The sequence below is a fragment of the Rhineura floridana genome, chromosome 4, assembly GCF_030035675.1.
Source record: "Rhineura floridana isolate rRhiFlo1 chromosome 4, rRhiFlo1.hap2, whole genome shotgun sequence".
Classification (NCBI taxonomy): domain Eukaryota; kingdom Metazoa; phylum Chordata; class Lepidosauria; order Squamata; family Rhineuridae; genus Rhineura; species Rhineura floridana.
The window spans coordinates 10735196-10879374 of record NC_084483.1 but is presented as its reverse complement, the minus strand read 5'-3'; the positions used below and the strand labels follow the sequence as shown (position 1 = coordinate 10879374).

General features: G+C 41.7%; 1 protein-coding gene across 7 annotated transcripts; it reads right to left on the bottom strand.

Moving 5' to 3' along the window:
- Positions 1–34146: 34146 nt before the first annotated feature.
- On the bottom strand, positions 34147–135973 carry FBXW11 (F-box and WD repeat domain containing 11). Of its 7 annotated transcripts, XM_061622468.1 has the most exons (15): positions 135582–135973; positions 122715–122794; positions 103627–103728; positions 73638–73700; positions 71661–71886; positions 61949–62135; positions 60814–60904; positions 47821–47958; positions 45706–45824; positions 44591–44840; positions 43067–43185; positions 42137–42247; positions 41946–42024; positions 39927–40114; positions 34147–36528 (listed from the first exon to the last, which is right to left on the bottom strand). In XM_061622468.1, the coding sequence occupies exons 3-14, from the start codon at positions 103675–103677 to the stop codon at positions 39953–39955; spliced, it is 1596 nt and encodes a 531-aa protein (XP_061478452.1). In that variant the 5' UTR covers positions 103678–103728; positions 122715–122794; positions 135582–135973; the 3' UTR covers positions 34147–36528; positions 39927–39952. The 7 variants fall into 7 exon arrangements, with proteins under 7 accessions (XP_061478452.1, XP_061478454.1, XP_061478450.1 ...); XM_061622470.1 differs by lacking the exon at positions 103627–103728; XM_061622466.1 differs by lacking the exon at positions 122715–122794.
- Positions 135974–144179: the final 8206 nt, after the last annotated feature.

Here is a 144179-nt window from a genome sequence, read left to right as displayed (position 1 = left end):
CTCCAACATCCTGTTTCTGACAGTGGTCAGCCAGGTGCTTCCATGAAGCCCACAAGCCAGACATGAAAGCAACAATCCTCCTCTAGCAGCTGATATTGAGCAGTTAGTATCTGAACCCCTGAACACAAGGGTTCTGTTCAGCTATCATCGCTTCCTCTATTTCCAATGTTTGGAGGTGGGTCCCATTGTTTACATAGCCAAAAGAGTACCACCCATGCAGAAGATGGAAATATCAGCAGGCTCGGGGAAGCAAAAGCACACACACACACAAACCAATGGTGGTGGGAGATTGTGAGAACCTAAGAAGAGACCTGCTGGATCAGGCCAATGGCCCATTCTAGTCCAGCATCCTGTTCTCCCAGTGGCCAAGTAGTTGCCTATGGGAAGCCCGCAAGCAGAATGTGAGCGCAACATCACACTCCCCACTTGTGATTCCCGGCAACTGGTATTCAGAGGCAGACTGCCTTCTACAGTGGAGGCAGAGCATAGCCATCATGGCTGATAGCCCAGGTTCACCTGATCCTCCGTAAACTTGTCTAATCCTCTTCTAAAGCCATCCAAGTTGGCATTCAGCTTCACTGGACGTTCACAATTTCTAGTGTTAAGAGAGGAGAAAACCTTTTCTCTCTCCACTTTCTCCATGCCAGGCATAATTTTATATACTTCTATCATGTTGCCTCTTACTCACCTTTTCTCTGAACTGAAAAACTCCAACTGTTGTCATCTTTCCTCATAGGAGAGTCGTCCCATTCCCTTGATCACCCTGCTTGCCCTTTTTCTGAACCTTTCCCAACTCTACGATAGCCTTTTTGAGGTGAGGCAACCAGAACTGTACACAGTATTCCAAATGTGGTTGCACCATAGATTTTTATAATGGCATTATGATATTGGCAAGTTTTATGTTCAGTCCTGTTTCTAATGATCCCTAGCATGGTATTCGCCTTTTTCACAGTCCAAGGGGAATTGTTGCGCTCAGTGACCACAAAGTGCTGACTGATTAAATGTTGGAAAATGGGGGGGGGTGAAAAGAGAGAGAGAGAGTGTGTGTCAGTCAAGGGCCTTGCAAGGTGACTGACTGGAACAGTGAACAATTAACAGTGGGTTAATTTTTTTAATATGGTAATATTAATTATTGTTGCGGTCCTCATTGGCTTTTATTGTATTTTATTGTATTTTACTGTGAAGTTGTACGTCGCCTAGAGTGGCCGTTAATTCGGCCAGATAGGCGACTCACAAATAAAATTTTATTATTATTATTATTATTATTATTATTATTAAGAGTACTGTCAAAGGTTGCACTTCTCATGCCATTACATGGAGCTCTCTCCCTAGCGCTGCACATCAGGCCCATTTTGCATCTGCTTGTAGACGTCTGGAAGAGAGATTTAAAACATTGGTTAATTCAACCGCGTTGCTGCTGGGCTTCGTTTTTATTTCCAGCTTTTAAAAATTTTATTGTTGCTTTACAAGGATGTTTTTATTGTTTTTGTTGTATGTGCTCTTTTACTTTATGGTATTTATGGCTGTTTTTATGGTGCCAGCAGCCTTGAGGGGGTGGGTACGAGCCAAAAGGGAGAGTTTACATTAATAAAGTAATTGGCTTCGATTTGGGATACAGTTGAGAGGAAGTCAACCTGGCTTCTCCCTCCAGACAGTGGTAGTGGAGGCTGGCCCATCAGGGCTAGAAGGGCACTGCCCCGCCAACCTCAGTCTCCCTCAGCCAGCCCTCACCTGCTTGCCTTCTTACTTACAACCAGTCATGGGCAGAGCTTGGAAAAGTTACTTTTTTGAACTACAACTCCCATCAGCCCCAGCCAGCATGGCCACTGGATTGGGCTGATGGGAGTTGTAGTTCAAAAAAAGTAACTTTTCCAAGCTCTGGTCATGGCGGTGGCACTGCCTGTCAGCTCAGCTTCCTCAGCCTCAGTGTCACCCTTATAGAATTCAGCAGGGAGAAGGATGGGGACAAACCTATAATTGGTTGGTTCTGCCCCAACTACCATTGGCGCCTCGGCTGTCCACCCAATGGGTACCAGTGGGATCATCAGAGTTGGGTGGCAAGTCTATTTATTTTCCCATATAAGTGACTAGATGTCATTCATTCCTATATAAACGTCTGCACTTAGGGACAATGCTCGGGTGTGTAGGCAAAACACACTCAATACACCTCTGACACTAGATGGTCCAGCCACCACCGACAAAAATTATAATGCAGGAGGAAGTAATGTTCTCCCTCACCCTCACAAAGGCAGCTCCAGAGTTTGGGGGAAGGGCTATAGGAAATATCCAACACTGTTCATACTCAGAGTAGACCCACTGAAATCAATGGCCTTCAATAACGTAAATCCTTGTATTTCAATGAGTCTGCTCTAGGGATAGCCAATCTAGTGCCATCCAGATGTTGTGGACTACAATGACTGGGCATGCTGGCTAGGGCTGATTGGAGTTGGAGTCCAAAATATTTCAAAGGGCACCATGTTCTCTGCCCCTGGCCTAAGCATGTGTGATATGCCCCCATCCTTAAAGCCAAATGTTGGGTTGGGAGAGGCAGGAGGGAATGGGGAGAAGGTGCCTCTTTCCCCAAGCTCACACCAAAGACTTCTGAATTGGGAAGGCCATACATTTCTTCGCCGCACCTGAGGGCCTAGAAAAGCCATAATTGGAATACGGCAGAGGTGAGAAGCTTGTGGCCCTCCAGATATTGCTGGATTGCAGCTCTCATCATGCCTGATCATTGTCCGTGAAGTCTGGGGCTTTGGGGATGAGTCCAACAACACTGAAGACCACAGGCTTCCCTGTCCATGGTTTAGTAGAGATGGATGACTCTGTCAGTTTTGTTTCTCTAAGTTTCTCATATCTCCAGTTGTCTTTTTCTATATGATTCTGCAGCAATTAGCAATTTTGCAGGGGACATTCTCATGAAAATTCATCACCACTTTACTACATAGTTCTCTTACTAAACACATTTTTTCTATGCAGTTTTGACTAACATACACATTTTTGCAAACAGTTTCCCCTAATATAATGCATTTTTATTTTCACTAATATATGCATTTTTATGCACTCTGTTCCCTAATATACATATTTTTGTATGTAATATTCGGTTGGAGAGTTCCATTGCAAAATTCAGAGAAGTGCAAATCTCAAAGGATAGGTGTGTCTCAGTTTGTATATTGGTTCAAGAAGTGCAAATTAGGTGGTTTCTAATAAAAATGCAAACGTTGAATTCATCCTTCATCCCTAATGGGCAGCCCCATATTTGGGAAAGTAAGCTTGGCCCCATCCTTTTGCTCTGTCTGAGGTAATGGCCTCAATGGTGACCAGCAAGGTTGTGAGTCGAGGAGGAGGAGAAAAGCTGGGACTTTTATTTATTTAATAAAGGATTCTAAAGCTGCCTTTCAGGGCACATGGCCCTCAGAAGGCAGCGTACAAATAAATAAATAACAAAATGCAAGGCTACATAAAATCACAGTTTTAAAAAGCAGTAACAATTAAACAAAACACAGCAGCTTAGTAAAAATAGATTGAAACCAAACAATGAGCTCTCTTAAAAGTCAACAGTGATGGGGCCTCAGGAAAGGAATTCCATCAATGTAGAGCCACCACCAGAAAGGCACTGACCGTGGTACCTGTCTCCTAGCCAGTGTAGTGGTTAAGGTACTGGACTACAACCTGGGAGGCCAGGGTTCGAATCCCTACACAGCCATGAAGCTCACTGGGTGACCTTGGGCCAGTCAGTGCCTCTCAGCCTCAGAGGAAGGCAACGGTAAACCACCTCTGAATACCGCTTACCATAGGGTTGCTATAAGTCGGAATCAACTTGAAGGCAGTCCATTTCCATTTTCACCAAGAGGACAGAGAGCAGAGCTCCAGAAGCTGGTCTCAAAGGTTTCCAGGCAAGCACGCAGAAATGCAGGCAGTCCTTCAGATAACCTGGTCCTAAACTATCTAGGGCTTTGAATGCCAAGACCAGGACTTCCCCTCCTCTTCTCTATTATCTAATTTGATGGACCTTAAGCTAATAACATATAAAGACCTGCCTCTTAAAGATAGTTGATTCCATAAAGACAAAACTTTGCCCCCTTATGGTATATCTGCTAACAACAAGGAATATTTGAAAACTGTATGTTTGTTTTTGAGCAGGATTGCTAACTTTTTATTTATTTATTTTATTTTAAAATATTTCTGTCCTGCTCTTCTACCCTATAATAAGGCACTCAGGGCAGCTTACAAAAATAAAATCAAACATGTGCATAATAAAATTGTAAACAGAAAAATCACAAAAACATTAAAATAAATTAAAACACATAAAATACAATTAAAATACATAAAATACAATACACACACACACACACACATACATATATCTAGGGAGTGGTACTAAAGGGACTACAAAGGTAAAATTTAACGAAGAAGGCATAAAATCAGTGTCAGGCTCTACCTTCAGTCTCTCCCAAAGACTCTCCAGAACAAGATCATTTTCAGAAGTCTCCGGAAAACCAACAGGGAGGGAGCAGAGCGGACTTCTTGGAGTAGGGTATTCCAAAGCTTGGGGGCCACAGCTGAAAAAGCTCTCTCCTGCGTGCCTGTCAGTCTAACATCTTTCATTCCAGGCATGCAGAGGAGACCAGAGGCAGATGATCTTTTTCTTTAACAGGAGCCAGATGTTGGTGGCGTGGGGAGAGATTCAACAACTTTTCCTGTCATGGAGGAAAAACAGGGGTATAAACCTGAGGCTCAGGGGCCAAATGCAGCCTTTCTGGGCTCTTCTGTGATAACGCCTCTTGCTTGCTTGGAAGAGTGATGGGGGGGTGATTCACATTTATTGCTCTGCCCAGTTTTGCATCTGGCCCAACCTACCACTGGCATGTGGCCCCCAGACTTTTGCCCACAAAGGAATGTGGCCCTCAGCTATGGGGAACCCTTTTCAGCCTAAGCTAAAGTGACAAGAAAGGCATCACCTGCTTAACTCTATGCTGAGCTCCTATTAAAGGGGAGGGAGGTGACAAAATAAGAATCAGCACCTTGAATTGATCCTGGAAATAAACTGGGAGCTAAATGAGCTGTTGTATTGGTGTAATGTGATCAATTAGAAGAGCTATTATCTGCATCCTAGCCACTGCATTTTATATCAGTTCAAGTTTCCAGAAGCTTTGCAAGGGCAGCCCATTCAGGGTGCATTGCAGTAGTCTAAGCTGGATATAACCAGAGCATGTGAACTGTGGCAGGACCAGCTTTCTGCATAAAAAACAAAGTTGTGCAAAAGTGTTGGTCAAGTGGCTCATGTCATCTTAGAACAACACAGATTTAAAGACCCCTCCCAAAGTCCGTGTCTGCTCCTTTAGAGAAAGGGCAACCACATCCAGTACCGGCTAAATACCAATTCCTGGACTCGCCATCCCTTCCACCAACAACTTCTGACTTGTTTGGATTAAAATTTCAGTTTGGTAGCTGACATCCTCAGACAAAGATTCAGCACCTCCACAGCTTCCTTAGAATCAAAAAGAGAAGGAGGGCTAAGTGTAACCACACTCCAAATCTCTCCCAGCGGGTTCATGTAAATGTTAAGCAGCATAGGAGACAAGGTGGAATCTTGCAGGACCCCATAATCCAGAGGCCCTGGGGAAGAGCAATATTATCCCAGAAACCTCTTCTGGGAACTGCTTTATTTTCCAAGGATGACAGAAGCCACCATAATGCCCCTGATACCTTTCCCCTCCAGGTGTCCCAGAAGAGGTCATCAGGATCAAGAGTTGCTGAGAAGTTCAGCAAAACCAACAAGGGCATGCTCTGCTGTGTAGCTTCCAGCATAGACCATCTACCAAGGTAGCCAAAAGGCTTACCAAAGTAATTTCTGTTTTGAATTAAGAACAAAAGCCAAATTGAAAAGGAGCCCAGTTAATTAGCCATCCAATGTCATAACACTGTGGGTGGACTACACTCAAAATGTAATATATTTCCAGTTCTAGCAGGCAGCAGAGGGAGGGAGGGAGGGGAGGAGAAGTCTAAATCTAGTACAGTAATTTGATGGTGTTATGGCTGCTACAGACCACCCTTTATAAAGCTGGATTGCATGCTAAAAATAATCCAGGATGAAAAACTGATGTTTCCTCAATGGGAACAAATGACAGGAGATGGTCTCCAGGTAGATGGGAATCTCTCTCCAATTTTTAAAATGGGATTCCCATCAGAGCTTGGAAAAAATAACAGCCCTTCATCTGAGAGGAGGGGGCAATGAAACATCTAATAGCAGCTCACAGTGGGAACTGGGAGGATATGGGGAGTGGGTGGGAACAGAGAGCTCAAGAACTTTTGGAACTGTGAGTTGGCTGGTGGTGATGCCCCTTAGGATGCAGTGGCACCGTCTATGGAGATTTGCTGCCTGCCAAAGAAGTATCTGCTTGTATTTGTATATATAAAATAAACAAAGAAGCCATACGTCTCCACTGCTCTGCCCCTCAAAGGAAAGAAAACACAGTAGCACTGCTCTGGAACATCTCACTGCTCAGAAGTAAAGGGCACATGACAACAGAGTAACATAATGTACACGTAATCACAGGGAACACTTAATTCAAATCTTCTCGTTGCATGAGACTTATTTTAGAGCAGACAGGAAACATAAGAACCACCCTGCCAGGTCAAGCCAAATGCATATCTAGTGCTGCATTCTATTCTCACAGTGGCTAACCAGAGGCCTATTGGAAACCCAAAAGCAGGACACAAATACAACAGCACTATCCTTCCCATGATTCCCACAGGGAAACCTGTGGACTTCCAGATGATGTTGGAATTCCAGATCCCAGCCAGCATGGTCAGTGGCCGGGGATGATGGGCCTCATACTCTAGCAACATCTGTAGGTTCACCATTCCTGGTTTGGAGCTGCCTGTTGCGTTGAGCTTCCCATTTGAGCAAGCAATCAGAAGTCACATATGTGTGTGCATGTACTCACACAGAGAGAAGTCTTCTCCATAGGGGCAGGCAACAGAGAGGGAACTGTTGTTCCTCCAAACTCCTTGGATGCATACCTCTTCATACAGTGCACCTATGGAATTAGCTCCCACAAGATTTGATTATGACCAACAACTTGCTTGGCTTTAAAAGCGGATTAGATAGATTCATTGAGGATACGGGTATCAAATGCTGCTAGCCATGCTGGCTATGTTCTTCCTCCAGTTTTGTAACAGCATGCTTCTGAATATCAGTTGCTGGGAATCACAAATGGGAAGAGCGCTCTTGAGCTCAGGTCCTACTTGCAGGCTTCCCATGGGCATCTGATTGGCTACTGTGAAAAGCGAGTGCTGGTCTAGATGGGTCTTTGGGCTCTTCTTATTTGCAGCTGCCTGACTCCTCAGACAATTTGAGCAGAAGATGGAGTCTCTAACTTAACCATCTCACAGAACAACTATTTTCCCCTCCCCATCCCCACTTCATTACTGACTTGAGGGAGATCCCAGGAAGAAGTGATTGTGTTGGGGCAGCTTTGAAATAAGGGGACTCAATGGTTTATGTATTGTCTCTGCTAGCTTGAAACAATCCATAACTTCCCATCTAAGTCTTTTTCTTCCCAAGCAAAACAATCCAACACGTTTGCAATTTATCCCCATACATCAACCCCGCCCAGACCTCTAACCATCCTGTGGCAAACTCTTGTCCAATTTCCAAGCCAAGAAAGGTTTCCAGAACAAACCTCCAAAATGTCTGAGGTTTCCCCATCTATGCAAAAGCCACTTTCCAAGAGCACACTCCCAGCAATTTTGGATCCATCCTTATAAACTAACCATCGTGTAGTCAGGAACATGTCTGGTTGTATTTTATAATGAACATCTATGTTCTTGGGAAGTATTAAGCTGTGATGGGCAAACCTCAAACATATTAGACATTCTCTGTTTTGATCCGAAAGGCTCATAAAATGGCAGTCGTGTGATTATTGCTTGCATGCAGCAAGATTTTTTTTCAGTTGATAGTGTTGGAAGCCTATTCGCAGTTAAGGCTGAGGGCAAATCTTGTCCTTGGTTGGCTAATACCATAGCTCCAAAAGGTACCATAGATCAGGTATGGGGAACTTTGGCCCTCTAGATGCTGCTGAACTACAATTCCCATTATCCTTGACCATTAGCCATGCTCTCTAGGCCTGATGGGAGTCGTAGCTCAGCAACATCTGAAGGGCCAAAGGTTCTCCTCTCCTGCTGCAGATACTGAAAAAGAAATACCCCTTGTTATATTTTCTTATTCTCCTTTCTCAGTCAAGGGCCTCCTTGTAACTTAAAACTATCCCAGCATATCTCATTGAGGCTTTGATTTTCACACCAAAAAAATCCAGATATTTTTGTTTGAACTTTGACCTTGCAGAGCAACATCACATTTGTTCCTGAAATTGTGGCCTGCCAAGGCCTCATTTTAAGTTTCAGTAGTTATGGTGGGAGCAAAGCTATTTCAAATGGGAGGGAGTCACTGTATGATTCAAAGGCCTTCTAGATGTGTCCAAGTGACCCATCTGAAACCCATGAACAAAAGAGCAAAAGGTGGGAGGAGCTGCAATGGGCAGGAGGCAAGTTAATCCCACCCCTTTCCCACATCCTCCCTGCTCCAAATCACACAAACATAATTGAACTGTCTCACCCTAATTGAAGTGCTTGTTGGGTGTGGGTGGGTGCAAATATTGCATGTAGATTGTAATTACAGTGTGCTCTAATAAAGGGTCTCAATTTCCTCCATTTCAGCAATTTTCTGGACTTTTTAAAATGTTTCTTTCTTTCATCCAATCTGTTCCTTTAACTTGTCGTACTCTTGATAGGAATATCTAAAGCTGCTTCATATTGAGTCAGAGTGTTGGTCCTTCTGTCCCAGGGATGGGGAACTTCACGCCCTCTAGATAATGCTGGACTCCAACTCCCATGATTCCTGACTGGCTCATGCTTGCTGGGGCTGATGGGAGTCCAACAACATATGCAGGGCCACAGGATAGCTATCCTGATCTGACTGGCTGTGGCTCTTCCAGATCTCAAGCAGATATCTTAGCATTTCTACCTGAGTTCCTTTTAACTTGGGATCTTCTGCATGCTCAAAGCATTCTTTGTACCATATATATTTTATATATGCCATCACCTGCCAACCATGCCTTTCCTCTTTCTCCGTATAGGAAAAACAGGCCAATTGCTATGGAGAAAAATAAATTGACACAGACTGAAGAAATGGCAATATTCCAAAGCCAGTGGGGGGACACTTCAACCTCTCAGAATACTCTATGACTGACCTTGAAGTTGCCATACTTGAACAAAAAAACTTTAAAGGGAGACTGCAATGTGAAACAGTGGAATTACAATTCATCCAGAGGTTCAGTTCTCTCACTTGTAGATTGAATCAGAATGACTTCACTGTTTGCAATCCCTCCTCCCTCCACAGTTGGGATGGAAGAAGTTACCATTGCCTATTCCATCCTGTATTTGTCACATGCAACGCTGTTTCCATTCTGCTGCAGTTCATTTTCCACCAAAAACTACTGTCTGCTGTGGCAAAATTAGGTAACTTACATCGTTTACTTTGTTAAGTATACAAATTACACAGATTATACTGTCATTATATTATTTCACCCTGTTCATTTCGGTGCAAATGAAACACAATGCAAAGGGGGGAGGACATAATCAGGTCCATATTATTTGCAGATTGAAAGCAACAATGATTCAAAATAGCATTGCCATTATAACTAAACAGATCCAGCAGCAATTTTAACTTGCATGTTCCATTAGTTGCCATGGACCAAGTTTGTACTTTGTGCTGAAGTCCACCATCCATCAGTCTTTAATTGATGAAAATGAATGAATATTGAAAAGAAAGTAGAAAGAACATCAGTTTCCTCGCAACGAGAGAAGATCGAACAACTCCACTTGGCTGGTTCTGAATTATGGGATTCTGAAAACTATTGTATTTGCAAAGCATACTGATTTAACAGGATGCAGTAATTCTTATTTTAAAATATGTTTTATGCATAATGAACATGTACTCTTTGTCTTTGTTTTATAAGCCATCCATGTTTATACCAAGTGCTGTTTGTACCAGTTAGCTGGTTCAATCATTCTTAGCAGTTATATAGCAGTTCTGAATATTCAAAACATTTCACATACGTTCTCTTGCAAGAGCCCTTACAACAACCCTATACGGCAGGTAAATATTTTTTATCAGAATTGGAGGCTGAGAGAGGATGCCTTGCCTAAGTTCACCTAATGAGTTCAATGTTGAGATGCTGTTTGAATCAGGGCTGGCCCTACCATTAGGCAGAGTGAGACACCTCCTGCATGAAACATCTGATTTGGAGTGTCCTGAAAGGGCAGCAAATCTGAGATTACTCCCAGGGAGTATGGAGTGGTACCTGTATGATTTTTCTGCCTCAGGTGCCAAAATAACATGGACACATTTGTGTGCTAGGCACCTTGACTTGGGGAGAGCAAGGAGAGTGATATTTACAGGTCTGCTTCAGGCAACAAAATGTCTTGGGGTGGCCATGCACTTTCCCTTTTTCCAGGATCACAGCAATGCTGTCTAACAAGTATCCCTATTCCCACATGTCAAATCTTGGCACACATACCATATGTCGCAGCTATGCCATTCACGGGGAATATCCTGACTTTCTTTCTTTATTATAGATCTTCTGTTATTTATTGAGAGATGTCTGTATCACCCTTCACCAAAGATGGTCATGAGGCAGTTTACAACAATCAGCATAATACGTGATGTAATCATAAATGACATAAAAGCATAACTTGGCGCTTCCTGAAAAATGACTTAACCGAGGGATTCCCAAACTGTGATCTGTGGACCACCAGCGGTCCGTGAGCTTCGTTCAGGTGGTCTGCAGCATGTCTGTGAATTTGTGGTTGAAGACAGGGGAAGGCACATCCATCGCATTAAATATCCATATGGACTAATTGTATTTTCATTGCTTGTTTTATTTCATATGCATGTTTTATTTTATCATTGTTGGCATTCTATGGAATTCAAACTGTAATGCAATAAACTGCAATATATAAGAAATAAAACAAGCAACAAAAATACAATTAAAATCATACAGCATCTAGCACAGCACTTTACAATTGCTACAACAGGCAGAAAAATCATTTCGCGGCCCACCAAGACTCTCGGCAATTTTCAAGTGATTCGTGGCGGGAAAAGTTTGGGAACCACTTGCTTAACTCATCATCCTAACAACTAAAAGAGTTAGACCTGATGTCTAAAAGAATGTTAAGATGGGGCAAGATGCACCTCGGTGGGAAGGCAATTTCACAGATGCGGAGTCACCATTGGAAAGGCTCTTCCATGGAACTTGATACTACACACTTCATTTCAAGCAGAGACCACCAGGAAAGCCACCTCCCCTTAAAATAATGCATGGGCAGGTTGATATGGGAGAAGGCATCCTCTCAGGCTGTTCAGGGCTTTGATTGCCAACAAACACACTTTGAATTGGGCCTGGAAGATAACTGACAGCCAGTATTGCTGTTTGAGAACAGGAGTTATATGTGACTGGCCCACTATTCCCATCAATACCCTGGCTGCCATGTTCTGCACTAGTTGCAACTTCTGGGTCATCTTCAAGGGCAGCCCCATGTAAAGCACATTGCAATAATCCATCCTTGAGATTACCAGAGCATGTATAACTATCTATCTGTATCTACACATAAGGTGGTTTTTAAATCTGTTAAGCAACATCCAGTCTATGAGCAATTTTTACTATCGTGAAGTCCAGCTGAACAATATCTGGTTTCTAATTTTAACTTCTGAGAGGAACTTTTCTGTTTGGCCTGGCTTGAGCAGACAAGCATTGGCCAATATCTAGTGGTAGTGTTAATATGTCAGGAATTCAAGCTGGCATCCCACATCCTCCTGAAGCTAGTGAGGATTTATTGCTTCTCAGTGAACTCGTGCTTTTCACGCCTGCTTCAGACGATGGCCTGCAAGGACGTCAGTGAACAGGAGACTGCTAGGGTCAAGGCTTGGAACTATTCCTGAACTACAACACAACTTGTGAATGACCTATGTTGCATATGTCTGAGTTACTTTCCAGTCCTCAGGAGAAGCCAGGGTCAAGTTGGAACACAGCTTTCTGGGTTGTTTAATTTTGTCTGAGGCAGGGCCGGTTCTAAAGGGCGGCCAGGTGGGGCACTGGCCTGAGGGGCCCTCCACTCCCCTTCTGCGATCCGCGGCACCATCCGCCTGCCCACCATTCCCTTGCCCCACCTGTCTCCTGCCTTTTAGCATTGCCCTTAATGAAGATGGCCGCCACAGCTTCCCTAAGATACTGAAGCCGCTGCCGCCATCTTAGTTGATGGCAGAGATGCACGCGTGTAGCATGCACGTGTGCCATCAACAAAGATGGCAGCGGAGGCTTCATCCCATTAGGGAAACCACGGCTGCCATCTTCATTAAGGGCAATGGTAAAAGACAGGAAACAGGTAGGTGGGGGGGCTGCGTGCGTGCTGTGCACGTTTGCGCATGTGCACATGCCAGGGGCCAGGGCAAGCTGATGCCCAAGGGCCGCGGCATGTCTGGAGCCGGCCCTGCTCAGAGGTCAAGCAAATGTTTATTTGGAGCTTTACAAAACTCAAATTGAACTTCTCCTTTCATGATATGTTTGTAGACAGTGGGGTATTTTTTGTACAAATGAGGTGCCAGTGCTTATATCTTGAAAAAAATGCACAGGGTGCTGGCAAAAAAAGAGATGATGCTACTCTGTACCAGTGAGTACCATCACAAAAAAGCTGTGTGTGGTGGGAACTTAAGGTTCCTACTTCTGGCTGGGACGTTTTTCAACGACTTCTCCATGGAAAAGTTCAAGCAGAAGTGTATTGAATCCTTTACAAAAATCAGAAAGGATGTGGTTTTCTTGTATGAGTTTAAATATTATGGAGGTGGTGGGCTTTCCAACACTGTAAGCATTCAAGAGGCAGCTGGGCAGCTAACTGTTGGATATGTTTTAAGTTGGATTCCTGTGTTGAGCAGGGGGTTGGACTCGAGGGCCTTATAGGCCCCTTCCAACTCTACTATTCTATGATTCTATGAAAAAAAAACAGAAGGGGGAGGATCAGGTAAACCCTTAACCTGATGAAGGTTGCAGTGTCCTCAGTGCCAAAAGCACTTGTATTTGGTCATACTCAGTCTTCCCTAATAATAACTGTTTCAGCCTATTACTAGTACTTACGCTTGCACAAAAATTTAAAATCTGCTATCAACCAATAGAATTCTTTGTACAAGGTGTACCCAGGAGGGGAAGGAACATGTTCTGGATCCTGCTTTTAAACAGCAAGGCAAGACTAAGCTCCCCACAGCAGGGACCTGCCACACTCTGAATACTATGTACAGTTCTGGTCTCCTCACCTTAAAAAGAATATTGCAGAGCTGGAAAAGGTTCAGAAAAGGGCAACCAAAATTGTCAAGGAATGGAACAACCAATATCTGGTTTTGTGTTTTTTTTAATTTAGAGAAAAGGTGGTGGTGGGGGAAAGGACATGATATAGGTATATAAAATTATGCATGGTGTGGCAGAAGTGGATAAAGAAAAGTTTACTCTCTCATAATACTAGAACTCAGGGCCATCCAATGAAGCTGAATGTTGGCAGATTCAGGACAGAAAAAAGAAAGTACTTCTTTACACAGTGCAAGGTACCTCACCAAAGGCTTCTGAGGAAGCTTAGCAGTCATGGAATAAGAGGAGAGGTCCTCTTGTGGATAAGGAATTGGTTAAGAAGCAGAAAGCAGAGAGTAGGAATCAACGGACAGTTCTCCCAATGGAGGGCTGTAGAAAGTGGAGTCCCTCAAGCATCGGTATTGGGACCTGTACTTTTCAACTTGTTCATTAATGACCTAGAATTAGGAGTGAGCAGTGAAGTGGCCAAGTTTGCTGATGACACTAAATTGTTCAGGGTTGTTAAAACAAAAAGGGATTGCGAAGAGCTCCAAAAAGACCTCTCCAAACTGAGTGAATGGGCAGAAAAATGGCAAATGCAATTCAATATAAACAAGTGTAAAATTATGCATATTGGAGCAAAAAATCTTAATTTCACATATACGCTCATGGGGTCTGAACTGGCGTGACCGACCAGGAGAGAGACCTCGGGGTTGTAGTGGACAGCACGATGAAAATGTCGACCCAGTGTGCGGCAGCTGTGAAAAAGGCAAATTCCATGCTAGCGATAATTAGGAAAGGTATTGAAAATAAAACAGCCGATATCATAATGCCATTGTATAAATCTATGGTGCGGCCGCATTTGGAATACTGTGTACAGTTCTGGTCGCCTCATCTCAAAAAGGATATTATAGAGTTGGAAAAGGTTCAGAGGAGGGCAACCAGAATGATCAAGGGGATGGAGCGACTCCCTTACGAGGAAAGATTGCAGCATTTGGGGCTTTTTAGTTTAGAGAAAAGGCGGGTCAGAGGAGACATGATAGAAGTGTATAAAATTATGCATGGCATTGAGAAAGTGGATAGAGAAAAGTTCTTCTCCCTCTCTCATAATACTAGAACTCGTGGACATTCAAAGAAGCTGAATGTTGGAAGATTCAGGACAGACAAAAGGAAGTACTTCTTTACTCAGCGCATAGTTAAACTATGGAATTTGCTCCCACAAGATGCAGTAATGGCCACCAGCTTGGACGGCTTTAAAAGAAGATTAGACAAATTCATGGAGGACAGGGCTATCAATGGCTACTAGCCATGATGGCTGTGCTCTGCCACCCTAGTCAGAGGCAGCATGCTTCTGAAAACCAGTTGCCGGAAGCCTCAGGAGGGGAGAGTGTTCTTGCACTCGGGTCCTGCTTGCGGGCTTCCCCCAGGCACCTGGTTGGCCACTGTGAGAACAGGATGCTGGACTAGATGGGCCACTGGCCTGATCCAGCAGGCTCTTCTTATGTTCTTATGATGGTAGTGATGGCCATCAACTTTGAAAGAGGACTAGACAAAGTAGATACTGGTCACAATAGCTATGCTCTTCTCCCAGTTTCGGATTAGTATGCCTTTGAAATCTGAATACCAGTTGATGGGAATCATAGGTGGGGAGAGTGCTATTACACTCAGGTCCTGCTTGTGGGCTTCCCATAAGCATCTCGTCGGCCACCATGAGAAGAAGATACTGGACAAGATGGGCCATTGGTCTGATCTAGCAGGGCTCTTCTTAAGTTTTTAAATTTCACAAAGAATTGCTCTTCCCTATTAGCCAGACAACAGAATTCAACAAGATGAGTTCTTATATTTATTTATTTACTTATTTAGTCGTCTCATACCTAGGTAACTTGCAACATATTTTAAAAACATACACTATAAAACTAATGTAAAAACATACAATATACAAAATTTAAAACCCAAACCAAAAGGACTGATACTTAGCTGCAATCCTGATGTGGTTCAGGGAGAGGGCAGGATCTTGCAGTTACTTAAGTACAAGCGTTTTGTAATCGCTATGTTTTGTAATTGGCTCTGATACTTTAGGCTGGCAGCTGTGTGATGGTCCAGCCATGCCCACCTGAGCTAGCAGGGGTAGGGTTGCGTACAAACATCCCAGTGTGGCTATTGTCATCTATAGTTGGAGGAAAACTGCCATTCCGTCACTGAATTGAGTAGTCTGCCAAAAAGGACTAAGGGAATGAAGCATCCAGTTACAAAATGTATGGAAACAAACAGTGGCGTCACTAGCGGGAGTGTGGGGGGTGCGGACCTCTGGTGCGCGCCCTCCCAGAGGCATGGACGAGGTGGCTGAGCTTGTGCGCGCGCACACATGTGCGCTCGAGGCCAGCCACCCCATCCATGCCCCTGGGAGGGCGCGCGCCGGAGGGGCACCCAGCCGGAGAAGGCCTGGGAACGCTGGTGCACCTCCCTCCCCCCGCCGACGCTGCTCCCGGTCTCGCCCACCTGCCTCTGAGGAGTTGGAGCAGCCTTGCCGGGCAACGGCGCGGGGCGGCTCTGGGTGTCAACCCCCTCATGGTGACACCCGGGTGCAGGCCGCACCCTCCGCACCCTGGTAGTGCCGCCCCTGGAAACAAATGGGAGGACCAAGGAGAGCAAGTCGGCAGGAGAAATGGGTTCTAGAGTGAACAGAGGGAGGGGCAATTAGGAAGAATGGGGGGAGGCAGGGCTGTGGAGTCGGTGCGCCAAACCTTCGACTCCGACTCCTCTATTTTTCTACTATCCGACTCTGACTCCGACTCCTCTATTTTTCTACTGTCCAACTCCGACTCCACCCAAAATTGCTTCTTGTCAATCAAAATTTATTTGGAAGTCGGAGTCGGTACATTTCTACCGACTCCGACTCTACCCAAAATTGCTCCTGACTCCGACTCCACGACTCCGACTCCACAGCTCTGGGAGGAGGAACAGGAAGGAAGAAGGGAAACAATGCTCCCACTATGGCTTCTTGCAACAAGCCCCAGAAGAAACTCTTCCCATGTTTATCTTGCAGCGTTGTGGCTGCCATTAACACAGACCTGGAACAGCATCTGCCACTCTAAGCTGAGAGACTGTTATGGATCCAGGAAATGTGAAATCCAACTGCTATGGAGAAAATGTGTTTTATCAACAAAACAAAAAAAAACCCCATTTGATTTATCGTCTAGACTCGCAGCCCAGACGAAGGCACTAAGCCGTGCTATCTAACGTGGTCAGACATGGACTTCTGTCTGGGCATTACTCACTGTGTTTACTTTCCCCCCCTTTGCTGTCTTACTCATGTGACCCCTCCCTCCTCACTGTTGCTTTAGTCTACTTGATAGATCATAATTTATATATTATGGGGTGAGGCTCTCATGCCTTTGTCTGTAACTTGAGCTGAGGAACCGAGTTATGTTTGCCAGCCCCTCCTTGCCCGTCTGGTGCTCCCATCAGCTAGAATCGTAACATATAAGTTTAGAACTAAAACAGGTACAAAGGGGTCATTTAACCATTGGCTTAACTTCCTTCCACTGACAGAGTGTGACTGTGTTGGTATTGGACTCTCATCTCCTCAGCATGACGTAGCAACTCCCTTCCAAAAGTAGGGGGGGTGCACCATCTGTAAAAGACAAACTGCTTAGCACACACCAGCAGTTACCTCGGTAACTTTAGACACAGACTCATAGGAAGCTAGGAACAGGGACATAGGAAACCACCTTATACATGGTCAAACCATTGGTCCATCTAGCTCAGTACCATTTACATTGGCTGACAGCGGCTCACCTGAACATGCTAGAGATTGAAACTGGGACCTTCTGCATGAAAAGCTGATGCTCTACCACTGAGCTACAACCCTTCCCCCAAGCAGGGCATATACTACCTGAAACACAGTGCTGCTACAGAACAGCTCTCAAACGGATGTAATTCTGTCATCCTGACAGAATACATTCTGCCCTAAAGCGCAACTGCTGCTGATCAATGGAGCAAGGCATCACAGCCCCAAGAAAGTGGATGCAGGATTGCGGCCGTAGCTGTCCTCTCTAAAAACCCCACGTTCTCCCAGATGAGCCTGTCTGGTTTTAAAAGTCCTCTGGATAGATCCTTCTGGCTATCCCAACAACATCTGAAACACATTTGGCAGTAACACAAGGAAGGGCCATTTCAGTGGCTGATCCCAGACTCTGGAACTCCCTGCCAAGGTAGACCCTGCTAACCCTCTCTCTGGTGACTTTTCACTGTTAGGCTTGACATTTTTATTTAGTCAAGATGTTGCCCCTTACGCATATGTTGAAATCGGTTTTAATTGGCTGTTTTTATAGAGATGTATTTACCTGCCTTATTTTTATAAAAAAAGGTATTCACTTATATTTTGTTATTGTTTTATTTATCGTATTGTATTTGTATTATTGCTGTTCAATGCCTTGAGCATCTTGCAGTGGAAAGTCAAGATACACATTTAACAACAAATTTATTTTATTTATTATTTATTTATTTGATTTGATTTGTATACCGCCCAAAGCCAGAGGCTCTCTGGGCGGTGCACAGCATAGAGTAAATACAATACAATAAATACAATAAAATAACAATAGGACACTAAAAACATACATTTTAAGCATTTAACAGCCTGGTATATATTAACAGCAATAAAATATATTAAAATGCCTTGGAAAATAAAAAGGTTTTAACCTGGCGCCGAAAGGATAGAAGTGTAGGCGCCAGGCGCACCTCGTCGGGAAGACTATTCCATAGTTCGGGGGCCACCACTGAAAAGGCCCTGCAATTAAACTATGGTTCCCTCCGCAAACTCAACAATACAGTATCCATGCTGAGCTGCAGAAATGCTCATAGTAATACGTCCTCTGCATTTCAATTAACACATTTAAATTTAAACACTGTAGCTGTGTCATTCTTGAGTGTTGGGTTTTTCTTCTGCTGTCATTGTGGTGGACTGGAATATTGTCATGGAAGAAACAAGAAAGACTGGGTTTTGCTTCTTTTTCTTTTAATGGCACTTACATCCCGATCTGATTCTGTTTCCTCAGCTTGCACTCGTAGGAAAACAGGAAGCTGCTTCACACCAGGTCAAATTATTCCCTCCGCCCCCCCAAAAAAATCTGACCCAAGATTGTCTACCCTGGTAGCAGCTCTCTGGGATTTCGAGCAGAGAGATGCCTCTTCCATCACTTGCTGATTAGTTTTTATAATGGCAGGGACTGTATCTGGGACCTCCTTATGCAAACAAGTGCTCAGCCACTAAACTATGGTCCCCTTCCTGTCAAAGGTCACGTCAGACCATTGATCTACCTAGCCCAGGATGATCTATTCTGACAGGGTCTCCTGGAGAATGCTGGACTTTGTTGTTACCTACCTACATCCTGATCTTTCTTTAACTGGGGATTGAACCTAGGATCTTCTGCATGCAGTCTGCTTCTAAACTGTGGTTCCTCCCGAAAGTTGACAATATCTATGCTGAGATGCACACATTGGGAAAATCAGAAATTAGGCCCGAGTTACACCTTAGGCAGTGAGCCAGCCAGCTAACTGTGCGGTGCACACCAGTGTTTCTGTTCCTCTTGGGCTATTTTCATCCTTTGCCATCAAACACTCAAGAAAAAGAAGAAAAAATAGCCGCTATGATTGTGAGTATAGTGAGTGTTTTAAAAGAGTAAAGGATAACTTAGGGTAGCTATTTTTTTAGATCGTGTTATCTCACCCTTTAACAAAAAGCTCCCAATCTAGCTCTGCTCTTCATAACCACAGAATAAACAAACTCTTTACTTCTTACTGCAGGCAAACACACATGCTTCTTTATTGCTGAGTAAAGAACACAACTGAAACTGAAACTGAAAAGCAGAGCAAAGGAAAGTCCAAGGAGTGGTGTCAAACTCTAGCCCATAATACAAAGTTATAATATTTAGTTCAAGAGTCATGTTAACGTACAGGCAGGCCTTTTCATTATCACTTAAGTAATTATAGGGTACTGTGATCATGAAAGATCCACCCGCAGTCAAGGAAAGTCTTGAGCAAGCAGACTTTTGGGGGATTTTCCAGATGAGGCTTTTGTTGTGCAGACTGAAAGTCTTAGATTGCTCCTGTTTTAAAACAAGCTATCATTCAAGTTGTCATGTCACAAATTACAAAAAAAACACCATTTCCCCCCCAAACATAATCCTGAGTGGGAGGTGAAGCACAGCTCAGAGGGTGTCCTTCCCTGTGATAGGGCTGGCTGGAGCCAATCAGAAACAGTGCTAGAACAGAATGTTCTGGACAGCAAGCTGGAGGCCCATACCCTTCTCTAGAATAAACAGTGTGTTTGTTTACACAATTAAACTAGGGCTTGTAGTTTGTGATTCTGAGAGGTTTGTGTTCTTCCCTTTGTGACATACTCTCTCAAAGAAGTACCAGTCCCAGAGTTCTTTGAGCATAGGCAAGAGGGAAGGACAGCTGGTGGGAGGGACTAAGCAACATAATAATCTGGGACATTGATCCCAGGAACAGTTGGAGCAGAGCTGATGGTAGAATTTATGGGCCCAAAATATATGCGAGCAAATGTCAAGTTCACGCACACACAACCCATATTGCCATGTCTAGATATATATGCAAACCAGCCATTCAGAAACGTAAGCAGATTAAAACAAAGGAAACTAAAATAAGCTTGAGGACACCAATAAAGTCTACCGTTTTTCAAAACAGACAAGACCTTTCTACAGACTGGCTCAGGAAATACACTAACTAGGAAAGTTGATGAACGAAGAAGATGATGAAAATGATTTCAATATAGACACTGTGTCTGTGGCAGTTTATGATGAGGAAAAGCTGCCAGATGCATCATGCGACTCCAGTCTAATGCTTTCAGAATATATATGTGGGTTATAATACCATTAGCACCACCAAAGTTGTGGCCTGAGTGCAACCCATGGAGAATTAAACAGACGTTTTTAATGATACCCTGTGGTTGAAAATTGCTTCAGTCGAAAAAGACAGACAGATAATGCTTCCTGTTTATTATTATTATTATTAATAATAATTATTATTATTAATAATAATGCAATTTACACAATGGTATTCCTTTTTAAATTCTCTCTCTTGAGGAAAATGAATATATAATCTCTTTTTTTTTGCTCTGCAGAAAAAAACTATATCCGGATTCCTTACAAAACAGTTCTTCACATTATGAAAATCCCATTCGATCTCTTGATTTTTTGGTGCAATGAATATTTCTTCCCATGGATAAGTAACAAACAAGCAAAACGTAATTTCCAACCAGCCACCCTTTAGGATGACAACAGAATATCTCCTTTGTCTAATGCAATCTTTATATCCTGTGTTTTTTTGTTCCAAGGCATATAGAATAGAGGCATGCAGAATCAAGCTAAATCTAATGACAGACTACATCTAAAACGCAATCTAATCAATCTCAGCGATAGCAACAGAAATTACAGTAAAACACATGCTCAAACAGCAAATAAAAACAACAAATCTAACAACTCTAACTCAGGGAATACCAACTGTAAAAAAACACACACTCTTGTAATACAATCCTATGCATGTTCACATAGTGTGTGGAAGACCACAGTCTTAAGCAAGCAGAAAAAAAGAGGACAGATTAACAAACCTCCCATAGAATGCTATTTCATTGTGTCGCAGCTGAAAATGCCCCTCCGCTAACTCTGCCTCACCAACCACACAGTCCCCACCAACTGTCAAATGAAAATTCATAGGGCCCCAGAAACCGAGTGAATATTTTGCGCTTCTTCATATAGAAGTCAAGAACTCCAGAGATATCCTGGTCCCAGGCTACCTTAAAGCTCTGATGTTTAAACTTCCAGAGGTCTCTCATGCATAGTACTTATCAGGTCCATGGCTGCTAGGGATGGGTGAGGATTTCAATTCAGTTCATATTTCAAGTGAAATCTATCAAATTCACACTTTCTGAAACAATATGAGAACCAAACCATAGCCATCCTTTGAATTTTGGACTTATTCAAATTTTACAATGTAGTTGGCTAACCCTGTTTGCAAAAATGCATGTATTAGGGGAAAGTGTGCACAAAAATGAACATATAAGTGGAAATAACATGCAAACATGCATTATATGATGAGAAATTAAAAATGTAGTCAAAATTGCCTACAAAAGTGTGTTTATTAGGAGAAATTTGCACTACAATAATCTTCATGAAGGTTTGTTTTTTTTAAAAATCACAAATTGCTGCAGAAATGTTTGTTGTTGTTACGTGCCTTCAAGTCGATTATGACTTATGGCGACCCTATGAATCCGTGACCTCCAACAGCATCTGTCGTGAACCATCCTGTTCAGGTCTTGTAAGTTCAGGTCTATGGCTTCCTTTATGGGATCAATCCATCCCTTGTTTGGCCTTCCTCTTTTTCTACTCCCTGCTGTTTTTCCCAGCTTTATTGTCTTTTTTTCTAGTGAATCATGCCTTCTCATGATATGTCCAAAGTATGATAACCCCCGTTTCATCATTTTAGCTTCTAGTGACAGTTCTGGTTTAATTTGTTCTAACGCCCAATTATTTGTCTTTTTCTCAGTCCATGGTGTGCACAAAGCTCTGCTCCAACACCACATTTCAGATGAGTTGATTTTTCTCTTATCCACTTTTTTCACTGTCCAACTTTCACACCCTATACAGCTCGGAAATGCCATGGTCTGAATGATCCTGACTTTAGTGTTCAGTGATACATCTTCGCATATGAGGACCTTTTCTAGTTGTCTCATAGCTGCCCTCCCCAGTCCTAGCCTTCTTCTAATTTCTTGACTATTGTCTCCATTTTGGTTAATGACTGTGCCGAGGTATTGACAAGTTTAATGTCCTCATTGTCAACTTTAAAGTTGCATAACTCTTCTGTTCTCATTACTTTAGTCTTTTTGACGTTCAGCTGTAGTCCTGCTTTTGTGCTTTCCTCTTTCACTTTCATCAGCATTCGTTTCAAACCATTACTGGTTTCTGCTAGTAGTATGGTATTGTCTGCATATCTTAGATTATTGATATTTCTCCCTCCAATTTTCACACCTCCTTCATCTTGGAGAACTGAATTTAAGATTGGAAAAAGATTGGAAAAATGAGAAACTGGGAGAACCAAAACTGACACATCTTTCCATTCCTAACGCCTGTGTAGCTTCAGTAATGCTACAGCATCAGATATTCCTAGGCCAGTCACTCGGCCTGAGCATCAGATACTGGGCAGCATCCAATGAAGCAGTTCTGCTAGCTAGCCTAGCACAAGGAGTTTTAGCTGTACAATGGAACTTCCCTGCCCTCTCCTCTCCCCACACACCCTCCAAATCTGTTCTGGGATTTTCCCCAACACTTAAGAGCAGATATACAGCGGGTGCAGAGGGAGTGAGGGGAGAGGGCGGGGCAGTTCAACTGCACACGTAAAACTCCTTGCACTAGCAGAACTGTTTAGCTGGATAGTACCTGCTAACCACACATTCCTATCCATTGCTTATTCTGTTGGTGGCTTTTAAAAGGGATTTAGACAAATCCATGGAAAAGAAGGCCGTCAATGGCTACTCATTGTGGTCGCTCTATATGTTTCCTCCAGAATCAGAGGCAGTATGCATCTGAATACCTATCACTGAAGCAGAGCTTGGAAAAGTTACTTTTTTGAACTACAACTCCCATCAGCCCCAGCCAGTATGTGCTAGCTGGGGCTGATGGGAGTTGTAGTTCAAAAAAGTAACTTTTCCAAGCTCTGCGACTGAAGATCTTGAGTAGGAAAGGGCCATTGTGCTCATTTTTTTAAAAAATACGTATTTGGGGGCCATAGCTTAGTGGTAGAGCATCTGCCTTTCACGCAAAAGGTCTAGGTTCAATTCCTGCCATCTCCAGGTAGGGGTGGGAGAGAGACCTGCCTGAGAACCCTGGAGAGCCACTGCCAGTCAGTGTAGACAATACTGAGCTAAATGGACCAATGAGCTGATTCAGTATAACGCAGATTCTTACATTTCTGTGCATTTATATGAATATTTGTATTCCACCTTTTTACCTTATGGTGACATGGTGGTGTGCTGAAATAAAGCTAGTACAAGCTTAATAAAAAGTATACAAACTTAAAATTACAGTAACAAAAAAATGCAGTATCATGCAGCAACAGATCAACAGAGGGAAACTCATCAAATTTATCCAAACTGTCATGCCCCCCTCAGAGGGCTCATCTGAGGAGGAAGAGGAATGGGAGGCCGCAGACCCAGGAGAGGGGACAAGGAAGGAGACAGCTCAGGATCCTTCACCAGACCAGGGGCAAGGCCCTGAGGGAGCCAGTCTGTCAGAGTCGGGAAGTGACCAGGAAGCTGCCCCTTCCCCAGCAGAGAGAAGACACCAACAGGTGTTGCAGCAACAAAGGCAATCAGCGCAATTGAGGAGCAGGAGAGCTTGCAAGAACACAGGCTGATTGTAAGCACCTGGCCTCGAACGCCGAGCATAAAAGACTGGAAAGAAAGGGAGACTTCTTGCTAGAGTCGATGTCAAGCCTTGCTGCAGACATTGTTCCGGCTCCCCTGTTGACCCGTGCCTTGGACCCTGCCCTGCCTGATCGGATCTCTTGGTTTCTGGACCTTTGGACTACCATAAGGACTCAATTTCCCTGCATCCTCCTTCAGCGCTTCCCAAATAGTAAACACGCTGGCTGGCCCCTGGTTCCTCCTTCCCAGCAGATTTATGGTCTGGCTGGCGGCTGGTATCTGTTAATTAGTTGCTAGCCGCTGTGAACCCACCGCGTTTGACACAAACCATCCTAACACCCTCCATAAGTTTGGTGGAAGGGGGTGGCTTTACCTGTTGTCTAACTCAAAATCAGCAGCAGCAGCCCATCCTTCACCATGAAGTCCCGGGGCAGGTGGTAACATTTTAAAATTACAGTATCAAAAACATTTAAAACAGATTACAATCAAGAAAATAGGGTGGGTCCTCAAATATACATCTCAGGTGGCAAAGGCCAAGGTAAAGAAGTGCCTCTTCAGAATATGACAAAAACTACATAACAAAGGTACCAGATGCACCTCTGCAGGGAGGGAATTCCACAGCTAAGGGGCTGCCACACATAATACCCTCTCTAGGACTGCCACTTCCTGGATTTCTGAGGGCAGCGGGACTACCAAGAAGGTTAGGGTTGCCAGGTCAGAAGCATCCCAAACCCTGAGATTTCAAGGGTGGGCCCTAGTGATGTCATTCAGCATGATATATTACGCATCAACCACAGTTGCTTGGAGCATACAATTCAAACAAGAACATTTCTCTGGTTGGATATTAAGACATCTAGCTAAAAGATGGCATTCCCAGATCCAGCTGAAGTGACAGGATCATTTCTTCTCATCTGTTTAGGGAGCCTGGGTAGGGAACATTTAATCTAACCTACATGCTTCTGGCAAGAAGGACTGAAGTGGCCTCAGGCCAGGCCACTCACCAGAGGGCCATTGTTGGAAGAAGGGAGCCTAGTGTCGTGAAGTTGTTAGATGGGAGCACTTGGGAGTGAAGATGGTTGCCCCTGAAGGGTGCACTTCTAAACACACTTACTAAGGGACTAAGCCCCAGATAACTCAATAGGACTTACTTCTGAGTAAATATGGTTTGGATTGTGCTGTTGGTAAAGCTTGATTGGGGATCCTCTGCAAAGACATCCATATTGATACAGGGTTGGCAACCCCCTGCCTGGAATGCCCTGCCACTGCCTTTTGACAGACTTCTTTACAGATTTGACCCTTCACTTCAGAAAGAGGTTTGAGAAATGAGTAAGAAGATTCTCTGCTCTTTTCCATCTACCCTGTGAGCTGCTATAAACTCACTTTGACAACCAACCCAATTCCAGTGATATTGATAACTGACAAAGAGAAAACACACATGGTTTGGTCTAGCTTCACAGGCAGCAACTTGGGAACAACAGCAATTGCAGCCACACTTCCTAGCATGTGAATTCTCTTTTACCATTATTGGGCAAGAAACAAACCATCATGCAACCAATAAGGCGCAGTGGTTTAAGGGGGTTGAGCTGAGTGCATGGAACCACTGTTGTTGCTTCTATGGATGTAAGGGAGTGAGGTCAAAGGTAAATGAAATGCAAACAGAAAAAGAAAAGAAAAAGACATCCTATGAGTAATGTGAAAAAACTTAGCATCCCAGTCAGGATTCTTAACCAAAACCCAAAGCTAAAAAAATCCTGGCAGCCAGTCAGCCAAGGTCACAGAAATCTTAATGCAGCACAACCTGACCCGGGGGCTGCACTTAGTGCAGAATGCTGTGGCATGATTGCTGACATGTGTGAGACCTTATCAGCACATAATACCATTGCTCTGAAATCTCACTGGTTGCTGATTTGCTGCCAGGCCAAGTTCAAGGTATGCTTTCCATGTTACAGGTGCCACATAGTACGCGTTCTGCTCTTGTAAGAAATCAGTCCTTTAGTGTGGCAGCACCTACACTTTGGAACTCCCTGCCTATTGACATTAGGCAGACACCTTCATTGTACTCTTTCCAGCAAGTGCTAAAAACATTTTTGTATCGGCAAGCCTACCCAGGCATGTAGAAGCTATTATGTTTTGTATCTGTTTTTAATTCATTGTTGGTTTTATTATTTGGATTTTTTTTAAAAAAACCTGTCTTTAACTGTTGTTGTCAATAATTTTATTGTTTTAATTCCCTCCGTAAACTGCTTTGAGGTTTTGATACCATCTAGCTCAGTACTGATGACATGGACTAGCATTGGCTCTCCAGGATTCCAGGCAATAGTCTTTTCGCCATATGACCTTCGCCATGCCCCCTCCCTGGTAGGTTTTCGCCAAGGATTAAAAACGTGGCTGTTTCAGCGGACATACAGGATTCCTAGGTAATTTTAGTTTTTGACGTACAGAAGTGGGTGGGCTGATTATCTGAAGACTGATGTTATAATTGTATTTATATGTTGTATTTATTTTAATCTATGTACGCTGCCTAGAGTGGCCGTTCATTCGGCCAGATAGGTGGCCTAAAAATAAAATTTTATTTATTTATTTATTTATTTTTCGAGAGATTGAATTTTGGCCCTTTGCATGCAATGCCCTACCACTGAGCTACAGCCCTTCCCCTGTTTAAAAAAAGAATATTTTATTTTTATTTTTTCAATTCACTAATGCACATAATACCTAGGGCAGATCCATACCACTCATTTAAAGCACATTCAATACACATTTGAAGCACATGAACCCCACTACAGAATCATGGGAACTGTAGTTTGTTAATAGTGGTGGGAACTGCACCTATGAGCAGGAAATTATACTTCCCAGGATTCTTTGGGGGAAGTCATGCCCTTTAAATGCGAGTTGGATGTGCTTTACATGTATTGTGTGGCTCTACTTAATAAACTTTGCCTGCATGTAAACCATTTTAATTAACATTTTTAAATGGAAATGAGCGATAACGTTTACTAGGTGACCATGCGCTACTCACTATCTCTCAGCCTAATCTGCCCCTGAGGATGAAAACAACAGAGGGGAACCATGACCACCCCAAGGAAGAAGGGCATACTAGAAACTGGAGGAAATAATAACCATAGTGTAAAATCAGATACTTATTGGGACATAGTATGAAGAAATACTATATAAGCATAACTGTCAAAGATGTTTATTATTTACACAACCTGTAAAGATATTTATAGTGCAATCCTATGTTAGTTTACTCAGAAACAAGTCCCAATGTATTCAATGGGGCTTACTCAAAGAGGGAAGCGTGCACAGATCTGCAACCTCAAGTGCTAAGGAACTTCACTCACCCATCCAACCCAAAATGCAGAATCATGCCACTTTAAGCTGTTTTGCAAGTATTTATACTTGTTTTTATGGTTATTGGATTTTAAATGGATTTATTTCTTGTGAGCTGCCTTGGTTATCAATCTGCAACCCTATCTCACAGGTTTGTTGGAAAGATTCCATATATACACTCACTGGAAATGTAAAACACATACAACCCATATAATAGTTTATTGTCAAAACCAGTTGGTCATTGCTGAACATTTTTTTAAAAATATTAAAAAATAAAATCAGTATTAGTTTCCTACCAAATAAAAGCAGTGACACCTAAGTAAGCCATGCCTAATTGCTTTAAAAGATAGGATTGGTGGAGGAAGGATTTACAACACAAACGCAAGTCTTTGCTATGTTCACTCAAAAGTTCCATTAATTTACAGCACAATCTTAACCATTTCTACTCAAAAGTAAGTCTTGTTGAACTCAATGGGGTTTAGTCCCAGTATGTGGGATTAGCACTGCAGCTTTATTCCCAGAAAAGTGAGTCTAGAATTAAAGCTTCATATTGGGAAGGTTTTCAAAACACTGCGCTCTTCAACAGCCCAGGAAAATTTAAACTTGTTTGACTCCTGCACACAAGAGAGAAAAATACTTTGGCTATCGCTAAAAGCTATAAACTTACTCAGTTTGAGATTTTCAGACAAACAGGAAAAGACATCCATTTTCTGCCCTCGCAATGGGTTCTAGCTATTGACTGGAGGTCAGCAAATCCCTATGTCAATCACAACCCTGATTTTACTTATTAGCTACATACCTGAAAGGGCAGGGTTAGAGCAGCTAGCTATGAACTCAGTTAACAGACGTTTGGGGGAGCAGCGGCTGATGTTTTGGTGCTTATCTTTCGAACCAGACTAGAAACTTAACTTTTTTATAAAAAAATGAAAGCTGAGAGTCAGGGATTAAGGTGACTCACCTGGAAACCCAAAGAGGACCCCAAAAATCCAGTCTCCAGGTGAAAACTGGAAACCTGGCAACCCTAAAGAAGGTCCTCTGTTCCAGTCTTAGTACCTGAGAGGATATATAGGGAAGGAAGTGGTCTTTCAGAGTGCAGTGGCAAGATGTGCCTCATTAGGAAGGGAGTTCCATACAGGGAGCCACCAGTGAAAAGGCCCCACTTGCGGACATCCCAGATGTATTTGATTGCCCAGTGAGGGAAACAGGATATTGCACTAGATAGGCCTTGGGGTTTAGCTCCCGTTGGCGCTATGAATTTACCACTGCATTATACCACTTTACACAGTAATAGCTTTCCTCAAAGAATTCTGGGAATGTAGTTTGCTAAGGGTGCTAAAAGTTGTGGAGAGCCCTATTCCCCTCACAGAACTACAATTCGTAGAGTGCTTTAACAATCAATCCCTCTTCCCAGAGAACTCTAGAAATTGTAGCTCTGTGAGGGGAATAGGGGACTCCTAACAACTCTTAGCACCGTTAACCAACTACAGTTGCCAGGATTCTTTGGAGGAAGCCATGCCTATTTAAAGTGGTATGATGCTGCTTCAAATGTGTAGCACAGCACTCAGCAGGGTGCTGAAGCATGCATATAAGGAGTGCAGCTTTAACCAAATGGTCCAGACTTTGAGGGCCTCCTTCAGCCTTCAAGAGAAGACTGGCCTCCCCTTGTGGGTTCTGCCTTTATGTTCTTACAGGCTTAAATGGCAGTGTAACCCTGAATATCCATTAGCAGGAGAAAGATATTGCCTTCATGTCCTGCTTGTGCAATTGCTGTAAGCATTTGACTCACCCATGTTGGAAACATATTAGACCAGATATAGACCTTTGGTCTGATCAAGCAGGGTTTTTTCATTATGTTCTTTGGTTCATTCATCATCCCTTACCTTACTAATTTTTACTATATATTAATACTTTAAAAATGACAGCCTTAGATATATATTTTAACATCGAGGGTCACAGCCTGTTGGACCTTTCCGTAACAGTGATAGAGATGCCAGCAGATCCAGCATGAACGTAATTGTGATTAACCAAACAGAGGTTTTTATTATATTAAGAAAACGTTTCAGCTTCCGCCTTCATCAGCTGCCGACATACAAATGCTGTTACCAAGGTGGCAGTTATAGAGCTTTGAGGATGGAATGCTCAGAGGGGCTTCATTTGCAGAAGCTAAGTCGTGGTGGTACTGTCCTCCAGGTTCAGGCCAGGTGGTGCCAATGTGTCCAGGGAGTAAATCCAAAAGTTCTCCCTCTTGGTCAATGCTACTGGATCTGCTGGCATCTCTGTCGCTGTACTAATTTTTACTACATATTAATACTTTAAAAATGACAGCCTTATATATATATATATATATATATATATATATATAAAGCAAAATCAGGGGAAAAAATCTGAACCTAACCCCCCCCTATATATGCATTTGTTAATTTGTTGGAATATTTCACTATTAAGACCAAAAGCCTGGTATGCGTTCTTAAAAATATTTCCATATGCTAAAGGTATGCAAGCTTTTGCCAAAAAAACTGGCTATTAGAACAGCAGGCCAGAGTGGCTCTTTTTCTTTCTGTCTGTTTAAAGTGGGGGAACTGCTGCAGAGACTAGGTATTCACAGAGGAACTAAACCAACCCTAACTACAGTCACCTCGAGATGACCTACAACTCCTCAGATTACAAAAATGAAAAGGTTGTTAGTAAATCTGAGGCCAATTAGGGGTTCTTTTTCCTGGAGACATGATGAAATTTCCTGAAACAAAAAACTTTTGCAAACTCTATAAAATATTTCTAACTTTGGTGGAAAAATAAATAATCTCCCTTTTTATCTTCTCATTCCTGAGGTGCAAAGCTAGTCCATTTCTGTTTATGCAGATGGAGGGGAAACACCCCAAGAAAGAGCCAAACTACAAGATTCTTGGCATGAGGGAACTGAAGTGTGAGGCACTCTCTTGACCATTTGTCACTGAAGCAGGAATCATTGTCAGACGTGGGTGCTGGGAGAAACCAACAGGATGTGATGGAAGCATTAGGTGAACTGAGAGCTGATGGAAAGTTCCTTAGGGCTGAAGGTCCCTCATGTCCAACTCTTATCATGTATATATTACCTCAATAGCCCACTTCTCTGCCAATGAATTCAAGCCAGTGCACAAACTTCTACTGCATTCAGTTCCCCCTTACAACCACCCTGTGAGGTAGGTAATGCTGATAGTGACCAACTCAGAGTCACCCAGTAAAGTTCACAGAAGAATGGGGATTTGAAACTGGGTCTCCTTGGTTCTAGTGTGACACTCTGGTTCTCAATGGTGCTGTCAGGGCAGGGCTTAGGGGCAAACGTCCAGGGTCCCACCCAGCAGGATGGCACCCAAATGCAGAAGGGCTGGCTTTCCATATTTTGAAGTACTATGTTACCACCCAAATAACCTCCTCTCCTTCTCCACAAGCACCCATAGGACCATTATGTCTAGAGTCTAAAATAATCTAACTATACATCTGGTGGCTCTCTGTCAGAAATCATCACACACCACCAAACACAAACCCAGCCACAGTCCAGGGGCACCACAAGAAATGAGTGCAGTGGAGACTGGTGACTCCATTGTCAGTGAATCTGCTGTGGATTTTAGTCTGACCTTTCAAAGAGCTGTCCAAGGTGCTAAAACGCTTCTTGAAAGTTTGGACTAAAACCTGGAATGGATTCTCTGTCCCACTGGTATTGGAACCACCAGTCTTCACTGGGAGAATACCCCCATGCCATTCTGCTGCTTCTCATAAGCTTATTTCAAAACAAAACCTTACAAAATGTATAGTTCTGAACTCAGAAACACTTAACAACCCTCTAAGTTTTCATGGCGATACACAAAGCTCTCAGAGAGAATTGAAAGTTCAAAGTGTAAAACGAGAAAAAAATCCAGACCCCTGTTGGACTTTTTTCTGTCAATGGTCTCATAATTTGTTGAAATTAATTAAAAATCAGCCATGTTCACAGAGTACCTGTAATCCTATTACTGACCTTGCCTCCTACTACGACCTTCATCTTCTGCAGTTTAAGTTTTAAAAAATTGCACAGCTGATTTTAAATTAATATAAGAATTTTAATGCTGGACTCTATGACAGCACAGGCATGCTCACTAAGAACCAACTATCAGTGTTCTAAAAGCCATTCACAGCTTTTTGGCTGGGCTAATCAGGTGGCGACACCCACACCAGACATTTATTCCACTTTAAACAGTCATGGTTTCTCCCAAATAATTCTGGGAAGTGTAGTTTGTGAAGTGTGCTGAGAGTTGTTAGGAGACTCCTATTCCCGACAGAGCTCCAGTGGCCAAAGTGGTTTAACAGTAAGCCCCTCTTCTGGGGATTGTATCTCTGTGAGGGGAACAGGGGATCTCCTAGCAACTCAGTACCCTTCACAAACTACACTTCCCAGGATTCTTTGGGGGACGCCATGACTGTTTAAAGTGGAATAAAGGTCTGGTATGATTGTGACCAGCAACTACTTTGGTTTAAATTTGGGTGGGAGATTACATGTGCCTGCTGTAGAATAAAAAGGTGGGGGATACCCTGAAAAACAATGATACTGTTCACAATTTTTTTCCTTTTGGAAAGGGGCGTTCCCTTTGCCCAGTTCCCACCTACTCAATCTAAAATGTAATTCTCCATCTTTGAAGACGGAGTCCTGATTGCAGGTGTTGCCATCACTCACCATATGCTCATGAGGTACATTGCCAAATTCTTCCAAGCTACACAGGAAGCGGATTGGACTGTGAAAGACCAACCCAAATTGTGTTTGCATTTTGACAAATTTGTAGGGCAGTAGAGCCAGTGTGGTGCAGTGGTTAAGGTGTTGGACGATGACCTGGGAGACCAGGGTTTGAACCCCCACACAGCCATGAAGCTCACTGGGTGACCTTGGGCCAGTCACTGCCTCTCAGCCTCAGAGCAAGGCAATGGTAAACCCCCTCTGAATACTGCTTACCATGAAAACCCTATTCACAGGGTCACCATAAGTCGCAATCGACTTGAAGGCAGTCAATTTCATTTTTTTCACAATATCTCAGAGAGGAGGTCAGGTCTCCTGCTCCCGGTGCATTCAGTATAGCTGCCCCATTTCCCTGCTTTTTAAAGTTTGATAGAAATATCTGTGGGCTATCGTTATATTCTTAAACGGCAAGGTTTTTTGCCTAATAGTGAATAAGGATCTAACCCATTGAACCAAAAAGGTTCTTTACCCCTAGCAAAAGGATGGCTGTTACCGTCATTGCCTGCTAAGCAAATATCCTGTATTTGTAGATCTGATCTCCCTGAAGGAATGGCAGGATACTAATATGACAGAAAAACCACATGCCAAGTGGTTCAAGATTCCCAATAAGTAGCAGTATCTTGCTTGTTTGGGGCTGAATGACTAGAGCGTAGCTTGAGAAAGTATCATATAAAATGCCAAGGAGGCGTTTGCATGGGTGAAAGTTTGCTTATTGGAAGATACTTCTTGCCAGCCTTTATACCCCTGATGAAGGCCTAAATATACAAAGGTTATAAAGCGTTGGGCTTGGATTACAAATAAATACTTATTTTTGTAGCATTTTGGTTTTCCTTCCTCCTATTCTTATAAAAGTAGCCTCTCTCTGCCCTCTGCCACATTTGGGTATGTTTCTTCTTGCCAGCTTCATCAGAACGGGAGGACCTGCCTTATCTGTGTTTTCCATCTACCTGTTCACCATCACATTGACCAAGCTACTGGGACGCTCTTCTATTCCAGTCCACTGGGAGTAACTTTGCTGCCTATTTTGGCTAACAGGCAAACTGCCTTTGGCTGAAGGGCTCTCCTATGTACAAACATCTCTGCCCATTTAGAAACCTCAAACCCAGGAGGCACTCCACCGCGCCAGCTAGATCATCAAGTTACTTCTTGTGCCGCTCGTCTGTTAATGGCCATTCTCTTTATTTGGCTGAGATTACCTCACCCTTTTCAGTCTTCTGAACCAGTGTTCTTCAAGCTTGGACCCTCAGTTGTTGCTGGAGTACGGCTCTCATCCCTGACCATTGTCTAGGGATGATAGGATTTGTAGTCCAACAGCATCTGAAGACCAAAATTGAAGATCATTGTTCTAAACCATACTGCCTGTTCATTAAACCTTTGACCAGAGAGGTAATCTTTTCCAGGGTGGTGGTGGGGTGATTCTGGTTTGAGTTCAGGTTTGGTTCCAGTTCAAGTCAATAAAGATTTGATAATCTATATGTGCAGAGTGCTGTATTTTGTCATAATGCTAACACATTACTCTGCTACTTTTTGACATGTGCTTTTGCTGGGCCACCCGTGTTTATTAAGGAATAATGCAAAGAAACTGAAAAGAGTGTCTACCTGGGGCTGGAACTTTTTCCCCTACAAAAGTTACAGTAGGGGTTGCCAGGATGTCTATGTCTACACATGTGTTGGCAGAAGCCTTCCTGAGTGCCCGCAGTACACTTCGCACTGGGATTCCACTTGATCCCAGTGAAATTAGGCTTGAAAGAAGCGTTCTATTGCAGTCAATGCCGTGCATGCAGCCCACAACAGCTTTTCCAATTTGCATATGTGCCTACAGGCCCAAAAACTTTGGTGACCCCTGACTTACAGGAAAGCACATCCTACAATTATTGTTCAGATCAGTCACTTTTTGCATAGAGCAACATAGTATTTAATTCTATCCCCACAAATAGATGAAAAACGCAGATAATCATCATCGCAATATATCAATGCATGCAGAATTGTGCAGCTGCCATTTTGCTCAAATCTGCCAACACACTATAATTTTGTTCTCATCTGATTAATTGGTGTATATTGCTGAGGGGGAAGGAGAGAGAAGACAAAAAACCCATTCAAAACTACACAGGACAACATGACGAATACCTTATTTAAACCATTCAGAATTAGAACTCTGTTCAACTTGAACAGTATAATAATGCTTCTGTTTGGTTAGAAATATGGACAAATGTTTAGAATTTTTTTTATTAAGCACATTCCACAGTACAAAGCCTTATATCGTGAACAATATCTGTACAATTCAACAGTTGTCCAATAAGCTGTTCATACACAAACTTTCCAAACAGGTAACTGGCAAACATAATTACAAGTTAGAATAAGACTATCCCAGTGCTTTGAAACATTAATCTAGCAGTAACATATAGCTGCTCAGTAATGATTAGCAAAACAAAGTCCAGAGTACAGCCAGGATCACTATCATTAATCCCAAGAGCCAAGTTCTTTGGGTGCCAGTCACAAACTCCACAGCTATGTTACACCGAGCACAATCAAAAGTAGTTTAGGCTGCATCTTCAAATACCATTATTTCCCATGGAAAAACATGAATTTCATCTTACACATGCATTAAAAAAGGATAGTTTTCCATAAATACCTTTGTCTTCAGGGCTGCAATAGAAAGTCTTTCATATTACAACTATTAAAGGACATCAGGAGTGGGGAAGGGTCTTTCATATTGTAGCTGTCAGATGGTAGTTCCATAACTGTTGACCATATTAAAAACTGAGAACATGGGAACGTGTCCTCTTATGTGAGATTGGATCATATCCATGTAATAAGTCTTTGAAGTAGTGCTCTGAAGGGGGATTCATGAACTCAAAAGCAGTCGATTCGTAACACCTAGGAAGGCAAAGAGTGGAATACCAGAAGTAGCTCAAGTTGCACCTTTTTCACATCTGATGTGTGCTTTTATTTTCCATTGAACTGACAAGCTGGCAGGTGTGCAAGTGAAATATCCAGCCATAGGTGTTCCACTAAAATAAGTAGTATTCATTCATTGGTCATTTATATCGGTTATCAGCATTCCTTGACCCCTCAACCAAAAAAAAAAGGGGGGGGGGAGATAAATCAGGAGTGGCTGCAAAAGAAAAACAAATACAAACCGTATGACTAAGGAATGACAGAGTCCATATCCATGCGAACTACCCAGTTCCTAGACCATCCAGTATTATATTTTATTTGTTAATAATGTTCAAAACTAGCATAAGAAGTCACTAAACAATACTGCCTAACAATAACTTAAAAAGGTGACAGAGACTAGGGAGTTTGCTTTTGTATAGGGAAATGTATGACTAACTGCCACAACCAGCCATACTTTTGAAAGAGAAGACATTCCAATGATGTGTTGCCATGAACTGCCAGTTTTCTCAAAATAAATGGTAAGGAACCTTGACCATCCCCTACAAGGTCACAGTGGAACAGCAATTTCAATCTTCAGTTCAACGCATAAGCATGGTAAATCAAGGACTCTTTGAATGGATTGTAAAAGTTGTTACTATGTATGCAACTTTGGCCAATGGCTTAAGATGGTTTGCAAATATTGCAGCATGGAAAAACAAAACAATTTTTAACTTTTAATAAAAAAGAAGTTTTAGACGTTTAACATTAAGATGTTACACCCCAATTTCTTTAAAAAAAATCCTAATGAATACCAAAATCCTCCTTTTCACAGAGAAATATTTCTTAAGCAATCCCAACCCCATATGGTGCCAGTCGTAAGAATGCCTCAATGCTTAAAAACGTATGCCTTGGGCATCTGTATACAGTATCAGGAGACCCTGACTCCCAGCACTTGGAGGTTATGTTTATGTACAATATATCTACATGCTTATACAGTTACGGCATTTGGAAATTATGAGGCAAGCACACACGAAGGATCCAACTATACCAAGCATTAGGAGGCGAAGGAGTACGGCTGAAGTACAGGGTACAATTAAAAGAAAAGACAGTGCTGTACACCTAGTTTAGATAATCTAGCCCAATTTACAATATTTAAATTAAAGCAAATTACTGTTGCAGAAATAAGTAAACTATCATCCAAAATATTACTGATCCATTCAGAAATATTTCTACCAGTCCAATTGATACTCCTAGCCAACAGAAGAGGATCCGCATCAGTCATGAAACAAAGTCTACAGGAGGAGAATGACTTTGAAAGCAAAGCCCTGTACATTCTGGGTATATGTTTGGCACCCACAATTTCACAGAGAATGTTTTTCTTCTTCAGAGTCAGATAAAAGTGCAAAGCAAATATAAATTAGGCCAAGTCCTTCCTTGACATCTGATTTACTCCTGGAAAAACAAGCCATCAGTTCAGTGTATATGGGCAATTTACTCATGAAGCTTTGGATCTTGCATTGCAATGAAGGATAGACTGAATTTCTTCTACCCCAACTCAGTGAATTCCTTAATTTCTCAGAGGAGACCACTGAGTGAAGAAGGCCTGGTAAAGGTAAGTTTAGATATAGAGTTGTGCTGCTTCGCATCTACACAGCATCTAGAACCACTTCTGACTTTAGCGGTGGCTGATGTCTTCAGATGTGGAATAGCCGAATGTCCAGTAGTTCAAAGACTGTGGAATCCTACAAAAAAAAAAAGAAGACAGCAGAATTGTCTCTTACTGTCAGATTTTAGGCAACAGTGTACACATGTGATCCCGACTGGTCCTCTGCAAACGTGGCTTGCTTTGGCTTGAAAGCCCCTGAGTGTAACTAATCCCTGCCAAAAGTGGGGCTTGCATTTGGCAGCAGCCTGAATTCAAGTTGCAGCTGCAAAGGAGAAAAATATTCCTTTGTAGCATAAGTTTGAATTAAGGGTGGTATTCAGCTAAATAATTGCATGAGTGGAACAACTACTGCTTGCGCAATGGGAACCCCCCTTCCCCTGCAACATCCCAAATCTGCTCTGGAAAGTTGTGGGAACCCTCAGGACAGATTTAGGGAGCACACAGGGAAAGTGGATGGGGAGAATGTTCCATTGCGCAAGTACAAATCCTTGTGCTGACAGAACACTCACCTTAGTGCTACACTGAATACAATTCTACAACCAGGGCTGTAAATGAAGAAACGTGAGCACACGTGGATTCTTCCTTTGATGCTGAATCAACTGGCATCATATGACACCAGGTGACGGACAGGTGGGTGGCCCTACTCATTGGTCAAAAGTGGCCCATGGAGAGTGGCCCATGTCTGGATAGGGCCTGCTGACCAGATCCAGTTACCCACCACTGTTTGTTTTGATTTGATATTGTTAGCCACTATGCGTTTCCTCAGGGTTTAAATTAATTTTAAAGAAATGCCTAAGGGCATTCATTTCTCCACACACAAATAGCCTTTTCCCACAACTTACACAAAATAATTATTAAAACTTTCATGGTGTCATGTGATGGTGAACAACAAACTGATTTTTCAACAAAAGGGCTCAATGTGCAAGCTGCCAATCCGACCCCATCGACCGGATTCGGAGACACGAGCATAACTCTGCTTGTGCAATGGGGCTTCCCTGGCTTCTTCCATTAAAACACACACACGCACACGCCTGAGGCCCAAGGGACTCTCTGGAATGGTGTGTGATGGGGCATAGAAGGTTGCAGGGAGAGCGGAAAGCAAGAGAAATCCATGCGGCTGCCTTGTGCAAAAGTGTCCTTCTGTTTGTGCAAAAGTGTCCTTCTGCTTGTGCAAGACATCTCTGGATCCAAACCAGACTTACTTGATTTTAAAGCAGACATAATGAGTTCTCTCTGCAGCATTACACAGAAGTACAAGTACAATGCTTTATTGGTTCTCCTAAAACTAATACAGCCTGCTGCAATTAAGCACAAAATAATTGAATCTAATCTATTTCTTTCTTCCCAAGAGAGGCAGGCTTTGGTGCTCAATTATGACCATGGGAGTTTCACTATTAAAAGGTAAAAACTTTTTCTTTTTTTGCTTAAATGTTTAAATAACGGATTATATTAAGATTATCATATGGTAACAATTTTGATCTTGTTACAATAAAAAGGAATTCAACAGAAGGCAATTAAAAAAAATTCTTATAGCCAAGTGTGCTAGGGTTGTCAGAAATGATAGACTTTAAATGGAATATTCATTTGGGACACAGAAAAAAAAGAAGGGCAGGATTTGGTTAAAAAGTTAGAGACATGTTATTTGAGCACAGCACATAAAACTATTTTTCTAACTATTGTTAGTAATATTTGTTATTTTACAGCTTTCTGAAACAGAGCAACATTTCTTCCGTCTAATGCAGAAAACACTGAAGAACATATGAACCTGCCTTAAAAATGGAACCTGGCCATTGGAAGCCAAGCATAGTCTACATAGATGGCACAAGCCCTCCATTAGGGGTGGGGGACCTGTGGCCCTCGAGAGGTCACTGGACTCCCAACTCCCATCAGCCTCAGCCAGCATGGCCAATGGTGAGGGATGATGGGAGTTGTAATCCAGTATCTGAAGAGTCACAGATTCTCCATCTCTGCTTTAAGTGAAGATGCCAAGGACTGGAATCTCCTGCTTCAATAACTTGCCTGCTATTACCTACCTCTCTCTATTTGAGGGATACACAGCTTTTTGTTTCTAGGACAACTCAAACATAAGCCAGAGTTTGGAAATTGTCCAAGCCCTATACCAGTAAAGAGATATGGCCCCATTAACAATAGTATTCTATTGTAATTATTCTCCACACTCATTGCAGAGCATGACTCTTAGTGACTGGTGCCCATTCCTTCCCCCAAAACACGCATCCTATATTGCAACATGTGCCTCTAGCAAAACAGCACACTGCCGAAAGGTGGCGAGGGGCAGGGACAACAAGGAAAGGGAGTGCTAGATCCCCTTTCCTTACAATGACTGTTTCCCCATAAAAGTATTCTCTCACTCAATACATATACTCTTCTTTCGCGGAGGATGGGGAAGAGGAAGAATGTTCATCACTGGAAGCTACATCTCTGATGAGTTTGTGTATACATTATATTTCTCCATCATACACCCTAGTGTTAATTCATTTTACCCCTGGGGCAGGGCCTATTCAAGTTACGCTAGAGGTAGGCGGCAGTTAATCCGTGGTCAGTGAAGCCACACTTACCTTTGATGAACTGCTTCTAGCCACAAGTTAAAAAGAACTGTTATGGAACCACCACCCAAAGGTGTCTACACAGAGCATTTCATGCATCAAGCCACCAAGCTCCACTTCAGGAAAACAAAACTGGGATCATCTCTATAGTGCCATTACAGCTTATCAGTTTTCTAACTCAGACTTCCCCAATCTGGGACATCCAGATGTTGGGACGACAACTGTCATAACCTCCAGCCACTGGGAGTTGTAGTTCAACAACATCTGGAGGGCACCAGGATGGAGGAGGCTGTTCTAACTCATTTTGGCCACAAATCTCAAGTGAAAGCGGAGGTCAAACCAAGGTATGGTATTAGTAAATGAACTCAGAGGACAGATCCCATAAAATTAGAGAAATGCAAATATTGCCTCTTTAAAATATTGTCTTTTTAAAAACCACTGCTTCAGATAACTTTTAGGTTAAGTAAATGAGAGATATATGGAACTACTGCTAGTATCCAATATATAATTTATTATAATTAATGAATTTATGCCTCATCTTTCTGCAAAGAACACATGGCAAGTTACATGAAATTGGAAACAAGTCATATTAAGTCAATTTACTATAATTTGTCATGCTTAGGTAGCACAAATCATCCTTGTGGGCATAATCACTGGAAAAGGTGTGAACTTGTGCATACATAACAGCATCAGTGGCAACCCCTGAAGATCCCATTTGAGAAATGTCAAGATGCCACAACATGAACGTGGAAAATCCCAACACAAATATTTAATATTTAAATATTAAAGACAGTTGCTTTTAATCTACAGAAAAATCTCATTGAAAGCATTAAAGACGATTCACCTAATTACCAGGGATGGTGGTAACAGCAGGAACAACAAAGGCAACCTTAAGATAGTAAAGGCTTACCTTGGAGAGCGGTAAATTGCAGACTGTTATCTGGAGATGTAAGTGTATGTTCTGGATGGAGAGCGTGTCTCATTTTGTGCATTGGGGGGCACATTTAAAAAATCCCAAATCAAAATGGTATCATCATGGGAACTACTAATGATCTGAAATTCATCAAATTGGAGTCTAAACACACGTCCTGAGTGTTCCTGAAAAATTGATAAAGTTTGTGGTTAGTAGGGCAGTAGACTCCTTTTACCATGTTCATCTCTGTAATTAAAATAGTCATTTCTACTTGTAGTTGGAAGGAAACTGAACATGACAACTATGGGTTGTAGCAAACATTCAAATTTAGAGAAGATCCACTGAAGTTAATTGACATAAGTTAGTCATGTCCATTAATTTTAATTGGTCTACTCTGAGTTTAACTAAGGTTGTCTATATAACCCCATATTTGTCTCCCCACAGCAAACATCTGTGCAAAGTGCAGACACCAGGTGCATCTTTAAAACTGCTCTCAGTCAAACCTGTGCTGGGACACAGAAATCTGATCTCTCCTTCAATCTATTTATATTATACATCTGACAAAACTAGGCTTCTTAAAATACTTAGAACCAACTTTGGAAAGACCACCTCTAGAAATCAACGGAGCTGTTCTTTATCCCATGTTCTCTTGACACCTCTGTTTGCAAGACTGGCAAAGAGAAATACAGGTATCGATTCACACATTACTGAAAGAGTGTAAAGATTAGTGTACTAGATAAGCTGAATAAGAAAATGAAAAATGAAAAGGGGCTTCTGGATACAGGATATGATTGCATCAAGCATGGAGTGCTTTGGGCTTCCACCTTCCCAGTAAGAACTGCTCCCTCAGCTGAAGGCCTCCAGTGCCTGGCTACCACTACTTCTCTACATTCTGTTTAGAACTCCAGGAGGAAGCACACCTGCATACTAAAGGAGGGGAGGGGTGAGCTAAGAAAGGTGTAGACCTGGAGCACAAGTTAAAATGGGCAGAGAGGAGAACAGTGCCAACAACACTGTTGCCACATACTTCTGAAGCCCACCAAGGTCCACTATGCCCAGGAACAATTTTCCCCAGGAAGGACTCTGTCTGGTAATGCTTTAGGGAGTGAGGGATAATCTCAGTTGCTCCCAGAACTCTCCACCCAAATACACTAACCCATAGCATGTTGCAATGCAACAAACAGCATAACCATAAATCCAAGCCATTACCAGAAAACGCAAGTGTGATTCACTGTAAATTTTGTATCACATACAGACATATGGTCCATTCGGAAAGGAACAATGTGTGCAAAATTTGGCCTGTATCCATTTAACATTTTTGGAAGGAGCAACTAAGCCCCAGTGCTTAGAATTTTAAGAAGGTGATACATATCTTAATTGCACACACACTTCAGTCTTGATGAAAACCTTTTCACTTGTAGAACTGAGAGTCAGAATTAGGGAAGTTAAATAGCAAAAGATGGAATATTTTTAATTTTCAATTAGAAAAAAGTGGCTAACAATACAACAGAATGGCTGGAGTAATGTACAACACCAGTGTCATCTGAGGACATTTTTAAACTAATCAGTAAGTGTTGTCTTTCACACAGACAACATACCAATTAAATATTTTCTTTCAGCAATTATTCCATCAATTTGCAAAAGCATTAAATTTCCACTCTATAGTGGAATAGTATGAATAGTAAGAATAGTATGATCAAAATGCACTACTATTATTATTATTATTAAATAACAACAACGTTATCTATATCCCATCCTTCCTCCCAATAGGAGCCCAGGACGGCAAACAAAAACTCTAAAAACACTCTAACGTCATAAAAACAGACTTTAAAATGTATTAAAACAAAACATCTTTAAAAGCATGTTAAAAAAAATACTTAAAAACATCTTTTGTAAAAAAACTTAAAAACTATCTTAAAAGCAATTCCAACACAGATGCAGACTGGGATAAGGTCTCAACTAAAAAGTCTTGTTGAAAGAGGAAGGTCTTCAGTAGATCTACCAATATGTACATACCACTAGTGTACGTAAGCATAGTGTACTTGCTGGGGCACGGGGGTCAAGAGCAGCTTGCAAATCCCAAACTTTGATTTTGCTATAATGTAAAGAGAGAAAGTCGGTAAGAAAATCATAACACCCTCCAAGTTCTAAGTACCACAGAAAACTAAGCTCAAAAGTGGAAACAGAATTTATTTTAAAGCACATACCCATCATAGGCTCCGCTTACAATCCTCTTGTTATCAAATCTGATGCATCTAACCAGTTCTTCATGTCCTTCCAGCACTCTTAAACAGGCCCCACATTCGATATCCCAAAGCCTTAAAGAAACATCACATACAACCTTTTAAAAGCAATATGCGTCCCTTCTTACAGACCTCTGTCATTTCCATTTGAGCACAACCTGATTACCACCTAGCTAAGTCTGAAGTCCACATTCAACACAAAATTGGCTGTGGAATCGTCTGGAGGCATTCTGTGCAGATGCCCTGGAATAGGGATCACTACCCCCTCAAAACATTCAGAGTTAGCCATCATGAATAGTTAAGCTGAGTACTTGGCTCAAGCATTAAGGCCATTTTTCAAGCCTGGTAAACAAGTTTCCATACAGTTTTCCACTGTCCCAGTTGTTTTCATCCCTTGCCACATCTTCCCTCTGAGCTGATGCTGCACTTGGCTGAACACCGTGCAACAGGGTCCCTGGTCCCCCTCCTAGCCAGAACAGGCCAGCCTATTTTGTGCAACAAATACATGCACAATGGCTTCTTTCTCTTCTAGAAATTCACCTGCGGCCAACTGCTATTTGTATCAGGTGAGTAAGCTTGTAACAAATAGCAAACCTAGCTCATAAAGACTGAGTAAACCACACAACTCCCAGGGGATGGTCTGAAGGCACATGAGGCTACCATCTAGCTAAATCTAAGGAAGCCTGGGGATGGCTAGTGCCCTCCTGGGTACCATGATGGAAGAAAGGTGGGATATGTCATACATCCAATCCTGCCTGTCCCCCAAAATAGCCAAATAAACATCCAGCAAGAAAAGAACACAAAAAATGGGAATATGATACTTAGACAGAATTGGACTGAAACATACTACTTCCATTTATATGCACAGATTACACATGCACGCATGCTAGCTACCTAATGGTATTGTCCGATGATCCGCTCACAACAAGTCGATCCCTGTACTGGAGGCAGGCAATGCCCCGCTTGTGCCCATTAAGAGTGCGGACAAATTCACATGTGCTTGTGCTCCAAACCTGCGGGAAAAATAAGTATTTAGTGACCAAATATGTAGGGACAGCTGGGCCCATTATGAAATTGTGCACTAAAAAAAGACACGGCTCAGTAGTTATTATGGAATGGGATGAAGACAAAAATACAATTTCCATTCCAGAGGTCTGCATTATCAATAGCTGATGGAATGTTTTCCAGTGCAATCCAGCAAGTTGTTATATTTTGAATAGTATGTAATATTTTGACAAAGATCAACACTACCTCATGACATGAACTGAGGTGTCCACCAGGACTTTTCTACCTCCCCCCTCCCGCTGCAGGCCCCTGCACTCCCCCACCCCCAGTCTCTTCTGAGGGTCACAGCTCAGGAAAGACTGGCACAGGGGGGCTGCAGTGATATGGGGAAATGATGCAGAAAGTTCCTCGCACAAACTGCTTCCACCTGATTTTGAACTATTAGTCCTCTCACTGAACACCTCACCCTACACTGGGTCCTTCAAGCCTGTTAGTGGGTTGCAGAAGGGAGAAGAGAGGCAAGGGGTTCCCCTTGTGTCAGTGTCCCTGCGGTAAGTCTCGACTGGATACACCCCATTATTTATGGTGTAATCTTCACTTATCTAACAGCCAATTTTGCCTAATCCTAAACAACACTCTTTGGAGGATTGGTGAGTTCACGCCTGGGATGAATAAAATGATCTGGCATAAATGTGTCCTTGAAGCACAGCATTTTAAAAGGCAGCAAAATTTAATGTTGCTGTTGAGGAAGAAAGCTGGGAAAAAGTGGTCTACAGGTATGCTTCGTTTTTCAGAATAGCTGTGCTGATTGAAAAAGGACACCTCATTTTAATGGCGGTGGAAACGGAAAGCTGCCTTATTTATGTATTTAGCGGTAGCCAATTAAAGTTTAAACCAGGTGTGAGGAGCCATTTTCAGGCCAAAGTTCCTTGTGGGAACTTTTTATTGGGGGGGGGGAGTGGTACATGCCAGTGGTGGGCATGGCTAGAGGCAAAAGCAGGCAGAGCAATGGATATGATCCCCACCTTTGCACAGCAGGCTGTATTCTTGCCACATGAACATCAAAGTCTTCTACAGCCCCCCCCCCCCCAGTCTCTCAAGGTAAGCAAGAGGCATTATCACAATTCGAGGACCGAGTCCAGTCAGGCACAAACAATGTGCACAGTAGGGCTGATGAAGGGTGTGGCTTAGGGAGAGGCCAGACAGAGAGGTCCCTGGGCAGAATGAGGTTCCCCACCCAGGCTTAAATTAATCTATTTAACCTCATGGCAAGAGTCACCAAGAAGTAGTACTAAAAAAGTTTAAAGGCAATTAGAGGAATTATTCCAGTGGGTATTTCACTATCATCATAGGCATGTTTTCCCATAATTCCTTTCTGAATTTTCCATTTTGAGAGACTTATTGTCAACTTACTTTAATGGTCCTATCACCTGAGGCGGATACAATATACTTATCATCGAAGTCAACAACATTAACAGCAGCCCGATGGCCAACTAATACACGGCGCAGAGTGATGTCAGTTGGTGAGGCCATATCCCAGACAGCAATAGATCTGTCCTTTGAACAAGTCACCATTAAGCCATTACTGAAACGCAAGTGAAGCACTGCCTCATTGTGATGAATCAATGTGTTTAGGACTTCGCCTGTATTCACATCCCAAACTCTGCAAAAAAAGACAGACAGACACACATATAAACTGAATCTGGATCAAACGATAGAGCTCATCTCATTTGCGTGTGTGGGGGGACAACTTTCAACTATTTCAAACCCCAGACTGCTAATGTCACACAATTTCTGAACGCTTACGTTGTAATATATAACAATTAAATGGTAGCAGCGGTAGGGGCAGCATTCCCACAAAATCCTGTCACCTTCCTTCCATTCAGTAAGCCCTGTCCTCTTACAGAAGTTAAACTCCATCAATTACATGATGTCACTTTCACAGGGCTGCTACAAGACACAACTACATGACTAGTGGCAGACTCTGCTCTGAGAAGCAATGTCGCTGCCAAACAGCTGAAAACCGGCAGGGTGAGGGGGTGAAGTGCAATGGAAAAAGTGGTGGGTGGAAGAGGGTGCTTAACCCTTCCCTTACCAATCTTCTGCAAATATCTTCCTACGGCTACTTCACCTTCCCCAAATTCCAGATATATTGGGCATGTTATGTGGCTGACAGAGGAAGGGAAAGTCTCTTCCTTGTGCCAGCTGCTTCCCCACTGCAGGTTGATCCCATCCAACAACTTTTAGGTGATGGGTAGAGGCCAAGATTCAGTGCATCTGTGTCTGCAGTGATAATGGCAGAAGCCATAATTTACAGAATTTAATTAATTAAACACTTAATTGGTTAATAAATCCAAGACTGGCTAATGCCGGAAACACTGGGGAATATACAATTCCTAATACAGGTGGGCAATCCCTCTTTTCCCTTCTCTTTTTCACAAAAAGGTTGCACCCAGAGAATTGGCTGTGCATTTTCCTTTACCCTCAAGTCTTCTTCTCGCTAGATGCATAGATATAAAAATACTCACCTCACAGTAGAGTCAGAAGATCCAGTTACAATGACTCTTTCATCATACTGCAGACAGAGAACGGAGCCAGTATGTCCTGTTAATACTTTCAAGCATTCCAATCCTGTTTTATCCCAGATCTGCCAAACAGAAACCCAGGAGAATTATTTAAATACAGAATCTCTCCCTATCTCTGTCTGTAAAGCCATGTCAAACAGAGTCCACAGTCCACTCTGCCACGAGAGGACACAGGTTTTTTCCATTTGTTTGGTCCTCCCGTGTCTTTTCGGAAATGCAGAAAAACATACTTTGTTACATAATTCGTTATGTATTCGTTACATACATAAACGTTCCCACCCTCCACATGTTGGGGCTGAACTTCCAGAGAAAAGAAACAGCCACCGCCATGTCCACCTCCTTCTCCAGGCAAGGCCCAGGCCCCTGAGCTGCTGCTGTTGCCGCCCAGCATGAACCACCACCAGCAACAGCAGCATCTGAGCGAGCCCGAGGATGCGGAGATGGAAGCAAGCGTATCTGGACACATTGGATTTGCTTTGCCTGCCACCGCCAGCGGAGGCCAGTCCGAACCCCAGCAGCCTCAAGCTGTGGAGCCTCCCCGCTGCCAGCAGCACCACCATCTCCTAATCTTCCTCCAGCGCTCCTCGCCGTGTCCTCCTGGCGCAGGGCCTCCTGCTCTACAACAACAACAGCCGCCACGTCTGCCTCTCCTTTCAAACAAGGCCCAGGCCCCCGAGCCTGAGCTGCCGCAGCCTGACATGCACCACCACCACCACCACCAGCTGCAGTAGAAGCCTGGGCAGCAGCAGCCGAGCGAGCCTGAGGACGTGGAGATGAAAGCAAGTCTATCTGGACACTGGGGGAAGACACAGATTCCCCATCACACAAGGGGGGAGAGCGTGCTCACTTGCCTCGCCTCCTGTGTCACATTCCCAACAGCCCGACATTCCTACCCTCCACATGTTGGGCCTGAACTTCCACAGAAGTGGACACTGTAGTCGTATAGGCTCTCTCTCTATACCATTTAAACCCCTACATGGTCAGGGTCCTAAATTGCACAGGGAGCCTATGCAGCCACAGGAGCCTCCCCACTGCAGAGATTCACCCACAGCGCAGGGACAGGCCTTTGGAATACAATGGGGGGGGCAGAGCCAACAAGCATGTTCCCATTCTCCCCTCTCATGTGATGAGGAAGGTATTCAAGTAACTTTGAATGAATGAATATTTATTGCGGTCATAGACCAAAATACATATATACATCAGTAAAAGCAACAAAGTACAAAAAAATAACTTAAAAACAATTAAACAGTTAAAATTTCATTATAGCCTGGGTTACACCCACATCCAACCCTCCTCGGCTTGACATAGATCTCCAGCACTGGATAGCAGCAGAGCAAAAACTAGCAACTTAGCTGTTATCTGTGGAGTCTGATTGGATAAAAGGTAATTTGCGTAAAAAGCCTCACTTCTACCAGGGAGATTTTGTAAAATTGGAGCGATTAACTGAAATCTGAGATCTCGATAGAATAGGCAATTCAAGTAATTTTAATGACTTGAGGCTCCTTCCAGAAGAGCTTAATGGGAACAAGGAAATTGGGACTCAATTCTTCCATCAGAAATACACAAATTTAAGTCAATCTACTGTAAGCATAGAGCTTGTGTGTGTGTTTTGTATATAATGAATTTATTAGTTTTCATAAATGTAACACTATGTTAGCCATCTTGGGCATTTTCTTTTAAATGGAAAAGCAGGGTGTAATACATTTTTAATCAATAATAAATATATAAACCTCTGGAATAGAACAGCAACGTTAAAAATTATATCCTGCCTTTCATATCTACTTTTCTTCTTCTTGAGAGAAGCAGAATGTAGCAGAGGTTCAAAGGGGCGCCAAGTTGTACTTTATTCTAAAGGGCTTGAGTTTTCCTAAGCTGCTATCGAGCAGATGATCTACCACTGTGGAGCAATAAAAAAACAATCTCAGCACAACCAAGACAAGACAGGAAAATCATCTTAAAAAAAAAAAAAAAAAGCATCTATCCCAAGCCCTAAACAGAATGCATCAACCCTGATAGCTCCTCTCAAAAACAAAACAAGTAGTCAAGAAAGTCCTTTACCTTGATGGAGTTGTCCCTTAAACCACTGATAATCTTCTCATCATCATACTGTAAACAGTAAACACCTTTACTGTTTTCAGAACGGCACTGAATTCTTTGCAAGTTGTGCCTTCCGCATCGCCAGTTAGACTCTATAGTCTAGAAGAGACCAAAAATGTGTTGGGTGATGTAGAATCCTGTCACATTTTCTTACCACTGATGTTTAAGACTTATGTTGCAATCCTATACCCACTTACCTAGAAGAAAGCCCCACTGACTATGGGAGTTACTTATGAGTAGACATGAAGAGGAGTGTGCTGCAAGTGAGGAATATTTTTATACCCTCCCCAAATAACATTCCAATGCCCTTATTTCCTCTTAGAGTTGTAATATTAAGTGCAGAGCAGCATCTATGTTAATGAACCTAGCATTGCTTTTTGCCACAGAGTTCTGCTTGCAAACCCAGTTTGCCCAGTCCTAGGAAATTGGAAAGAAAAGCACATGATATCTACCCTTCATCTGATTTCCAAATAAGTACAACATATCAAATAAACCGAAATAAAGGGAAACTTCTTTCTGGTTTGAGTCTTAGTCCTATAATTTGATCAGGATGGATAACAACCAATGGTCTCCTTCCAACACAATAAAAACACAAAAAAATTAAAACAGATAAAAATACAGTTAGGAAATGTAGGGGAGTGATATTAAAAGGGGGCTAAAAAGGTAAAACGAAAAGGGACTGCAATCTTAAACATACTTACCTAGTAGTAAGTCCAACTGAACTCAATGGGACTTACTTCTGAGCAGGCATAGAACTACACTGTACCTGACACTTTTAAAAGAACAGCTTTGCATAAAATGAAATCTGAATGTAATACAAATATGCTGAATTATATACCTCTCTTACGTATCAATGCATGAACCTCTATCACAGACACTGACGTAAAAGCTGGTTTATTTGATTTCTACATGTATGACAAATTGGGCCCAGCAACAAAATGTTGCACTAACCTTGGTGTATGTAGTGCCTGCAGCTGAGGGGCTGAAAAAGCAAACATCACCATCAAGGACAAGAGTCTCTGCTTCTATAATAGGTTTTACTTGTGTGTGTGTGTGTGTGTGTGTGTTAGGTGCCTTCAAGTCGATTTCGACTTACGGCGACCCTACGAATCAGTGACCTCCAAGAGCATCTGTTATAAACCACCCTGTTCAGATCTTGTAAATTCAGGTCTGTGGCTTCCTTTATGGAATCAATCCATCTCTTGTTTGGTCTTCCTCTTTTTCTTTCTTTTTTATTCAACATAAAGTAGAAATACATAATGTTCCAATTTGATTACATAAAGGCATTAGACAAAAGGATATGGGATAAACAAAAGGAAACATCAAGGAAAAGGATTTTTTTTTTAAAAAAAGAAATAATATAGGTGATCATTAAGGTTAACTTCTTACACCTTCACATTTTAAGCATAGTAATATAGTATAACAGTTTCCTATATTAAGGTAAATAAATTAAATGGAGCTATTTCATCTATCATTTTGTCATTCTAGAATTGTATAAATAAAGCCCATTTCTCTACAAATTTATTTTGATGGTTATAATCCACCGCATTTCTATTATAAGTCATTTTTATCATTAATATGGTCTCCCAAGTTTTTTTCAACCAATCCATCAATGTTGGGGGTTTGTTATTCTTCCATTTTTGCGTGATACATATTTTTGCCACTGTAAGCAAAGTTGCTACTAATTGAAAATCTACATTAACAATTTCTTCACAAAATAAGCACAGAACAATTGTTTTAGGATTTTTTGATATCGTTTGACCTGTAATATCCTGTATTATATTTAAAATTCCATTCCAAAAAGGTTTTATTTTAACACAGCTCCAAAATAGATGTATAAAGTCTGCCTTACTTCTTCTACATCTCCAACAGTACATATTTTGATTAAATATTTTGCTTAATCTATGTGGTGTTAAGTACCATGATAAACTGCTTTAAAAAATTTTTTTCTTTCAAATTACTATTTGATAATGTAGTTGGAATATTCTTAAACAACCAAATCCACTCTTCTTCTGATATTGATAGATTAAATTTCTCTAGATTTTTGTTCCATTTCTTTTTGTATGTTGAGTGTAATTGTTGCATACTTAATGAGAGGATTTGATATATTTTAGCAGTAGCTTTTTCTCTGACTGTAATAAAAAAATCTCAAAAGCAGTAGGAGAACGTGGATTTCCGTATTTTGTTTTTATTTGTTCTACTATATGCCCTAATTGAAAAAACTGAAATAATGGAGGCCTCTTATTATTCAAGGTTTCAGCTGTATTTTCATAAGAATGAATGAATGAATGAGTTTATTGCAGTCATAGACCAACATAAATATATACATCATTAAAAGGAGAACAAAAATTTTCAGTAAAAACAGCACAGAACAATCAGACTCATTAAAACTGGGTCTACGTCAGCAGGTTAACCATCAACTTAACAGAGTTCTTCTGCAATGGATAGCGGCGGAACAAATACTAGCTATCTTAGCTGATATCTGGGGGGACTGGTCGGATAATAGAAAAGCAACATAAAAAGCCTCATTTCTACCAGGGATGTTTTGTAAGATTGGAATAATTAGCTGGGATCTAAGGTTGCGGTAGAATAAACAGTGTAGTAACACGTTCCACCGATTCTCCTGCCCCGTCACCACATGGACATTCAATATACATCCTAATTCCAAAGAAAGGGGATCCCAGGGAATGCAGTAATTATCGAACGATTGCCTTAATATCCCATGCAAGTAAAGTAATGCTCAAGATTCTACAACAAAGGCTCTTACCATATATGGAGTGAGAAATGCCAGATGCTCAAGCTGGATTTAGAAAGGGAAGGGGCACCAGAGATTGTATTGCAAACATACGCTGGATAATGGAACAAATGAAGGAATTTCAGAAGGAAATCACCTTGTGCTTTATAGGTTACAGCAAAGCCTTTGAAGGTGTAGATCAGCCTTTCACAACAAGTGTGCCTCCAGATGCTGTTGGACCACAACTCCCATCAGCCTCAGCCAGCATTGCCAATGGCCAGGAAAAATGGGAGTTGTGGTCCAACAACATCTGGAGGCACACTGGTTGGGAAAGGCTGGTGTAGATCATGAAAAACTATGGAATGCTTTAAAAGAAATGGCGGTGCCACAGCATCTGATTGTCCCGATGCACAACCTATATTCTGCCACAAGAGGCTACTCTTAAGGACAGAATATGGAGAAACCAATTGGTTCTCAACTGGAAAGGGTGTGAGACAGGGATGTATTTTATCACCCTATTTATTTAATCTACACGCAGAACATATCATACAGAAAGCAGGATTGGATCAAGATGAAGGAGGTGTGAAAATTGGAGGGAGAAATATCAGTAATTTAAGATATGCAGACTATACTATACTACTAGCAGAAACCAGTAATGATTTGAAACAATTGCTGATGAAAGTTAAAGAGGAAAGCACAAAAGCAGGACTGCAGCTCAATGTCAAAAAGACTAAAATAATGACAACAGAAGATTTACGTAACTTTAAAGTTTGACAATGAGGACATTGAACTTGTCAAGGATTATCAATAGCTTGGCACAGTCATTAACCAAAATGGAGACAATAGTCAAGAAATCAGAAGAAGGCTAGGACTGGGGAGGGCAGCTTCCCGATCTCTATGTATGGATGTGAACGTTGGACAGTGAAAAAAGCGATTAAGAGGAAAATCAACTCATTTGAAATGTGGTGTTGGAGGAGAGCTTTGCACATACCACGGACCGCGAAAAAGCCAAATAATTGGGTGTTAGAACAAATTAAACCAGAACTGTCACTAGAAGCTAAAATGATGAAACTGAGGTTATCATACTTTGGACACATCATGAGAAGACCTGATTCACTAGAAAAAGACAATAATGCTGGGAAAAACAGAAGGAAGTAGAAAAAGAGGAAGGCCAAACAAGAGATGGATTGATTCCATAAAGGAAGTCACAGATCTGAACTTACAAGATCTGAACAGGGTGGTTCATGACAGATGCTCTTGGAGGTCACTGATTCATAGGGTCACCATAAGTTGTAATCAACTCGAAGGCACATAACAACAACAAAAGTTAACATCGAGCCTACTGATATCTCCCTCAGATGCAGCAATGTGCAAACAAACAAGATTGGCACTCTCCCCCAAACTTTGCAAATAGAAGGAATGATACAGTACGCTATATATTTACTAGTGTGGCAAATCAGCCACAGTGTGGGCATTTACCTTCCATCTCATGGAGAATCTCCCTTTTGCCCTGGAACTAATCACCCACAATTCCAGATTGAGCACACCTAACTCTGTCTTAAAACTAGTGACCTTGCTGAGTTTTCTGCACAGGAACACACAGCCAAGGAGAAATTCACAATTGTTTCTCTTTGTCTATATTGCTATAGTTGGGTTGGGCAACAAGCATGTGGGTTGCATGACCAAAGGTTTTGGATTATAGTCTTAGGTAGTATAAACACCTTCAGGAAATGCATGAATTATAAAATGGGAAACTTGATATAAACCCATCACCCCAACTTCTAATAATTTAAACAGCTAATTAAAATCTCCATGATTTAATCTACCCTACATTTGATGAGTATAAAATAGTCCTGACACAGTCAGGTTGTATTCAGCATAGAAATCCAGTTATAATACTTTAACTCGACCGTGGTTATGCATATGCGCTTTCAGCTGTTTATAGTTCTCCACACTGGCCACGTGGGCACCACCTGAATTGGTCCAAATATTTTGGAATGTCACTAATTCTTGAGGTATTGTACATAAGAGCTAGTTCACCAAAAAAAACACCAGCCAAAAGAATTCTACCTAAGAGTTTAGGAGAAATATGCTTTCCATTTTGTGAAATTTCCAGATTTTTAAAAAGCTCCTTTATAAAGTTACCAGAAGTAAATGTGGGCTGCAAATCAAAGCAAATGAAGTATGTTTTTCATCCCTGGGCCAGAGAGCTGTGAATCAGTAAGATCCATGCAGGTGCACAGTTTAATTCTATGAGTAGATGCGATTTCAGAGACTTATTAATGTGGTGTTGCTACTGTGTGAAAATATTTCATATTTTTGAGAATTTGTGAAATCCCTTTTACTGTGTCAGTTGCCAGTATAGTGGGAAAGTAGCCACAATACATAAAAAGTATACAGCTGCACAGAAATTGGCAGGAGTAAAAACATATGACAGTACAAAGCAAAAAGATTAGTGAGAACTAAATATAGCCAAGTGGGTGGGTGCTATGGAGCACCGTCAGGAAAAGGGCCGGCTGAATGTTGTCCTTTGCAACCAGGTACCCTGTAGTTTGCCATTATGAATTGTCTTATATGCAGATATAACATGGGCCAAACACCAAACCATGATTTGGCAACCAGGAGTACCCTGACACTTGTGCACTTCTTCACTCTCACAAAGGAATTCCCCTCCCACCTCTCCACTTTCCATTTCGGAGATTACTATAGCTAGGGCTATGTCATATCTACACTGAAATTTTCACTAACTGTAGCTAGCTTAAACTGCAACTTGCAAACTAGACTCTGGCCGCAGTTTCAGGGTTCGCTACCCTCAGGCAAGAGAAGATTTTGTTCAGCTAATGCACTTTGTCATTTCCTAGAAGATTATAGCTTTGCCACACTTGTGATTCATGCCTTTTTAGTGGATTGATTACTCAATATTCAAAGTGCTCTACATGGTGCTGCCCTTGAAGACTGTTCAGATACTTCAGTCACTACTGAATCTTGATGCCTGCCCTTTAACAGGAATTGGGCTTAGATGGCACATTATGCCAATTCTTGCTGAAGTTGCTGCACCTGCAAAGGTCTGGTTTCATTTCAAGGTGGAGGCTATGACCTATGAAGGCCTAAGTGGCCTGCGCCTTAGGGAGCACCTTTTCTCATGCTAGCCTTTCCCTCTCATTAAGATGTACAGAAAGAGTTCAGCATTCTATGTACCTCCTTCCCTCTCCATATTAAAAATGGTAGAATGGGGAGGGGGGATTATGTAAAGCCTGCAGACTTTATATGGGTCATGGAATCCAGCTTTTCTTAGGACAGAATTTGAGCTGCCCACGTACAGATTTTGTTTCTTAATATGGGGCGCACATAGCATCAGCTTTGGAAAGTGACCATTTTCCTTGACTGCCCTTTCTAATTTATTGAGCTGTGGATATTACAGCCTTGTCATTTACAACTAATTGGAACAACTGCCTTCAGGAGTCTAGGCAGGGTGCAGGGTTGGCATTTGCTGTACTACGAGAGTTGCATATGGGAGGGTTCATTAAAATATCTAGCCAGAAGCCTAGTTCTCACTGAAGTAGAAAGCCTGTGTATCTGGAGTGTACCACTTCAGTGCAACTGAGGGATGACCTGGTAGATCTCTCTTACAAAAACAAGGAAACAAAAAATGCTTCCACAGAGAAAACAAGCATATTGGAAAGAAAGATTCTAGCCTAGCCTTCTCCCTAAAATTGTAGTTTTCTGCATGCAGGGAGGATTGGGTTTGTTTTTTGCATGGAGGAACAAGTATGGCCTCACCTTGCAGTCAGTGAGAGGTGCTGCCAGTAGAACAGGTTTACCACCTCAGTGGGAAGAACTAGGCCTTAGAGCTACTGACATAACCCTAGAGGTTAGAATGGCCTCTTTCTGCAGCATTCATAGCACCATCCTGCATAAAAACAATGCAGCTGTAAAAGCTGTATGCGTACCTCTCCTTCTCCCTTCTGGCCTTAAGAGTTTATTGTCACTTTTGAGTAGAAGGGAGTATGAGAGCAGAACGAGAACAGTAGCCTCCCTAACGCTGCCTCCAAAACACAAGGCAGCACTAAGGCAGCTCTACGCCCATTTCCGGTCCCAGTCCTAAACAGCACCTGAGACAGCTCCACAGTGGCTCTAAGAGGCACATATGTCTCCATGGTGGTGGAGGAGGAACTTTGATGCCAAGCAGGGCAAGGAGCCACCCAACCAAATGTTCACAAGGCTGTAACTCCATCTTATCTACATATTCAGAGAAAGCATATTGCTCATGAACTTTTCTTTCTAGCATGGCTGGAAATATACATCTTCTGAAGATCAAGTAACGGGATTGCCCAGAAATCCATGGAGTCATTAATGCTTCTATTTCTCTGGCTGCTTCAATCGAATATCGCCGACACAGATACATCCACTATTCCATCTTGTCTCAAAAACAAACAAACAAAAAGCCATTTGTGGATGGGTATTTTAACATCTTCCTCTTCCTGGGTCACCTTCTCTCCCTACACACCCCACAACCTTTCCAGAGGAATCTCCAAATTTTAAGAAGAAAGCATCTCCACCAAGGAGTGGTGATGGGAAGAGATGGAGGAAGCTTTCATAGGTTATAAGATAGGAGAGCAGAATATACTGTTTGTAACTGCTCATGAGGAATAAATTATATCTGTACTAATTCTAAAGGACTAACTAAGCAGTTGGCCCAGCATCATGGATAATATGGAAAAGGCCCAGGGATTTAGAATTGGGGGATCAACAGTACATCTGGCAATCTGCCTACTAACACAGTCTGCTAATAAGAGTCAAATTGTACTACAATATTTTGGGACTATGTCCAAGCACATGATTAAGTGAACCAAGTCAGATTTCCACAAAAACAAGTTTTGCATACCTAAATAAAATTTCCTGGGAAGAACCCAAAACTAGTTTTCCCTTTAAGGGAGTTCCTAAAACAGTTAAATCTGGCAGGTCAGCACAATGAATCCAGGCAGTATCAGACGTTATTGGACCACCCTCAATGCAAGAAAGCTCCTTCTTAAAACTGCCCCCAATTTCCAATAAGTATTCCCCCCATGTTATGTGTTTTAAGCACAACACTGTTCTCCTACGATGTTTTGTTGGAGATTAAATATGCACTGATGTTAAGTCTACAAGATCACTTGCTAATTCTTGGAACAAGCACCAGTTGTAGCCACATGCATTTTTGGCAACAAATTTAAATGGGGCTCAAAAAGATCAAGGTACATTTGATTTTTACTACAGTAGGGCCTCGCTTTACAGCGTTCCGCTAATGCAGCGGTTATCAATTGCAGAAAGGCCCCGCTCTTACAGCGCTTGTTCTGCTTGGACGGATTTTATTGCTGTCGGGCGCCATTTTGGTCAATGTTAGTCAATGGGTTCCGCTTTACAGTGGTTTTCGCTTTACAGCGGGGGTGCAGAATGTAACCCGCTGTATGAGTGGGGCCCTACTGTATGTATAATCTCTCATTGCCATTGAGTTTAACAATTACTTTTTAAATTGAATCAGTGCATTGATTTATCTAATGAATTCAAAAGAGCGAAGCAGTTTTCTGCTCAAATCAGTAGTGAGAAAAATATGTGCCTCAGTTCATCTCCTTCTCTGTGCCCCACTAGGAAATAGCTCCTCCACAGTAGTATAGTTTTTATTCCTTGATAATCTGTCAAACCCCAAGCATGTTCTGAAAAACCTTTTTTGTTAGCTTCTAGCAGTGCATGAGGAGGGGAGAAGCTACCACTATTTATAATTATTTCCATTATCATTGTTAAAAAGAATGATTGGCCTCAACCCTTTGGAACTGCGTAGGCTGCAAATTTAAACAAAGAAAAAGAGATGGACTGCCAGAGAACTACATATATAATAACGGTTTGTATTAAGTCGTACCTTAATGACACATCTTAGATTATAATTACTCTTTAGCTATAAATATTCTCTTCTTACTTATATATAATGCTCTAAGACCCAAGTATCTTCCAGCCAAGCTAGGACTGTTAAGTTTTCTGGTGTCAGTTTTTACCAATAGTAATGAGAAAATCAAAACATCACAATTTTTATTGAGCTATGGGCAAACTGCACCTCTGCATTTCAAACCATTGTTCTTCACTGGATTTTTAAAAATCAAACTTTGCATTGCCATGGAGTAAAACCTTCAGTAAAAATACATACCAAGAGACCATTCCTAATTTCTCCCCAAAGAAGTACAATCTTCTAAATATACCACTGGGGGAGGCAGATCAATCTCACTAGATACTAATGTTCAAGGAGATCTGCAATTTTCTAAATCCTCGGGTGCTTGCTCTTTCCAAAAATCAATAATGTTGACAGAAAAAAACCCATGTAGGTAAAGTACAGTTGCTTGGGGAAAGTTTAAAAACAAAAACATATTTTTCCAATGCATAATAGGAATGTTTAGCCCTTGTACTTATTTGGGTCATAACTGACCCCAAAGGAATTTTTTTAAATGTCCCCTAATTCCAGAAGGACAACTGGAGGATGACTGCAGCAAATACAACAGAAAGAGACTTATGACACTTAACATTTAAAGGCTAACAAATTTAGCGAAGCATAACTGAATGAGTAGAGCCCACTTCACACATCTGATGAAACTAATTCTGACCAACAAAAGCTCATGCCACAGTAAGTTTGTAGATCTTTAAAGGTGCCACAGGACTGTTTTCTCCCTGTGCTGCTTCATATTCCATGGCTGGGATGTCAAGGAGTAGGGCATGTTCAATGGAATTTTTTTATTTTTTCCTTTCAACAACAAATCTTACTTTTGCAACTTTGCCCCTCATTTAATTATCATTTAATAGAGGTTTGCAATGAAGCACTATGGGCTGACATTTGAGAAACATGTCAGAAGCTCCCTTGAGCATGCGTCATGCAGTTCTTTGAATCCAATCCTGTTTGTGTTCTTTCACACTAAAGGAACTGGCTCCTTTGTGTTGTTACAAATCACCCTTCCATCATCATCATCACCACCACCACCATTATTACATATTGACTGCCCTCCACCAATAGGTCCCAGGACAGGTTACAAAATATAAAATACAATTTTAAAAACAATTGAAACACATTTCAATCACAAGAATAGGGTGAGTTCTGAAAACATACATCTCAGGAACCAAAGTCCAGAGTAAAGAGGTGTGTCTTTCGCATTTGCTGAAAACTGTACAGTGAAGGTGCCAGACACACCTCTGTAGGGAGGGAATTCCACAACTTAGAGCAGTGATTCTCAAACGGTGCGCCCAGGCACGCTGGTGCGCCCTAAGAAGTGGCTAGGTGTGCCTCAAATATTATGAAAGTATATTTTGAAAATGAGAAGAAACCCATTTGTATAGGGTAAGTAATAGTTTTCTATAGTTTATTTTTATTCATAGTTTAAAATATATTAATATATTTTTAATTTTGTACACAAAGTGCACCAGAAAATTTTTATATGTTTCACAGTGCGCCGCGAAACAAAAAAGTTTGAGAATCACTGACTTAGAGACTGCCACAGAGAAAGCTCTCTCCTGGGCCACCATCCCCCGAACCTCTGAGGGTGGTGGAACTACCAAGAAGGTCTCCTCTGAGGATCTTAACACCTGAGAGGGTCTGCAAGGAAGGAGACATATTTGGGGCCCAACTTGTTTAGGGCAATAAACACTAAAGTGACAACCTTGAATTGGACCTGGAAACAAACTAGCAACCAATGCAACTGTTTCAGAACCAGGGTTATATGATTTCTGAAAGGAACCCTAGCTAGTAATCTGAGCTGCATTCTGGGCCAATTGAAGTTTCCAAGTCATCTTGAAGGACAAGCCCCACATAGAGCATATTGCAATAATCCAACCTGGAAGTTACCAGTGCAAGGAGTACTGTGGCCAAGTCATCTCTGTCCAAAAGGAGCTCTAGCTGATGAACCAGCCAGAGCTGGAAATAAGCACTACTAGCCACTGAGGCCACCTGAGCCTCCAGTGACAATGCTGGAACAAGGAGTACCCCCAGGCTATGAACCTGCTCCTCCCAGGGGAGTGCAACCCGATCCAGAACAGGCCACCTTCCCATCTCCTGGACTCAAGAATGTGGAACACACAACACTTCTGCCTTTTCAGGATTCAGGTTCAGTTTGTTGGCCCGTCACTGCCTTTAGACACCTGTCTAGCACCTCAACTACTTCTCCTGATTCAGATGGCACAGAAAGATAGAGCTGAGTGTCATCTGCATATTGGTAACACTTCACTCCAAAACTCCTGATGACTGCTCCCAGCAGCTTCATATGGATGCTAGAGAATGGGGGACAAGATGGAACCTTGTGGGACACCACAGAAAAGCTCCCATGGTATTGAACAGAAGCCTCCCATAACTACTTTCTGGAAACATCCCTGGAGGTAGGAAGGAGCAGAACCAATGAAGTACAGTGCCCCCAACTCTCTGAGCCGCTCCAGAAGGATAACCATGGTCAGTGGTATCAAAAGCTGCTGAGAGGTTAAGGAGAACAATCAGAGTTGCATTGCCCCCATTTAATAATAATAATAAATAATAAATTTAATTTCTGTGTCGCCTATCTGGCCAATGGCCACTCTAGGCAACGTACAAAATCGTTAAAATACAAAATGAGAAAATACAATGATACAATATAAAAACAGTATAAAAACAATGCAGCTGCAACAACAATATTAAAACAGGGCAGGAGGCATTTCAGTTATAGCAATTAACCCTCCCCGGAGATCCCGAAGGCCTGTTGAAAGAGCCAGGTCTTTAAGGCTTTCCGAAATACATTTAGGGAAGAGGCGTGCCGGAGATCTTGTGGGAGGGAGTTCCAAAGAGTGGGGGCCGCCTTGACAAATGTTATTGACCAGGGTGACCAAGGCAGTTTCAGTGCCATGACCGGACCAAAAGCCAGACTGAAATGGACCCAGATATTCAGATAGCCAGTCCTCCTGAAGCTGGATTGCCACTACCTTCTTATGCTTTGCTCATTTAATTAGAGGGTTTCACAGAAAGATTACTAATTAAAGTTAATGGGAGAAAATGAAACGCTGTGCATCCATAGTATTGGGGTCTAAATGATCCCAACATTGCAAAATCTTGTTTACTACAAGAGACTTCAAGGGGATGGGAAAGGAGATATTCATCGTTTAATTCATGCCTCTAGAAAGGTAAAGAAAAGTGTGCAAGGAAGGTCTTAGATACCAACCGTATATCGTTATAACCTTGTACTATAAGCAATAATATAACTTCATATTTTTATATTCAACTGGAACCACTGCCATACAAATTATTATTTAATTGGGATCTGACTCTAATTTTTTTTATAGAAGAGGAAGACTGAAAAATGTATCTCTAGAAAAAAGATACAAGAGTACCAGTATTACATACTTGTATAAATGCATACATGAATATATGTGCTAAATGGACACCTCCACAGCAAATTATGGCAAAGCATAACTATTCAGAGAGGGGATCGGGTGCAAAAATGTTCTTTCTACTGAGGCCTGGGAGCACAATATCCTGAAACATTACTGGTTGCATTATCCGGTCAATCATTAGCACCATGTCTGAAATACTTTTTATTTATAATATTATTACAATATTAATTTGTCCTATATACACTGATCTATGTATTATTGCTGAGTAAATAAGAGCCGAGGTTCCCATTCATTTTTGCCCTTGCAGTTTAAGCTCACTTTGGAATGATGGCCAAGAAAGAGATTTGAAAATGATGGAAGCTTTGCTTTGTTCAGCCTACCCTAAGGCCAAGTGCCCATATCTTCTGGGCACAGAGATGCTGATGTACACAGAGAACTCAGAGAAAAAAAGGAACACACACACAGGTCTTTTGCCTCCATTGCAATAAATGGAGTGACTTCTACAAGCAGAACAGCTCCATATGCACCGCAAGACCGGGTCAGTATACAATAGCTTTTTCTCCTGCAACTCAGGAAGTTATTTTGCATTTACCATATATACATATTTATGCTTTGAAATGATAAAATGTGGACTGCTTAAATCTGTAATGCCTGAAATCCATAGCTGCTCCTTCTCAGAATTCTTTTTTAAAATACTTTTACCATAACAGCCTTACTGAAACAGGGAGTGCTTCCAATACTAATTCAAGTCAACATCCTTATAACGCTAAAACACGTTTCTAAAAAGAATGAAGTTTCATGAAAACACAGAGTCAAACCCAACACTGTTTAAAACAAGGTTTTTGAAAACGTACCTCTATATCTTGAATTATCTTTGGGTACAATGACCTGTAAAATGAATTAGGAGGGCCATCTGTGGGTCTGTTTTTAAACAGGTACTGATCCCTATAATAATTAAAAGAGAGAGATGTGAAATTTTGAGTTTAGAAAGAAAAATCCTTGCAAAACACACTAAGGATAAAAAGTAAGAGCAGCTGTAGTCATTAAACTTGCTTACTTGGCATGTCAACTGCTGCTATGGCAAAAACAAACTGTATGTGGTGGGAGTGTGCCCAGTTACTTAGGGCTACCTTTCCTTGAGCCCATGCATCCTGTTCATCACCGGGAAGCAGAGTCAGAGGCTGTGGCTCCAACTCTGCCTCTTGGGTAAAACACATGCGACTGCGGCAGACCCGGAGAGAAATGGGCAGGCCTAGCTAGATGCATAGGTTTCTTACCAGTCCTGTTTTACTTTTCCTACAGAAGCAAAGCTACAAGCCCCACCTCTGCTTCTGTAAGAGAGAAGGGGCATGGAATAGTGGGTCTGGAGGGTCTGGGGCTTGCATAGCTCCTCCCATATCCTGATGAAACAGGACACCATGCACATGTATTCGGTGTTCTTTTTGTGCTGTATACAAGATAAGTTGCTCACATAGGGTTGAATATCTACTGCCACTTCACAGAAAGTGAAGAGTCGCCAGGCTTCTGCAGGCAATTGAGAAGATATCTTTCAGCAGTAGTAGATAAATGACTTCTGATTTTAAATTTTTATATGGTTTCATCTTTGATTTCTGTGTGTTGTAAACTGCTTTGATTTTTTAAAAATCAATAGGAGTATATAAATTATTTATAAATAAATAATAAGTTGCCACCCTGGGCTCCTATTGGGAGGAAGGACGGGATATAAATCTAATAAATATAAATTGATTGATTGATTGATTGATTGATTAAAATGCACACTGGAGGTGGTCGGCAGAACTGTTATTTACAGCATAAAGAAGCAAGAAGGCTGAAGAACAAAAAAGGGAATACACTAATACAAGTGTTCTAAAAAACATTTCCTGTTGCATAGTCTTCCTACTGAGAGTTTAAGTTGATCAGATGTGCCCAGTGTATTTTGGAGTTATTTCTATTCTATAGAAAGTGTGCAAGTTTTGCACAGATACATACCAGCCCCTTCTTTCTGACAGCCCCTTCCAGAGCGGATCAGTTCGTACCATTCTCTCAATAAGCTTCTTCCATAGCATTCCTTCTGAAATAACTCGTTGCCATTCCTTACAAACCAACTCTGCGGCACAGAGCGACCTGGCATCAAGGTAGGAGAGGATATTTTCTGCTATGTGGTCTAAGCCTTGTTCTAGCAAAAGAGAAAAGAAAAAGAATTGTCAGTCTTTTCATAGTCATAAGAACATAAGAACATAAGAAGAGCCTGCTGGATCAGGCCAGTGGCCCATCTAGTCCAGCATCCTGTTCTCACAGTGGCCAACCAGGTGCCTGGGGGTCAACTACTCCCCTGCCTGTAACAGCATTGTGCATCCTATGAAGCTGTAGTGTGGTAGGGTGGGGGAACAAATGCTATGGCTTAAGCCTTTTCCCCAGGTATTTATATCCTTATAACTGCACCATTTTGGATAAACATGATGTAACACTGTGCATAAAACAAACTGCATTAGCACTGTGATTCAATAAGGAGAAGTAAAGACATCCAAATGATGGTAACTGAAATCAATGCCTGGACAGAGATCCAAAGAGCTGCTTTAAGCATGCTTGCGCCCAGTGAGGTTTTTCATTTTCTCCCCATAGGAACAGACCCCACCCCACCTATAAACTGCTTTCGAAAGTGGCTTGTCATATGGAATTGGGAGATAACTGTTCAAGAGGATAGTTTCAACAATTAATTATTTCATTAACCACTTAGCACAGCACTAGAGTTAGACAAGTCCCTGACAAAACACTTTGCAATGTGAAGTCTTTCTGATTAGCCCATATGTGCCCAGAATTCAGACTGGTCATTTATTTTTGTTTATTATAGGTTGGATCCAAACTTAGTCTTCTGCTTACCAGGAGGGGGGAAGGGTGCAATTTTAGCTGACTCCCTCAACCCTGCAGCCCCCCAAAATCTGCTCTAGAAGGGTGAGGGAGCCTCCAGAATAGTATTGGGTTGGAAGGGGAAACTGGCAAAATTGCTTCCCCTACTACCACCAAGCAGGAGCAGAGTCTGGATCCAAGCCTCTGAGAACACTTCAGGGGTCTCTTGTAGGTGCTCTGCTGCTACATTATAATAACGTATAATGTAATGTATTTTAATTATAATAAACATGCATTTAGCCAAGTGGACACCCCCCCTTTCAATCAATGGGTATACATATACCTCAAGAGCCTTCTTTGCCTTAGGGGCCATTTTAGAGTGTGAAATGTGCTTCTTCGGTAATCCTGTTCCAGAATATGGAAGATTAAGGTCTTAGCTCCAATCGTATTTCATACAGGAATGTATGAACTAAATGCACATGGAAAAAACCTCAACAACCTCAAACTCCAGAGAAGGCTGGTGATAGAAAAACAATTACCTTTATTCCCAACACATTTCTCGAGTAACACTGAGAAAGTGTGGAGGTGAGAAAGGTAGAGGTAGCTGTAAAGTTAAAGTGCTCTCCAGATTTCTTGAAAGAGATTCATAGCTCTTCAGAGCTTTTTTTCTTCTTCTCATTTTCTTCTGTCTCCTCACTATTTGGCTGGGAATTGTTTTGGGATCAGGATACACCATCCATGCAGCAAGAACACAGTAGCTGATGCTACCATCATGAACTAGACCAGCCTTTCCCAACTAGTGGGCCACCAGATGTTGCTGGACCACAACTCCCATCAGCCTCAGCCAGCATTGCCAATAGTCAGGAAAGATGGGAATTGTGGTCCAACAACATCTGGTGGCCCACTAGTTGGAAACACTGAACTAGACACACTGCTCTAAAATTTCAACATGTACAAGCCTAGCAACCAACACTATGCACATTCTAAGCCAGCAAAGGAAAACCACCACATAATTTGGCATTGGCTGCAGAATTCAGTAGCCCGAGATCCCCGCTTTGACATTTAAAGAAGTTTCAAACCCTTATGTCTGCAAATACAGGCTTGGGAAAATGTGGCTAATGTCCCATTGGAAGCCAGAGAAACTAAGTACAATTTTCAGTGGTCAGCAGAGGGGCTTCAGATCTATGTCACTCCCAATGCTTAGAAGCGGCAGAATAAAGCAAGACATGTCACAGGTTTGCTTAACTTGCATAATTTGTACACATCTGATCAATTTTTCTTGATGAAGAACGTGATGCACACACAACTACGTGTCAGTACTATTCTGGCATCTGAACAGAAAATTTCAGCAGGAAACCGACCCTGCCTACACAATCTGATGAAGAACCATTAGGATGTCAATCGATAGGCCCCTTCCAAGCTCTTTGGATCTACAGAGTGATGTGAGACTTGATCACTAACAGGAAGTGGGAGTGGAAGCTCCAACAAAGAGCTGGTCCTCAAAACAGAAGACAAAAAAATGTATCAAAATGCCGGCCTTCGTGAACAGGCTATTTTGATGGCATGCATCAACTGGCGGAGACAGAACATGATTCTAGGAAACAGATTGATCTCTCCAATGCAAAGAGGACCTTGGGTTTGCTTTGCAGTGAGTGCTCAGGAAAAGCACCTGAAACTATAACATGGGAGTAACTAATACAGACGAATAAATTCTCTTACAAATGGCATTCCTATGTGATACACCTTCAGACAACAGAGATTTGGCTGAGCATTTCTGCAGCAGGAAGTAATAACAGGCTAGAGCTATCATCAATAAGGCCTTAAATTTCCTAAGTTTGACATCACGTATTGTGCTCCTGAGTATTATATAGTTCAGTGGCAGTTGAAATCAAAGGGCAAAGCTTTCCCCTCAACATCAATGGAAGACGAAAACAAAAGTACAACCACCAACCACAAAAGCTATTCATACTGAACTGTGTCAGCACCATGTAACCAGTACAAGTTTCCATGGTGACTTTATTAGATGGAAAGACGGAAGCAGCAATAAACTTTTGAGAGATGACAGAAACATTTTAAAAATGTTAACAGCTTGTGCATTTCAAAAACAGTTTAATTTCCTTCAGACTTCACAAGCATCCTCTCTCTTGTGGTAAAGCAAAATTGGCATGGAGCAGCTCAAAACAATTCTATAATCCAAAGTTAATGGATGAAACTAAGACTTTATAATGGAAGCTAGCAGCAGCTCACTTTCCAATAGCAACATTAATCGCTCGGACACTTGGTTGCTTATATAGGCTGAGATTGCAGCTTATGAGTAATTTAGAGCCCAAATTAAAAACCTAAACAGTTCAAGGTGGTAGACCAATCCAACTCCTATAAATCTTGGCCAGTAGTCATAATGTATGGGATTCTACCTTTTCTGGCCAGTAAGGGGCAGACCTCCCAGAATCCTGACAGGGAAATACTAAGGTGCTATCTTTATCACTAGTTCACCCTCTGCATCAGATGTCAGAATGCATGCACACTGTCAGGGTCCATACAATTAATTCTGTGCATTCAATGAAGCCTTGGACTTGTGGAGCTCATAAAGTGACAATGCTTTCAAAACTCACTTTAAAAAGCACTGTATGATATGGCAAGGGTGTCTTGCTCTTCTGACTTTCTTTCCTTTGAAATCCCTCTGGGCTTACACAATCCTTAGACACCCCTAAAGTAGGAGTACTCCACCATTCTCTTTCATCATCTCTGTTGTTCTGGTGTCCTATCAGCAGGGTCCCACAGAACAAAGCTGTGGGCCAAGTTCCCAACACCAGCAGACTTCAGGGACTGAATATTAGGGCATTTTTGTTAATGTTTAAAACATGTATTATTTATTATAGTACTGCAATGCAGACATGCTCAGAAGATGAGCTATAGTCTAGAGCAGCCTTTCCCCAACCTTGGAAGCCGTTGGACTTCCAGTTATACTTCTGGTTATAAAACACAGGTGGGGAACCTATAGCCCTTCAGATGTTCAGCTCTCATCACTCCTGACCAGCTGACTGGAGCTGTTGGGAGTCCAACATCATCTGGATGGCAGCAGGTTCTTCATCCTTACTATAAAGGAAAGGACTGTGTGGTAGCAGATACCTCTCACTGTTAGTTTATTCTTAGTTTACAGTTAACAATAAGTTTATAGTTAACAAGCACATATGGTCACTCAATGCTCTCTCTGGAACCATGACACTGAACTCCAGAGCAAAAGAGCAAACTTACGCTCTCCCTCACTGAACAAAATGATCTTTTCAAGCTAAGCCTGTTTGGTTCAAATAAAGACCTAGCTATTTTGAAGTGCCTTTTCACAGAACACTCTAAGCCAGCCTTTCCCAGCTAGTGGGCCACCAGATGTTGTTGGACCACAATTCCCATCTTTCCTGACTATTGGCAATGCTGGCTGAGGCTGATGGGAGTTGTGGTCCAGCAACATCTGGTGGCCCACTATTTGGGAAAGGCTGCTCTAAGCAGAGGAGGATAGCAGGAAATGGCACAGTTACTCAGGCTCTAACACTCCTCCACCATCAAACACAGCTACTTTTTTATGTTCCCTGATAACATCAACTACAGGGAAACTTCCAAAGAATAACCCAGCCTTAAGAGAAGTTGAGGCATATAAATCCAACACTTGCAGGTCCCAGGCTCTACTTCAGCAACATCTTATTAACAGCATAATGCTACATCTTGCCTCGTTTGAAGCATACGCCTTCATCGCTACATGCTAACCACAAACTAACTTGACAAGAACAGACTTTGCAGACTAAACACTCTACCACCATTTTTTGTAAGTTCATATCATAATTATCACTTTTTCCACTAAAAGGAAGCCAGAGACCACAACTATTTTCCATCTTGTGCATGTGTGGGGACAGGTGCAAAATTCAATAATGGATGGGAGCAAGCGAGAGCAACTTGAGCATTCTTCAAGTTTATATGAGACTGTCTTTTTCAGAACATTTTATTTTAATGTGGCATTAGCCAATTGTGGGATTAATTCAGAACAGCTTACAGAATAAACTGCCAGGGCTCTCGCTCTCTCGTGTGTGTGTCTGTGTGTGTGTCTGTGTCTGCCTGTCTATCAGGGCTATGCAAACATATCCTTAACATATGTTAAGGTTGCACCAGAACACAAACCTTTCTATGCCAGGCAGTACTCACTCACAATGCAAGTAATACTACTCCTGCAATCACAAAACTAACCAAATGTGTCACAGAAAATGTAAACAGCTCCTTATAAATAATGCACAATTGGTATTACATACACAGTTGTATGCATCCCAAAGGAAAGACAGACATTTAATTGCTTAGTGAAGATAAATCAAACAAAACCTTTGTAGAAAGTATATTGAAAGGCCAATGGGCCAGATGTTAAAGAGACTGAAAGTATCCCCATCCCCCAATGGAAAACATAATTTTTCTAAAGCACAAGATTAATGAGTCTAACTATTTTGTTGTTGTTGTTGTTATGTGCCTTCAAGTCGATTACGACTTATGGCGACCCTATGAATCAGTGACTTCCAAGAGCATCTGTCATGAACCACCCTGTTCAGATCTTGTAAGTTCAGGTCTGTGGCTTCCTTCATGGAATCAATCCATCTCTTGTTCGGCCTTCCTCTTTTTCTACTCCCTTCTGTTTTTCCCAGCATTATTGTCTTTTCTAGTGAATCAGGTCTTCTCCTGATGTGTCCAAAGTATGATAACCTCAGTTTCATCATTTTAGCTTCTAGTGACAGTTCTGGTTTAATTTGTTCTAACACCCAATTATTTGCCTTTTTCGCAGTCCATGGTATGCGCAAAGCTCTCCTCCAGCACCACATTTAAATGAATTGATTTTTCTCTTATCCACTTTTTTCACTGTTCAACTTTCACATCCATACATAGAGATTGTGAATACCATGGTCTGAATGATCCTGACTTTGGTGTTCAGTGATACATCTTTGCATTTGAGCACCTTTTCTACTTCTCTCATAGCTGCCCTCCCCAGTCCTAGCCACCTTCTGATTTCTTGACTATTGTCTCCATTTTGGTTAATGACTGTGCCGAGGTATTGATCCTTGACAAGTTCAATGTCCTCATTGTTAACTTTAAAGTTATATAAATCTTCTGTTGTCATTACTTTCATCTTTTTGACATTCAGTTGTAGTCCTGCTTTTGTGCTTTCCTCTTTAACTTTCAGCAGCATTCGTTTCAATTTTCACACCTCCTTCCTCTTGGTCCAATCCCGCTTTCCGTATGATATGTTCTGTGTACAGATTAAACAAATAGGGTGATAAAATACACCCCTGTCTCACACCCTTTTCTATTGGGAACCAATCGGTTTCTCCATATTCTGTCCTTACAGTAGATTCTTGGAGTATAGGTTAACTATTTTAATGGGAGGTTAAGGCATTTAATGTTTAATCACAGCTGGCACACTTTAAAAGATACAATAGCACTACAGATAAATAAATGGCTTTCCAGCAATCCCAAGTGCCTTTTGTTATGAATGGCAAATATTTCCATTCAAAGGGCTGTGGAAAAGAAGTGTATAGGAGACCAAATAACTCTGGTGGCTTTTAAAAAAGGTATAAGGTTTCAGGACTACTGAATTGGCAAAGCCCATATATTCAAGGTTCAGGTGGTCAGAAAACAGGTGTAGGCCAGCCATGTGATAAACCCACATTAGTAAAAGCCCCCCCCCCAAAAAAAATACTAACCTGCTGGGGACTTGCAGATGAGGGACAGAAAGCTCCACCCCTCCTGTAGCAGCCCACTGTATTCTTATTGGTTACTTTGCTGGGCACAGAGCAGGCATGGAGCTCTCCTCGGCTAGAATGCTCACTTACCTACACAGAAGTCTTTGTTCACCTACAGCTACCAGGCTACTGCTTAAACAGAAGGCTCACTTAGGCAAACTCTGTATTTATATACCACCTTCTCACAAAACATCAGGGCAGTGTACAACAACATGAAACCATTTAAAAACAATACCAAGCAATCATTTCCTTCAGATGATCTCAGTGATCTGGATGGGATATAAGATGGTCCTTAAAGTTATCTTGGACCCAAGTTGTTCAGGACTTCGTATATCAACACAAGAACCTTCAACTTGGCTGGTGGCATATGGGCAGCCAGTACAGATGTTTTAGGAGAGCTGTGACATACTCTCAGCTGTCTGCCTCCACTAGCAGTATAGCTGCCGCATTCTGCACCATCTGGAGCTTCCGGACCAGACCCAAGGGCTGCCCCATATACAGCACATTGCACTAATCTAATCTTGAGGTTACCAATGCATGGACTACAGTGGCTAAGTTATTCCGATCCAGATACCGCCGTAGCTGGCATACCAGACAAAGCTGGTAAAAGGCATTCTTAACCACCGAGGTCACTTGGGTCTTTAATGACAAAGACGCACCCAGGAGTATCCCCAAACTTCAGTCATGCTCCAAGGAGGAGGGGTTTCCTGGTGATAGACAATGAACTCTGGTGGACCCCAGGAACTCCTCCTCCCCATCCCTCCAGTCTGGCTTGATACTGCACTGAATACCTGGGTTGGGCTGGGTTAGGTCTGGCTCACACTGCTGTCCACCCAGATTTCAGTAATACATACCAGTTCTGCCTGCTCATCCACCATTAGGTCATGGATTAGCATGGTCTTAGGGTGAACTGAGCTAGCATTTAACAGTAGCACAATCAGATTGTTGGGCACAGTGGTAGAACATCCAGTGGTACCAAGGATAGGTGGGAGCTTGGCGATGCTGCAAGCACCTGTAAGCCTCCCTCCAGCCATGCCTGCCTCCGATCACTAAGATAGGACATCTTGCTGTGGCGCACTCAAGATTTCTTTCCCCCAGGAACATTCTGCCTATAAACCACTTGTTTGAAGATGGTCACAGGCACTCAGCCACAAAAAACCCCAGCCACAGACTCTGTTATAGCCAATACACACCAAAAGGGCACAGCACAGCACAGCTGAATTATTTTCACAGGCATTCAATCCCATCTCTCACCTGGGACATTACAAACATACAACATCCCCTGCCTCCCACCCAGGACATACTAACTCCCAGAGTCCCAAAGTCTCTCACGCTGGGTAGTCTAGGAGATGCATATAATCCTGTGTATAGTCAAGCACACATCTCAGTCCCGTACAGTAATAAATACTAAGAATACCCTAGGAGGGGGAAAATGTTAACTAGGTAGCTCCCCTGCCCCTGTTCCACCCCCGAAGTTCAATTTCAAGAATGACATGCAAAGGTTTACGGTGAACAAAGTAAAGCAATTTGCTCAAGATCACAACTGGAATTTCTGCAAACTCAACTAAAATATGCCAGCCCATTGCCAATCACGAGACTACCTGTTAATATTTTTTTTACCCGTCTAGTAAGCCTAATGCTGATGAGTAACCACTTGCCAATTTATACCGCTTTGACCTTCTGTTCGATTTTAGATTCAAAACCTGCTTGCTTGCTGCACCAACCTGCCACTCTCAGACTGCACCTATGCAGCACCTGCAGTGTTACCTATCCTTTTCCACCTATTCCACATAGAGAACGCTACACAGTTTTGCTATCCATTGTAGGCTCAGAGACAGATAGTCAGAGCTTTTGGTGCAACACCTTTTCAAAGCCACCTCTTCTCCCATGCTCTAAAAGGTTGTCTGTCCTATAGCATTCCTCCAGGTTTACTGGTCCTTTGTCATCATTCAAGGCTGTGAGATACACAGCCAATTTGTTGTACCTATTTTACATTACAATTTCCAACTAGTCGGGGTGTGTGCACATAATTCCTATGAATGCTTGTTCATTTGTCAATTATGTCTGCCTCTGGCCAGTACATGGAATGAGAGGATTGCCTAGGAATCTTAAGTACACCACTCTGAACTCCCTAAGCAGAATACAAGCAAACAATATGCTCAGACACCAGAATGAGAGAACAGTAATTTCATGCACTCATTGAACAGTGTCTACTGAGCTGGTCATAAAGGCCTTCAAGTTTACAAATGGAAGGCAAGCATCACTACAGTAGTCTATTCCTTTCTCCCTTTTTATGACTAGGTTTTTATAATATTCAAAGACATCAATATCAAGATTATTCAAGGCATAAAAATATCAAACAAGTGTCCTTCCTTGCTCCTTCTAATCAACATGTTGTGGAATATGAAGGCCCATATCTGCATAAATGCTAGTTTTCTAAAACCAAGCCCTGAACATCAAGAAGATGGTGCATCTAGGACAGGAATGGGAACCTTTAGCCCTCCAGATGTTGCTGTACTGCAGCTCTCATCAGCTCTGACTATTGGCCATGCTGGCTGGGGTTGATGACAACATCTGGAGGACCAAAGGTTCCCCACCCCTGATCTAGAACAATGGTGTTGAGTCTCTTACTTGACAAGCATATGAAACACTGTCTTTAAATACCCTTCCAGTTTTGAAACAAAACAGTCTGAAAAGAATAAGAGCATTAAAACCAAAATAACTAGATTTGTTGAAAGCGCATGCTCCTTGTTTTACCTCTGAGCCAGTTTCTAACAGCAGCTAGGAAACCCAGTATTAAATAAAATGCAGCACAAGCCTTCATGGTCAACTCTTTCATGTACGTTTAAGTATGAGAAGTTTAAGATACAGTCTGCACTTCAGATACAATCCCATTTAAAAACAAGCTACAGTCTATGTTTAAATGGAACAATACTGGCATCCAGTGGTCATTGCAATTATTCAGACAAAACTGACTGTTTACTGAAATTTCCAACATACTGACTTTATTAACAAATAATATTAGATCACACCAAAGTTCACACCTTATTTTTATATTTCTTTCTGAGAAATGTGATGTAGCTTACCTGGTAAAGCAGTGATGAAATCTCTTTGCAACATGGGTTTTAGATAAGAATTAATATGTCCATGCTGATAGTGACACATTCGTGAAATAAGGTGTTCCACAAATTCAACCTGATCCGATTCAGACCACTGGTCAAAATATTTAATACACAAGTCTTTTTCCTTTTCGTAGTTTCCTTCAGATGGTCGTTTCCTTGAAACTATCACAGATGAAGTTCCATTGCTTATCTGTTTTAAGAAGAAATAAAACCACATCAGCACTTCAGGTTCCACTTTGCTTTTTAAAACATTTGTAAGATGTCTATATTGCGTGGTGCATTCAAATTTTCTACATGACAAGAACTTTCATTCTCTTCCGTGTTGCTACTAAGTAGTTATTGGTATACTTTTTTTTTGCATTCTGGACCAGAGTTTTCCCATCAAACATTAATCTGTACACATTTGATACATTATTCTGACATTTCATTTTCATTTGGGTACTATTAAGAATCTGAGCATTTGAATTACTGCCAGTTGAGTTTTTTTCTCAGTCAAAGAATAAGCTGCTGTACATCAATCCAGCAGTTATTCAAGATCAGAGTGTCTTGAATAAACAACGTTTTTGATTGCCATCATCACTGTGTATATATACATCAAACTAGCTAGTTAAGTTGCTAGATCTAGGTAAGATTGCTCCCACTGACATGCGCAACGGGAGCAAGGTACAAACGTTCTTTAACAGCTTGATCCAATTTCATAAACTGAAATGGCTGTAAGAGCTACATAATGTTTCATATAAAGCTGACCTGAATAAATTAGGTCAGCTACCAAACCAAATACCTGAGCCCATATGGAAATGGCATCAATCCAGGCACCCATCCTAGCTTGATTGTATTCTGTGCAAACTGTTCTAACCGCTACAACCATAGCTATTAATCTTAGGGCACCAAAAGCAGGAAGTCAGGGATATTCCTACTTTCTGGTGAGAATTTAAATCACTGCACTCACAGCTCCACCTAGCGTCTACAGAGAACTGCTGCAAAAGGCAAAACAGATGCTCAGCATTTTGTAAAGGAAAAGTGAACCCAGAGTATATGTGAGCAAAGAATATAAAATGCATGGTCCACAGAGAAAAAGGTTAAGCCATATTCATTGCATTAGACAGAGTCTATTAATTGTTGAACACCTGCGGAGAACTCTGGGATTAGCCAGACCCTCTGGAACATATTATGGGGGGGCACATGGGGAGAGAAGAAGGGGAAGTCCTGTTGTGCAAGTGGAACTGCACTTGGACAGTGCTGGATACAACTCTAAGTCTTTTAGCTTTAAAGAGTAAAGGTGAAATGTGGCTGCTATAGCGCTTCACTCCCTGTGCTACTCCGCCTTCTAGCCCAGACAGCCATCCACCTTCAAGCCAGAAAGCTAGTGCCACATGACCACTACACCTCTTTATCCATCCTTTAAGAAATGACAAATGACAGTGAAATGGTGAATGTTCCCATTTCCAAAGCATTTGTAGCTGAGCAAAGCACCATCTGAGATTTGGGAGCCAAAGCATAGAAAATAAGGATTTGAGTCAACAGAAGACAGTGATGCTGTGATGATCAAAAGCCTCAGTTGCATGCCCTCTAAAAGTTAAGATTAAACGTAACATTATTTTATCTGTCTGCTTTTCCCTAGCTCCCATCCTGTAGCAGACTACCAAACCCAAGGCTTGAATTATATCCGTGTGAAGCCAGAGCTTCAAATGAAACACTGCTGGAATATAGAATGGCCCTGAATTTCAAGTAAATTATCTGGCAGCTCTTTCTTATACCAAAGTTCAGAGCGTACCAATATCATCTGAAGACACTACAGCTGGAGAAATGCCATAGGCAATCTAAGGAAAAAGGTGACATGAATTGGCCACATTTTAAGAAAACACTGTTTGCTTCTCCTTGTTGGGGATTTGGGAGAGGCAGCAGAGAACAGAGCAGAGAGAGAGAGAGAATCAGGCTTACCTGCCACAGTGTGTTTTTCTTTGGAGACTCATCTTCATTCTGATCCTCCATTACTGATGTGTTCTAGGAAGAGAATAGAAACATAACTAAATTTTCTTCTGCATTTGTTACATTCTACATCAATTTTTAAAAGCAAATCCAAGAAACTAAACAATCCTTCTCTTAGTTATAGGATACACGTAAGAGTTGTTTCCAGCTATTTAGATTCACCATGACCTGATGTATAACAGTACACCAAAGAGTAAGAAAATAACAGAAACATAATTTCTTTGACCACTTGTCATTTAGCTTTTCAGGGAAGAGTCTGTTTTAGACTCTACTTTCTCATCCAAGAGTACTGAAAAACTGTTAGACACACACTTCCATGTATGAAAATAAAGATCTTAAAAGCTTTAAAAATAAAAAAAAAATCATTGAACTCTGAACCTGTGTTTACATAGTACTACTTCCTTTATCCAGATCCTTCCCACGTATCAGATTTTAAGACCCAAACATATTTCAGGCAAGAATGCCTATCCCAAGAGGATAAATGTGACTATGGGTTGTATCCAATCCTGAACAAGCACAATTCCACTTGTGCAATGGGGCTTCCCCTTCCTCTCCTTCGCACTGCAGCTGCTTGCACATCCCCCAAGTCTGCTTCAAAGGGTCCCCCAATCCTCTGGAGCTGATTCTGAGGGCATGCAGGTGAGAGGAGAAGTAGGGGAAGTCCTACTGCACAAGCAACAGATACAGCCCTATATATCAACAGCAGGTATAGCACAGTGGGGAGGAAAGACTGGCTGAGAATCCAGAGTCTGTGAGTTCAAATCCCCACTCGTGTCTCCTGAGTGTCAAAGGCCAGCTAAAGATCACCCCCACAGTGAGTGGCTCAGGGGTTACGTGCCCTGCCACCTGTGCAGCCGTGGGCAAGCTGCATAGTCCCAAGGAGCCCAGTTGCCCCCCAGCTTGCAGGTGCGGACAATGAAGGGGCTGGCTTGTGCAGCTGTGGCAAGCTGAGCAGGCCCTAGCCAGCTAGGGAGGACTAGCCTCAGAGGGAGGCAATGGTAAACCCCCTCTGAATACCGCTTACCATGAAACCCTATTCATAGGGTAGCCATAAGTCAGGATTGACTTGAAGGCAGTCCATGAATTAGTTCATAAAGCTATAGACCAGGGGTTCCCCAACTGCGGTCCATGAGCTTTGTTCGGGTGGTTCACCGCACATCTGTGGATTTGTGGTTGAAGACGGGACATGGCACATCCATTATATTAAAGATTCATACTGATTTTAATGAGAGCCAGTGTGGTGTAGTGGTTCGAGTGTTGGACTACGACTTGGGAGACCAGGGTTCGAATCCCCACACAGCCATGAAGCTCACTGGGTGACCTTGGGCCACTCAGTGCCTCTCAGCCTCAGAGCAAGGCAATGGTAAACCACCTCTGAATATGACTTACCATGAAAACCCTATTCATAGGGTCACCATAACTTGGGATCGACTTGAAGGCAGTCCGGTCCATTGATTTTAATATTTTTATTGCTTGTCTTATTTCTTATATTGTATTTTACTGTAATACAGTTTGAAATGTATGGAATTCAAATTGTAATACAATAAAATACAATGTACAAGAAATAAAAGAAGCAATTAAAATATGCAAAAAAGAGATCTTCATCTGATGTCAAAAAGATGCTTAACCTAGCCACTTTGATTTTGGAGAAAAGGCAGCCACAGGGCCCCAAGCCAAAACACTGGGATCCTGCACTGGTTTTCTGCTGAAAACCACTCCTTTCCTGGTTGCGTTTTGTTCCCAGAGTACTATTGCAAACACCACGTTTGGGGGCAAATACCAGCCAGGTTAGGAAGCAAACGGGCTCTAGCAGAAAACTGGTATGCGGCCCCAACTGGAAGAATGTTGTAGACTGGGGCCCTGCGGCAGCTTTTTCTCCAAAATAAAAGCAGCCAGGTTAAGCATGCTTGTTGAAACCCTTGACTAACATCACATGTAGTTTGGCCATAAAAGGGTTCTTAAGAACATAAGAACATAAGAAGAGCCTGCTGGATCAGGCCAGTGGTCCATCTAGTCCAGCATCCTGTTCTCACAGTGGCCAACCAGGTGCCTGGGGGAAGCCCGCAAGCAGGACCCGAGTGGAAGAACACTCTTCCCTCCTGAGGCTTCCGGCAACTGGTTTTCAGAAGCATCCTGCCTCTGACTAGGGTGGCAGAGCACAGCCATCATGGCTAGTAGCCATTGATAGCCCTGTCCTCCATGAATTTGTCTAATCTTCTTTTAAAGCCATCCAAGCTGGTGGCCATTACTGCATCTTGTGGGAGCAAATTCCATAGTTTAACTATGCACTGAGTAAAGAAGTACTTCCTTTTGTCTGTCCTGAATCTTCCAACATTCAGCTTCTTTGAATGTCCACGAGTTCTAGTATTATGAGAGAGGGAGAAGAGCTTTTCTCTATCCACTTCCTCAATGCCATGCATAATTTTATACACTTCTATCATGTCTCCTCTGACCCGCCTTTTCTCTAAACTAAAAAGCCCCAAATGCTGCAACCTTTCCTCGTAAGGGAGTTGCTCCATCCCCTTGATCATTCTGGTTGCCCTCTTCTGAACCTTTTCCAACTCTATAATATCCTTTTTGAGATAAAGCCAGAGGAGAATCACAATCTCAAACGGAAGAGACCAGTCTCTGGAGTCTCTGGAGAAGTGTTATAGCTGAATCTCCATCACATTCCTTCCTCTCATCAACAATGAGGGCTGCTTTTGCAAGATCAGAAAGTGGCAGGAAATGTTGGGCCACTAAGGAAAGTCAGCATTACAGGTATATCCACTTAAGATTTACTAGCCTGCCCATACATAGCTTAATGTGCCTCCCCACCCCAAAATTATTTCATACCCACAGTAACCCAAATTCTGAAGAGGCTAAAATTTGTGATCTTGAGCAATCATGGAAATAAAGCTACTTTTATTATTTGTTTAATTTCTCAGCCATCTACTATTAAAAACAGTCTCGAAGGGACTTGCAATATAAAAGCAAACACTACGGTTCCTTCCTTTGGGAGGGAGGATGGGATAGAAATTTAATAAATTTCAAAAAAATAAAATACAGGACTTATATGTTGTACTTTCCAGATGAGTATATATGAGCGAAATCAATTATGAACAGTAAAGTACTCTGCAATTCTTTGCCTGTAGCTTGTGCAAACTGAGGAGACAGAGGCTGGCTCTTCTGAGTAGCCTCTCCTCGTGAAGAGTGTAGAGGCTGTTCTTGTCTAGACTAAGCAAATATAACAGCTACCTCAAATTTGGAAGCTGTGGCATCTTTATCAAGTATTGTAAAGAATATGAGTAATTTCAACTTTGTATGTTTTTATTGCGCTCTCTCCCCCCCCCCCCAATATATAATATCTGTGAGCGATGGAGAGAGGTCAAGAGCTATGTAAAACACTAAAGATCCACCTCCAATTCACCAGAAATCCTACCAACACTGTGGCTTTAAAAATTCCACCAGACTTTACCTGTACTCTTTCAAATCTATCATATATTTCATTTGCTTTCTGTTGCGGGAAAATAACTAACTACAAGAATCTTATGTGGAAACCCTCAGCACCAAGTGACGTGTCTGAACCCAGTTAAGTTCACACATCATCTCTCTTCCTGGATGTTACAACTATGGTTGAAGGTGTCTCAAAATTCACTGGCAATTTTTCAGCTGCGTTTTTCTCATCCAGAAAGCCTAGTTCTGAATTATTCAGGGTCCTGAAATATAGCATATGGCTCCTTGGAAGACGTCCCTTGCGCTTCTTCTCCGAACCAATTGGCATGACTGCACAGATGAGAGTGCTCACTCGCAGATGGGATATGACAGGACTCAGCACACTGGTGACCCACTCAGTCTTGGATTCCTAAAGCTTTTTGTTCATTGCTCCCCATTGCTGCGTGTGTTCTTTGTGCCTTGTTTGTGTGTTGCTGCAGTGCTAGAGAAGGGACCTCCTGGCCGCTATGCTGCTGATAAACCTCTTCTTTGCACCTGCTTTTGGAAGCCTTGGCTTGGGTGCCTGCTTTTGCGTGATCCTGCCCAGTGAAATGTTGCTGTAATCTTGCCCTAACCAGAATGCCAGTTTCATTTCTGCTTGGAGATTTTACCCTGACGATCTCCACACCTACTCCCCTTGACATGTTTTGCAGCAGACTAAGACTGGTAAACACTGCCCCCCCTCCACTTTTTCCTCCTTCCCTCTGGGACAGCCATCAGTAATTCACCTTACGGTATGTTTTCTGTTTGGTTTTTTTTAATCAATACCCCCCTTTTGGGGAGAGGGAAAGATACGCTCTCATCTCTTGTTACTCCCTCTCGGGCACTTTATATGGACTCTTTTCTTCCTAGACTAAAGTTCCTAATGTAACCCAAACTGTGCTCCTGTAGATTTGCTAATGTAACCCAGACTGTGCTCCTATAGATTTGGTCAAATGTGCTAACATCAGGGCCAGCTCTACCAGTCTGATAGCAAACTGTCTTCTAGCAGAACAGAGCTAGGGCTGCAAAGGAAGAAGATTCTCCACTACTGTCAGAGCAAAATCCCTCTATCTAGATCATTCATGTTCCAAAAAGGGCAACTCTCCGCAGTCAGAGATATAGGTTTCAGATACGTTCAGAGACCCACATCCTGAGGAAGCATAGTAACAGAGGTTGAAGATGCACCTCTTTACCTTGGCTTTTGATCCTTGGGATATATCTATCCTATGTTTGTGATTGCAATTTGTTTTAAACTGTTCTTAATATATTTTAAATTGTTGTGCCTTGCCTAGGACCTTATGATGAACGGCAGCTGATAAATCAGATATCACCCTGCTGAAATGTTTTATATGAAGAGAGCTAGGTAACAATTTCATGTCATGAAAAATGCTTAACACAGATGTAAGGGCATTATTTTCTAACCTTATCTAATGCATGCTGAAGACACAACAGCTCCTGTATCTGTCCCCCAAAGACTCTGTATCTGTGAAGGAGCAGAAACTGCCCTTATAATATTGGATACTTTTGGGGTTGAGATTGCTTCTGATGATGTTTGGCTGGGATCTGAAAGACCGCCTCCTTCCCTACAGACCCTCTCAGGACTAAAAATCAGCAGAGGGGGCCCTCTTGGTAGTTCCATCACCCTCAGAAGCTTGGGGGTAATGGTGGATCAGGAATGGCTATTCTCTCTGGCAACCCCTAAGTTGTGGAATTCCCTCCCCAAAGAATTGTGTCTGGCACTTTCACTACAGTTTTCGCTATATCTTAATTATGTGTACTTTTTATCTGGAAGCCGACTTGAGTTCCAGTTTGGAAAAAGGGCGGGATGATGATGTTGATGATATATGCTGAAGATGCTCCTCTTTATTCTGGCCTTTCACCAGGATAATTTGTTTAAAATTGTTTTTAAAGTTGTATTTGAAATTGTTGCAACCCACCTTGGGACCACAAAAGGCGGAATGATGATGATGATAGATTCAAACACAGGTTGTTGGATATGTGTCACCCTGGGCCCCGGGGCGACTGGGAGAAAGGGCAGGATATACAGTGCCCTGCAAAAGTACTCAGACCCCTGACCAATGCTCTCATATTACTGAATTACGAATGGTAAATTGTAATTTCGTTCTGTATATTTTATTTTGAAACACTGAAACTCAAAATCAATTACTGTAAGGTGACATTGGTTTTATGTTGGGAAATGTTTGTAAGAAACGTAACTGAAAAATGCTTCTTGCATAAGTATTCAATCCCCACACATTAGTATTTGGTAGAGCCACCTTTTGCTGCAATAACAGCTTTACATCTTTTGGGGTAGGTATGTACCAGCTTTGTACACGGTGTCGGAGGGATTTTGGCCCATTCTTTCACTCTAGGTTGTTTGGACATCGCTTGTGGGCCGCAATTTTCAAAGAGTGCCACAGATTCTCAATGGGATTGACAACAGGATTTTGACTAGGCCACTGTAGGACATTCACGTTTTTGTTCTGGAGCCACTCCAATGTTGCTTTGGCCTTGTGCTTGGGATAATTGTCCTGCTGAAAAATGAATTTCCTCCCAAACTTCAGTTTTTTAGTGGACTGAAAGAGGTTCTCTCTTGTAGTATTTCCCTGTATTTTGTTCCATCCATTCTTTGTTCGATTTTAACAAGATGCCCAGTCCCTGCTGATGAGAAGCATCCCCACAGCATGATGCTGCCACCACATTTCACTGTAGGATTGTGTGTCTTGAGGCATGGGCAGTGTTAGGTCTGCGCCACACATAGCGCTTTGAGTTTTGCCCAAAAGCTCTATTTTGGTCTCATCTGACCACAAAATCTTTTCTCACATCACAGCTGGGGCACTCATGCTTTCTGGCAAATTCTAGATGAGCCTACAGATGGTACTTTTTGAGTAACGGCTTCTTTCATGCCACCCTCCCATACAGGCCAGTATTATGCAGAATTCTTGATATGGTTGACTGGTACCTTTTCTTGTCAGTGCTTGGGTAGTGTGATGCATCTTCCACTTCCTGATTATTGATCCAACTGTACTCACTGGGATATCCAAACACTTAGATATTATTCTGTATCCTTTTCCTAATCTGTGCATTTGTATTACATTATCTCTCACTTCTGTAGAATTCCCTTTGGTCTTTATTTTCCTACAGATCCGCAGCCTGACCAATGATTATTCAACCATGGGGTTTTTATCCCAATAATGTGACAGCTTTAATGGTTCACAGGTGGTGGCCAATGGTAAGGTAACTATATCCTCGATGGGGCAATTTCTTTCATCTGTGTAAATTGGGAGCTTCCACAGCACAGGGGTTGAATACTTATGCAAGCAACATGTTTCAGCTGTTTGTTTCTTACAAACATTTCCCAACATAAAACCAATGTCACTTTACAATAATTGATTTTGAGTTTCAGTGTTTCAAAAAACAAACAAACATACAGAACAGACTTATAACGTACCATTTGTAATTCAGTAACATGAGAGCATTTGGTCATGAATCTGATTACTTTTGCAAGGCACTGTAAATCTAATAAATAAATAAATGTTAGTGGGACAACAGCTCTTACCAGCCCAGTGTCTCTCCCATTCTCTACACCAGGACTGGAGTTTAGCCAAAGTAACCCAATACATTTTGTTGGAAGTTTCCCTAGAAGTAGAACTTCAAAGACCTTTTCATCATAACAGGGCTCTTACTTTTATTTTACTTCCATATGGTCAGCTGTAGGACAGCAGGGTGTGTCTGAATACCTCTTACCACGAAAACCCTATGAACAGACAATCCAAAATGCAACATGATACAGTGCTGGAAGATGAGACCCCCAGGTCAGAAGACACTCAACAAGCTATTGGGGAAGAACAAATGACAAGTACAAGTAGCACTGTGACTAGTGACGCCACTGAGTCAAAGCCGAAAGGAAGCCCAGAAGCTGATGAGCACAGATGTGAAAGGAGAGTCCAGAGTTGTACGACATACACAATAGGAACATGGAATGTGAGAAGCATGAACCAGGGAAAGTTAGAAATTGTCAAGCAAGAAATGGAACGCATCAACTTTACAATACTTGGCGTGAGTGAATTAAAATGGACGGGAATGGGACAATTACAAAATATTTTATGCAGGAAATGAGAAATTAACAAGGCATGGGATTGCTTTAACAGTGAGAAGTGATGTAGCAAAAGCAATTAAGAGCTATAACGCAAGGTATGAGCAAGTTATATCAATGAGATTTAACGGGAAACCTATTAACATAACCATCATCCAAGTCTATGCTGCAATGGCAAACACAGAAGAAGAGGAATTGGAGAGATTTTATGCAAAAGTACAGGAAGAAATTGATCACACACCAAAACAAGATGTGCTGATAATCATGAGGGACTAGAATGCAAACAGAGGGAACAGAGAAGGACTAGAAATTGTGGGGAAATGAGGCTTAGGAGATAGAAATGAAGCAGGAGAAAAACTAATTGAATTCTGTGAAGCCAATAATCTGTGTCTTTCCAACACATTTTTTGAGCAACCAAAAAGACGACTGTACACATGGATATCACCAAATGGTCAATATAGGAATCAAATGGATTATATAATTGGTAGCAGAAGATGGAGAAGTTCTATACTTTCTGCAAAAACAAGACCAGGAGCAGACTGTGGTACAGATCATTAATGGGTCATATTGAAAATCAAAGTAAAGCTGAAGAACAACAACAAAGCAATCATAACACCAAAATACAATTTAAATAACATCCCAGAAGAATATAAAGATCAAATAAGGAACAGATTTGAGGCTTTAAACTTAGTTGACAGAGAACCAGAAGAACTATGGAATGAAGTCAGGGACATTATCAGGGAAGAATGCAAAAAGACAATACCTCTCATTATAAAGAGAGAAAGACCTCAACAGATGACTGAAGAAACTCTTAAAATGGTTAAAGAGTGAAGGAAAACAAAAGCAAAAGGAGATAGAAACACGGTCAGAACCCTAAATGCAACTATACAGTGACTAGTACATAGGGACAAAGAACTATTACAATAGTTAATGTACAGAAATAGAAGAGGACAACAAAAAGGTAAAACAAGAGCCCTATTCCAAAAGATTAGAGAAATGAAAGGGAAATTTAAACGAAGAGTAGGGATGTTGAATAATCAACAGGGGAACACACTGACTGACCGAGATGAAATAAAAGGAAGATGGAAGCAATGCCAAGAGATGCCAGGATGACAGATTCATTCACGGAGGAAGTGTATGATGAAGAACCAGAAATTTTAGAATGTGAGGTGAAAGCTGCTCTTAAAATACTTGGAAGAAACAAATCACCAGGAACAGATGGCATACCAATAGAGTTGCTACAAGCTGAGACTGAATCTGTCCAAATTTTGACAAAAAATTGTCAGGAAATATGGAAAACTAAACAATGGCCCACAGACTGGAAACGTTCAATATACATCCCAATTCCAAAGAAAGGGGATCCCAGGGAATGCAATAATTATCGAATTATTGCCTTAATATCCAATGCAAGTAAAGTAATGCTCAAGACTCTACAGCAAAGGCTCTTACCATATACGGAGTGAGAAATGCCAGACGTCCAAGCTGGATTTAGAAAGGGAAGAGGCACCAGAGATCATATTGCAAACATACATTGGATAATGGAATAGACCAAGGAATTTCAGAATGAAATCACCCTGTGCTTTACAGATTACAGCAAAGCCTTTGATTGCGTAGATCATGAAAAACTGTGGAATACTTTAAAAGAAATGGGGGTGCCACAGCATCTAATTGTCCTGATGCACAACCTATACGCAATGAGGACATTGAACTTAAGGATTACCAATACCTCAGCACAGTCATTAACCAAAATGGAGACAATAGTTAAGAAATCAGAAGGCTAGGACTGGCGAGGGCAGCTATGAGAGAACTAGAAAAGGTCCTCAAATGCAAAGATGTATCACTGAACACTAAACATCATTCAGACCATGGTATTCCCGATCTCTATGTAAGGATGTGAAAGCTGAACAGTGAAAAAAGCGGATAAGAGAAATGTGGTGTTGGAGGAGAGCTTTAAGCATACCATGGACTGCGAAAAAGACAAATAATTGGGTGTTAGAACAAATTAAACCAGAACTACCATTAGAAGCTAAAATGAGAAAACTGAGGTTATCATACTTTGGACACATAATGAGAAGACATGATTCACTAGAAAATACAATAATGCTGGGGAAAACAGAAAGGAGTAGAAAAAGAGGAAGGCCGAACAAGAGATGGGTTGATTCCATAAAGGCAGCCACAGACCTGAACTTACAAGATCTGAACAGGGTGCTTCAAGACAGATGCTATTGGAGGTCGCTGTTTCATAGGGTCGCCATAAATCGTAATCGACTTGAAGACACATAAGAACAACCAGCCTCCATTTTTGAACAACAACTCATTCATTAGAGCCAGCATAACAGAGGCAGTTTGTTAAACTTGGGCTAATGAAAGCCATTCAAATGTCAGGTGAGGTACAATGTACACTTGGGCAACTGCTGGTCTGAACTACCTCACAGGGTTTATTCATATAATCGTATACCACCAATTCATATAAAATATCAAGGCAGTGTACAACAATATATACAAGTACATCATTACAAATACGTGCTTACTAATCTTGGGTCTAGGTAATGGTAGCTGAGCCTATTGGCCCAGGCACTGAATCATTCTAAAGCAGAAATGGGGTACCTGTGGCCCCCCAGATGTTGCAGGATTACAATTCCCATCATCCTTGACAACTGGCCATGCTGACTGGGCTGATGGGAACTGGAGTCCAACAACATCTGCAGGGCCACCGTTTGCATTCCCCATTTCCATTTTCTAATGGATGCAAGCTAACTCTAATGGGTGTAAAACTTTTTTCTTTTGTATTAATAAATAAAATAATAATAATTGTAAATGTCAACGTTCAGCACTTCAAATTTATCTTACAATAATTTTTGGTAGAGATGTGTTTTATCAACAGCTCCAACTCTACCATATCAGCCACAATCCAGAGAGAAACCACAACTAGCTCTGTGCACGCCTCCACAGGTATTTATGACTTCTCTCCCGCCACACTAAAAGTAACCTCTGAAACTGGGGGAAGGAAAGTTGTTCAAAGAACTTGTGGTGCAGCATGGAAGGAAGGCTGCTGTTCACACTACATAATCCAAAATCCTGCTTGGTGTTCACAAGTCACTGCACATAACAGAGAGATAAGCAATATAGGCAGAATCTATTCATTAGAAGATTAGAAGTGTCACAGTGACACATGCCTTAGTTACATCCCATTTGGATTACTACAACATGCTGTATGTGGGCCTGCCTTTGAAGAATGTTTGGAAACTTCAGCTGCTCCAAAGAGCTGCAGCCAGATTGTTAACTGGGGCTGATTACAGGCAGCATATGACTCCCTCATTACAACAGCTCCGCTGGCTACCAGTTCGTTTCTGCTCACGATTCAAAGGGCTGGTTATGATCTATAAAGCCCTATACGGCTTGAGTCCAGGTTATCTGAGGGACCATATCTTCCCATTTGAGCCTGTTTGAGCTCTAAGATCTCCAGGAGAGGCCCTTGTCTTAGTCCCGCCACCCTCACAGGCATATTTGGTAGGAACACAGGAGACAGCCTTCTTGGTAGCTGCCTCATGGCTCTGGAACTCCTTTCTTAGGGAGGTCAGACAGGCACCCTCCTTGTTGTCCTTCCGCCATTAGATGAAAAAGTTTCTATCCAGCAGACTTTTGGAAATTGACTGCAAGGGCTTTTAATAATTTGCTGTTCTACTTATCTTTGGCTTTTTTAATGGATACATCTTAAATGGTTTTAACTGTACAGATAGTTTAATTATATTTTAACAATAACTTTTTGTATGTTTTAAGTGTATTTGTTTTAATTTTTGAAAGCTACTTTGAGTCCCAGTTTTGGGGAAAAGGCAGGAATGATGATGATGATGATGATGATGATGTACAAACATAAATTGGGGAGAGTGAGTGCAAGAAGTAGGAGGAGCTCCCTGGTCAGCAAGTGGTGGTCAGTTAGTTGGGGAAGTCCATGTTGGTTGGTGTTTGTGATGAACAGCCAGAAGAAGACAGCAGAGGATTGAGGAAGAAGAAAGAAGACCTGAGAGAAAGGCAGATCTTAGTAAATCCTCAAACGGATCTAACAAACACATTAAAATATCATCTACTTTGTCTAAAAAACAGCTAGATTAATTGAGAACTAAGAGTACTGCAGAAAATAAGGCTGGACTTGAGTAATGAATGATGCCTGGTTAATGATACTGAAGACCATTAGAGCACGAGGGAGACTGTTTCCTCCAGACAAGATGATTGGCAAGGGCATGGGACTTCACAGGTGGTGAGAGCAACTACTGATAGGGACAGTTGTGTTAGTCAGTAGATGAACACAAAATGAAAATTTGTGAAGAAAGAAAACATTTTTAAAAGCTAGGATGGAGGACGGTGTTTTTGGGAGTCACGAAGATCAGGTCCTGAAAAAGCTGAAGAAGAGCCAATTTGTGTCCTTTCAAATTGAGACTGTCTTACCTCCGGAGCAGAGCATATCTAGTATAAAAAACCTGGCTGTATGAAGTTCTCTGATCATGACTCATTTAAATGTTTTTTTCCTTTTCTTTTAATAATGTTATTTATTTAATTTTGAGAATTGCATTATTTTATTGATGTATGTATTGCTATATTGTATTATTGTATTTATATATTTTGATTGCTTTATTGTATGTAGACCGCCCAGAGAGCCCTTGGGCTTAGGGCGGTATATAAATTAAATTAAATAAATAAATAAATAAATTACCCCTCCCGTTTCCCATGGAAGCAGACACTATCTTCAGTTTCCCCAAAGGCTCATGACCCCTTCTGAGAAGAGAGCTGTTGTTGCTGCCTGTGACACTGAGGGCAGACTGAGTCCATTCAGGTGCTGACTATTGAGACCTTCACAGTGGCTGGACGGGGTCCTGGCAGCGCTGGAAGGGCTTGTCGCTTTATAAAAGTGCTAGAAAGTGAGGGGGAACAAAGTCTAAAACTCTGGAAGAGCTAAAAAGGAGATGATCAAAAGAGACAGCGCTTATTTTAAGAGTCTCAACTTTCTTACCTATGCCAAAGTAATACAAGAGTTTTGCAAAAATTGAGATTTATGATGAAGACAAATTTAGATCGTGTGCCTATCATTACTGAATGGTTAAAATCTGTCCAAAATGGAGGAGGAGGAGAAGAAGAAATGGTAACTACATCTTGCTGATTTTAAAACAACAAGAAGTTAAAGTAAACATACTTCATGTTATTCAGGAATATTTGTTTATACTAGGGGAACGGTAAATCACCTTGTGGGTTTTCTCATACAATGTATGAGAAATAAAACAAGCAATACAAATACAATTAAAAATCATATAGCATCTAGAACAGTGCACTGCAACAGGCACAAGCATCTGCAGCACTACCATCTTGCCTTGAGGGGACAGAAGAAGCTGAGGAACTGTCACCATCCAGCTACCACAGTGCCCCCTCCCTCCTTCCCCCAACTGTTACCACAGGGGCAGCTGCAGCAGAACCACCTTGCCCTGAGGAGGGAGAGAAGCAGCAGTAACAATTTCTTCTTAAACATACAAGCTGTCTTTTCCATTTTTTGTAACTTAAAAAAACTCAATACTTAGTCTTAAATAAATAACAAAAAAAAATCATGAAGTGGTCCACCAAGACCCTTCACAAAGTGGTCCATGGGGGAAAAAGTTTGGGAACCACAGCAGCAGTACCATAACGATGCATAATAAAATATAGTGTCACCAAAAATTACAAGCACCAACATACTGACTCCCCAGCCCTGCTTGTTACTGCTCAATCTGAGGTGGGTAAACACACAGTTGCATATCTATGAAACCATCTGCCAACTTTCCAGGGGGTCATATAGCTAGTTATTCCAATAGTTCTGTGTGCATCCTTAATGGAATTATCACTGTAGCGTGTGAGAGAACACCAAAGAATCAGGTTAAGAGAGAATTTATTCCACGTTGAGAATAAATAAGGCAGTTATACACTTCCACAGACCAAAGAATTATGGCTACAATATTCTAATTTATGCTTATTAATGAAACTATTATGCTTTACTGAGATTTCATGAATTCTGTTTTGTCTGCCATCATCATGGCTTTGCCTGGACTTGTTAAAGACAACAAAAAGGTTAATTTACGCTACATTACATAAAAAAAACCCCAAAAATGAGATTGGTTACAAAATCAGTTGTTTGTTCATTCTTAAGGACACATCTTCCTAAAGAATGCAATTGATGTTGACAGTGACACTGCTATGGTTTAAGGCAGGAATGAGGAACCTTTGGCCCTCCAGATGTTGGTGAACTACAACTCCCACCAGGCCCAGCAAGCATGGCCAATGGCCAGGAAGGATGGGAGTTTTAGTTCATCAATATCTGGAGAGCCAAAGGTTCCCCACACCTGGTATATGCATATTCATGTTATACCAGGGAGGGGAGCAAGTACTTATCAGTTTCATTTAGTTGCTCATTTTTAGGAACAAGAATTACCCTTGCTGCATTGTATCTAAAGAAACACTTTCTTACCATACCTATACAAATACCATATTCTCTAAAAAACATTCTCCAGAGTAAGTAAGTCTCTGCTCATTTGTAAAGAGAGAACACTCAAACGCCATGGAGAGTGGAAAGTCCTTTGTCAAGAGCAAGTAATACCATGCCATGATTACTCATGTAGCAGCTAAAATCTGAAAAATAGCAAAGTTTCACAGAATAGTTCTATTAGTGCAACTTACAAACTGCTTACATTAATGTATTTCGACTATGGTCAACTATGGGTCCAACCAAACCTTGGGCTGTTCCTTCATCTCCAATGAACACATCTTTTTCTACATGTTCAAGGATAATCTGCTCTATATCCAACTTCCTGTTTAGTACATCACTATATAAATAAGTATGCAGTGGAAAGCGATTTTTACTTTGAACTCCTCAACATTTTTTGTGTATGCTAGCATGCAGGATTGGATCCAGGCCTGTTGTTCTGTGAATGGAAGGGCTCCTCCCATTAAGTGCCAGAAGAGGTTCCCACTGGAGGAAGGGGGGGGAAAGGCTTCCTGCACTATCTGCCACTCTTTCTGGAGGGGTACTTCAACCCTCCAGGAAATTTTTTCAGGAGATATAGGGAGCTGCAAGGGACAGACAAAAATCAGTCGTCCCCCGCCCCTTTGGCCTGCAGGAGTATCCACTCCAGGCAACTCTGGATCCAACTCATAATGTTTACTGTTTTCAAGATACCAGTCCAAATACCCAAACAGACAGAAAGCCACTGGTTTATACAGTCAGTTATCCAAGACCAGTAATTTCTTGTGTATTCACAAATCTACCCGTGAAGTAAAAATTGAAATGAGTTAAGAGCCAATAATTCCAAACTCTCCATTCATGATATTATGTTAATCTCCGGCAGATGTTCATTAGAGATACACAATGAACAATGAACAAACTACCATTTTTAAGCAAGAATGAGTGGCTGAAAATATCCTGCATTCTTTGGTCTGGTTTGCACATCATGTTAAATCATTCTTAAACTACGGTTTATTGAATAAACCATGCTTAAGCCAAAGGAGTTTTTGCAGATGATAAAAGTAACTGAGGTTTCATCACGCTTTGCCCTCTTTCCACGCTGCCTAATTGCCATCTTCAGTTGTTCCTTTGCCCCACATCTCTTAAAGCCAGGAAAAAGGATATTGTTGGATTCCAACTCCCATTAACCACAGCCAACATGCTCACTGGTCAGGAATAGGAACTATAGTTAACATCTGGAAAGCCACAGATTCCCAAACTCTGCCTTACACCTTTGCAGCACCCAACTATTGGCACTACCTAAGCATCACCTAAGTTGGAGCCACTCCCTGCCTCTCCCCCTACCCCTATGCTGCCCAAGGCGGTAGGTGAAAAACTGTTTTTACTAATGCACACTTAAGCAGTTTCATCTGTTAATTCTAATAACTGTCAGGAAGAGTCCCTCATTTTGAAGCCTCAGTTACTTAACACCCATGCCTGTGTTTCTGTATTCCATTTCTGTGCCTCACTATCAAAGCATACAGTTGCCGCACGTGTGAGCTCTTTTTACTTGGAGAAAGTGCATTTATTCCCCCCGTGCCTTTAATCCACAACATATACACATAACCCTTAATGTTTCTATTTCTGGATATTAAAATGCAAACCTTTTCCAGCACATAAGTCTTATCTAGTAAATCCCAACATTTTCCAGCTGCACAACCCTACAATGGTGCAAACATCCACCTATTTGAGACTGCCAGTATTTATATCCCACCTTTCTAACAAATACTAAGGCAGCTTCCAATCAGAAATAAGAGCAATACAGCATAAAATGCTTACTATTAACTATTCAACAACACCTATTGTATACACATAATACTATATATCACATACTTTACTTGTCTGTGACCACAGATTTTCAATAATGACAGAGTTCATTGGAGACATTCACTTTAATGTATATCAGGTTGGCTAAAGGTTTCCTGCAGCCCACCAAGATCCCCCACAAATTAGTCATTTTTTAAAAAAGTTTTGAAAATGTTTTATTGACTATTCCCATGGGTTTCTTGAGACCAAAGGGTTTTTGTGCCCCCGCCCAGCCTCCAAATCTGCCATTTAATTTTTTTATAATTTTACTAACTGCTGACATAGATCCCCTGCTACAATACTAAAAGGTCATTTGTGGACCCCTAGGACCCCCAAAACCGGAGTTTAAGAATGAATGAATATTAGAGAGGGCACAGTACTGAATGCACATATGGCTGATGCCTCCCTCTCTAAAACACTAACAGCATCTGGCTCTCAGTCGCTAGGAGAGTAATCAATCCCAACATGCACTCTTCCACTGCATGGGCAGTATATGGTCTGAACACATGCACAAGTGACATCTCCTTCCTTACTTTGCCTCAATGGACCAGGCTGCTCCCCAAAGCAGGAACAAGACACACTTCCCACATTTAGAGCTACAGGCTCTAAGTCTGGAAGGAAGAAATAACAATGCAGATACCATACTGCTACTCTGTTTACATAACACTGCATGTGGGGCTCCCTGCCTCCCTTCCTTCAGCAATTTAGCACAAGGAACTCTTTATGACTAGAAGGAAGAAACCCATGATCAATCCTGAAAACACAACACAGGACAACAGACTGGAGGTTGTGTGCGTATGACTCTATCCTTACATCAGTGGTCTCCTGGAGGCATGTCGTTAAATGTTTTATACAACTAGCTAGAGAGATCAGTGGTCCTAGTACCAGGTGAGGAGTCGGTACGCCAAACCTTCGACTCCGACTCCTCTATTTTTCTACTGTCCGACTCCGACTCCACCCCAAATTGCTTCCAATTCAACAGCCCTGGAAAGGGCTGTAAATGTTTTTTTGAACTGGAAGCTCTCGTAGGAGCATTTTTATCGCTGCCTGAATATGCGCTGATCTTGGCATCACAGCATTTGTCTTCATCTGGGTCCTGTGTCATACACTGACACACAAAATGTTTTCCATCTTGAGTTATGGTGAAATGCTCAAATACAGCTGACTTCATGGGAAACTTCTTTGATATTTTGAATTTATATTTTAAAAAATTTGTCAATCAAAATTTATTTTGAAGCTGGAGTCGGAACATTTCTACCTACTCCGACTCCACCCAAAATTGCTTCCAACTCCGACTCCACGACTCTGCAGCCCTGGCTAGTACTACCTTAACTTAAGGGCGGTGAGATACCTCATCTAATCTAGAAGTTGATTAACTAAGCAGGAAAGCCACATTATAAAATAAAATTTAACACAAATCATCAATCACCAGGTCTCACATAAGATATGCCATTTTCAGACATCATTATCTTAATGAGCACTAAGAAGCACATCTCATCCAATCTAGTCTACATGTATAGCACAAACTGGGAGCTAGAATGCTGAGTGTGCATACCAGGATGTGCATGCATCTTAAGACTAAATTGAGATTCTCTTCAAAATTTATCAGACATCCTGTTTTTTCCCTCCTCAATTCCTTATTTTCTCTACTTTCCATAGAAAATCCATCTTCTCTCATTTATTGTCTTCCATCTAGGTTTGCTCTACATTTCTTTCCCTTTGTAATTCTTATGCTCTGTAGTCAAAGCCACTGACAAAAATAGCCACTTGCCTATCACAAAATTTACTTCCCTTTTGTTTAGGCCACAATTTACGATCCAACTATAATAGGGATGTTCAGGAAGGAGCGCTAATAAAATATTTCCACGGGCTCAGATCCTATGGATATTCCGAGCTATGCTAACAAGTATTAGGATCTGCACACTTCCTGTATATATGTAGTGAAATAATGGGGGGGGGGAGAGCCACTTGGACTTTAGTATAACCTCACTGTTTCCAAGTCCAAATATTGTAAAAAGGATTGGTAATCTATGTTCATAATCTATGTTTCTGGTTCTTCATTTCCCATTCTTTGATTCCCCCTTCCTTTTCTCAATGGCACACCATGCTCTTCCAATCTGACAATCCTCATCAACAGGGTGGAGATATGGCTCCAGGCAAGACAAAGAAACTTAATCAGCTTGTTTCTGCCCTGCCACCTAGGCATCAGAAATATCTGCCTGGCTGTGTACATAGTGTACTTCCCCATGTAGTGTTTTGATTTCATTCCTCATCCCAATTACTGTGCACAACAGCCCTCTAAGACTTTGGAGCAAAACAAACGCCTCCTACTTTTGAAGGCCAGTACCCAACACTATCCACTGGCTCCCATTTGAACACATCATTTGCCATTTCCTAAGAACCTTGTTTCTTATAGTGCAAGTTTAATTATATACTCGAGTAGTAATTCTTCCTTACTATCTATGGAAATAGTCTCCAAAGGCATGTTTGAAATGATAATGGGTGGAATCCAAATACCTGATGGTCTGGCATTGGAGAAGGGCTTTCCAACAACAATCCCCTGCTGCTTGAATAAAGGTCCCCAAGGCTGGGGCCCTCAGAGGTGGTATCCCATGAGCGGCTGACACCACAAGGAAATACTGCCACTCTCCTGTGCATGTTCCACACATGCATGGGGTTTGAGTAAGTGGGAAATTGAACCCCAGGCTCTGTATTAAAATCAATACACTCCTGAGGGTAGAAAAATAGTTGAAAACGTGAAGTAAAGTTGAAACATAATATTGGAAACTTTCAGGCAATGACCCTGATCTCCAAAACTACTTGTGTGCTAGAGTTTGTTTTTTGTGTTGCAAAAGTTGTTGCAACTTTGAATTGCCGGCATTAGCACTAGCTGTCAAAGATACACTTGCTACAAAAGTTTATTTTCCTACTTTCACAATACACAAAGCATTCATAAAACAGTATCTCTTGTCTTATGCTATGAGTGACCTTTTCAAAAAGGCTAGAGAGAATAAAATTTGAACAAGGAGAATGGGGTCTTTTATTTATATTTAAAATGTTTATAAACTGCTTAATATTTAAAAAATTTCTAAACAGGGTACAACACAAAATCTGTAAACAATACCAGTATAACAAAATACAACATAAACCCAGTAAAATAGTATAAAAACATACAAAGCCAAATAAAACAGGAATTCACACAGACGAAAGCAGAGTTTGATCTTATGGGTCAGGGAAAACTCGGGCAAAAAGATACACCTTTAAAGAAGTGTACCTTTTGAGAAGTGCACCTTACTGTTCTTGAAGTTTCTACAACACACAGGAAAAAATAGAATCCAGGATGTCATGACCTTTTCAAAACCAGATTCTCTGCTGTTAAAAAGATGGAGTCTGAATAATCATAATTATTTGTGTGCGCTTACAAGAGCAAGAATGACGTGGAAATTCCTAACTCCACAAGTTGCACTCACTTTGTGTAGCGAATTCCAACTTTGTAACCCATTCCTAGCAAAGAGGAATAAAAGGTCTTTTGAGAATTACAACTAATTAAAAACTCCCAAAGCATAAATAACACTTTTAGTCATTCATATTAAACCAAACAGATTCCGTTAAATATATTTTATAAATATCAAACCCAAACCAGTCTCCAAAGCACAGAAAAATGAAACAACCTCAAGCCTTTTGCATACAGCGAGTATCATTTTCATACACAGGGGTTAATGGACATTAGATATCTAATGCAGGTAGAAAGGAAAGGCTTTCTGAGTTGTATCTAATTCTGTCTCTCTGCTGATGGAAGCCTGTTTGATCAATGAGAGGCTTCTGTGAGCAAAAAAAAAGTGGGGGGAGGATGGTTTGTTTTTTTTAAATCCCCTTTTCTTTTGCATCACCCCTCATTGCTGTTCCAAAGGGTCCCCCAACCCTCTGGAACAGATTGGGAGGGCACAGGAGGATGCAGAGGTAGGTGGAATCAGCAAAAATTGCCCCCCTTTCCATTCACTGAAGCCTCTGCTGGTTCAAAGAGTCTTCTGTCACAATTGACAGGACACAATTGGATACAACCCTCTATATAGAGCATATATCATGTTTCCTTGCAAACTACAGTAGGGCCCCACTCATACTGTGGCTTACGTTCCAGACCCCTGCCTAAAAGCAAAACCCGCCTAAAAGCGGAACTCCGTCAATAAAATGGTGCCCGGCACCTGAAAAATGCCATAAAAGCGGAACAAGCACTATATGAGTGAGGTCTTACTCTAATTGAAAACTGCCGTATTAGCAGGCTGCCGCAAAGCGGGGCCCTACTGTATCAGTAAAAGAGCCATCACTGTAGTTAAAAAAACGAGGATACAGAAGAGGCATAAACATTTCTTATCATCAATATGTCTTTAACTGCAATCCCACTATTTAGCTCATTACATCTCAATCACACCCCTCCACCAAAGAGTCCAGGCAGCATATACTGGGCTCTTTCAGACTGAAAAGTAGTGGCCAACAGCAAACTGCATGGTTTAGTGCAGATTTTATCCCAGGTTTCCTTAATCTAAGTCCAACACTATCCACTATATCCCACAGTGACCAAATACAGGGCAATAAAAAGTGCTGAGCGTGAAAACTGATAGCGTTCCAAAAATGATTTCTCTTTCCTCTTTTTTATCAACTCCAATATGAATCCAATATGAATACGTAGTCGGGGGTGCTCCTGGATCCATCTTTGTCACTAGAGGCCCAGGTGACCTCCGTAGCTAGGAGTGCCTTTTACCAGCTTTGAACACAGCTGTGGCCGTTTCTGGACAGGGATAGCCTGACCACTGTTGTCCTGGTAACCTCCAGGCTGGATTACTGTAATGCGCTCTATGTGGGGCTGCCCTTGAGGTTGGTCTGGAAGCTGCAGCTGGTGCAAAATGCAGTGGTGAGACTGCTCACTGGGGCAGGGTATCATCAACATGTCACCCCGCTGCTGAAAGAACTACACCGGCTGCCCATTTGCTACCAGGCCAAGTTCAAGGTTCTAGTTTTGGTGTACAAAGCCCTATACAGCTCAGGACCAGGATACCTGAAAGACTGTCTTATCCCTTATATACCCAGTAAATCACTGCGCTCTGCAGGTGAGGGCCTCCTGCAGATACCATCTTATCAGGAGGTTCGTTCTGCACAATATAGGAAACAGGACCTTTAGTGTGGTGGCACCTACCCTGTGGAATTCCTTACCCGTAAATATTAGGCACCTATTGAAGACCTTCTTCTTTCAACAAGCCTTTTAAGTTGAGACGTTATCCCAGTCTGTGCCTGTGTTGGAATTGCTTTTAATATGTTTGTAAACTTTTTTTTTAAGTTAACCTTTTTTCTTTTCTTTTTAAGATGTCTTCAAAGCTTTTTTAAAAAATGTTTTTGAAGATGTTTTGTTTTAATGTATTTTAAAGTCTGTTTTTATGATGTTTTAAAGTGTTTTTAGTGCTTTTGTTTGCCGCCCTGGGCTCCTGCTAGGAGGAAGGGTGGGATGATGATGATGATGATGATGATGATGATGATGATTCGGGGAGCAAGCACAAAACCAACATGAAAACATTTCACTTATCTATAGCTATATTTATATTTAATATTTATATTTTTAAAAGCCAACTGTAGAGAGCTGTCAGCCTAGATAACACTGTATTGCCCTAGAAAAGGTCCCTCCCCACTGTGGCAAACTTATGGTATGGGGTCAACACATTCATTCATCCAAGGTCTTGCATGAGCAAGCGAAGCAGGGTGTCATGGCCCCTTCGGAAGACTCGTCAGAGGAGGAAGCGGACGGCGACTCGGGAGTAACAGCAGCAGACCCAGAAGAAAGAACAGACAAAAGTCCTGAGGACGCAGCCCCCACTGCCCCTTAGCTGGAGAGTATCCAGGACACAGCTGAAGCCCTTCAGCCAGAGTCTGGCAGTGAACAAGAGACTCCCCTCCCACCTGCAGAGCGAAGACGACAAAGAATCAGGCAGCAGCAAGGTCGGCCTGGCTGTTTAAGGCCGGCACGCTTTCAGAAGCCAGACGGATGATTGCTCACACCTGTCTTAGGAAGCGTACTTTAAAAGACAGCTCCTGGCTTCAGCGTGTTGCTGACTACAACGTCAGGCGTGACCTCTGTGTTTCCTCCTATCTCCCAGAACCTAGACTCGGACTGACCTCTCGGAAAACTGGACTCGGACCCCTCATTGACTTCACTTCTTGGACTATCTTGCACGTGAGCTTGGAACAAACCCTCTGCCCTTATCTTGCCTCTCTCCTGGTTACTTTGCTAGCCTGGTAGATTTATAATCCAAGCAGCTGGCTAAAGACTTTACGACCCTGGCAATTACCAAGGAATTCACAGCCCCAGCCTGCACCCCGCCTATGCTGACATCTCCCTGCAAAGCTGACACAGGGGGTGGGAGAAGCCATATAAAAGCCCATTTCCTGCCCAAACAGCCAGCCAGGTGGTGCAAGCCTCTCAGCAACTCTGTTTTGCTCAGTATCACATGATCAGTCCCGATCCCTTCCCAATAATTTTAGGTGACAGACTTTTCACAACTTTGGAGCACAAAATGGGATCTTGGTCACTGAAAGGCTGATAACGGCTTTTGAAGAAATCCACTGTCGAAATAAATGAATTCCTACAAAATGCAATAAACACATAGTTCAAGGTATGCTAAATTAGATTAAGATTAAATATCTTGCTTAAGTATCATTCTAGGACACTAGCATCTGTAAAAGACTATATTTTGTTTCTCAGTGGGAAATAAGCACCTGGATCGAGATTTCGATTCAGGTGTTGTCATCTCTTTCTTTATTGCATGTGAAACTTAAAAAGGAAAATGAGTTCACACCTCTTTCCCAAATGGAACAAAATGTAGTAAGAAGTGAAACTGAAGTTGACCTAGTTTTATCATACAATTACCAAGGCAAATGTAGGTCAGCAGAACACCAAATTAAGCTGCAAGGCAGACTACCAGCTTATCACTCATCACCTCCCAACTCTATTCAGACACACATCTCAAAACCAATTAGAAAAACAACTATTTTCTTCGGATGTAATTTCCAGAATTCTTTGCGGTTTACATCACTTTCCTATTTTAAAACAAGGTGTCCGGCAGTGTGCAAAGCCACAAAAGTACTGTGATTCGTGCCCAGAGGGTGTGTGAGCTGACTAAAAGGAAGAATGGACAAATCTCAATTGGGAGGGTCTGGGGAGTATTAGCCAGAAGAGGAAATCAAAGCATGAAACTATGGGGTCTTAGAAAGTCTTTAGTTTACAGAATCCCTAATGCTTTCATCACCACTCAGGAATCTTTCCCCACTTCCGTTGATGCAAGTTATCACAGGCCACAACTTAGTACCTTCCCAGCTTTTAATATCACACACGCCCCTTTCCATTATTGCAGGAAAAAAGACACTCCATCCTCACCTACTTATCCTGGCCAAAACTAACCTGGGACTACACTCTGAAGCAATCCGGCAGGTGTCTTTCTAATCCACTCCATTGGCATTTCCTTCATGAGCTTCCTTTTGCTCTCCAGTGAAACTGAAGTCAAGGGAGAAAACCCTGTCAGATTCACCAATGACTTCTCAATTTTTCTCTTTTTAAAGTATTACTGGGCAGAAATGCTCATGTGCATACATGACCTCTTGAAAAGGAAAAATAAAACGCGCTTGTATTGCCAAGCACTTTCAGTGATGGCAGAAGGCAAGAACTAGCTGCACTGACGCAACTGACAAGGTTTTCCACCACACTTCAATATAAGCACTTAACAAATATGACAGAGACCATTCTCAATCATATACAACTCTATGGAAAAATGGTTTGTGGACTAAAAAGGTGCTTCAGGTAGAACCCGTCTATTGTTACAGGTAATATTAAAATAAAATAATAATAAAAGTTGTCAATGAAGGCACCAGGCAGACCTCACTTGGGGAGCACATTTCACAGATGGGGAGCCACAACTGAAAAGGCCCTCTCCATAATAAAGGTTCCAGTGTGATTGTAAATCAACCTTCCAGCATGGTCATAAACCAATTTAAAAATGATACACATTTAAATGTATTTAAAACTGTGTTTTTATCTTTTACAAATGCATATAATAGCTGGGGGGGGGAGCCTCAAATACACTTTAAGTGGCACATATGAAATCTGTCTAATGAAAAGTTGAATCAGATGGCAGTAATGCTTAATGGAAAGAAGATGTTTTGCACAGGTATGATAGACTAAGATTTAAATAAAACTATATAGTTCAGAGCAAAGTGTTAAAACAGCATAGCAATTAGCTCCTTATCCGAAGTAGCATCCAAATCTATTACCTCAAGCCATGCCATGACCCCTATGATAAGGACTGGAAATACTTCTTTGCAACACTGTCTTACATTTAAGGGCTAAGAGCTTGGAGACGGCACAGAAATAGTAACAAATCTAGTACAGAAATTAATGGGTAGTTAACAGGACTGACAACAGGATGATAGGAAGTTCATCCATTAAAATCCACTCAACAATACGCGGAGCTCAGAAGCTGGCACTTTTGATTACCACAGCTAGCAACCCCTAAAAAAACAGAACAAAAAAAGCTAGCCATACACGATACCATTCACCAATGAAGATACCAAATTGCCCCTCCTCTTAGCTAACAGAGCTTGGAAAAGTTACTTTTTTGAACTACAACTCCCATCAGCCCAATCCAGTGGCCATGCTGGCTGGGGCTGATGGGAGTTGTAGTTCAAAAAAGTAACTTTTCCAAGCTCTACATAGTTAAAACAATATGGATACACTTATTATTTATCTGATCATTTATATCCCGCTCTTTAAATTTCAAGCCTTCACAAGGCAGCTCACAATGTAACAAAGCAATACAAATATTATTTAAAAATGAATATCCAATAAAATTAGAAACAACAAAAGATATAAACAAGCTAAAAACAGCAAAGAGAATCCAGAGCCAGAACAAGCGTGTTACAACTCACAGAAAAACCCAACCCCCCCCCGGATTTCCTGGCTGGATGAGGCTAGCACAGATGCCTCTCTTCCAGTAGAGAGGAGCTTCACCAGTGGGTGGACATGCCCATTGCCAAGGCCCTTGCTATGACTGTGGAAAGGCCCTGAAACAGGGTGCTTCAGGAGGTGGGGGGGAGCAGAGGTGGCTTTGGATCCCAAACTCCTCCACACTTCCAGGATCAGGATCATCAACTCCCTTTCCTTATCACAAATGGGGGGAGGGATTTCACGAAATAGAGATCTGCCGATTCAAAAAAGAAAAACATCCTCCACGCCACTCATGCCCTGGCCGGCATGAGTCATTTCAGTCCCCTTCTTATTTCATTCAGGATAGCTCTGTTACAGCCAAAGAATGGAAGGTTTGCTGAAAACAAAAAGTATTCAGTTGCCATAAACATGAATTAAAGAGGAAGTTAATTTAAGCTACTGGAGCAGCAAGTTTCACTGTGTCAAACAAAGCTGATACTTTCGCCAGAGCCTGAAAACCAGAACTGGCAGTGTCCTAGTGCTGCACTCAGGTGGTAGCATTTTAAAAACAATATCAGTAGTAGCCTTACAGATACATGCACTAGCAGAACACAGAGAAACAGTTGTATTAATGCTATGCCACAGAAACAGAGCTATAGGGACTGCTTGCACATTAATTATTCACAGGGCTTATATCTTCCATCTGTTTATATATTTTTAAATAGTTGTTTATGCCAATATCAACCACAACATCTTATGACAGTGAACAACTTGGTTTTGTTCAATCTGCAGACAATTATTGTGGATGACTTCCAAGTGCCTCTGTTTTGAGATAATAGCTCTGTCCTATTCACTTACACCACACCACACAATTGTAAAGCATCCATCATGTTCTCAAAAGCAAATCTTCAACTATTTAAGCTTTTCTTCATAAGACAGCAACTTTTTAACTTTTTAGTTCTCCCCATTCTGTGATATGATTCTCCCCATTCTGTGATGTAAAAGCAATGTCAATTGCACTTTATACAGTAGGGCCCCGCTTTACGGCGCTTCGTTCATGCGGCGGTTCTCAGTTAGGGAAAGGCCCCACTCTTACAGCGCTTGTTCCGCGAATACGGCGGGTTTTTTCTGTCGCGTGCCATTTTGACATCATTTTGACGTCATTTTGGCGCGACGCAGCCCATTACAGTCTATGGGCCCCCGCTTTACGGCAATTTCCGTTTTATGGCAGGGGCCTGGTCCCTAACCCACCGTATTAGGGGGCCCTACTGTATTCTAAATACAGATGCATGTAACCACAGGTATACATCTAAGTTGATAATTGCTGAGTTAAGAAATTCTGTATATTGCTTTTTCCCCACCCGTTACTACACTGCTCAAAGCTGGAACTTTCAGTGAGTTTTCTCCAGTGACTGTGAGTGAAAGTCAATTAAGGTCTACGGTGCGTGCACTTGGGGGTGGGGGAGATACAAATAATAATTTCAAATGCCATATATTTATACTCAGCTATGAGCCTTATTTGGTGTTCCCTTACCCAATCATCCATTTTGGAGAGATCCTTCAGGGAATGGTCTACTTTAAATTTTAATATCCTAAATAGCTGGCCATCTTCACAATTTACCCCACTCTACAGATCACCTCTCTTATCTTTAAATCAAAAAGTTATCTACAGAGAAATGCTTGCTCCCAGAATATTCCATACAAAAGATCATTTTTGCAATGCACAAATATCACAAACTCACAGATAAGAGTGATGATAAAAGCTACAGCTTAGATACACAGCTAACCAATTAGACTGAAAACAAAATCATTTACAAAGATGAATAACGAAAGGTTGATTTTCATGCATACAATCTCACAATGCCAAGCAATTCTGAATTGTCATCCACAGCATCCCAAATTGTGAAGCATGCTTACAATAGACCCCCACTGATTAACATATCCATACACATTTCAGGGTCAGATTCATGCATTTTCAGGTAGTGATCAAGGGTGGTTTTACTGCATGGCAAAATCTATATGAAACTACTATGCATGTTCCACCAGACGTGAGTTTCCCCAATTATCTTGTATGCATTAATTCAATGTTTGAGGTATGCTGAATTTATGTACATGCTGGGTGGGGAAAAAGCAATGTACATTATGTACATATGTAGGAAGTTATGTACATGGGAACCCACTCACCCACCCCCCTACACTAGCAGAAGTCGTCTCTAAAGATTTGGCCATCCAGATGAAGGAAAATCAATTACCTTGAAGGAGAAGGTTGTACTGGTCAACCCCAAAATCGATCTTTAGATGACCACTGAAATTCCCAAACAATAGAGAAAGTTTTCCCTCTAGATATCTAACAGCTGATGTTTAACACAGTTTTAAAATCAAGAATATATAATCAGTTCCTGACTCCTGTGCCACTATGATGCACACTCTGTATAACATGGACCTTTTAGTGCTGACTACCAGTGATAGTATTTAGCTTGAGTGTTGATACAAGCAACAAAGCAGACTCACACGTCTTGTGTGCTTTCAAGAAACAGCATAGTGTTATTTTTCTACCATACATGTCTGCCTATAGTATAAATGTACTATTAAGATATCAAAGAATGGTTAATACACATTTCCAAAACACGTGATTTAATTAATTACAGATAATCACTTTTGCAAGAGAAAAATCACAATAGGATCGTTTTTCTGGTTGCTTGAACATTTCTATAGACTTACTGAAGAGAATCATTTGAAGCAGAAACTCTATAGAAGGAAATTATTTTATATACAGAGAATATGATAAACTACTGAAACAAAGGGCCAATCACTATATTTTATATGGTTTATTTCTGCCAACATCTAGGGAGGTCATATGACGTGTACTGTTTGAGATATGGGTCCTAAGACATGACCTTAGTGGAATGGCAAAAAAACAACCACCACCGTTGGGTTGTTATTGTTGTAGGCAAGGGATATATCAACTTTGTTGTTGTTATATACCTTCAAATCAATTATGACTTATGGCAACCCTATGAATAAGCAACCTCCAATAGCATCTGTTATGAACCACCCTGTTCAGATCTTGTAAGTTCAGGTCTGTGGCTTCCTTTATGGAATCAATCCATCTCTTGTTTGGTCTTCCTCTTTTTCTATTCCCTTCTGTTTTTCCCAGCATTTCTAGTACATCATATCTTCTCATTATGTGTCCAAAGTATGATAACCTGTTCCATCATTTTAGCTTCCAATGAATTCTGGTTTAATTTGTTCTAACACCCAATTATTTGTCTTTTTCGCAGTCCATGGTATGCACAAAGCTCTCCTCCAAAACCACATTTCAGATGAGTTGATTTTTCTCTTATCCACTTTTTTCACTGTCCCACTTTCACATCTATACATAGAGATTGGGAATACCATGATCTGAATGATCCTGACTTTAGTGTTCAGTGATACATCTTTGCATTTGAGGACCTTTTCTAGTTCTCTCATAGCTGCCCTCCCCAGTCCTAGCCTTTTTCTGAACTTTTGATTATTGTCTCCATTTTGGTTAATGACTATGCCAAGGTATTGATAATCCTACCAGGGTGAAAATAAGCTAGAGAGATAGAACACAAATGTTACAATCATTAATCCTTGCTTTGCTGTGCTCTGATAATTTTAGGTTGCCAATTTATCTGATTTATTTACCTCACTATACTGCATGACTCAGGGAAGAAGAAGGCGCTGTGTCATCCTCCTCCTACACTCTTAGGAAAGCCTCCATCCTCCAACATCCCTAATGACCTTGTCAAATCCAGCATATCACATACAATTTGTAGCCAACATACAGAATTCCAGTTTTACATTATGAATAACATTCCACAATTCTTTGCATCCCCTGAGGATTCATGTTTCAGAGGACTTGTGGCAAGTCATGTTTATGAGATTTATTAGGGTCAACGGAAAAAAAGTCTAAAAGAGCCCTTGCAATTCTCCATGAGTATTGGGGGAGGGGGAGAGGGAAAGGGGGAGGGCGAGGGGGAGAGAGGGAGAGAGAGAGAGAGAGAAAGTATATAGTGCTGCCTCAAATCTCAAAGCATAAAAACAAGCTTCATTCCTCTACTTATGGACAACTTTACAAACTGCAAGGCAAGGCACCCTAACTTAGCTTTAGTTGTTTCCCACAGAATGGTGGGATCCCTAAAAGTGAGAAGTACACGAAGGTAAAGTGCGTAAGCCACTAAGCTTGGCCACTAGAGACATTTTTAAATGGCCTAATGCCTCAAAGAAATTACCAACCCTTTCCAGCTCTACAGAGAATGATCTGAACTGCTATTAGTTCCATTCATAACATTAATTATTATACATTTGGAATCTATGCATAAACAACTTTGAGATGTACAGATTAAAACAGCTACATCTATCTGTCTGTCTGTCGGCTTTATGAAAATGCTATAAAAATAATGACAGCCCTTCTGCACAACTTGCCATACTTAGTCCAGCTATTTTGTTAAATGTCCTCACCACACACTGCCCATATGAAATATGCAATTGCTAGAGGAATTAGAACTAGCAATCTTGCTATTTACACATGTTCTCACCCTTCTCAATTAAAAAGAATTAAATTCATCCATTTTGAAAAGAAGTCAAGCCAATTGAGAGGGTTCCATGCTAACACCATTGCAATAAGTTTAACACTGGCAAGAAAAAGCCACTGATCTCTCTAAACATTACAAAAAAAACCCCTCAGGAACATTTGGTGTGGGCATCAAGAATTCAACATAGTCAAGAAAGCTACTAAGCTGATTTCTAAATTTATTTTCATGAGTTGGTTTATTTATTTTTATTTAAGGATTTTCATACCACCCTTCATCAAATATTTCAATGATTTCAGAAACAGGCAACATGCAACCCTTATTTGCATCGCAGCTTGAGAAAACAGGTAGAGCAAAATGCTTACCACTTTCAAATGAGGACTGTTATCATGCAGAGCCCTCTTAAGGAGGACTCCTACAAAAACCAATGAGGATCATACAGAAAACATTCAGGAGACTATACAATTTAAACTGAATCCAGAGAGATTTTAACAATGACCACAGCATACGCATAACACATTTACAGCAAGAAAGAAGAAAGGCACCTGGAGACATCTGACACTGGGCATGCTCTGCAGGCATCTCAGTGCGCACATGCTCTCTACCAGGTTGGAGCAGCCTAGCCACAAAGACCTTGGCACAGAACACTGCAGGATGACAAAAAGGAAGGAAGAGAAGAAGCAGTTAGATGCCACAAGTTACTAAACGCAGGTAACTTATTAGTATGTTAAAGTGGATATTTAATTAACCAATAGTGAGCAACCAACAACTAATCCCATTCTGAACTGCTTAGCCAGATCATCAATCAAGGACTCAATCCACAAAACAATACTATTGTACATATAACCTGTGCAATCTGAACCCATACAGCGGATTGAATCCAGACTAAGTTAGTTGCTCCTAAGTTTTACTGATCTCAGTGGGACACAAGTTAGATAGGACTAGCTTCTCACATTGATTTCAACGGAACCAAAGGGCAACTACTTTAGTCTGCATCCAACCCACTGGAGCTTGCTACAAACACTAATGAAATTGAGTTTAGTGGATTGTGCTAAAAATTATCAAGTAACTTCCAATGGTCTAATCCAGCCTTTCCCAACCAGTGTGCCTCCAGATGTTGTCGCCTAGAGTGACTTCGGCCAGATAGGCGACACAAAAATTAAATTATTATTAAATTAAATTATTTGTTGGACCACAACTCCCATCAGCCTCAGCTAGCATTGCCAATGGTCAGGAAGATGGGAGTTGTAGTCCAACAACATCTGGAGGCACACTGGTTGGGAAAGGCTGGTCTAATCAGTTCAGCATTTATGAGCTCCAAAAGGAAATAAATAGCAACGGAGCCCTTGAAAGTGGAGCCTAGAGATGTGAAGGCCCAGGAAAAAATCAGGAAAAATCAGGAAAAAAACACATTTTCCCCAATTTTTTCCAGGGGTTTTCCATAAAAAAAACAAACAGGGAAAAAACTGTTTCCCCCAAATTTTTCCAGGCCTTTCCTAGGAGCCCAATGTACACTCCTGAATACTGATTCGCTTTTTGTACAAAGCCACTCCCAACACACTACCCAAAAAAAGGTTAAATGTGAGTATGTATTGGGATATAAGTTAGAGACTTGATTCAATGTTTTCTTCATAAATTTTCCACTGCTAAATTTAAAATAACTTGCTGATTATGTGTAACTCACCATTAAAACAGCTTCTCTGCAACTATTTCTGATTATTCATTCCAGGTCTCATACACTTCACCAGGAATGAAACTAGGTTGAATGGTGCAAGCAGTTATGATCAGCCTCCTACATAGTTCTATTATTATGGACAGAAAGGTGGTCAAAATGGCACCTTTTAAGTAACTTGGCTGGGTTTTTCTTTGTTTTAAGGAACTATTCTTACTGTTTTAAAGAAAAATAAAAGTTTGTAAAAATTACTATAGGGGACTGAGCCCTCCTGAGAAATTATTCACTGCACTTAATTCTTATCAGTTATTAATGGGGTGAAACATTTTAACAACATCAATTACATACATGACTGGCCAAATAAGTCCAACCAGATCACAAATACTTACAAAGAATCTGATAAGACCTGTGCAATCTCTTGCCACATTCAAGAGAGGCAAGTTCAGGATAATTCATCCTGATCATGCCCTATATGGGCTTCAAATCACAAGCTTCATTTTTAAATGAATCACAGGCTTCCAAATAAATCTATCTACAGGGAAGCTTTGAGCAGTATGTGCCCCAGCTTTAATTTAAACCTTACACTATAAAGCTTCTACTGTTCCTTTGAAATCAAGAAATATGTAAAAGAGTTAAGGCATAATACAGAAATCTACCTTACATTTGACCGAAAGGACAAAACACATTGAATGAAACTTCTGTTTGCATTGCAAAAGGCAGACCACTACGTCATATGTGTTTCAAAAGCAGCCAAAAGTATTGGAAGAGTGAGATTGTTGTGCTTAAGTGTTTGAGAAATGCAAATTTAAAGCTACATTGTACACAAACAAGTAGCCAAGCAGTTCTCTGGGACTGTGGCCAAAGATGACCTGGCTGTAATCCTCAGTACAGATGCATCACGTGCCTGAACTCAAAACTTTTTCTGATAATTTCTTTTTCTGCAATGTTTCATAACTCAATCCCAGTACCAAGTTTATAAATTCCTGAATTTAAAAGGCAGGTTGAGGATTTGTTTTGCCAGGGGAAAACGGTTTGGAAAAAAAGATTTCTGGTGGCTACAAGAGGGGAACTTGGCTCTATAGATAGAAACAGTTAGTTATAAGTTTAAGAGGTCCACAAAGCTACTTGTGGAAACAAAGGACAGATCAGGCACAGGTGATGAACTTAAGCCTCTGAATTTTGATATCACGTCTTTTGGCGTTTCCAAGATAAAAACAGAGTGCGTGAAAGAATGTTGATCTCAGCGTTACCCAGATTCTCTCCAATTGTGTTTAATAGACAGGGCTGGAAAATCTCAGGCATTCTGTCACCTCGGCTCTTATAACTGATGCTGGCTCCTAAATATAAGAATTATTTTTCAGGCAGGTATAGAGAGATCATCAAAATGCCTGTATTCAATTAAAGGTATAATTCAACAGCTCACAGCTTACTAGTAGAGCACATGCTTGATAAGCAGAGGTTCCAAGTTCAATCCCTGGCATCTCTAGTAAAAAATAAGATATTTTGTAGAAGGGCTGGGAAAAACCTCTCCCTAAAGCCTTGGGCCGTACTGGGTGAGATGCACCAATGATCTCTGTCAGTATAAGACAGCTTTATGAGTGCACACATGAGCTATGCTAGATGGATACAGTGTCTTTATACTGATGGCCCCAGACAAAGCTATTTTACCCCAATATTAAAATATTGCTATTGAGATATACATTGCATTTAAAAATAATACAAATAAGTAGTGTTATATCAAGTAGCGATATTTCAACTTAAAGTCACAATAGTAAGTTACATTGTTGCAAGTGGGCCTTCAGGTATTGCCATTTACCTATCCTAAGTGGCCAAGAGGTTAAGCAGCTCCAGGAACAATGCCTGGTCCCTGCACAACTCTGGCCTTGTCCAAAAAAAAATCAATCAGACAAATCTCTTCTTAATTAAAGAAAAGCACTAACCTAAGCAGGTTATTCCTGGAAGAAGTCTAATTAGCAGCACTTCTTTCAGTCACTTCTCTCTTTTTTAAAATTATGCAGAGAATTAACTTTGGCAGAGTTCAAAGACATATCTAGTCAAAACAGGCAGGGCCATTCACTCACTAGTCCCTCCACCAATTCATTCAGATCACAGTGGGCCACAAGACAAAGATGGTGCTTGCACAGATGTCAATGCAATAAAGTAAGATCAAACATTAGCACAAAAGAATGACCTGGGAGAAAATGTCTTCCCAGACCAAAATATGCTGGCCCACTAGCACATAATTATTTAAGAAGCTACTGGGATACACATCACCATATTGTACAATACAGTGAACTAGCACTTCGGTGTGGTGGCAAGCATTCGTGGTAATCACTGTAGTCTCTTTAGTAGGAAAGGAAAACAAAGTAGATTGACTTTTAGTAGATATAAGTTGAACAGCAGGAATCAAACACACTCAAGCTGACAGGCACAGGTCAACAGCAAAAGAAACAGATTTAGCTGTAAAATATTAAACACTGATTTAATGCCACACTTAAGAAACAGACGGACTTTCTGAACAGTGATCTAAGGTGTGGTTATAGAATTTAAGGAAAATTATTGCTATTACAATATATTGTCATAAACTGGGCATGCTTCAAGTTGAAAGGTGTATATTAGCACAACCTAATGCATTCTCATCAGTTCAGCTCATCCTATTTTGGACTTTATGTCCTATGCAACTTCCTTCAAATGAAGTCAAAATGACAGAACTAAGTAAAATGGACCAATGCTTTTCAATGTTTCATGAGCTGACAAGTTGTGAAGGAACATACTGCATTGGACCTTCATGAGAACAAGTAATATATGGAATGTTATAGGTTGATGAAACACGGATGTTATGTTAGATGTCTACCAGAATTGTGCAAGTTGTTAACTATAGTTATTTCCAATTCTCAGCACTGCATTATTTACACAGTATCCCCAGTGTACATGGCTCTCTGCAGACTAACCAACAGGAGAGGCAGATCCTTGCCCAGAGGACCTCACAATCTAAAATTTGACATTAGAGAAGACAAAAGGGGAGAGACAGGGGCTAACAAGGGATGAAGGTAAACCACTGCCCTGTATGGATACAGAATGTAAATGCACACATTTGTCCATTGGGGAGTAAGGGCTAAGGAGAGATTAAGCAGGGAGCTTCACAGAAAAAGTGTATTTCGAGAGGGGGAGAGAGATGGCATCGAACAGGAGTTTTGAAAGAAAGTTCCAGACATCAGGGAGCAACAAAAGAATGAGCAATGGCATTTTAAAACAGGAGACTTTTGGCAATGTAGAAATCCTGAACAGGTTAATCAAATCACATGTGCACATGACTGTTAAGTATGCAAGATATATTTTACACACACACACACAGATTACAGCATCCAAAGCAAATAAAATTTTATTTACCTTGTAGTTGAAAGAAGACTCCCCCCACCCCCCAATCCTCTTAACACACTCTAAAGAAAATACACCTTGAAAATGAGGGGGAAAAATGGAGAATTGCTGCTGGTCACATCTGTGACAACTTCTGAATTCCTATCATCATGGCCTTTTTACAAGGACTGCATCTGTTGCTTCATGGCACTGCTTCCCTTACAATATTTCTGTTCAATATTTAGCTGTTCAAATGCAATAATTCACTGACGCTGCTTCCCCACCCCTGCCCCACTCTATTTGAAAGACTACCTTGGATAAAATGCACAAGAAAACTTTGGGAGTAGGAAAACTGAATCTTTATGCTCTAGAAGTGAAAGCTTCAACAGATGTGATTCCAAGGCAACTGCATCACCAACCATTTTATAAAAACCCTACAAGATATGAAAATTAGATACTTTCTTAAATGCCCCCAGGGACTTAAGATAGTAGCAGGTAGTGCCACTCCTTTTATGGGTGAGAATGTATGTACCTTTCTTTCTAGTTTACCAAGAAAGCATCCTTCAACCCTTGCCAAAGATGGGCTGGTCCCTTTAGCAACAAGAGCGGGACTACACCTTGCAGGCAAAACAGATGCTGGCCGAGCTTGAAAGAGCTGCTCAAGCTCGTAAAAGCTCACTGCTTTAAAACAGCTGACCCCCTATGGCATGTCACAAAGTGCTTTTGAAGCCCATCATAGTTTCAAACACTCAGTTTGCCATGGAAAACAGGAGACTGCTGTTGGGAGAAAAAGTTTAAAGCTCTCCATAATTTTTTGGATCCTTGCCCACAGCCTCCCACTCCAGCTACAACACTGTTGCCCCAGAGAAGAAATTGGGAAAGATCACCCCCATGAATACCTTGTATCGAGCATCAGCACTGCTGAGGGCAAGCTCAATTAAGGAAGTAGGAAGAGGCATTACATTTCCGGGCACAGAATCCTTGAGGCCACATGGTCCCCTACCTGACTCACTGTAGCCTTTTTCAAGTGTTCTCCCCTCCATATGATTACAAATGTGCGAGGGGGAGAGCAGGGTTACACTTACTGCCCCTGCTGTGTACTCACTGACCCCATCCCCACAGTCCACTCATGGGTGTGGGGGGGAAGGCAGGTCTGAAGTGGGTAGCCTGCTGTATGTAAGTTGGCTTTCCACATTATTTCTAAACTGCATAGGGAGCCTATACACATGCAGCAGGCTCCCCTCAGCTTCAAACCTTCCCGAAGGCATGAATGGCAGGGGAGGGGAGCAAATGCAGCCCCACTCCTCCTCACGCATGATTGTAATTGCATGAGGGGAAAGCGACGGAAAAGTTCCAATATGAGTGCATTCCCTGTGGCAGAGATGGTCACAGGCCAGATGCAGCCCTTGAGAACTGTATTTGGCCCCTAGTGGCCATACGAAATTTTGTTCAAGTTGTGGATTTTGTAAGCAAATGTACAAAATTGTATGCTATACTACAATGCATGTGCTCTACAACTCTGAAGCCTCAATAGCCAAACAATGCCAACCTGATTGGGGCTGACCACTTACATGGGAGCTCATTTATAATCCCTTCTCTTGCACTGGAGATGGCTCATACTGACGAAAAGCAAAAACCATTGTGAAACCTTGGGAACCCAGCAGGAAAGCAAGCATGCACACAAACATATACAACACACACATAAACAGCAATTTAATCTTATTGATCTTGGTAGCTTCTGGAATCCACATCACTGTCTGGAGAATAGTGACCCCCCCCCCTTCCCTTAACCCAACTCAAGGGCTATGTATACCATACCAGAAGTCAAGCACAATAGCTGGGAAAGGGACAGAAGGGTAGCAGACATACTTTGTATATATGATAACCATATTCTCTTTGCCACTTCTGCCAAATTGTACCAATTCTAATTATATTTTCATCTGTTGAATTGTCACAAGAATGCAGAAGGTCAAGTATGGTACTTAGCCACATTGTTCTCAGGTCGCAAAGGGCAGTTTTGTTCTTCGAAGGGAGGCTGCCATTTTCTTCCAACATGGGCAACATTTAGGAGTCAAATGCTGGGAAATAACAGCCAATGGGGGGGAGGGGAGAACAATCTCATTTAAGTTGTGCTCCCAGCCGACTTAATTCAATCCAGGAAAGTGATTTAATACTGGACTAAGAGTAAAATCCTATGCACATCTGCTTAGAAGTAAGTCCAATTACTGAACTCAACGGGGCTTATGCTCAGGTAAGTAGATCTAGGATTTCATCATAAGATTCATTTCAACTTCAGAATCTATACATATTTCTTCATTAATTATTTCATGCACCAATGAATCTGGCAGTTTAGCTAACAGTCCTATGGCATGTTCACTGAAGCACAATACCGGGGAAATGGTCTGTTATTCATTTTATTTATTTGAGTTTAAGGCCCACCCTATCCCTCCTTTTGATGGAATAGCACATCCATACATTTCCCCAGTTCTTTACAATTTGGTTGTATAACCATCCCTCACCTGGATCATACCACATTCACATCATACATTTAATAATAATAATAATAATATTTAATTTGTCTGTCGCCTATCTGGCAAATAGCCACTCTAGACGATGTACATTAAAATGAGATAAAATACAACAATACAACAATATCAATTGCAGTCATGTTAATAACAGTAGATAAAATACTGGACAGTCAATACATATAAAAGCATTTATATTAACAGCATATGATAGATGGTAAAATCATGAAGATTTACCCTTCCCAAGGACCTCAAAGGCCTGTTGGAAAAGCCACGTCTTCAGGGCCTTGCGGAATACCTCTAGGGAAGGGGCATGTCGAAGGTCACATGGGTGGGAGTTCCAGAGAGTGGGGGCCACCACAGAAAAGGCTCTCTCCCTAGTACCCACCAACCTAGCTGTTTTGGTTGGCGGGATTGCGAGAAGGCCTTGAGTGGCTGATCTAGTTGGGTGGCATAATTGGTGGCGGTGGAGGCGCTCTTTCAGGTAAGCTGGGCCGAAACCGTATAGGGTTTTAAAGGTTAATACCAACACCTTGAATTGGGCCCGGAAAATAACCGGCAGCCAGCGTAGATCAAATAATACTGGCGTAATGTGGTCTCGGCGGCGGCTGTTGGTAAGTAAGCGCGTCGCTGCATTCTGTACAAGTTGTAATTTCCGGGTCGTTTTCAAGGGTAACCCCACATAGAGCGCATTACAGTAGTCTAATCGAGAGGTGACCAGGGCATGCACCACGAGTGGGAGCTGTTGAACCGGGAGGTAGGGTTGCAGCCTACGTATAAGGTGTAATTGATACCAAGCTGCCCGGCTCACAGCCAAAATCTGAGCCTCCATGGACAGCTTGGAATCAAGAACAACCCCGAGGCTGCGGACCTGGTCCTGTAGGGGCAACTTCACTCCATCAAACACCAGGTCAACATCTCCTAACCCTCCCTTGTCTCCCACAAGTAGTACCTCGGTCTTATCAGGGTTCAACTTCAACCTGTTCCTGCCCATCCATCCACTCGCGGATTCCAGGCACTTGGACATGGTCTCCACAGCCCTCTCCGGTGAAGATTTAAATGAGAGATAGAGCTGAGTGTCATCCGCATATTGGTGACACTGCAGCCCAAATCTCCTGATGATCTCTCCCAGCGGCTTTACATAGATGTTAAATAGCATGGGTGAGAGGATAGAACCCTGTGGCACACCGCAGTTGAGAGGCCAAGGGTCTGAAACCTCATCACCCAATGCTACCTGTTGGCGCCTATCAGAGAGAAAGGAGTGGAACCACCGTAAAACTGTGCCTCCCAATCCCATACTCTCCAGGCGATCTAACAAGATACCATGGTCTACGGTATCAAAAGCCACTGAGAGATCCAGGAGGACAAGGAAGGTGAGTTCTCCCCTATCCAATGCCCTCCTCATATCATCAACCAGAGCGACCAAGGCTGTTTCAGTTCCATGTCCAGTCCTGAAACCCGATTGGTATGGATCTAGATAATCCGTTTCATCCAAGTGTGTCTGCAACTGATTTGCCACCACTCTCTCAATGACCTTGCCCAAGAATGGTAAGTTCAAGATTGGGCGAAAGTTGGTTAAAATCTGGGGATCCAAGGAGAACTTGTTTAGGATGGGTTTAATAATAGCCTCCTTGAGGGCTAATGGCATAACACCCTGTTGGAGGGATGCATTAACCATTGCCTTGATCCCCTCACCCAATCTCTCTTTGCAGCTCATAAGGAGCCACGATGGGCAAGGGTCATTTAGACAAGTGGTAGGCCTTACAGATGAGAGCACCTTGTCCACATCCTCAGAAGGAGGAGGCCGAAATCGATCCCATTTGACCGGTTTGCAACTGGTCAACTCTAGCTCACTCACTGTATCCACGGCGCACGGAATCGAGCTCCTCAGGTGTTCGATTTTATCAGTACTTTTTAAAGTACTTTTAAAGTACCCTATACGGTTTCGGCCCGGTATATCTGAAGGAATGCCTCCAGAATCACCGATTGTGCCGTCTGACGAGATCAGCCTCGCAAGACCTTCTCTCGGTCCCACCGGTGAGAACAGCTAGGCTGGTACGGACCAGAGAGAGGGCATTCTCTGTTGTGGCCCCCACCCTCTGGAACTCTCTCCCTTTCGATCTCAGACACGCTCCCTCCCTGTCCAGCTATCGCCGAGCCTTGAAGACCTGGCTGTTCAGGCAGGCCTACAAGATTGGGACAGATTAACTTATGTTATAATTGAATTAATGAATGGTTTTTTAACTTAAAATTTGATTATGTTGATCTATATGTATTGTTTTTATTCTTGTTGTTCGTCGCCTAGAGTGTCCCTAACCCGGACAGATAGGAGGCTGAAAAATAAAATTTATTTATTTATTTTATTTTTATTTTATTCCACTTTAAACAGATTCTTCCCCCAAAGAATCCTCGGAAATGTAGTTAAGGAAAGGGTGCTGAGACCCCTATTCCCCTCACAGAGCTATAGTTCACAAAGTGGTTTAACAATCAATCCCTCTTCCCAGGGAACTCTGGGAACTGCAGCTCTGTGAGGAGAATAGGGGCCGCCTAACAACTCTTAGCACCCCTCACAAACCACACTTCCCACGATTCTTTGGGGGAAGTAATGGCTGTTTACAAAGGGGAATAATAGTTCTTCAACTGTATGGTGTGAATGCAGCCACAGTCTAATATAGTAACCTGTGTTAGCACAGAGCACCCACTGCCCCCCAAAAGGATCACAAGCAACTTAATATTGTTGTCTTTTACTCATCACAGCACACTGAGGATTCCAACAGGCTCAACAGAGGTCTCCCTCCTATGCATGCACAGCAAGCAGCACAACGTTAGGGGGAAGGAGAGCTAGACATGCCTCCCATATTCCTGGGCAGCCCTCCTTCTCAGTGCCTTGCTAGCTAGTTACTTATGCTTCAAGCACGAATAGCTTGGAGGGATGGATAGGAAAAATGGGAGGCATTCACAGATCTCCCATTTTCAGTGTCCATATTGCATGGACTCTGCCAGGGGGGAGGCAAACAGAGTTCTGTTGAGCCCTGACCGAAACACATTATGTGCAGGTGCCACAGTTGCAGTGCAAGGGGGTCATGTAGTTAATATCATGATGAGCAGGCGTTACATACTGCAAACAAATAATCAGTGCATTTATATTAAATGAGAAGACAAGACACATCAGAGGAACATTTAAAATGACGCCTGGAGTCATTTATTTGTGAAACTAACAGCTCTTTGGTTTTCTCCCAATACATCCAACCAAGCTATCAGCGGGGTACATCCATTTCTATCTGAAGAAATATTTTACTCCTGTTATATCACAACCATCTTAAAATGAAAGAGGAATACTGTGAGCTACATTCACACACTATAATAAGCCAGGATAGATACTGTTTTTCATCTAAGCACTTTGTTATTACAGAGAAAATCCACACAGATGAGTTTATACCTGCTGCTCCAAACAGTTAATTATGAAAGGTTCAATCTAGACCATTTCTTCAAGGAGATATTTCAAGATTTGTCTTTAGTCACTAAAAAGTCAGCAAATAATGATCTTAGATGCAATCTGCTAGCAACCGCAAAATATAGTTAACGTTCATAGTCACTGGGCTCAGTTTCTATTTGTGAAAGACTAACTCGTATCCATCAGCTTTAATGTGTGTGGTTTTCTCCTCAAACAAATTACTAGGAAAGATCTTTCTATTAATAGCTATTTGGCATAGGATGGTATAAACCCACAGCAAGGTACTAAACAATGAAAGTCCATTCTGTTTTCAAAGTCTTCCTTCTAGATTAGAGACCGACAATGCAGTTCCCTTCAGAAGTTGTGGACTACAACTCTCATCATCCCTGAATATTGGCCATGCTGGCTGGGGTTGACTGTAGCTGTAGTCCTACAATATCTAGAGGATACCACGTTGGCTACCCATGTTATAGATTCATGAGATCTAACTGAAATCCAAGGCAACAAAGAGACAAAACCTCTGTGTATATAAGATGTATATAAAAGAATGGAAACCGTAAGATTGACTGCAGTCAATAAAATAGGTTAATTAAATCCTAAACTTTGCAAAATACCTAACACCCTAAGGTAAATCCCATCTAAAAATGACTGTTATTTGCAAAAGGTCACTAGCAATACTTCTGTTATCCAACAGCAAGAGACATTGACACTAGGGACTGTCAGTTAGGAGTTCTGCTAAAAGAGCCCAAGCAGGAATGGGCACAATTCTCTCCCTGACACAGCCCAACTCTTTGTAGCATAGGAAAAGCAGACCAAACTGAGAAAGAAGGCATTGTGACCTCAGTCCCCTGAAACTGTAGCTCTTAAGCAACCATATTAACACAATTCTCACATCATGGGAAACAGTTAATGATTTACTGTGAATAATGATGTCGTTTTTCACTTTGCTCCTCCTCTAGTGCATGTGGGAGCAACAAACCATTTATTAATTGTCTGAATATGTCTGAACCAGGTATTGTGGTTTGTTTCACTCAAACGAACCATGACTAGTAAGCCAAGAACAAACCTCAGATTCACATCATGGTTTGTTTTGAACAAAGATAACCATGATCACCAGTTTGAACATGACACTAAGCCAGAATTTGTGGTTAGTTGCTCCCACACCCAACGACTAAGTGGGCTGTTCATTTGTGTTGTACAGTTTCTATCTAAAGCCAGGCTTCTTGGGTTCCCTACAGGCCAAATGGCACACACAATGATAGTCGATCCATTGGTTCAAATGCAGGCCATGCCCCTAAAAAGCATTTTAAAAGAAAAAAGGACACGCAGGTGAGGAGAGCGGCGCACACCAGTCACTCATCTCTCCCTACCCTTTCCCCTCAAAAGCTATCCTCCTGGCTGAGCTCACTTGCCTTCAGCCAAGCTCTGGCACTAAAAAGTACCCAAAAGAGACAGATTTCAGAGAGGTAAACCATGGCCCTGTCACCACCATGTCTAACTTGGCCCCAAGCCTAAACTCAGACTGTTCTTTCTAAAGTGCCTTCTGCTGTCACTACACCAGTGGGGTGAGAGAGTACAGCTGGGCAAAGTAAGCCCACCCCAGGCAACACGGTCCCAAAGACACAAGAGACACCTCACCCATCCCCAAGCTGCACAGTAAGCAACTCAAGAGGAGCCTCTGGTGTTTTACTTCCACTTTAATGTTTTGCAACAACTCAGCATAAACAAGTAAGAATATGTTCTTTGTGACTGTCAAAAAACTGTGGTGTGTAATTGTCCACATTGCTCACAGCTCATTTTGGTGCCTGTATGCTAAAATGTCTTATTCTCAAAACAAGAATGTTTCCTTGTCTTTTTAAAAAACAACTAAGGCTGCAATCCAATACACTTACCTGCAAGTAGGTCCCATGGAACCCAATGGAGCTTACTTCTGAGTAGACATGTATTGGACTGTAGCCTTAGTTGTTTAATGCTATTCAATTGGCATGTATGCATTAGCAGTCTCAGATTTTTAAGAGAGTTCTGTAAAATTGGCCCCAATCAATCAGATGCTGGCTCTAACAATACTGATAGTTGGCATTTATATAGCATTGGATACTTCAAGTGCTTCACAGATATTCTACTGGAATCATGACAATACTGTAAGAGAAGCCACTATTATTACTCCCATACTGCCAGAAGTTGGTTGGGGGAGGCAGAGAGAGAGAAAATGGTTTGACTAAGTCCATCTAGTGTGATCATGGGAGAGGCAAGATTCAAACCAGAAAACTTTCCAATTCGAAGCTTGGTCTCTTACCATATAAGCTGAATCACTCCAAGCCCTTTAAGAAGTAACAAAATCACATGCACATGCTGAATTCAGCAATGTGTTCATTTTCCTATACGTGGAAACAGCATGTCTGTTGAGACACCTCCATTAAAGAATATCCCAAGTGTGACCTACATATGTGTTGGCCTAGTTTTGACTGTTCAAACACTCGAACATTATTCTAAGATGTTCAGTCCTCTGCATGTTAATATCCTTGTATTTATAAAAATATACATATTATTTTCTCCACTGTCTTAAACTGAAGAGGATCAGCTAAGAGCATTTTCTTTAAGCATGCAAAGTCAATTATTATCACCAAGAAATAGTAACAATCACGGGCTGCACAGCAGGAACCGGGGTTTAAGGAACTTGCCAGGCTATAGATCAGCAATGGAGAATCTCAGGCCCGGGGAGGCAAATGTGGCTCTCCAGGCCCCTGTAGCTGACCCTCTGGACACTCTCCAGCGACACATTCTCTTCCCAGGCCCTACCCCTTACCAGTCCTGCTGCACACACTCCTCAAGTGTTTTTGCCTGGCTAGAATGTCTGCTTGAATTCAAATAAAGCTTGCCTGCTTGGATCGGATGGAGGATGAAGAGGGTGTGAGTGTGTACAAAGGTAAAATTTATTTTCATTGTTCCATCCACTTTTGCCTCTGGACCTGCCCACCACTGACATGTGGACGCTAGAGGTTTGCTCAGATGGGATTTCAGCGCACATGCTGAAAATGATTCCCCAACCACTGCTATAAACCCTCAGGCAAAACTTGCTCCATTAAGAAGTGCAGTTTCCCCCACTTCAGCAGTAACTTATGTATGTGAACCCACGTTCAATCCTTGCTCAAGGAAGGGCAGCTGACTGCCTATAATTTTGAAGGAATGCATTTGGCCACAATTGCATTATTGCCATGTATTCAAGATATTTATTGTTCTGATCCTGCTGCAGTTTTTGCCATTATAATGTCAGTTTATATTAACAGATGGGCTAAAAATAATTGAACAGAGTTTCTATCTAGAGCAGTGTTTCTCAACCAGGGGAGGGGGAGTGAGTGTTTCCAAAAAATATGTACAGTGTAAGTAACTAACAATATTAAAATATAGAAGTATGAAATGTTATATTCAGAAGGTGAGAAAATCGCATGTGGCTTATTCCGTGATCTGCACATCATCACAGGTGCATAATAGTTCAGAATTATTATGGGAGCCAGGTTTGAAGGGTGCGCGCAGGATTTTTATATTGGAATGGGTTAAAAAGAGGGGGCATGAGTTTAAAAAAGGTTGAGGAACACTGATATAGAAGATAGGGGAGTTGCCATTCTGGACAGCCAGTATTTTATTTATTTATTTTATTTTATTCGATTTATATACCGCCCACAGCCCGAAGGCTCTCAGGGCGGTGCACAACATAGGATAAAATACAATAAAATCACAAAACAGTAGAGCGTAAATACCAAACAATAAACAACCTAATATACGTTAAAAGCTTAAAAATAGATTAAAATGCCTGGGAGAATAAAAAGGTTTTCACCTGGCGCCAAAAAGATAAAAGTGTAGGCGCCAGGCGGACCTCATCAGGGAGACTGTTCCATAATTCGGGGGCAGCCACTGAAAAGGCCCTAGATCTTGTTACGACCCTCCGAGCTTCTCTGTGAGTCGGAACTCGGAGGAGGGCCTTAGATGTTGAACATAGTGAACGGGTAGTTTCATATCGGGAGAGGCGTTCCACTAGGTATTCCAATCTTTTCTAAAGTAATTGCAAGATCTAGTAAATTCTCCTCTCGTTTTATAGATGCAGACAAGGACAGACAAACTAACCAAAACAAAAAACGAGGGGGGTCACTACTGGTCATCTGGCAAGTGACTTAATTTATGGCTTCAGACATTTATTTTAAAAGATTATTATTATTATTATTATTATTATTAATAATAATAATAATAATAATAATAATATACAGCCAGTGTGGTGTAGTGGTTAAGGTGTTGGACTACGACCTGGAAGACCAGAATTCGAATCCCCACACAGCCATGAAGCTCACTGGGTGACCTTGGGCCAATCACTGCCTCTCAGCCTCAGAGGAAGGCAATGGTAAACCCCTTCTGAATACTGCTTACCATGAAAACCCTATTCATAGGGTCGCCATAAGTCATAATCGACTTGAAGGCAAACCATCATCATTATTATTATTTATTGCATTTATATACCGCCCTATAGCCAAAGCTCTCTGGGTGGTTTACAACAATTAAAAACATTAAAAACAAATACACAAATTTAAAAAACACATTAAAAAAAACAATTTAAAAACACATGCTAAAATACTAACATGCCTGGGAGAAGAGGAAAGTCTTGACCTGGCGCTGAAAAGATAACACTGTTGGTGCCAGGCGTACCTCATCATAGAAACCATTCCATAATTTGGGGGCCATCATTGAGAAGGCCCTCTCTTTTGTTGCCATCCTCTGAGGTTCCCTTGGAGTAGGCACCCGGAGGAGGGCCTTTGATGTTGAGCATAGTGTACAGGTGGGTTCATGTCGGGAGAGGCGTTCCATCACGTACTGTGGTCCCAAGCAGTGTAAGGCTTTATAAGTTAAAACCAGCACCTTCAATCGAGCTTGGAAACATACAGGCAGCCAATGCAAGCGGGCCAGAATCGGTTTCATATGTTTGAACTGTCTAGTCCCTGTTACCAATCTGGCTGCTGCATTTTGCACAAGCTGCAGTTTCCGAACCGTCTTCAAAGGAAACCCCACGGAAAGCGCATTGCAGCAATCTAACTTGGAGGTTACCAGAGCATGGACAACTGAAGCCAGGTTATCCCTGTCCAGATAGCAGCGTAGCTGGGCCACCAACCGAAGTTGGTAGAAGGCACTCCGTGCCACTGAGGCTACCTGAGCCTCAAGTGACAGAGATGGTTCTAGAAGAACCCCCAAACTACGAACCTGCTCCTTCAGGGGGAGTGAAACTCCATCCAGGACAGGTTGGACATCCACCATCCAGTCAGAAGAACCACCCACTAACAGCATCTTGTCTGGACTGAGCCTCAGTTTATTAGCCCTCATCCAGTCCATTGTCGCAGCCAGGCACCGGTTCAGCACATTGACAGCCTCACCTGAAGAAGATGAAAAGGAGAAATAGAGCTGCATGTCAACAGCATACTGATGGCAACGCACTCCAAAATTCTGGATGACTGCACCCAATGGTTTCATGTAGATGTTGAACAGCATGAGGGACAGAACTGACCCCTGCGGAACCCCATACTGGAGAATCCAGGGTGCCGAGCAATGTTCCCCAAGAACCACCTTCTGGAGCCAACCTGCCAAGTAGGAGTGGAACCACCAACATGCAGTCCCTCCCACTCCCAACTCAGCCAGTCTCCCCAGAAGGATACCATGGTCGATGGAAACGAAAGCCGCTGAGAGATCAAGGAGAATCCACAGAGTCACACTCCCCTTGTCTCTCTCCCGACAGAGGTCATAATACAGGGTGACCAAGGCTGTTTCTATGCCAAAACCAGGCCTGAAACCTGACTGAAATGGATCCAGATAATCGGTCTCATCCAAGAGTGTCTGGAGCTGGCCTAATTTATGGCTTCAGGCATTTATTTTAAAAGGATGACAGATTCTGGCTTCCAATTCATTCCTGGGCCTAATTCCAAATGCTGGTCTTGACCTGGGAAGCCTTATATGGCTTGGGACCTCAGCTCTTTAAAGGGACACTTCTTTCCATATCTCATATCCTAAGGTGTTGGACTAGGACCTGGGAGACCAGGGTTCAAATCCCCACATAGCCATGAAGCTCACTGGGTGAACTTGGGCCAGTCACTGCTTCTCAGTCTCAGGAAAACCCTATTCATAGGGTCGCCATACGGATGTAGCAGATAAATGACAATCTTAGAAATAGTGTCTAAAACAAGCATGGGGAACCTGTGGCCCTCCAGATGTTGCTGAACTACAACTCCCATCATTCCTGACCACTGGCCATGTTGGTTGGGGCTGCTGGGAGTTTTAGTGCAACAACATCTGGAGAGCTACAGGTTCTCCAGCCCTTGCTGTATACACACCATACATTTAAAACACATTGCTTCCCCCAAAGAATCCTGAGAACTGTAGTTTACCCCTCACAATTCCCAGCACCCTTAACAAACTACATTTCCCAGGAGTCTCTGAGGGGAAGTCATGTGCTTTAACTGTACGGTGTGTATGCAGCCCTGGCTAGAAAAAGCTAAGAGAAAAGGATAGATTCAAGCCCGTTAATAAGCTCAAGGCCAGCAGAGCTTTTTGCATTACTCAAGGCAAACATGACTATAAAAAATGATGCTATAAGCGCTGGCTATTCAGATGGGAAGTAAGTGAGGTGTACTACTCATTGTGCAGTGACTCAGAGAAGGCATCTGAAAAAGTTGTGGAACGAACAAAACACATAACACAGCAGCCAGTATCATTCACAGGTTTTGGAGCCTACAAAAACACAGCTAGTAAGCAGCAGTTTATGTAGCCTCGTGATTCACTGTATAGATTCACTGCAAAGAGAAGAAGGAAATCAGTGAATCAGCAATTTTATCCAGCAACAGATCCAGCTGTCACAGCAAAAGAAAAAGAAAAAGATCTAACACCAAAGCTTGGAATGGAAGAAAACAGACCTTCTGGGACCCAGAGATCCCTCATTGTACTTTTTAATGAGAACATACAACTAAAAAAGACCTTAGCTCAAAGTCTATCACACTCTAACATGGGAGTGGAGCAGCAGTTCTTAAAATACTGTTCCTTTTAGAAAAGGAGTCAAATCCCAAAACAGCTTTTATGTAACTACATAAAATTGATTTCTATAATCCCCTTTTGAATTTTTCCATTTCTTTTGCAGAGCAGCCCCAAGTGACATCTTTACAAAATAAGCAATTCCCCATGAGTTTTTCTGGGGGCGGGGAGGTGTCTCAAGCTGCAAAAAATGTTTTAAAAATCACCTAGATGCCAAGTACCAGCCCAGCACAAGTCTGTCTTCCAAATTCTTTGTTTGGCTTGGCAACTGCCGCATAGCTTAAGGTGTTTTGCAATGCCTGTTCAATCAGTTCTTCTCCTTGTCAAATGGACTTGCTTGCATTTTAGATATATAAGGATCAGTCTCAAATGGAGACCAATGCAGAATGCAGATATTGTTCGAAGAACAGATCAGAGAAATTTTGTAAACGAGAAGGAATTTTCTCAAGTAACAATGATTGCAGGGGTAATCCAGAACTGTTGTTTCTAAAATACTTTCATTACTAGTAGTAACATTTGGCCTGGAGACAGCAGAATAACTTTGTATAAAACAATTTCCAGAGTGGTAATGTCTAGCAGTGAAAACAAAGAGTTTTATGTTGCCAAACTATTGTTTTAGACTTTGTAGTATGCATGTGGCCTATTTGAATAATCAAACTTGAGTTTAGACTGGCAGATTTTACCACATGCATAAATAGGCCCAAATTTCAAGCACCAGGTGGGATGGGACACATGAAAAACTAATGAAAAGTCTGGGGAAATGTTTCAAGGCAGCAGGCTAGTTAAAAAAATGCGGGCTAGCACTTTTCGTGGATTTGCAATGTTGATTCTTTTAACAGGAAAACATTTTCTCTTTTTCTTCAAGCCCTCCCAGAGGATCACTTTTCAAGTTTGAACTCACTTCCAAGTTTGAAAAACATTTCCAGAATGGATCAGGTAAACTTCCCTGCTTGGTAGCTACTTCCAGAAAGCAACCGTTATACAAGTTAGCCTATCTAACTTCGTCTAAATAGCTTTAAAATAGATCTGAGCTGCAATCCTAAACACACCTGCTAGGAAGTAAGTCCATGTTCACTTACTTCTGAGTGAACATGCATAGGATTACACTGTTGGTTATTAAGCCTGTCAATGCTGCTCCTAGTCTCCTAGGTTTAGTCAAAACATGTCATCCCACAGTACTTCAAAATCAAGCTGCTTTAATATGGCTAAGACTCGCTTATGAAAGCCAAAACTATAAACTATATGAACACTTCACAACACAACTAACAATGATAGTAAAAGCCAGCCTTCATACTACAAAGCCATAAACTAGAAATGTACAGATTTTCCTTTTTTTAATTTAAGAGAACCATGTATTTTACTCAGAATCCACAAATGACTTTTTATTGCATTAGCAGATAAGCAATTTAGAAATCTTATCCATGAGGAAAATGGTATAGTGAAATAAATATAACGAACAGACCTGTCATCATTTAAGGCTTCAGTGTTTTGTAAACTCTATGAAGCCAGCTTTTGCTTAGCCAAACTCCACATTCGTAACACTATTGAGTACAGGGAATTTCTTACCTGAAACTCTGTTTCTGTGCTTCAGATCCACCAATCCAGAATGAATGGGGATTCGAATGGGGTTTCCTTTTCACACTTGTCTGTCAAAAGAGAGCAGCCAATCATCTTCAGCTTGGTGTATCTACTCCTTTCCTTGAACGAAATCCCAATAGCACTCCTAATGTTGTTAGAAAGACAAGGAAACCTGTACAGCTAGCAGGGTTCCAGTAGCCATTAAATCAGATGGGTCACCGGATTGGTGGATCTAAGACAAGAAACTAAATTAAAGACAAGAAATTGCACTTCCCAATACCTGACACCACTGATCCACAGCAAACAATCTTGTTTATTAACTATGCACGTGAACTGAATCAGTGACATCTTAAACACCAATACAGGCCTTAGGGAAGGCATAGCTCCAATTTCAAGAAGATTAAAAATGTGCATGTTTCTTGTTAAAATACAAAGTACCAACGGATGATCTATTTTACCAGACCTGCAAACTATGGCCAGGATCCACAGTTAATCTGAGTGTATTTAAGGGCTGAGGTTTGAATAGTAGGAATTTTTTCTATGAAGGGCAGCCCCCTATGCCAAATCACAAACTGAAACTCCCCTCAGTTTCCAAGTAGATTTTCTGTATAACATTGCAGGAGAAGGGGGCTGCTGTTCAAAACAGACCAGAAGTTCTCTGGGCTCATGGAACTAGTTGCCAAGTTCTTTGGATCATAGCCTAAGTACAGTTTGTCCCACCATTCTAGTCACGATGTCACAAATGCCCCCGAGGTGCTTGTATTAACCAATAAAATCTAAGACTGCATTCAGACATCATGCCCAACCCATTGTTTGACTTTGCATCTGAAAGCTGCCTATGTCAAAGTGGTAACACTTATTATCTTTCCAGGAGAGGAAATCTAAAAAAAATCCGAATGGCATCTGCACTCTAGAAGGCAATAATCCTTCGTTATTTGCATTGTCATATACTAAAGTAATGATGGAAGAAACAGTCCTACTGCATTCCTTCATGAGACAAGCTAATTCTGCTTTAACTATGAGATTATATCCTTCCCCAATGCAACCAGCTACCTGCTTCTTGACAAAACTTCTGCTGCCTATTTTTTCATACTGCCAATACAAGCTAGTGTCTTTGGTCTAAGACCAAGTGTGCAGAACCTTTGGCCCTCCAGATGTTGCTGAACTACAACTCTTATCAGCCCCAGCAAGCACGGCCAATAGCATGGGCGATGGGAGTTGTAGTTCAGCAACATCTGGAAGAGCAAAGTTCCCCACATCTGCCCTAGATGAAACACACATCCATGTCAAGGCTACCTTTCAATATAGTACATACCAACAGCTCTCAATGAACAAGAAACCTACTGGTACACCACAAATCCTTGATGACTGTATCACATTTAGCTCCCTTTCTGGATATTGCTGAGGCTATCCAGTTATAAAGGTTCACCAAATGTTTATTAGTTTGTTGCTCATGAAGATGACAACCTTCACATCATACGAAATGAAGCCTCATGGAATCTCCTTTGTTAGACACATCAGCTCAAAGGATGAAGGGAAAACACTGAATAATAGAGGTTGCCACTCACTGCTGTCTGCATTTAATCAATATTTTAGATGCTCTGTTGAGCTAGCAACAGGGATGACCCTTCCTTCTTTACCTGTACAGTAGGGCCCCACTCATACCGCGGGTTCCAGACTCCCGCCTAAAAGCAAAAACTGCTGAAAAGCAGAACTCTGTCAATAAAATAGCGCCTGACGCCCGATAAACACCATAAAGGCAGGAAAAGCGCCATATGAGTGGAGCCTTACTCTAACTGAAAACCGCCGTATTATCAGAACACCGAAAAGCGGGGCCCTACGTACCTGATGTTTATGATTAAAGCATAGCAACATTTAAGAGACACTGATGCCTTATGTCAGCATCAACCTGATTCAAAACAGAAACGTCAATAAATTCAATCTGAGGATGCGGCTCCAAATCAGAGAAAAGAAAGAAACCATCAAGGTATAATTATTTTGTACATCATCTTGGGACATATGCAGAAAGGGATTACAATCAAGCTATACACTACCAACTTTAGGACAAATGCTCGGCTTTACGTTCTGAAGTTTCTAGCAAATATGATATCTTTTAACAAGGGAACATTTGGAATGGAAGATTTATAATGGAAGCAAGACCAGACCATCGTGGGGTTTTCTGTCCAGTTCCTCAGATACCTGAATAGATGCTCGTATTCCATAGCCACTCATAACAAATACATGCAAGTTGTTTTAAGTCACAAGACACAGCAGATAAGGCATAACTGTTAAAACTAGCACACAAGACTGCTCTGATGGTTAGATCACTAGTGAGATTGTTTAACCAACAATACTTTTATTGCCAAGAGTAAATAAAATTAGGAAATATATCTTTTTCTTCATCCTCCCCACTATAAACTATAGTGGGTCAAAACCTCCACTGAATCCTATTCGGGGGGGGGAGTATTTTATAGAACATGTGTGGAAAGGACAGCTTCCCACTCACTTCATACTTCTGCTAGGAATGGAGAATGTGAAGTATATGAGTTTAATCTATATTCTATTTCTTAGCTGTATGTAGTCTTCCCATGTGCTTTAGTGGGATACTGTAATTGAAGCTTCCACATTTCATAAAACTTCATCCAATACATAAACCTTGCTGGAAGACACCTCATGACACACCAAGAAGAGATATTCATCCAAATCTCCTGCAGACTCCACATACTCTATCAAGGAAACATTTGCAGAGTCTGCTAAAGTGCAGCCCTGCTGAATCAGACCAATGGGCCATCTAACCCTGCAGCCGGTTTCTTATGCTCGTCAGCCAAATGCTTCCATCAGCAGGGCTTGAAGACAACAGGTCTCCCCAGCTGCTGTTGCCTCTCAGCAACCGGTCTCATTTTCAACTAGCTATCATGACAAAAAAGAGCACTGCTGAATCAAGCCAAAGACCCATCTAGTCCAGCATCCTGTTCTCACAGGGCCAACTAGATGCTGGTGGGAAACCTGCAAGCAGGATATGAGTGCAACAGTACTCTCCCCACTTGTGATTCCAAGCAACTGTTTTTCAGAGGTGTACTGCCTCCAATATTGGAGGTAGTACAGAGGCACCATAATTAGCCGCAATTAATAGTCTTAACTTCCATGAATTTGTTTAATCCCCTTTTAAAGCCTTCACAGTTGATGGCCATCACTACATTTTGTGGGAGCAAATTTCATAGTTAAATTGTGTATTGTGTGAAAGTGCTTCCTTTTATCTTTCCTGAATCTTCCAACATTCAGCTTCATTAGATGACCCTGGGTTCTAGTATTTTGAGAGAGGGGGGAAACTTCTCCCTATCCACCTTCTCCCACTGTGCTGAATTTTATATATCTCTACCATGCCCCTCCCTTTTACACCTTTTTCCTAAACTAAAAAGCCCCAAATATTGTTTTGTTTATGTATTTATATACTTGATGTACTGCTTACAATTATAATAATCTCTAAGCAGCATATGTATCCTTTAATCACAGAGGAATTGCTCCAGCCCTTAATCATTTTATTATTGTTTTCCGAACCTTTTTGAGTGCTACAATATCCTTTTTGAGGTGTGGAGATCACAACTGTACAAAGTATTCCAAGTGCAATTGCACCATACATTTTTATAATGTTATGATATTGGCAGTTTCATTTTCAATTCCTAACATTCACCTTTTTCACAGATGCCACACGTTAAGTCCACATTTTCATCTCTTTCCTGGTCAGTCATTTCCAGTTCAGACACCATTAATATATATGTGAAGTTAGAATTTTTTGACCCAATGTGTATCACATTATACTTGCTTACACTGACCTATGCCCACTCACCCAATCTGATCGTTTGAGCTGCTTATAAGCCTTTTTAGTTATGAACACCCTGAATAATTTGGTATCATCAGCAAATCTGGCCACCTTACTGGCTTGCCCCCATTTATGAACAAGTTGAAAAGCACCAGTCTCAATACAGATCCTTGGGGGCGGGCTTCTTACATTCCTTCATTTTAAGAACCATTTATCCTAACACTCTACTTCACAATCTTTAAACAATTTTTGATCCGTGAGAGAGCCTCTCCTTTTATCCAATGACTGCAAAGCTTAGCCAAGAGTCTTTAGTGAAGAACTTTATCAAATGCTTTTTGAAAGTCCAAGTACACAATGTCTACTAGATTACCTTTATTCACACATTCCTGACACTCTCCAATAACTGTAGAAAGTTAGACACAACTTACCTGTGCAGAAACCACGCTGGTTCTTCTTCAGCCAGACTTGCTGTTCTTTAATTTTATAATAAACAAACATTATCTAGTAATTTTATATTTAATAATACTTTTCATCAGTTTCCCTGGAACACATGGTAAGGTAACCGGCCTGTAATTACCCAAATCCCTTTTGAAAAATTGATGTTACATTATGAAATAGCAGTCAATAGAACTCTTCTCCATGAATTTGTCCATGCTGCTTAAGTCTCTAAAGCTTGTGGCTCTCATCACATCTTGTAGCAGGAAATTCTGTGTTATTTAGTTATCATGATGTGAAGCACTCTCTTTTGTCACTACTGAATCTACTATCAATTAATCTCATTGGCTGATCCCAAATTCTAGTGCTGAGAAGGGGAGAAATCTCTATCTACTTTCTCCACATCACATACAATTTTATAAACCAAACTTCCCCAACCTGGTGCCTTCCTGAATTTTTGGACTATAACTCCCACCAACAATTATTCCTTTGTGTTATTTACTTTTTAAAAAGGAAAAGAAATACAGCACTGAAGTCTTATACTAATTTTAGCATGCTTTAATAGCTATACACATAAAGAAAGAGTACTTCCTATGGATAGTCACCTGAAAAAAGTTAATTACAGGTTTTATTTAGATTGTCCAATTTTCTGGTATGGTACACATTCATAATTATACTAATTAATTTCATGAAACCATGCATTTCTATAAATGAGAAAATTTCAGTGGAAAAACAAGTGCAGCGGAAAATGCTCCATACCATTTCACTGGATATGACAAGCATTCCAGTCCTAAAATACATGCAACTGTTAAGTAGATCTCATTGATTTCCCTGAAACATACTTTCAGTAAACATGCCTAGGATTACAGGGTAGTCTGAACCCATCTGCAGCTCCATAGCTACACCAGTCATTTGCAACAAGGATACTTCACCAGTCAAGCACAAGAGTCTGCAGAGATGCAATCTATAATTTGCAACATGACATATAGCCGTGTTGCTTAAATACACTGGAAAAATTACAACTACCATGAAGTTGATTGGCAGTAGGTTCAGTACAGACATGTAGCCTTATTTCTTTGAAATTAATCTGCAGAACTCACTAACACCAGAAGTGATACAGAAATACGTCACATCACAGTTTTGTTACCCATCTGCTTCCAAAAGTTCAAGTAACGGCTTGTCACACCTACTTATCCAAAATAGAGATATAAATGAGATAAGATCCATTTTTTCTCTCAAATGCCCACACCATGATTAACATCAATTATCTTTATACTTGATTACCTTCAAAGCCCCACATGGGGATTAGATATAACAACCAATCACTAAAAATTCGATACAGAACACAGTTGCCAGCTTTTTAGTAGCACATTGTAAAAAGGCAGCACTATTCCCAGAGTATGAGAAATTCTCACAAAATGGTAGACAGCTGAAACTGGAATTATAATTTTGCAACTCTCAGCTCTGTGTGGTAGCTGTTTACCAGGCAGCTGTTATTCACTGAAGTACAGTGTACAAAAACAAGGATTTCATAGAGTATTTCTTTGAAAGTCACCCCCGTCTGGACTTGGGTTACTTTTATTACACTCGTAAAACTATTTTCACACAGATTAGGCAGGCAGACAGAGAAAGGAAGGCAGCAGGTAGAAGGATGAAGGCAATTCAGTAATGGTTCTTCATTTGTTTAAACCTTTCTGCTTACTTCGCTCTTGCTGGGCAACATCCTTCGACAGTTTAAAGGGCATTTGAGATGTGTAAGTGGACAAACAGTCAAATAAACAAGAACTTCACAGAGAACTTATTTTACATATCCTCCCAAAGCCCTCCTTCTCCACTACATTTCATAGCGATAGCAAGATGTTCAAGGCAATGGACAAGACGTGTGAAACATAACAAAAACTAAGGTTGTAATATTACTTTCATTAAACTCTGTTGAATTTATGTCCAGATAAAATGGAGACTTTGTGGTTTTCAAGCCTCAAGATTAAAATGGAAATATGCTTTACTACAGTCAGTTTGTTTTCCCTATTTGCTTAAGTATATATTAAAGTAAATTATGAAATTGCCAGTGCAAAGTTGCACAAGTGGACTTCTGTTCGTGCAATGGGACTTTCCCTCCCTCTCCTTCCCCTGCAGCCCGCACGACCCTCCCAAATCTGCTCTGGAGGGCTGGGGGACCATTTAGAGCAAATTTGAGAAGCATGGGGGGGCAGCAGGAGGCAAGAGAGGAAGAGGAAGTCCCATTCTGTGAGCGAAATTCTGTTCTGCTTGTGCACAGGCACCACTAGATAGAACCCAATAAATTCTTTTGCTATGGTTAAGAAAGCCTTAATGCAGAATGAACCTGACAGAATAAGGAGGGAAATGAAAAAAATTAAAGGAAAGGTAGAATCGACTGCAAACAATGACAAATATATAAGTGATAAACAGTACTACAGAATTTTCTGAATGGCAGCAAAAACTGAACACAATACACTGAACACTGTTTCAGTGTAATTCAACTTTTGGAACCAAGAAACTGATCAACATTAGAGATCAAGACCAATTACTCATTTTTATTAAACATATTAAGGAAGTCACTCAGCCCATCTAGGTAGTCCTCCATCAAGCTCTGGGCCACTTTATTTGATTAGTAGTTTCTCTCATGTGGCCACCCAACAAACTAAAGACCATCTGTAAGGGGAAAAAAACACTACCATGCAGAGATAAACCTCTGGAGGTCCTATATATGCTGAAAGTCACGCACAGTACAAAAATATTTCGCTCAGCACCCGGGCAATCACTGTTGTGTGGCCTGCACACACCCACACTCATTAAGCACATGGCCAATACTATCAGCTTGGCTATAGCAAGCCTTTGTTTGGTGGACTAAGGGAAATGAATCCAGGCTCTGCTCTGGTGGACCAGCAATTACTTGCCACTACAATTTTTTCCCCATATATATTCTGATTATTACTGTCTTTTCCCGTTTTGTCTTTTTTACTGTCTGTATTTTGTCTCTTCTGTTTTAATAATTTTTTTAAAACAAAGCTTACCATTTGGGGTGTGTGCACACATACATACAGATAGATCCATTGAGTGCTGTGGATTCCCAGTGTGTATATTTTATTTCAGAGTTATAACTTTGGTAAGTTTAGAATCCTGCTCAATCAAAATATTGGCCACAATTAACTAGACTGCCACTAGAAATGTGCTGACTTCTGAGCCAATTGTGTTCATTTGAAAGCTTCTTTCTCTTTTTCTCCTCCAGGCAACCACAGGAGGCACTTAGTTTTGATAACCAAACATTCTCAATTTCCTGGTGGACTGGGTGGCAACAGAACACGAGTGCCCCTGGCTGGAATATGGGGTGCACCATTAGAAAATGGAAAATAGCCTCTGCATCACTGTGGGTGGGTGGGGTCTCTAGGACAACCTCCCATTTCTTGACAAGAAAGGGCACAACGTGGCAGAGGAACACAAGTCATGCAGCTAGGCTAAAAGAAGCAGGACAGCACTGCACTCTATTCCCAGGAACACCTGAACAATTTTCCAACGGTGGGGGGAGGGGGCTCCAGGCAGTGAACAGGATTCATTTGAACAGCTCTATAAAAGACAGTTCTTAAGACATTTGTGAAAGGTGGTAGTGGTAGGGAAAGGGAATGTTTTAGCAGTTATTTTGGCTGGGGGGGGGCTGTGTTCATCTGGCTGGCAACAGTTGAAAACACAAATGTTTGGTGTAACCCAGCTGAGCAGTCTTATGCTTGTTTTTGGAAGTCAGCTGGAATCTCCATGTACACTTGCACTGTACCTCTGATGCTTGATTGTTTAAGGTCTAAAAACCTTTAATTAAAAAAAACCCAGAGGTTTTCTTCCTTTCCTTTCCTTGAATGTATGTCTAAGGGCAAGAACAATGTTAGTATTCATTATAAACAAATGCAAAATGAATTTATTAATCATGTGTCATCTCCAAAAAAGAAAAAGAAAGAAAGAAAAAGCTTTCAAAGCCTGGAGAGACAATAAACAAATTCACTGTAAATGATCTGGTATAAATGATCTGCCTGATCATTGGGTTCAAAATAAATGTTTTTTACTTTTTTTATATGCAAGATAACTTCTAAAACGCAAAGACAGTGAAATAAAGGGTGATCAACATTAGTCATACTCAGAGTAGACCCACTAAAATTAATGACTTTGAGTTATATATGTCCATTGATTTAAGTGGGACTACTCTTGAGCATGCTACAGCCATACTACCCTGAACATGCCCGATCCCATCTGATTTCAGAAGCTAAGCAGGGTCAGGCCTGGTTAGTACATGGATGGGAGACTAATACCAGGTGAAGTAGGCTTAGAGGAAGGCAATGGTAAACCACCTTTGAATACCTCTTACTATGAAAACCCTATGAATATATCCAAAAGATTCATAAGGTTGCCAAACAACAACTCTGAGTATGAATAACGTTAGAGATCACCCAAACTTACACTATTCTACTTTTACATAAAGATTAACGATGGTAAAAGTAAAAGCTGGTTGAAACTGTCTGCTTGATTCATCACATCTGTCCACGCTAATTTTATAGTACACATTTCCACAGAGTGCTAAAGTTATAAAATAAGTACTTGTATGTTCTCAAAACAGAAGAACAGTGCTTAACACTGACACCGCATTGTTATGTTCCAATCACTTCCACAAATTAGTCTTCATCATTCCATTACTGAAAGCAAATGCTCCAGCTACCTGACAAATTTACTGAAGACTGAAAAAACAACTGCTTGACCCAGTGTCACATTTCATATTACAAAAAGTTTTTGATTTTGCAGTCCACGAGAAATGCAGTCAAACGTCTTTATTGATATTAGTATTTTCTTTAATTGTTCTGATTTTGAACCCTAACACACACAAAATCCAGTAAGTGCTGAATGCAATCTTACAAAATGAAGCAAATGGAGATTTGCCCAAGAATACCACAAAAACATAGTTATTCTTACAGGCAATTTCTAAGTAGCACAAGTTTGACTTGAACCACAAAACAGCACAAGAAGCAGTGGTAAATATCCAGCGCAGTATCTGAAAATTCAGTTCACCAATTTTGAATTTGCAGTGCTATTTTTGAGTGCTTATTTGCCCTTTTTTTAGTTGTCAAATGCCTTTCCAGATATAATGTGCAGAAAATACTATTAAAGCATTCAGAGCAGAACAGCCCCACTAACTTCCTCATCCCTATGGCATGGTCATGACTCACGTACTCATACTCCTCACATCAATTCTGTATCTGGTTCATGGGTGTGTGTGTGTGTACACATTTTGCACTAGTACGGAATCACTTGGGAGTGGGAAAAAGCCAGTATCCAGCACTGAAACCCAATGAGCTCAATCTCCTTCCAGGCCACTCCAGCTGGGTTGGTTTGCTGTCCAGAGAGCAGAACGGTAGGAAGAAGGATCACCTTATGAGATAACTATTTCACCTCTAGAGTTGTACTAGTGCACTGACTCCAATGGGTAGAAAAGCCCAGAACAAAAAAAACCCGTATTAAGATTCAGGCAACTAAAAGGTAAAGGTGCAGTGCAGACCAGATGAGTGGAACAGGTCAATGCCTCCCATCCACCTTGCCACAGCCTTCTGGAAGGGAAATCACTAACACACTTCCCTCAAGTTACAGATGTTTTGTTTTAATATACTGGTGTAGTGGTTAAGGTGTTGGACTACGACCTGGGAGACCAGGGTTCGAATCCCCACATAGCCATGAAGCTCACTGGGTCACTGCCTCTCAGCCTCAGGAAAACCCTATTCATAGGGTCGCCATAAGTCGGAATCGAAGGCAGTACAAAGTCCGTTTTTATAGTGTTTTAAGAGTGTTTTAGTGTTTTTATTTGCAGCCCTGGGCTCCTAAGGACGGGATATAAATTTAATACATAAATAAATAAAAATAAATAAGTTACTCTCGCCACTGCTGGACTATGAGCATAGTTTAACAGCAGCCCTCTAGAGTATCAGGCGCAGATATTCCCCAGTCCTGCAATCCTTTAATGATAGTGCCAGACACTGAATCTGGTTACTTGTGAATGGAAAGCATGTGCTCTGCTGCTTCAGCATTAATGGCTGCTGCTGCAAAACCTGAAATGTGACATCGCTAGATCATAGTGACCAACAATAAAGGATGAAGAAATGCAAAAAGAACTCACAGCCATACTACTACTGTATTGCTGGGCCAAGATGAGAAGAATTCACAGAGCTTTCAAGTTTCCTAAAACTGTCAGCTTAAGTGAATCCCAATTACTGTGGGAAAAAGACAGCAAATCAGTAAAATGTTCATTACATAGGCGGCTACATAAAATAAGATATGTGAATATAATTCATCTCAATCTCCAGATCATTGCCAAGTCACTTAATCCCATTTAGATACTTTTTGAAAAGCTTCTACTTAATCTCATTTTACTATTGGGCCTTCTGGTTTGCTATAGCAATGCCACCAACGTCATTTTCCCTGTGGCCATTTTGTCTGATGTGTGCTTTTCCAACAAGTTCAGCAGTGTTGCCCTTGAAATTCACGAAATTATACCACTTCTGTAAAACAAATTGTTCTACTGAGTAAATGGCAGAACGTTCACATAAAATAAGTTGATTTAACATTCTACATTTATTCTGAACCGCATAAAATAAGGTTAAGTAAGTGGTATTGAAACACTCACTCAGAAAAGGAAACAAAATTTCGAAGAAACGCTAAACAATTAACCAGATTTCAAATCCTTTACATTATCAATGATGTCTATATATACAACAACAGGAAAGTGACAAAAAATATAAGATTCAGATCTTGCCCCCGACTATATAGCTCCAGTACGTACATGGAGAGTTGTCCCTCTCACTAAGACAAAAGGAAAGTTCCACCAACAATGAACCATTGTATCTCAAAATGATTTCAAGAGAATGCCCATCAGCAAAGTTATGTGATAGCAATGGTACATTTCTTTGTTTTATATAAAATTGTTCAGTGTAAAACAGAACTCTCTTAAACCCCTTCCAAATCAGTCCAAAAAAGTAAGTCCAGGATTTTCAGTAATGTTCAGATGGTGTACAGTTGATACTGAAAATTCGTATTTAGAAAAATATGAATGAAATTAACCGGTTTGGACATCCTCCTCTGGACACAAAAATATTGTGCAAGTGCTGGGAGTGCGTTCCACAGTACAGGCCTATGTTGAGTACCGCTTATTTCAGACCGCTACATATCACCGCATGCATCATAGTTTCTCAATACCCCATAATGGACAGTTCCCTATTCCAGCTGAAAGTGTTGCTTGCTGTATTAAAAAAAAAAGGCTTAAGGTACCTAACAATAATAATTCTAGCTTGGTATAGTTCAGAAGAAAGAGAAGAATTCTATCTTGCTATCTTTCCACAATGGCAGAGCATGGTTCAGTGGTCATGAGACTACTGTACCCAAAGAGAACTAAGGCTATCAACTGATACAAAGGATTTTAAAAATCAATTAAGCATCACCAATTATCACCACCAATTTTAATTAACTAGTTACATAGAACGTGCACTATACAACAATAGCCAATAAAAGTGCTATAAAGGAAGAGGCCAGCATCTCTTGAAGATGGTCACTTATGATTATGAAATCTTAAAATTACCACACTGCAAGGAGGAAACGCCATCTTTAACTAGTGCATCTGTGCAAGCCTGCATGGCAAGTAGGCCATTTAACAGTCCTGAGGCCCAAAGTCTCTGCTTGTTATCCACCCTAACCATGAGTTTAGGGAGGAGGGAATGAATTTTATCTGCTAGTTGTTTAATCACCCTGATCGATCGATCAAAGCTTTGCAATCCTAAAGAGCTTGGAAACAGAACAAACACAGCTAACACAAGCACCCCACCCTTCCCCTTGTTTTGTGAAACTAGGATCTACATCACAAGATGCCCACTCAGAGCATCCTGAAGGTGAGTTTAAAAAAATGAGACGAATGTCACCTTCAGTATGTTGGGGGGTGGAGAGGCGATAAAGAAAGAGAGTGACACAAGCACACAGAGGCCCTGCACCTGCGTGGGCCCAGCACCTGCGTGGCTTTGTCCTGGTTGCTTGGGATGAGGCTAGTCTGGAAGGGGCCGGTAAAGGAAAGAATGAGCGGCCGACCTTCTTTCCAAATTGATACATAAGGGGCACCAAGAAAGGAAGGGAGGAGGCGGCTTCTTAGCGCGGCTCCTTTAAGAAGAAAAGAGAACCCATCCATTTTACAATAAAAGGGCAGGAGAGAAAGAAAAGAGCCCGGACCCGCCCCCCTCCTCACACACACTGCGGAGACGAAAGAAAAGGAAGGAAGGAAGGAAGGAGGGAAGGAGGGAAGGAAGGAAGGAAGGAAGGAAGGAGGGAGGGACGGGGAGGCAACTTTGCCGAAACCGAGGCCTACAAAGACCAGCTCCCACCGCGCCAGTACCTCCCCTTCCTTCTCTTTTCTCTCAGCCTCTCCTCCCCCGCCCCCGGTTGTGGCGTCTCCTCTTCTCTAAGGTCGCCTCCTCTCCTTCTCTCCCGCCCGCTCGCTTTCGGGCCCGAGAAAGAAGAGAAGGGATTTCCGTCGGTTTCGGTCCGGCTCCTTCGAGCCGCCTCATACTCACCATCAGCTCGATAGTCTTGTCCTCGATCACCGACTCCGGCTCCATCGCGGCGGGCAATGTGGTGGTGATAGTAGTAGCAGCGCCGGCGGCGGCAGCTCCTCCTCGGCGGGGGAGAGAAAACCCCGTATTGACCCCCCTCCCTTTGCCCACAGTAGTACTGTAGTAGAGGAGGAGGAGGAGGCCGGCTCCGATAGATCGACCGACTGACCCGCCGCCGCCTCGGCCGCGCGCCCGGAAGAGGAAGTGAGGTAGAAAGCCGACGCGGCGGGCGGGTTGCGACAACGGCGGCAACGTCGTCGTTCGCACCCGCAGCGGAACGGCAACCGCTGCCACAGAAGGCGGAGGGGAAACTACTGCTCCCGAAAGGCTCTGCGGTAACCGGCGGGAAAAGAACTACAATGGCCAGCATGCGCGGCAGCAGAAGACGCCGCCGTCGCGTTTGGAGAGAGTCTCTGCCACCCGGTTTCGCGGAAAGGGCGCTAAAAGGACTCCGTTTCCCGGCATGCAAAGGGAGAGGGAACTTGTTTTTCCCGGCTTTTTAAAGAACTTGCTCGAAGGAAGCAGCAGCGTGTTTCTTTCAAGGGCTTTACGCGCTTCCCTCTCTGAGGCCTTTCTGGTTCTGGGCGCGAAGCTCTTCGCTAGAGCAAAAAGGGCAGGGGCAGGTGTTAAGAATGTGGATGTATGGAGTTGCCTCATAGTGACTCAGACCTCTGGCCACCTTGCCCAGCATACTCTTGACGAGCAGCAGCAATTTTCCACGAAGTCTAAGGAAAAGGAGCCTTTCTCAAACCACCTCCTTCAGATACTGCAGCCTTCAGGTGGAGGATCCGGCGAGGGAATGGTCCTCCGTCCAAAACATGTTCTCTGTGCCAATGCTAATTGCCTCTCTCCTTGAAATGCTGTGTTATTTCAGGGATATTACTATTTTGCGAGTGGACGAGCGTTAAACCATGTGAAATTTCACACATCTGCAGTCTAAAGTAGGCACAGGCCTGAGTAAGGGATAGGCCATCATGCATTTTTTAAGGATACTTCTGGTCTGCTTTTTAGGCCTGAGAGACTCTCAACACAACATACAAAAGATTCTCAGAATAAATATCACTCACAGCTGGTACATGAACTGATATTACATGGTGTCCATATGGAACCAGGATTATTTAGCTTTTATTATCCGTGTTTTTGCCTAGTGTCAAATCATAAGAGTGGTAAGAGTTGGAAGGGGCCTATCAGGCTGTTGAGTCCAACTCCTTGTCCAGTGCAGGAATTGAGGGTCTGAACCTCAAGAGCCCAGGCAGAGCTCCCAGCAGTATTATCTGAGGGAAGGAAGTGAGGCTGAGGTAGTTAGATTTCACACAGCCCATGATGGAGGCAAGTCTTCCCTTGCTCTCAGTGGGCTGTTGTCAGGCAACAGCTTTCTCTGAGGCAAGTGAGTGGGGCCAAGCAGCTGGAATTCACTCAGCCCGTGATGGAGGCAAGTCTTCCCTTGCTGGTAGTTGGCAGGCAGCAAGTTTGGTTATTCTTAGGAATTAAACATAGGAAGCTGTCTAATACTGAGTTAGGCTATCGGTTCACCTAGTTCAGTATCATCTGATTGATAGTGGCTCTCCAGGATTTCAAACACAGGTCTTTCCCAGCCATACCCGGAGATACCAGGGATTGAGCCTGGAACCAGGGCCGGTTCTAAAGGGCGGCCAGGTTGGGCACTGGCCCAACGGCCCCTGGAGCTACAGGGGGCCCCTCAGCTGCCCCTCCGCTCCCCTTCCTTGATCCGTGGCTCCCTCATGTCTCCCTACTTACCTGTCTGCTGTCTTTTACTGTTGCCCTTGACAAAGATGGCGACCGCAGTTTCCTTAAGGGTACTGAAGCCCCTACCACCATCTTAGTTGATGGCAGAGATGTGCATGCGTAGCACGCATGCGTGCCATCAACAAAGATGGCGGTGGTGGCTTCATCCCCTTAGGGAAACTGCAGCCACTATCTTGGTTAATGGCAATAGTAAAAGACAGGAGACGGGTGGGGTGGGCTGCGAACACGCGCGTGTGCACACGCCGGGGCCCAGGGCAACTCATGCCCAAGGGCCCCACCATTCCTGGAGCCGGCCCTGCCTGGAACCCTCCGTGTGCAACACACTTGTTCTAATCCTAAACTCAGATGTTAATGCCATGAGAAAGACAAAGGCCCTGGCACACACATAAAAAAGCATACAGTTAAGTCTAAAGAGGACCTATTTGCCAAGTCTTAAGAGTTTTGACTTGCACTGGCACAGTTTTAGCATTTCACAGGGTCTCTAGGTAAGGGAGTTAAATGTCAGTATGGGAGGGCCATACTTGAGCTAATTGTTTTCTGCTTGGCAGGAGGTTTTGTAATTTCCTTTATCCCCTTCATGGTCAATCAGGTCCTGAGGTACCAAGCCTCATCAGGTGCTTCCCCTGCCTTTTCAGATGCTACTGCACTGCCCCAACTGGCTCCATCCCCTGCATCTTAGGGCCCGAGCCTCAAGAGACCTGGCAGCCATAATTCTAGAAAACAATCTGTTCACCAGCACTGAAAAGAGGTTTGGGGGCAGAACCATAAAAAGAGAAAAAAATATGAATCCTCTGATAAATGCATCCCATTTTGTACATATGTTTCTTTTTTATGCATCTTATTCCTGAGCAACAGTTGTCAATAGTTGTATTAACTTTGACAATCATGACTTAAAATGCTATGGTTAAAACAACTTCATGGGTATCTCCCGTTTTCAGGGAGCTGCTGCAGTGTATTTGCTATGCTGCTTCTATTACTGGATTTATTTGATGTGTTTAATGTTAGGAACTTGCATGCTACTTTGATAATTGGGAAAGGGGGGTGTAAATAAAAACATTGAAGTACAGTTTTCCACAGTATTGCAGTATTCTAAGAGCATTTATGACGAGTCACTGGATGGTATTCAGTTAACTCATTCTATCAGTGCAAGGACTTTTGGCTGCGCAGTGAAACTTCCCTATCCTTTCCCAGCGCACTCCCTAAATTTGTTTTAGGAGTTCTTCCAACCTTCATGAGTAGATTTGGGGAAGGTGCAGGGAGGGGAGGAAGTTCCATTGCACAAACAGAAATTCTTGCACTAACAGAGTGACTACATTGGATACCATCCACTGATAGCATTCCTTTTATATTTCCTTATGGTTTCCTATGCTTTATAGATTACAGGAAAACCTTTGATTGTGTAGATCATGAAAAACTAAGAAATGGGGGGCCACAGCATCTGATTGTCGTGATGCGCAACCTATACTCTGAATAAGAGGCTACTGTAACAGAATATGGAGAAACAGATTGGTTCCCAATCGGAACAGATACACAGGGATGTATTTTATCCCCTATTTGCTTAATCTATATGCAGAACATATACAGAAAGCGAGATTAGACCAAGGAAAAGGAGGCGTGAAAATCGGAGGAAGAAATAGCAATAATTTAAGATATGCAGACGATACCATACTCTTAGCAGAAATCAGTGACGATCTGAAACGAATGCTGATAAAATTTAGAGAAAAGCACAAAAGCAGGACTACAGCTGAACGTCAAGAAGACTAAAGTAATGACAACAGAAGATTTATGCAGCTTTAAAGTTGACAACGAGGACATTGAACGTGTCAAGGATTATCAATACCTTGGCACAGTCATTAACCAAAACGGAGACAATAGTCAAGAAATCAGGAGGCGGCTAGGACTGGGTAGGGCAGCTAAGAGAGAACTAGAAAAGATCCTCAAATGCAAAGATGTATCACTGAACACCAAACTAAGGATCATTCAGACCATGATATTCCTGATCTCTATGCATGGAAATGAAGGTCGGACAGTGAAAAAAGTGGGTAAGAGAAAAATCAACTCGTTTGAAATGTGGTGTTGGAGGAGAGCTTTGCAGATACCATGGACTGAGAAAAAGACAAATAATTGGGTGTTAGAACAAATTAAACCAGAACTACCATTAGAAGCTAAAATGATGAAACTGAGGTTATACTTTGGACATATGAGAAGACATGTTTCACTAGAAAAGACAATAATGCTGGGGAAAACAGCAGGGAGTAAAAAAAGAGGAAGACCAAACTAGATGGATTAATTCCATAAAGAAGCCGCAGACCTGAATTTACAAGATCTGAACTGGGTGGTTTATAACAGGTTCTATTGGAGGTTGCTGATTCATAGGGTCGCCATAAGTCAAAATTGACTTGAAGGCACGTAACAATGGTTTCCCTTGGTTTTAGGATTTGTTTGTTTGTTTCTCTTCACCGTGGCCAAGTTAGCAAGTCATGCTAAGCCAAACTATGGCTTAGTGCAAATAAGCAAATGTGCAGGTTCCTAGAGAGGAGATCGAGGCTGTTTTGCTCCTCCCAGGTAATTTTGCTGGTGCATTGTACTGAGCTAAGCCATGTCATCCAGATCCAGGCTTGTGGTTTAGTAGGACAAACCTTGGTTACAGCTTGTGATTTGTACAGAGAGCACTAAATCACAAACTCAGGTTCAGATGTCATACTAAGCCAAACTGGCTTAGGCTGCATGTTTGCTTGTTTGTCTTAAGCTATGGTTTGGTTTAGCATGACAGCAGAGGCTGCATCTGCTAACATATAGGTCCAGCTCCCGTGATCCTTTTCCAAACGTTGTGATTAATATGGTTGCTACTTGTTCATAGTTTGTGTGGACTGTTCACCTTTTGGGAGGTCCGCTCACAAGTAGAAGTGTCATAGAGTTAGTTTGTATTTTCTTATGTGACTGGAGGAATTTCAACCAGCTCTCCCTTCAGTTTCAAAAGCACATGCTTCTTTTCCAAGCAAAAACTAATCTCCAGGCAGTGAAGCACAGAAGTCAATATGCTTAAAAAAAAAAAGTAAATCGTTTTGTAGAAATATAATGCCTAAAATGTCATATCCACTCTGGCAGTTGAAATTACTGTGGATCTTTATGGGCTTTTAATGACTATTAGAAATTAACCTGTTTTTAAACTCCACATTTAATAATTAAAATAAAACATTATTAGATACCCGTAGCTGTTCTTAGTTGCATTAAATCTCTAACATGTTACAGTCATTTTGCCCACTGACACAGTGAATAGCTGGACTATCCATATCTTGCCATTATAAGCTTCCAATCCTATATACATTTCTCTGGGAGCAAATCCCACTTACATCAAACCTGATTTTGAGTAGACATCCATAGGATGGTACTCGAAAGAAGAAATTAAGTTCAGCATCATAAAAGTATTTCATGTTATGAAGGAATTCTAGTTGTACTCTGCAGAACTAAACAGTTTTAGAAATATGATTGGTATACCATGAACTGTGATCATGCAGCTGTGATCTGATGTATCTGGTTCAGAACGGGGGATGGGAGGAAATTTGCTATACAAGAAATGTAGGTTAGAATTTAATTAACATCCTTTCTATGATTTTTAGTAAACGTGGCAAGACGTTACCCTAAGAGCTGGAAACAACTTGCACTATAAGTGCGGGGACACCTTTACCTTTTTAAATGGTTCTTCCTGGTCATTACAATGACTCCTTTGCTCAAATCAATGGCCCATCAAATTCAGAGGCCTTCTTTTGTGTAAGTCTTGGTAGCTAAACCTGCCACCCAGTGTGTTCCTGTTTACTTCTTTGTTAGAGATGTAATCCTATTACCTATGAAGTTCCTTCAGGAAATTACTTCCAGAGGCATAGCCATGTTAGTCTGTGAGAGAAGAAACAAAAGAGAGTCTTGTGGTACCTTAAAGACTGAAAAAAATATTGTGGCATAAGCTTTCATTGCCCAAAGCTCCCTTCAGATGCCCCAGACAATTGTTTATGCCACAATAAATGTTTCCGTCTTTAAGATACCACAAGGCTCTTCATTGTTCAAGAAATTAGTTTTCTTATAGTTTTGAAAGTTAGATGCTCAAGTAACACTGGGGCTCTCTGGGAATGGAGATCTGGGATTGGCTAAAATCATGTCACCAGTCTTATTTAATCTTTTTTCTTTAAAGTTTGTTCCATGACTTTTGGCTTTGATCTGATTTTTTATTTGTTTTTGTCTCATCTAGCATTTCACTGATCCCAGGCATCCATTTTGAATTTGTGGAATTAGGGCGGAGTCTCAGATTTGCTTCATTCTGGGAAAAGCTAGGTCTTTTTTACTCAGTGCAATTTTAATTCTTGTGTAAAAGCAACTCACTGAGAAGGTTAGAGAGGATTTTACCACTTCAGACTATGGAGGGGTGTCTTTATTGTAAAATATTACCCACCAAACAGAAAAAAAGAAAATCTGGCCTAACATATCAGGAAGCAAAATTCTAATCCAGCTCACTTTGAGCTGTGCTGGTTTACTATTTGCAGGAAGTGTTTGTGGTGTTTTTTAAAAATTGTTTATATAAGGGAGCATTCAAAAATGTAATCCAGATTCTTAAACTGCAAGTGGGACAATCCATTCTACCTCCTCATTTTGCTGTATATGTAAACAAATACAGGGAGATTGGGTTGGGAGATGTTGACCTGAAGTTCAATGGGGTGAGTTTACCCCTGAAGGACCAGGTCTGCAGCCTTGGGGTTGTACTTGACTCCAGGCTGTCCATGGAGGCTCAGATTTCGGCGGTGAGCCGGGCAGCCTGGTATCAAGTACACCTCATACGAAGGCTGCAACCCTACCTTCCTGCTCATCAGCTCCCCCTGGTAGTACACGCCCTGGTCACCTTTCGTTTGGACTACTGTAATGCGCTCTACGTGGGGTTACCCTTGAAAACGGTCCGGAAATTACAACTTATACAAAATGCGGCGGCTCGACTACTTACGAATAGTTGACGCCGGGATCACATCACACCAGTGTTGTTCGATCTACACTGGCTTCCAGTTGTTTTCCGGGCCCAATTCAAGGTGTTGGTATTAACCTTTAAATCCCTATACGGTCTCGGCCCAGTTTATCTTACGGAGCGCCTTCAACGCCACCAATTATGCCGCCCGACAAGATCAGCCACTCAAGGCCTTCTCTCAATCCCACCGACAAAAACAGCTAGATTGGCAGGTACAAGAGAGAGGGCATTCTCAGTGGCGGCCCCCACTCTCTGGAACTCCCTCCCACAAGATCTCCGGCACGCCTCTTCCCTAAATGTATTCCGTAAAGCCTTAAAGACCTGGCTCTTTCAACAGGCCTTTGGGATCTCCGGGGAGGGTTAATTACTGTGACTGAAATGCCTCCTACCCTGTTTTAATATTGTTGCTGCTGTATTATTCTCATACTGTTTTTTATTGTATTATTGTATTTTATCTCATTGTGTTTTAACTGTTTTGTACGTCGCCTAGAGTGGCCTTTGGCCAGATAGGCGACACAGAAATTAAATTTATTATTATTATTATTATTATTTATTATAAACAAGGGCACAGGCCCTTGAAGGCAAATGTTGAAGACACCAAAGGCTTGCTTCCCCTGGTGCTCAGAGTTCCAGAGAGGTCTCTTCGTCTAGGTTGAGTATAGATGAACTACTTCTGGAAGAAACAGGAAGGGATCCATGGAACAGAGCACACTCACCAGAAAATTCTGACAGAGATCGACAGCCGGATTGTGGCAGGGGGGCCCCATCTGATCTCAATAGCTGCAAAGTGCATTGTTAGCAGAGACTGTTTTTTCCATACATCCGTCAACTTCCATATCTTTCAGCTCCTGCTCCCAGCCTGCTAGTCATGATCCGTTATCAGTTCCATCACTGTGATGCAGGCTGACAACCTGAATTTGCTCTTTGATAGACCCTGGCAGCGAGTGAAGCTGTTGGATGGATTTTTGTGTTAATAAGCAGAGAGGAGAAACTGGTGGCAACTAAAATTTCAGGTGCTGCTATGCATTGCCAAAGTTACTCAGGATGAAATGTGGTATAGACATAGCAAGTGCTGAGCGCCTCAAGAATTGCCGGAGATTCTTGGCAGATATTGTTCTTACCTAGCAGATATTGTTCTTACCTGGGCTACCTTACCGGGCTAGCTAAGTACTTTCTAATAGTTGTTTAGTCAGTGTGGTTTAGTGGGTAGAGTGGCAGGTTAGGGCAGGGAAAATCTGAGTTCAGATCTCCATTGAGCCATGAAGATCACTGCTGACCTTGGGACCAATCGCTATCCTTCAGTGCAGCCTTTCCCAACCTTTGGGTCCCCAGATGTTGTTGGACTACAACTCCCATCAGCCCCAGGCAGCATGGCCAATAGTCAGGAATGATGGGTATTGTAGTCCAGTTGCATCTGGGGACCCAAAGGTTGGGAAAGGCTGCGTGACTGGTCCCAACAGGGTTGTTGCAAGGATAAAGTGGGAGGACCATGTATCCATCCTACCCAAGGGCAGCACAGAGGCAGGCCACAAGTCACAAATAGCTCTGTCCTTGCCACTACTCCCTGCACCCTCTTCAACATTTGCTGACCAGGCTAACCTGAACCTAACTATTGAAGCACCATTCATCCCATGTCTGAGTAATGAGAGAGAATTTAAAAACCAAGCAAATGCTAGGAAATGCTTCTAAATTCCGGGAGGAAAAGCAGGATAGTAATTAAATAAATATAATTTGTCATGGGCTCTTGGTGAACATTTGCCAGGATTGGGAGAATGGGGAGAGGGTTG

Excerpts from the sequence above, each read along its gene's own strand:
- FBXW11 (XM_061622466.1), bottom strand. The coding sequence starts at position 135,626 with ATGGAGCCGGAGTCGGTGATCGAGGACAAGACTATCGAGCTGATG. Across the intron at positions 60,905-61,948 it reads CTGTCAGAAAGAAGGGGCTG|GGATCAGTACCTGTTTAAAA; the intron begins GTATGTATCTGT and ends TAATTATTATAG. Across the intron at positions 47,959-60,813 it reads AGATAATTCAAGATATAGAG|ACTATAGAGTCTAACTGGCG; the intron begins GTACGTTTTCAA and ends GGTCTCTTCTAG.